Source organism: Rana temporaria, chromosome 5 (genome assembly GCF_905171775.1).
Source record: "Rana temporaria chromosome 5, aRanTem1.1, whole genome shotgun sequence".
In the NCBI taxonomy this organism is placed as follows: domain Eukaryota; kingdom Metazoa; phylum Chordata; class Amphibia; order Anura; family Ranidae; genus Rana; species Rana temporaria.
In genome coordinates, this window is record NC_053493.1 from 204,862,381 (window position 1) to 205,006,559 (window position 144,179).

Sequence of the window (144,179 nt, forward strand, 5' to 3'; positions counted from 1 at the left end):
CAAATCATAATTTTTTTTCTAGAAAATTACGCAGAACCCCCAAACATTATATATGTTTTTTTTAGCAGACACCCTAGGGAATAAAACGACGGTCATTGAAACCTTTTATCTTGCACGGTATTTGCGCAATAATTTTTCAAACGCCTTTTTTTGGGAAAAAAATTGTTTCATGAATTAAAAAAATTTAAAAACAGTAAAGTTAGCCCATTTTTTTTGTAAAATATGAAATATGATGTTACACCGAGTAAATAGATACCTAACATGTCACGCTTTAAAATTGCGCACACTCATGGAATGGCGCCAAACTTCGGTACTTAAAAATCTCCATAGGCAACGATTTGAAATTTTTTACAGGTTACCAGTTTAGATTTACAGAGGAGATCTAGTGCTAGAATTGTTGCTGGCACTCTAACGCACGCGGCGATACCTCACATATGTGGTTTAAACGGCGTTTACATATGTCGGCGGGACTTGCGTGTGCGTTCGCTTCTGCGCGCAAGCTACCGGGGACAGGGGCGTTAAAAAAATAAATTTTTATTTCTTTTTTTTTTATATATATTTATTTCTTTTTTTACACTTTTTTTTTTAATTTTTTTTTTTTTTTATCACTTTTATTCCTATTACAAGGAATGTAAACATCCCTTGTAATAGGAATGTGTGTGACAGGTACTCTTTATGGAGAGATGCGGGGTCAGTAAGACCCCACATCTCTCCTCCAGGCTGGAAAGCATGAAATCGGTGAAAAAAAATTCACCGATCTCATGCTTGTGGTTGCTTAGCAGCCGCAATCGCGGCTTTGTTTACTTACGGGACCCGGGCGTGACGTCATCACATCGCGCCCGGGTCCTCCGACGGTCATAGAGATGACTGGTGACCATCTGGTCACCAGTCATCTCTATGCTTCCTGCGAGCGCCGGACGATTCGTTCTCCGGGCCCCCGATGGCACGGGAGAGCCCGGAGAAGCACCGGATGGCGGCGGGAGGGGGGGGATGTCCCCTCCCGCCGCCTGTAAGAACGATCTAGCGGCGGAACCGCCGCTATGATCGTTCTTACGTTGTGCAGAATCGCCGGCAGTTTAGAAGGATATCTGAATGATGCCTCTAGCTGCAGGCATCATTCAGATATCCACCCGGAAAGCCCAGGACGTCACATGACGTCCACTCTGAACGGCAGAAGTTCTTTGTGGACGTCATTTTACTATGGGCCGGTAGGGAAGTGGCTAAAGCGGGGGTTCACCCTATCGACGGGAAAAAAACATTTTTTTTTTCTTTTACCTTAAAATCCGGCATTGTAGCGCGAGCTACAGTATGCCTGTCCCGTTTTTTTTAGCCCCATACTCACCTTGTAGTCGTCCATCGAAGATACCGGGGAATGGGCGTCCCTATGGAGACGGAGGATGATTGACGGCCGGCTCTGGCGCGTCACGCTTCTCCGGAAATAGCCGAAATAGGCTTGGTCTTCACGACGCGTGCGCATAGCCTGTGCGCAGGCGCCGTGAAGAGCCGAGACCTACTCCGGCTGTCTTCGGAGAGAGTGACGTGCCAGGGCCGGCCGTCAATCATCCTCCCTCTCCATAGGCACGCCCATTCCCTGCGGGAGCCGAAATCTACGATGGACGACTACAAGGTGAGTACGGGGTTAAAAAAATCGGGACAGGCATACTGTAGCTCGCGCTACAATGCCTGTCTCGATGGTAAAATGTGTCGGGGGGGGGGGTGAACTACCGCTTTAACTTCATCATATCTGGCCCACTTTGAAAAAAGTTTGGACACCCCTGCTCTAGGATCATATTACCAGTTCTGCTCTGCTATGCTATGTATTGAGTGCACAGAGAACCATTCCAGACGCTTTAGTCCACTAAATCGTTTCAGTCAGTTCACTGAAAAGAACCGATTCAAAAGAACGATTCGTTCATGAACCGGACATCACTAATGAGGTGTGTTATTTGGTGGAAAGTGGTGCATATGCTAATACAAATATACAAGAACAAGTCTCCTGCGCTCTGATATTTTTAGGAAGTACTATGAAGTGGTGCAGTTCAATTAAAAGTTATCATCTAGAGCAGTGATGGCGAACCTTGGCACCCCAGATGTTTTGGAACTACATTTCCCATGATGCTCATGCACTCTTCAGAGTAGCTGAGCATCATGGGAAATGTAGTTCCAAAACATCTGGGGTGCCAAGGTTCGCCATCACTGATCTAGAGTCTTGCAGCCCTCCTCAGAATCGTGGGAATTCATGAAGCTATAAAAGAGAAAAAAAAAGGCAAAAAAAAAAGAAAAAAAAGCGGAGGGCGCACCGACCTCGTGTGATACTGATAAAATGTATTTATTCCAATAGTAAAATCAATGGTTATACTCACAAAATTGGAGTTAAAATCAGGCTTTAAAAATAAGTACAGCAGATGTCCAGCATCATCAGTGGAACACGAATAATCGTTTGAACCAATCAGTCGATGTAATAGCTGACGCGTTTCGGGGGCGTACCCCTTTCCTCAGAGCTAACGTGGTCTGCAGTGCTCCCTCGCCGTGGTGATTGTGGGAATATATATACACACACACACACACACATGCACATACACACACGCCCACACATGTGGACAGACAGACCTATGCTGATAGGTCAGTGTCAAGGTGTACTCCTCCCAGGTAAGAGGGGAGCGTTTTTTCAGGGACCCCTCCTCTAAATCCTCAAAGCACCTATCCCTTACATGAGGGTGGTCTCAAACCAGCAATGCAGCCTAAATTGTTGAAATGACAGATTAAAAAGTAAACAATTTAGGCTGCATTGCTGGTTTGAGACCACCCTCATGTAAGGGATAGGTGCTTTGAGGATTTAGAGGAGGGGTCCCTGAAAAAACGCTCCCCTCTTACCTGGGAGGAGTACACCTTGACACTGACCTATCAGCATAGGTCTGTCTGTCCACATGTGTGGGCGTGTGTGTATGTGCATGTGTGTGTGTGTGTGTATATATATTCCCACAATCACCACGGCGAGGGAGCACTGCAGACCACGTTAGCTCTGAGGAAAGGGGTACGCCCCCGAAACGCGTCAGCTATTACATCGACTGATTGGTTCAAACGATTATTCGTGTTCCACTGACGATGCTGGACATCTGCTGTACTTATTTTTAAAGCCTGATTTTAACTCCAATTTTGTGAGTATAACCATTGATTTTACTATTGGAATAAATACATTTTATCAGTATCACACGAGGTCGGTGCGCCCTCCGCTTTTTTTTTTTTTTTCTCGCATATGCTAATACACCAGATTGCATAAGGGATGGTTCACTTCAGGAAAAGACAATAGGCTACGCCTGTCATATGAGGAGGATTCCTTGTATGTATTGTCTGTATTACTCACTAAAAACGCTGTATGTTGTTCAGTGTAATGCCGCGATCTGTTCTCTTAAAACTTGAATAAAAATCATTGAAACATAAAGGAACACTAAAAGTATTTTTTTTTTAAATAACAAACATGTTATACTTACCTCCACTGTGCAGCTCGTTTTAAGCAGAGTGGCTCCAAACCCGGTCTTCTGGGGTCCCTCGGCGGCTGTCTCAGCTCCTCCCCGCAAGAACTATCCACCTTCATGCGAGCGAGCTTGCATGGTGGTTAGTTCTTGCAGGCGCGCTCCCGTGATACAGCTGGTGGCTATAGCCGCTCACTATATCACTCGGCCCCGCCCCCGGAGCAGCCCTGTCATTGGATGTGATTGACAGCAGCACGAGCCAATGGTTGTGCTGCTTTCAATCAACCAATGAATGAGCAAGAACCCCAGTCGAGAAGCTAGCGCGATCACGGCACAGGATTTTCGGGCGCTAATCCTCGGATGTTTTTTCACCTTAATGCAAAGAATGCATTAGGGTGAAAAAACGTTTAACTTTACAACCCCTTTAACAGTAAAGTGAGTTTATATACTGAAATACAGTACTTAGAACTACGTCTGACTGTTATGATGTTGAATTTTAAAAGCAGCGACAAGCCTTCTTATTTCACAGGTTTGCTAATCTGACGCAAGTTCGCTGCTTTTAAAATTCAACATCTAACCAGTCACACAGAGTTTTAAGTACTGTATATCACTACATAAACTCACTTTCCTGTTAAAAAAAAAAAAAATGTAAATGTAAAATGCTAAACTCTGGTAAGTAATAAGATGTATGCTTCCCCCTTCTCAATGTATCCTTACTATGGACAAGTGCAGGGGAAAGAGAGGTAGCCGCTCTAGGTGGAAACCTTGGTGGTGATCCACCCCACAAAGATATCTGGTGCAGACAGCAAGGCAGGAATAGCAAGGATGTATTTCTGGACAGCCGCACTCTGAACGAATTTTAATAAAGGCTACTATTGTTCAGAGTGCGGCTGTCCAGAAATACATCCTTGTTATTCCTGCCTATGGACAAGTGCAGGATGTAGCAAGATGGCGGCACCATATGACGTCACAGTCCCATCATGCCCCAGGACTGTGACGTCATACAAGTGGGGTCACCAGGTGACATCACCCGGTGACCACGCCCCATGGTTGCGCACCACGCACACGGAATTACAGCGAGTGAGATCGTCGAGTCAAGAAGAGGGAAGAAGACAGCGGAGAAGACCGGTCCCCCCGCTTGTAAAAGAGCTGCAAGAAGATAGCGGAGGGGCCCGGCAGAAAGCACAGGAGAGCGTGGAGAAGAGAGTTGGAAGAGACCCCCGAAGTCGGAAGAAGACCCCCGGAGCTGCCTAATAAATTACTTTAAAAACCTGTGTAGTGTGTGTGTTTTTTTTCTTGACACTTTTTTCCCCAGGTGAATGGGTAGGGGTACGATGTACCCCATACTCAATCACATAGGGTGGGGGCCGGGATCTGGGGGCCCCCTTATTAAAGGGGGCTCCCAGAGTCCGATAAGCCCCCGCCCGCAGAACCCAACAACCAGGGTTGTCGGGAAGAGGCCCTGTCCTCGTCAACATGGGGACAGGGTGTTTTGGGGTGGGGAATAATGGGGATTATTTTTACACTCACTGATATTAAGGAGTTTAAGACCCCCCACTGACTAGCAAAGTAAGGGGCACTATACTACTATATACATCATATATTAATACTTAAAGTGTTTGTTGTTTTAACAGTTTGCTGTATAGTCTTTAAATGGAATCATATGACGTCCACTCAGGTTATTGAAACCACTTTGCCAACGTCTTTTTGCATAAGGCGGGCAGCAAGTGGTTAATAATGAACTTCTCCTATTTGTTATGTTTTGCTCTTTTAAATATATAATTGACAGCTTTTTGTTATATCTGTTTGATAAGTTCAAAAATACCCTTTGATCTTGCCAGAAAACTTGTGAGCTGATAATTTCCTTTGCCGACTATTATTGTTTTATTTGTTGTAGCACCCCCTAGCTAGTGTGCTAGGTGTAAATAGGCTTTGTTAGTGTAGGAAAATTGGTCTGGTGAGAGTAAGGCCTGGGTTGAATCTGGGTTAGGGCTAAGTGACTCTGGGAGGCTGGATGACTCAACAAGCAGTTTTTCTGGTGCCTCTCCCTGTTTCTGGAAAATTTAAGAAACTTCCAGAGGTAGTGGGTGGAGACTAGTAGGAGCTCCTTGGCATATTTATGAGGTCCTAGACAAATCCCCATAAAAAGGGTCTGGAAGGGGGTAAATCCCTCATAAATAGGCATGAGTCATGCCAACAGGGGTAGTCGGTTGGTAGAAGGAGATGGAGTGCTTAGGAGGCTGTCGAGGGGTCTTCAAGTCTGGGGAGAGGGGTTAACTTGGTGCTGAAAGGATCCCCCACACAGAGGAACCCCTTCCTGGAGGCACGGGAGCAAGGAGAGGACAACGGGAGCAGGCCAGTATGTCCAGGAGATCTCCTGAGAAGTCAGCTGGGTGGTCTGGTAAATGATCAGTCTTGGAGGACTGTGGAGAGAGTGTCAGTCTGGGAGGACTGTGGAAAGAGTGTCAGTCTTGGAGGACTGTGGAGAGAGTGTCAGTCTTGGAGGACTGTGGAGAGAGTGTCAGTCTTGGAGGACTTTGGAGAGAGTGTCAGTCTTGGAGGACTGTGGAGAGAGTGTCAGTCTAGGAGGACTGTGGAGAGAGTGTCAGTCTAGGAGGACTGTGGAGAGAGTGTCAGTCTAGGAGGACTGTGGAGAGAGTGTCAGTCTTGGAGGACTGTGGAGAGAGTGTCAGTCTAGGAGGACTGTGGAGAGAGTGTCAGTCTGGGAGGACTGTGGAGAGAGTGTCAGTCTGGGAGGACTGTGGAGAGAGTGTCAGTCTTGGAGGATTGTGGAGAGAGTGTCAGTCTGGGAGGACTGTGGAAAGAGTGTCAGTCTTGGAGGACTGTGGAGAGAGTGTCAGTCTTGGAGGACTTTGGAGAGAGTGTCAGTCTTGGAGGACTGTGGAGAGAGTGTCAGTCTAGGAGGACTGTGGAGAGAGTGTCAGTCTAGGAGGACTGTGGAGAGAGTGTCAGTCTAGGAGGACTGTGGAGAGAGTGTCAGTCTTGGAGGACTGTGGAGAGAGTGTCAGTCTAGGAGGACTGTGGAGAGAGTGTCAGTCTGGGAGGACTGTGGAGAGAGTGTCAGTCTGGAAGGACTGTGGAGAGAGTGTCAGTCTGGGAGGACTGTGGAGAGAGTGTCAGTCTGGAAGGACTGTGGAGAGAGTGTCAGTCTGGGAGGACTGTGGAGAGAGTGTCAGTCTGGGAGGACTGTGGAGAGAGTGTCAGTCTAGGAGGACTGTGGAGAGAGTGTCAGTCTGGGAGGACTGTGGAGAGAGTGTCAGTCTGGAAGGACTGTGGAGAGAGTGTCAGTCTGGAAGGACTGTGGAGAGAGTGTCAGTCTGGGAGGACTGTGGAGAGAGTGTCAGTCTGGAAGGACTGTGGAGAGAGTGTCAGTCTGGGAGGACTGTGGAGAGAGTGTCAGTCTGGGAGGACTGTGGAGAAGTTAGCCTGGAGAGCTAGTAAAAGTGTCAGCTGGCAGTGCCTGAAGAGGTTGTGTTGGGATAAGCAGCCACAGGAACAATTAAGCTGGACACTTAGTTTTTTCTACACACACTTAAAGGGGCCTCGGGTGCCTTCCTATAACAGGCTGTTGCTCTAAATCTGAGTGGTTTTTGTCAGATTCACAAACAGTGTGCTGGAGTTCTGCAAGCAAGTGTGCTGGAGGAAGTAAGGAGTGCATATAGACTGTATATAGGAGAAGTTGTCCATGTAGTTGTTTGAAGTCAGGTGGTCATCCCATAATTTCCTAATCCCTATCCAAATTATTTTCCCTCAATAAAACAAAAAAAACAAAGTGCTGAAGGTTTTCTGACTCTGAAGTGACTGTGAAAATTTGGTGTGCTTGGCTGTGCAGGGTGGGGTATCCCATTCTACTTGCAGCTCTTTGGGAGGTGCGCTACATTGTTATATTGTTCTCTCTGACGAATACAGAACTCTTCCCTCTATGTTAGAGACAGTAGGAGAAGGGAGAGTTCTGTGGTCCAGTCTTTCTGTAGTTCTGATGCAGAAGGGTAAGTGAGTGTTGTCATCTTAGGACTGAAAGCGTCTTAATGGCAGAGTCACCAAGTAAAAAGAAAAAAGCCTGAGAAAAACAAAATGAATGTAACCACCACAAATAAAAAGCTTGATATTCCATTTTTGTTTTTGGGTTTAGATATGCTCATACTCTAGTTATGGCCAATATAGATTGCAATGTTGTTTCTGCCTTTAGGGAGCAGTTAGCATGCTCTATATTGCAACAGAATAAATAAACAGCATTAACAGGGTTAACGTAAATTCTAGCTTCCTTCAAGCAACGCTTTTTTAAACAATCTCTTCCCTGCTTGGTTTCCCAATCCATCCTCTACTTCAGGATGGTACATTTCCTTCCTTTCTTTTTCCTTTAAGGGTCTTTTTTGCAGTGAAACTCAAGCCCATTGTAGTATTAGCTATAATTGTGTACTATGGAGTGGTTGTTGATCTGCACGCTTCAAGTTGCGCTCCTCTCTACAAGCTTCTGCATCCCGCCATGCAAGCACTACTTAAATCGTAAGTTCACAATTACAACTGCTTTAGTAATAATATTGTAATAATAATCAACCAGGTGTATTATGCTTATCGTAATAATTTCCATGCAAATAAATATTGTATATGCCTAAAGAAGTCATAGTATTATATATGGTCTATATAGTTTTGTTATTTCTTTGACCAACATCCAAATGATGGCAATTCAGTTATTTTCTCTGTATATACTTCTTGCAGTCTTAACAACTTTTCATTTTTCGCAGTACTATTAGGTGTTGTATTAATTACATATGGGTAGATATCTCTATTTGCATAATTCCACTACCCCTTCTCAGTCTAGGCCGATACGTATTCTACATTTTTTTTTTTACCAAAAAAATATCGCAATAAGCGACTGGTTTGCGCAAAAGTTATAGCGCCTACAAAATAGGGGACAGAATTATTATTTGTTATTTTTTTTTTTTACTAGTAATGGCGGCGATCTGCGATTTTTATTGGGACTGCGGCATAATGGCAGACACATCGGACACTTTTGACACATTTTTGGCACCATTCACATTTATACTGCGATCAGTGCTATAAATATGCACTAATTACTGTATAAATGTGACTGGCATTGAAGGGGTTAACACTAGGGGGTGAGGGAGGGGTTAAATGTGTACCCTGCCTAGTGTTACTAACTGTGGGGGAAGGGGGGTGACTGGGGGAGGTGAACGATCTGTGTCCCTATGTACAAGAGACACAGATCGGTCTCCTCTCTCCCTGACAGGACGTGGATCTGTGTGTTTACACACACAGATCCACGTCCTTGTCTCTGTAACCGCTGATCGCGGGTGCCTGGCGGACATCACGGCCATCAGGCACGCGCATCGGCATCTCAGTGATACAGTGGGCACGCGCGCCGCCGGCGTGCTCGCGCGCCCCCCAGTGGCCAGGAGGAGCCGAGGTCGTAAAAACACAGCGAGTCAGAGAATTACAACCACCCTGCGGCCGTATAAAGTTGTACGGCCGTCGGGAAGTGGTTAATACATTTTGCCTTTATATACAAGCGATGTCTTGATATAAGAGTAGCCTCCAAGTGTAGCAATATGGTTATGTTTAACCCCTTGCTGACCGCCCACCGTAGTGTTACGGCGCCATGTCGGCTCGGCTGCGCAAAATCACGTAATATAACGTGATTTGGCATTGCAGCCACTAGGGGCGCAATGGTGCCGATGCGAGTGCCCAGCGGGCGCGATCACCGATGGGCACCCGCGATCGCTCGTTACAGAGGGAGAACTGGGAGCTGTGTGTGTAAACACACAGCTCCAGGTCCAGTCAGGGGGAGAAATGACTGATCGCATGTTCATACAATGTATGAACAGCGATCTGTAATTTCCCCAAGTCAGTTCCACCCCCCCTTCAGTTAGAACACACCTAGAGAACATAATTAACCCCTTCCTCGCCCCCTAGTGTTAACCCCTTCACTGCCAGTGACATTTTTACAGTAATCAATGCATTTTTATAGCACTGATCGCTATAAAAATGCCAATGGTCCCTAAAATGTGTCAAAAGTGTCCGCCATAAGGTCTCAGTACTGATAAAAATCGCAGATCGCCGCCATTACTAGTAAAAAAAAAATATTAATAAAAATGCCATAAATCTATCCCCTATTTTATAGACGTCAAAACTTTTGCGCAAACCAATCAATAAACGCTTATTGCAATTTTTTTTACGGAAAATATGTAGAAGAATACGTATTGGCCTAAAATGAGGAAAAAATATTTTTTTATATATTTTTGGGGAATATTTATTATAGCAAAAAGTAAAAAATATTCATTTTTTTTCAAAATTGTCGCTCTATTTTTGTTTATAGCGCAAAAAATAAAAACCTCAGAGGTGATCAAATACCACTAAAAGAAAGCTCTATTTGTGGGAAAAAAAGGACGACAATTTTGTTTGGGAGCCACGTCGCACGACCGCGCAATTGTCAGTTAAAGCGACGCAGTGCCGAATCACAAAAAGTGGCCCAGTCATTGACCAGCAGAATGGTCCGGGGCTGAAGTGGTTAATAAAGGTACAACATTTAGAAACTCACATGGTTGATGATTAAAACAGACACATCTTATTGCTACACTTAGAGGTGCCTCTCTTCTCTTTTATATCCTGTAAAATGCTTTGATATACAAGTGCTTTGGATTACAAGCATGTTTCTGGAAGGAATTATGCTTGCAAGCCAAGGTTTTACCCCCGAAGGAGCTCCTGAATATTTCGGGCGGCATGTTACCTCTATTTTCTTGCCGTCCAGGGTAGTAGAAGAGAGTTGGAAAAGTTCAATGTCCACACTTTACACTTCCCTTTCTTAGATTTATTTGCAGAACTTGGTTAGAAAAGAAGACATTGGTGAAGGGGTGGAGGGGTAAATAGGTAGATAGGTTCAGGTGCATAAACTAAATTAGGAAACACTCCTGCTTCCAGCAAACAGTTCTCATCGCCAGTCTAGCCAGAGTGGGTATTGCTCACCCGAATAGATCCCTCTCACTGGCCTAGCAGCCGGAATAAAGTACAGCCTCTGTCACAGACCTTCCCACATGAGGAGACACTTTCGGTCCAGAATCCCCTAACACAGGATTCAGCACCCGGATTTCTCTACAGATTCACTTCTGTAGAACTCAGATCTGACAGGCGATCACCATCAAGCCTCTCAGTTTATCGTGCATCCTTCGATGAAGTTTCCAGGCCTTCTCCCAAGATACCAGCCTCTTGCATGGTCCTCTCCAGGATAGGTCCTCCCCTGGCTTCCTTCATCAAGTGGCTTCCTCCCACAGGACAGACAGCACAGGATCACCTTAAAAGCGCAGACCCAGTCTGACTACTGGGCCTACTTAGATAGATCACAACCCCGGACCAACGTGGTCCCGGTGCCAGGATTTCAGGAGCACGCACCCCTGGCCAGGTGGGCCACAAGGTGCGTGGGACGACAGACCGACAACCTCAGTCCAGTGGTGTCTGTCCCTTAAGTACCCCTCCCCAGCATGCACAGCGGGATGATCACCCCCGCTGATTGGCTGCCGAGGGGGACACCCAATACACCCTGACTCTGCTGTTGCCACCCTTGGCCTGGGGTGGTAACGACACCCTCAGGCGAACATTGGTGGTTACTCCCAGCACAGCCATGGCTGGAACAGAGGCTAAATTTGGTCATAATTACACATGTCTGAGTCAACTAACACTCAGACCCCCTCTAAATTTAAAGCAGTGCCCGCCCAACACAAACATGAGACTGTAAGCCCTCATTCTCCGTCGCTACGGAGTCTGCCAGCTCAGCGGGAGATCTCCCTGCTGAGCTGGCGGATGACAAGTCCCTCTCTGCTCACTGAGCGGGGAGGGGCTTGTGCAGCGCCACTGTCTCCTATGGAGAGATCTGATGAAAAATGGACAGCATGTCCGTTTTCATCAGATCTCACCCAATCTGATCCGCCATGGACGGATGGCGACGTATCGCCATACGTCTGATTTTGGTGGATCGGGTCAGATGTCAGCGGACATGTCTCCACTGACATCCGACACTCCATAGGCTTGCATGGAACGGCCATTCAGGTCCGCCGACAAAACTGACAGGCAGACCTGAACGGTCCGACCGTGTGAAAGCGGCCTAACAAATATAGGAAATGCTGGCAACTAATTTAGCACTTTTTAGAGATATTTAAAAAAAAAAAGGACGCACTGAAGTGGTAAGTGGTAAACTTGGGCAAAGTAAGTAGTTATATAGTTTATATCAGGGATGTGCAATTAGCGGACCTCCAGTTGTTGCAAAATTACAAGTCCCATGAGGCATAGCAAGACTCTGCCACAAGCATGACACCCAGAGGCAGAGGAACTTGTAGTTATGTTACAGCTGGAGGACCACTAATTGCATATCCCTGGTTTATATAATGATTGAGTAGGTGAGTATAGTCTCCCATGATGGCTTATTTGAGTACAAAGAGGACAAATCAGAGTTAAGTGATGTTTATTTATAATAAAATGTTACAGAACAATAAAACAAATTGAAATAAAGTCAAATCAAGGGAATATCTATAACTACTTGTTTTGCCTGTCTGTCAGCACAATGTTCACCTTGTGTCTTTAATGCATTCAAAAATTCAAGAAAAATTCATATGATATAATATTTCATAATAAATAAACTTTAGGTATCAAAAAGGCAAACAAGCAGAACAATATTACATAACTACACTCTAATGCCGCGTACAGACGGTCGTTTTTTGGGATAAAAAAAAACGACGTTTCTGAAAACGTCATTTAAAATGGCCGTGTGTGGGCAAAACGTTGTTTTACGCCTTCTGAAAAAACGACAAAAAAAAAATTCCAACATGCTCGAATTTTTTGTGTCGTTTTTTAAAACGTCGTTTTTTGTGTCAATTAAAATAATAGTGGGCCAGATTCACGTAGATCAGCGGATCTTTAGATCCGCTCGATCTACCTGATTTAAGATCCGCTCCCGCAAGTTTGCGAGGCAAGTGGGTAATTCACAAACCACTTACCTCCAAACTTGCGGCGGCGGATCGTAAATCCCCTAGCGGAATTCAAATTCCGCGGCTAGGGGGAGTGTACTATTTAAATCAGGCGCGTTCCCGCGCCGATTTAAATGAGCATGCACCGTCCGCGGAATTTCCCGGCGTGCATTGCTCCCACTGACGTCGCTAGGACGTCAGTGGTTTTGACGCTTACGTAAACGACATCCGTATTCGAGAACGACTTACGCAAACAACGTAAAAAAAATTTAATTTGACGTGGGAACGACGGCTATACTTAACATTGGCTGCGCCTCATAGAAGCAGGGGTAAGTATACGCCGGGAAAGCCGCTACGGAAACGTCGTAACAACACTGCGTCGGGTCCGCGTACGTTCGTGAATTCGCGTATCTCGCTGATTTACATATTATTCGACGTAAATAATTTCAAATTGAAAATTGAAAATAAGATCCGACGGTGTAACACAGTTACACCTGTCGGATCTAGCCCTATCTATGCGTAACCGATTCGATGAAACAGGCGCATAGATAGGACCAGTGTAAGTCAGAGATACGACGGTGTATCAGGAGATACACCGTCGTATCTCTTTGTGAATCTGGCCCCGTGTGTGGGCAAAACGACATTTAAAACAATGTTTTTAAACCCGCGCATGCTCAGAAGCAAGTTATGAAGCTAGTTTCAATGGAAAAGAGTGCTGAACGTAACCGCGCTTTGCTAGAGGATTTTGAAAAAACGATGGTGTGTAGGCAACATGAAGTTTCAAAAACGTTGTTTTATTTCATGATTTAAAACGTGGTTTTTTTTCATCACAAAAAACGACCGTCTGTACGCGGCATAAATGTTTGAATGGAAGCTATATACAGTACATAACTATATATTTTGTATCTGATTTTTTTTAAATAAACAGTTTAAGATGTAATATTAATAATACAATTATTTGTGTATCGCTACCCCCGGAGGAGCCGCTGGTTAGATTTGGGATTGGCGTATTTAAGTTACCTCCGTGATGTGTCTAGGGGTGATGATGGTAATGAGAACAGTAACGGAATGTCCAAGCTGTTGGTTGACGTTTTTCAATGCTTTATTTCTGGTCCAACATGACCAACAGTCAACTTGAGGTAGTCAACATAGGTTGGTGAAAGAAAGATAAACTCTGCAGACCCAGGTTATGGATAGGGAAGCAGTCCTGCCTCCAATAATTGTAATTGTCATTTTGCCACTCCAGCTGGAGTGGGTAAAGTGCCCCTGGACAGACCCCTCTCACAGGCCTGGCAGCCAGAGTGTCACTTAGAACTTCTGGGAAGGAACAAGTCTATGCCACAGACTTGGCTCTAATGAGCTTTGGCTCTTAGAATGAGACCTCTGCCACAGGCCTAGTACTTTAGAAGTTTGGATAGTAGAGCGAATCCACCCAGTGCGATATTTGAGGCTACCGACTGACAGTTTGCCGAATACAAGCTTTCAGTGTCCGGTACCCAGATCCCCGATGGTTCGTTCAAGCCCTATTGGATCACCTGCCTCCGGGTTTTCCTCAAGCCGATCCCCCACCGAACAGCACAACTCGCTTGGGATCTTCTCAATAGAGATGGGGGTACCCAGTCAGTCACTGGGGCCCCTTTGCAGCATCAGATGCTCCGGGCCATGAGGGCCCAGAGTGCACGTGCACCCCGGCCTGGTAGGTAATATCGCCGGGGCCCGTGATGTGCGCACAACCTAAAAGTGGGTGCCGCACCTGGAACCAGGAACCCGCAAAGAACCCCGAGCAAAGGCCTCCGCCCCAGAAATACCCCTCCCCAGCATGATCCGCGAGGGAAAACTCCTCTAATTGGCTGCTGGGGAGAAGCGGCTCCGCCCGAACCCCTCCGGCGCCACCTACCGTCCAGAGATGAAACAGCATCTCTGGAGAACAGAGTGACCCACAGGACAGTTCAGGGCTGGCGACAGCCAAATTTAGACAAATCAAACACAGATGAGAGCAAGTAAGTCTCTCATCCCACTAGATTTAACACAGCACCTGTACTGATAAGACTTGTATAAAATCTTTATTTACAAAAAAAAAAAACCTCCTTGCTAGGACAAAAAGGTTTAACCTTTTTCTGAGTCATCTAGATTTCTGGTGACCAGAATCTCTATGACCGTCAGAGGCCCCCGGAAGTAAACAAAGCCGCGATTGCGGCTAATAAGCATGAGATCAGTGATTTCTTTTCCCCGATCTCATGCTTTCTAGCCTGGAGGAGAGGTCTTATTGACCCTGCATCTCTCTATAAAGAGGACCTGTCACACACTATTCCTATTACAAGGGATGTTTACATTCCTTGCAATAGGAATAAAAGTGATCAAAAAAAATAAATAAAAAAAAAAGTGTAAAAATAAAAAAAATTAAGTCGTCACTCCCGAGCATTCGCGTGAGAGCTGCCGGCCATGTCACTCATTTGTTAAGACGGTAAGGGGGGCTGTTTCTTCCCAGCGCATGCGCCAATGACATCATCGGCCCAGTATACAGTAACTATCTCCTAAACGGCGCACGTTTAGGAGATATTTACAGTACCTATAGGTAAGCCTTATTCTGTTAAGTCCTGTAAGTTGCAAGGTGGGGCCCTCCATGAATTGAACTTGTTTTTATAAGCATATCCCACATATGCTAGATTGGATTGAGATCTGGAGAATTTGGAGGCCAAGTCAAATCCTCAAACTTGTTACTGTGTTCCTAAAACCATTCTTTAACTATTTATGTACTGTGGCAGGGTGCATTATCCTGCTGAAAGAGGCCACTGTACTTAGCAGTGTATTTGGTCAGCAACAATGTTTAGGTTGGTGGTCTGTGACAAAGTAACATCCACATGAATGGCAGGACCCACATTTTCACAGCAGATCATTGCCCGATGCATCACACTGCCTCTGCTGCTTTGCCTTCTTTCCATAGTGTACCCTGGTGCCATCTCTTTCCCAGGTAAGCGACGTACATTCACCAGGCTATCCACATGATGTAAAATAAAATGTGATTTATCAGACCAGGCCACCATCTTCCTTGCTCTGTGGCCCAGATGCTCTCATGCCCATTGTAAGCATAATTAGCTATAGACATAGGTCAGCATGGGCACCCAGACCGGTATGCAACTACACAGCCCCAAATACAACAAACCGCAATACGATTTATTCCGCTTTCAACACATCAATTTCAGGGTCATGTTTACTTGCTTTTCAATATATCCTTCCAACTTTCAGGTGCCATTGTAAAGAGATAATCAATGTTAAGCCCTGTACACACGTGAGAGATGATACCGCTCTAAAAATTGCTGATCCCTTGGCTTTGCTTCCGTCCCACTAAACCAAAAGGGTGCTGGCTATGCACAGGTGCATTGGATAGAAGAAGATCCTGGACTGCTGCACTCCTTAAAACGATGTCTTTACTGTACAAGTAAAATCCAAAATACAACCAAAGCGATGCAGTCAAAATGAAGTGAACAACAGGAAAAAGGTGGCTGACATGTTTCAAATCATGTGATGCTTACTCGTAGCTTTCTCGGCAGAAAAAAGTCAGCCGAGAAACTGAGGGGAAAGCCGAGAACCCGGCAGGAAAACTGCCATGGAGCTTTGGCCGGAAATCCCAGCCGTGTGTATGCTCCATCGGCACTGCCTCACAGTCTTTCTCAAAAAAATATGCCTGAAATCCCAATGGGAAAATATAGAGCAGGTTCTCTATTTTCCCGATGGGATTCCCGGCTGTTTTCCTGATGGGAAAACTGCGAGGAAACATGCACACGTCCGGTTTTCCCGGCCAAAAGCTCTCCTGGCAGTTTTCCTGATGGGAAAACCGGTTGTGTGTACGATGCTTGATTCACTTAAACTGTCAGTGGTAATAAAGTTATGGCTGATCTGTGTATATTTTGTTCTCTGGAAAAGAGAACAAAGTAGACTCTGAAGAACCTAATAAATGTTGTAGTCTTTGCCTACAATACAAAATGACTGATTGTTAGGCCGCGTACACACGGTCGGACAAAACCGATGAGAATGGACCGAAGTTCAGTTTCATCGGTCCAAACCGACCGTGTGTATGGGCCATCGGTCTTTTGTCCTTCGGACCAAAATTTTAAAACTTGCTTTAAAATCGAACCGATGGACCACTGACCGATCGGTCCAAACCGATGTTTAGTACACAAATTTATCGGTTCAAAACCCGTGCATGCTCAGAATCAAGTCAACGCATGCTTGGAAGCATTGAACTTCGTTTTTTTTAGCACGTCGTTGTGTTACGTCACTGCGTTCTGACCCGATCGGATTTTGAACTGATGGTGTGTACACACATCAGGCTACTTTAGCGGTGGACCGATGAAAACGGTCCGTCGGACCATTCTCATCGGATGAACTGGTTGTGTGTACAGGGCCTCAGTTGCTGTATGATAAATATGATAATTTTATAAGAGAAGCATACACTGAGAATGAAAGTTTGCCTATAGACCAATAGAACATGTGCTGTACAGTTTGTCAGTATCATCCAAATAGCTGCAAGAATGTCTCAAAATAAATGTTATACCTAATATTCTCTAATAATATTTTTGTTTTCCAGGCCGTAAGGAGGGTGTATTTCATTATGATCGCCACATGAGATACCAGCTAACATACTTCAACGCTCAACATGCGTGTGTACAGGATTTTGGTGGAAAACTGGCTACAAGAGACCAGTTATCACAAGCACTGAAGTCTGGCCTTGAGGAATGCCGAGCTGGCTGGATCACATTGGCAGAGGTGGCTTACCCAAGAATAAACAGTCACTGGAACTGCGGGTTTAATAAAACAGGACTAATATCTTATGGCATCAGACAAAATCTACATGAAAAGTGGGATGTGTTTTGTTATAAAGATGATGATGACTGTTCTCATTATAATCTGGTTTATTTTGGGGTGCCATTTGGAACTTTGAAAATGCAAACAAGTAACCCATCTCCTACCTCTGCACCAAAAACTACTGCATCAACTTTTACTTCGGATCCATTAGCAAGTTCTTTAAGCTCATTAACTTCTATAAAGAATGTGAGCCTCCTGCAGGAAATGCTGACGTCAGAGCCATTGGCAGGAGCATTAGAGCTTCCAGCCATGCTTTCTGAGCATCATTCTTTCACTGAAAATGAATTAGTAGAAAATCAAGAAAAGATGTCTGTATCTACAGACCTCGGTAACCCTACACAAAAATATAAAGATGTTCAAAACAGCAATTCCAAGAATGTGCAAGTACCCAAGCTGGTTTCATACATAAGTGAATCAGAAGTCAATTCTTCGAACATAGAACGCACAGTAAGTTCCCATAGAACCGAGGCCACTACTAACATAATGATAAGCACAATACCTTTAAAATCCTTTCCTAATCGGCATGATATAAGGAATCCAGGAATAAATGAACACCTATTAGACTCTCAGTTCTTTGGAATAAAAGAAATCGATAATTTGTCATCACAGTCGCTACCTACAACTCCCCACAGTCCTGATTTGTTTAGTAAAGTATTTGAGTCAACAAGAAACATTATTTCAGAACAAAAAGTTATGCCAGAAATAGGTAGCAAATCAAATGTAACACCAGTACCAAAGGCCTACTTCCCAAACAGTAACTTCCAAACTGAGACTATCCCGAATATGACAAATGTACCCATAATATTTGCAACTCAAGAAGACACAACAGCAGAGAATGTTTTACAAAATTCTTCAAATAGTACAAAGATTCCATCGGAAATGTTTTCTGGGACAGAGCAGGATTTCATCATAACAGCAAACTCAAAAAGTACACCTTTGACACCCTTGTTCACTGAAAAACAATTGGATGGTAAAGCTGTTGGTGAAAGCACAGACAGTTTTTACACCAACTTGTTTCAATTGCAACCAGAAAAGGATGTTACTGTTGATTTCAATGGTGTATCAAATACTAACGGGCCATACACATCTACTGATCCTCAAGCTAATCAGCCAGCAACAGATAACAAAAGCCAAGCAGACGGTGTTTACAAGCAAAATGAAGGGTTTACTGTACAACCCACTACATTTAATCTCTTAAATCTCCAAAAAACAGAGCAGTCCTTTTCACCCTCAGAAAGTAGTAGCCTTTCATACATGATTTTAACATCCATTTCTGGAAAACACAATACAGCTCAGCTAAGTAAAAATGAAAAAAATGACTCTTTAACCGGGCATTTAACACCAAAGGAAATTAGGACAGAAGATGCAATATTTTCAGCCACGGAACAACCAACCATAACATACACTCATAGGCCTGTGACTACATCTGATACTGTAGAGGAATTTGCTTCCACAATACAGACAGATTTAACAACTTATTCACTTTTCAGTCCTTCTCCGCAACTGGAAGGAACCATTAACCCAGAATCTAAGATGGCCGTAACAGACACACATGTGGGTAAGCAGAAACATTAACTAGTCCTAATGAAAATAATGAGAGAAAAAAAAAAAACTTATATATTCTATTTAACAGAGAAATTAATACCAAAGATTTTCTAGAGTTACTGAAAGCAACTTATTTTGTTTCAGGTATGTGTGGGGGCTTACTGAGAGGAGTATCTGGGCAGTTCAACAGTCCTGGATTTCCACAGTCCTATGAAAAAGATATGAATTGTTCTTGGGTCATTGAAGCTCCACTTGGCCACACTGTAATTCTGGAGTTTTTGTCCCTTGCTATAGAAGCTCATAGGAAATGTGAATATGACTATGTAATTGTGTATGATGGAAAGGAGCATAATAACAATGTGCTGGGCAGGTAATGTATCAATAAATGTATTTTTTTTCATGCTTTCTTCATGAATGAAAACTATTAAAAATGTAATGTAATTCAACTGCAGCTTTCCCACACACATAGAAGCATGAGAGGGAGTTTATAAAGCAGAACCATGTAACAAGAGCCTGTGCTACTCCTAGAGGCCAATTTAGAAGCTACCTGACACTGAATAAATTGTATTTTATAAACCTTAAGTAAAGCTGACTTTAACTCAAAGTGTAAAGATTTGCTATAGGGAACATATTAATTATGCATAAGCAGTATCGTGAAAAATCCACCCTTTGTCTTAAATTTTTCTTGAACAATAACAGTGCAGTTCCTGGTAAATGAGGGCACTTAGGTACTACTGTGCATACAGCCTCATAAATGTATATGTGAAGTCTGAGATACAGGGCACTGCTGGCTCTGACTGCTAGTCAGATATGGTGATATCGCTACTGTGCTGGAGGTATACAGTATTAAAGCGGTAGTAAACATTAAAAAAAGGAAAAAAAACCCCTGCAAGGCAAAGGCATAATGAGCTAGTATGCAGCGCATAATAGCTCCTTATGAAATACTTACCTCAGAATGAAGCCCCCGTATCGGAGCCCGGTCCAAGCGCTGGGAGCTGACAACTTGCCCTTCGAGTGTCTTCCGGGTTCGCGGCTCTGGGGCTGTGAGTGGCCAGAGCCACGATGATGTCACTCCCGCGCATGCATGCATTCCCGGGAAGGTCCGGAAGGTCCGGCAGCATCTGCTGGACCTTCAGCCCGGCATTCAGCGCATGCAATGCTGACATCATCGGCTGCATGAAAAGGGTATACCTTCTAAACCGTACAGGTTTATATTAATTTTACCTATAATAAGGCTTACCTGTAGGCAAAAGTGTCAAATGTTGGTATATAACTACTTTAAGTACACTCCCCAGAAAAAAAGAGACCGCATACCACCTGCATGCTCATAGCATGTCTCCTAAATATAATATAAATAGAGGGCGCTAGGCCCATATACATTAAGTATAGTGCCGTGACACAGTGTCTAATTCACAATAAAATTGCAACATAAAAAAACACAAAAAGTATATATAAATGAGTCCCAACAATTGCAGCCAAAAGCTGCGCTTGAAGCCACGCGAGTGAATTCAAATATGATCAAAAATATATAAATCGAATAAATCAGTGAACAAAGTCCAATGGTAATAATAATTCTGTGAAGGAAGAAATGCCACCACCGCTTCAGTATGATTATCAATTCCACCCAAGGTGCTTTAGATAAGGTTTGCTCTTACCAGAGCTCGTTGACCCCTTTAATGAAAAAGATGGTCAGCTGAGCTTATGCAGGATTGTGCCTGCAACACATGAAGATATGGACAGACCACTTTGCAAATCCAGGAACCTCACACGGGATTATATGTAAAAGAAGAGAGGCCAGATAGCCAAATAGCGTGATACCGTTTTTAATTAAAATATTAAAATGTACATAAAAGTCAGCCAAATGGCTCCTTACATTGAGGGGTGCCCACCCGGCACTGAGGCTGCGGACCTGTCACCGCTCAGGGCGGTAGTTAAGTGGGATTCGCTGGAATATGGAAGCCGCCGCTCACACATGTAGCCAAACGATCTCTCCAACAGTCCAAAGCACGGGGGGTACGTCACGTGACCAGGCTGCCTCCGACGTACGTTTCGTTAAGTTAACGTCATCAGGGGGGCGTGCCTGGTCACAAAGCATGATGGTATATGTAGTCAAGAAAACACAATGATTGGTGGGCTGAAACTAGTTGCAGATACAACCTCGGTGCCGTGTGTCATCAATATAATACAACACCGTAGGTAAATTACATAACATTGATCGGATTTAAACAAGAAATTAGAGAGATACATAGAAATATATATAATGGCCACATAACATGAGTTCAAGAGAATTCCACTATTGAAATACATATTGGATAAAATACAGATCTCGCATCCCTCCGGCGAGATCTGTATTTTATCCAATATGTATTTCAATAGTGGAATTCTCTTGAACTCATGTTATGTGGCCATTATATATATTTCTATGTATCTCTCTAATTTCTTGTTTAAATCCGATCAATGTTATGTAATTTACCTACGGTGTTGTATTATATTGATGACACACGGCACCGAGGTTGTATCTGCAACTAGTTTCAGCCCACCAATCATTGTGTTTTCTTGACTACATATACCATCATGCTTTGTGACCAGGCACGCCCCCCTGATGACGTTAACTTAACGAAACGTACGTCGGAGGCAGCCTGGTCACGTGACGTACCCCCCGTGCTTTGGACTGTTGGAGAGATCGTTTGGCTACATGTGTGAGCGGCGGCTTCCATATTCCAGCGAATCCCACTTAACTACCGCCCTGAGCGGTGACAGGTCCGCAGCCTCAGTGCCGGGTGGGCACCCCTCAATGTAAGGAGCCATTTGGCTGACTTTTATGTACATTTTAATATTTTAATTAAAAACGGTATCACGCTATTTGGCTATCTGGCCTCTCTTCTTTTACATATAATCCCGTGTGAGGTTCCTGGATTTGCAAAGTGGTCTGTCCATATCTTCATGTGTTGCAGGCACAATCCTGCATAAGCTCAGCTGACCATCTTTTTCATTAAAGGGGTCAACGAGCTCTGGTAAGAGCAAACCTTATCTAAAGCACCTTGGGTGGAATTGATAATCATACTGAAGCGGTGGTGGCATTTCTTCCTTCACAGAATTATTATTACCATTGGACTTTGTTCACTGATTTATTCGATTTATATATTTTTGATCATATTTGAATTCACTCGCGTGGCTTCAAGCGCAGCTTTTGGCTGCAATTGTTGGGACTCATTTATATATACTTTTTGTGTTTTTTTATGTTGCAATTTTATTGTGAATTAGACACTGTGTCACGGCACTATACTTAATGTATATGGGCCTAGCGCCCTCTATTTATATTATATCATGTCCACATAATACTTGTGTTATTGAGGAGCAGCTTATTATTTATTTATATACACTTTCAATATTTGTATACATTTACAAATATCTATATATAATTTTAATTTTTCTTTATATATATTTGTCAGGCGCGGAATTTCACTTTACACATGTCTCCTAAATGCCAAATCACAATTATTATTTTTTTGAGGAAGAAGGAAGTGTTAATTTTGAACAGCTACTCTTTAGTAGTGGGGAAGGGTGTATATCATATCCAAGTCCAAGGTATTTGCCTAAAAACAGGGTTTCATGTAGAAAAATAGAACCATACTTATCTAATTCTTACTTACTCCGTAGACCCAGGAGGTAAATCTTTTCATCATGTAAGAATGTATTATTTGTTTCCACTGGATGGCTGGGAACATTCAAAATAAATGAAAACGTTTCCCTGTGCATTAGAATATGTTGGACGTAAGGGGCTAGGTAAAAGTATAAACTTAGAAAGAACACGTTTGCTTTGCCATGAAAAAATGCTGCTCTTGAGCTTCCTAATGTGATTAAAATCCAATGGGGCCCCTGGGAGCTGTTTATGATGCCTGCTAAGCTAGCACCCCTAACCATTGGGCCTAAAAGAGTGCATTGAGCAGAACAAATTTCACAATGCTGTGTTTGTCAAGGTTCAAAACCCTTCAAGCTGGCCTAAACATTGCATGCAAAGGCTATGTTACACCAGTCTATCCACTTACACTGACTCCTCTGCAAGAACACAGGCCAAAACAAGCACTGTATGTTCTACTTGTGGTTTCTGTACTGATTTACATATTTTCAATTTTCTATAGTATCAGTTATTATGTTTTAACTCTTGTGAGCAGGTTTTGTGGCTCCCAACATCCCCCTCAAATGCGATCAGCTTCCAATGTGGTGACAGTGATAATGAGATCTGATTCTTCAGTAGAATTGGATGGGTTTTCCTTACGCTTCAGCACAATGCAGTCCACCTCAGGTAATGTTGACATCACTGTTCAAATAAACCCTAATGTTGAAAGAAAGAGATTATAACAGTGACTCTTACCTTTATTCTTTATGTAAATTTTATATATTCTTTATGATTGTGAGCCTTTAAAGTATATCAACAAAAAAAACGTGTTTAATACTTGTATAAGGGAAGAGTTCTAACCTTAAAATGACTGTAAAGGATTTTTTTTTGTTTAGTATTTTATAGATCAGGTAGGAGTTAGGACATTTGTCAAATTGTTATTGTTCAGAAGATTCATTCTCTCAATTTACACAGATTACCAAAGTGAAGGAAAGCCTTATTTTTTTTAGAGAACAAAAGGTGAGGGTAAATCTTCCACCTTTTCCAATGACAACTGTCTAGAAGAGAATTCTCTTCACTTTGCATTTATTTTTACTTTATGTTGCTTCTCTTGGAACACAGGCAGCAAAAAATGTACTTACAGTTTTTTTTTTTATAATTCAAACCTTTATTATCGTATAACATACAGTTGACAATTACCAAAAATAGAAGGTATACACAGATAGCATTAACACATGAACACACATGGTCAAAAAATGATTAACTTACAGGGGTTTTAACCATTTCTTTTTCTTTCCAAAACTCCAAAAGTTCAACATTTGTAAATTCTAGGTTTTATCCCAGTCTGTGCCCTTGCTGATTGAGGTTTCCTCCCACTTTATCCAGATACGTTTTATAACTTTGGCAAAAAGTGATGGGAAATCCAATAATACATGACTGTCAAAGGAACAGCAATAGAGGGAAAATTTACCCAAATGGAAACCTGTTGCAGTGGAAAATTCCTCTTAAAATGTTTGAAAGATTTGCACTCACTTTCTGTTGTATCAACAGGACAGGTTTTGATGGGATGCAAAATGCAAATCGACAAATTGCCCACAGCAAGTCATCAGATATCAGATAATGTTTATTGGTTTATATAAGTCAGAACAAAGGTGATGTGTTGTTTACTGCAAATTAAATGTATTATCTATAATACATAAAGGATGTAACCTAGTATGCTATAGAGGATTTTGCACTTCAATTGAGTTAACTGTACATCGATAACAGTTCCTGCATACACCTGTCAGTTTAAAGTACATATACTAAACCAAAATAAACACAAAGGGGTAGATTCAGATAGATACGACGGCGTATCTCCAGATACGCCATCGTATCTCCAGATACGCAGTCGTATCTCTGAGTTCAGCCAGTCGTATCTATGCGCCTGATTCATAGAATCAGTTCCGCATAGATCTCCCTATGATCCGACAGGTGTAAGTGTTTTACACCGTCGTATCTTAGGCTGCATATTTACGCTGGGCGCTAGGTGGCGCTTCCATAGACTTACGCAAGGAATATGCAAATGAGCTAGATACGCCGATTCAGAAACGTACGTCCGGCCGGCGCATTTTTTTACGTTGTTTACGTTAGGCTTTTTTCGGCGTATAGTTACCCCTGCTATATGAGGCGTAGCTAATGTTAAGTATGGCCGTCGTTCCCGCGCCGAGTTTTGAAATATTTACGTCGTTTGCGTAAGTCGTTCGCGAATACCGCTGTACGTCATTTACGTTCACGTCGAATCCAATACGTCCTTGCGGCGTAATTTGGAGCAATGCACACTGGGATATTTTATGGACGACGCATGCGCGGTTAAAAAAAATACGTAAAAAACGCGGGGTCAAGTAAAATTTTAATAAAACACGCCCCCAACATCCCCATTTGAATTAGGCGGGCTTACGCCGCCACACATACGTTGCGCCACCGTAACTAAGGGCGCAAGTTCTTTCTGAATACAGAACTTGCGCCCTAAATTACGGCGGCGTAACGTATCTGAGATACATTACGCCGGGCGGACAGATAGACCATTCTATCTGAATCTACCCCATAGCCTGTGTGCTGAATAAACTCCTCATTAAGTTTTATGCAGATCTGGCCTATTGCCAAAGTTAAAGTTAGTTCCATTTATTACAACTGCTGCAATATATGATGTCTGGGATGTTCACTAAAGTCTTTTTTTTTTTTTTAACTTATGTTTACTGAAGTCTTGACCGAAGGCATAGGGCTAGATTCAGCATTGATTTACTCCGGCGTATCTATAGATACGCCGCGTAAATTCAAAGCTGCGCCGGTGTATCTTTTTTCTGTATTCAGAAAGCAAGATACGCCGACATTAGCCTAAGATCCGACTGGCGTAAGTCTCTTACACCGTCGTATCTTAGGGTGCATATTTACGCTGGCCGCTAGGTGGCGCTTCCGTCGTTTTCTGCATAGAATATGCAAATGACCTAGATACGCCGATTCACAAATTTACGTACGCCCGGCGATATTTTTTTACGTCGTTTACGTTAGGCTTTTTCGGCGTAAGGTTGCTCCTGCTATTAAGAGGCGTACGCAATGTTAAGTATGGACGTCGTTCCCGCGTCGAATTTTGAATTTTTTATGTCGTTTGCGTAAGTCGTTCGCGAATAGGGCTGGACGTAATTTCCGTTCACGTCGAAACCAATGACGTCCTTGCGGCGTAGCTTGGAGCAATGCACACTGGGAAATTTCACGGACGGCGCATGCGCCGTTCGGGAAAAACGTCAATCACGTCAGGTCACCATCCATTTACATAAAACACGCCCCCTCATACTCATTTGAATTAGGCGCGCTTACGCCGGCCCCATTTACGCTACGCCGCTTACGGGGCAAGTGCTTTGTGAATACTGCACTAGCCCGTGTAAGTTGCGGCGGCGTAGCGTAAATAACATACGCCCGCACAAACTTACGGCGGGCTACTTGAATCTAGCCCATAGTCTCATGAGAAGGAGTAGTGCTGGGTACTGATTATAGCCATAACCAACACAAACCACTCAGAATCTTGTAATATAGATCTTTCTGACAGAAACCTCTGCCCCCTGTTTTGTTTCCTGGGAAGCAAGATGGCAGCACCTATATACAGATTTTATTTTATATTGTCTGATAAAATATTCAAGATAAACAGTGTGCATTTAAACAACTTTTTTTTAGGTAACTCTCTATTAATAAATTTATTTTAAATTGAGTAGACAAAGTACAGGTATTTAAAAAATGCATCATCACGACCATCAATGTGTTGGTATCCTTAGACATTTTAAACAGTTAATATTTTTTACAAGGTATTCGCCTGGTTGGGGGAAAAAATAGCTTTGAAGGAATAGTTGAAGTGGACTACCAGGGATTTCGAGGAACCGTTTGTCCTAAGCATTGGAGTAACAAAGATGCCAAAGTTGTGTGTCGCCAGCTTGGCTTTCAAGGCCCTGCAATAGCTACAAGGTATTTTTTTTTTATTAAACTCTATCACCTTTGTCTTGCTTGAATTACGGATTATGTTAATCAAACCCAACCTTACATAACACATGCTTGCTTGATCAAACTTTACGTTTCGTACTGGAATTAACTGAATTTGGCACCACTCAACATAACTGACAGTTCCAGAGAACCAGTGCAATAAACATTTAGCATAAAATCAAATTTTTGCTCTATTCAACCACAGGCATCTGTCCATTACAACAGATGTGCTACATATCACCACAGGTGTCAGCTATAAATTGAAGAGAGAATATGGTCTGTGTACTGTACAACAATAAAGGACTCCCTCAGAGGTTCACCTATCACAGCAACCCAGTGTCCAAAGATGCAATTTGGCAGGCATCTCCTGTATTGATCTGACAGACTACCTCAGATATCTCCCACAGACAACAGGCAATATATAGGTTTTTAAAAAAAACTCAGTGACACAAGTTATTAAATCTAATTATAAACCAATCCATTTTTGTTTCAGACCAGTATATTTCAAATTCAGTCCTTAATTAGCCCATTTGGATTTACTCAGTCTTGCACAGGCAAGTTACCCTGTGGGGTGTAAAAGATAGGGCATTTTCTGTGCCTTTAGGCTTCCAAAATGTAAATGTGATGCTGATCAGATCATTAAACTCTCCAGAGAAAAAAAAATAATTGCAGTTTTAATCGTAGTCCCACGAACTAGCCGGCAAAAGCCAATATGTTACACAACTCTATTATGCAAAGATGTTCTGGTTCTTATAGTTCCACAACATGTGCTGTATTCTTGGCTTGTTCATCACAGGACTGCTCTAGGTGCTGATTCAGCTAAGTGGCTAGTCCCTGCAGTCATCCTGCAGACAAACAAAATGGTTTACTTTCTGATTTCAGATCATTTCAGATGCTTGCAGAGTTTTCAGATGATTACAACATGAGAAAGAAGTGTGGCCAGGTGGTTATTTCCAGAACATTGGGCCAAATTCTCAAAAGAGATACGCAGACTTAACTGCTGTTCAGCCTGCGTATCTCTGTGCCTAACTTTGGAAACGATTCTCAAAAGGCTTTTTCCAAAGTTAGGCAGAAAATCTGACATGTGTAAGACACTTACACGGTCAGATTTTAGGATGCAGTACCGCATCCGCCACTGGGGGCATTTCTCATTGAAATCCAGCTTTGCGTATGCAAATGAGGACTTAAGTAGATTTTCAAAGCATTTCAGCACTTTGATTTCTGCCTAAGTTCCGAATTTGCCGGCGCAAAATTAGGGCTGGTTTTACAATGTGGAAAGTTAGCCAAACCTTGTAAAGGCCCATTCCAGCGACGGCATTTGGTATGCATTCCTGAGGGAGAACTCCACGGCAATTTTTAAATTCAAAACCGGCATGGGTTCCCCCCCAGGAGCATACCAGGCCCTTAGGTCTGGTATGGGTTGTAAGGAGACGCCCCCACGCCGAAAAATTGACGTAGGGGGTCCCCCTACAATCCATACCAGACCCGTATCCAAAGCACGCTACCCGGCCAGCCAGGAATGGGAGTGGGGACGAGCGAGCGCCCCCCCCTCCTGAGCCGTGCCAGGCCGCGTGCCCTCAACATGGGGGGGTTGGGTGCTCTGGGGCAGGGGGGCGCACTGCGGGCCCCCCCACCCCAGAGCACCCTGTCCCCATGTCGATGAGGACAGGACCTCTTCCCGACAACCCTTGCCATTGGTTGTCGGGGTCTGCGGGCGGAGGCTTATCGGAATCTGGGAGTCCCCTCAAATAAGGGGGCCCCCAGATACCGGCCCCCCACCCTAAGTGAATGGATATGGGGTACATCGTACCCCTATCCATTCACCTGTAGGCAAAAAGTAAAATGTAGTAAACACACAACACAAGGCTTTTTAAAATATTTTATTATTCTGCTCCGGAGGCCCCCCCTGTCTTCGTTATTAGCTCAATTACCAGGGGGGGCTTCTTCTTCCGCTCTCCGGGGGTCTTCTCCGCTCTCCGGGGGTCTTCTCCGCTCTCCGGGGGGTCTTCTCCGCTCTCCGGGGGGGCTTCTCCGGACTCATCATGCTCCGGTAGGTACCCACGTGGTGGGTGCCTACCCACGTGCACCCACCACGTGGGTACCTACCGGAGCATGATGGGACGGTGATGCCTATATAAATGTGATGCAAGGCGCGCATCCATCATTACAGCGACAACAGGCGACGAGGCAACATCGGAAGAACAGAAGACCAGAAGACCCTGGCGTCACAGAAGACCGCGCCGGCTGCCTGTTAGAAATCGAGCTAACACACAAACATAGCAGGCAGCCAGCGCTGAAGAAGAAGGCACCGGAGAGCTGCAGAAGAACCGGGGTTCGCCGAGTCAAGAGCGGAAGAGGGGAGAAGATGGAAGAAGCCCCCCGGAGTCCGGAGAAGCCCCCCCGGAGAGCGGAGAAGACCCCCGGAGAGCGGAGAAGACCCCCGGAGAGCGGAAGAAGAAGCCCCCCCTGGTAATTGAGCTAATAACAAAGACAGGGGGGGCCTCCGGAGCAGAATAATAAAATATTTTAAAAAGCCTTGTGTTGTGTGTTTACTACATTTTACTTTTTGCCTACAGGTGAATGGATAGGGGTACGATGTACCCCATATCCATTCACTTAGGGTGGGGGGCCGGTATCTGGGGGCCCCCTTATTTGAGGGGACTCCCAGATTCCGATAAGCCTCCGCCCGCAGACCCCGACAACCAATGGCAAGGGTTGTCGGGAAGAGGTCCTGTCCTCATCGACATGGGGACAGGGTGCTCTGGGGTGGGGGGGCCCGCAGTGCGCCCCCCTGCCCCAGAGCACCCAACCCCCCCATGTTGAGGGCACGCGGCCTGGCACGGCTCAGGAGGGGGGGGGGGGCGCTCGCTCGTCCCCACTCCCATTCCTGGCCGGCCGGGTAGCGTGCTTTGGATACGGGTCTGGTATGGATTGTAGGGGGACCCCCTACGTCAATTTTTCGGCGTGGGGGGGTCTCCTTACAACCCATACCAGACCTAAGGGCCTGGTATGCTCCTGGGGGGGGAACCCATGCCGGTTTTTTCTTTGAAAATTGGCATGGAGTTCACCCTCTCAGGAATGCATGCTGAGCGACGCTGTCATTTTTTTTTATAATTATTTGTTTTCCCGGCGCGTCTTTTTTTTTCACCCGTCGCAACTTTAGTGTCCCGTCGAAATTCTCAAAGCCGACCGGCGTTAATTACGTTCGCGCGCTGCACGTCGGGAAAATGACGTCACACGCATGCGCAGTACGGCCGGCGCGGGAGCGCGCCTCATTTAAATTTTAAACGCCCCCAGGAGAGGAGGACCGCCTTACGACGGCGGCACTTAAGTTACACAGCGTGTAATTTCTACCTAAGTGCTTTGACGATCAGGTACTTAGGTAGAAATTTTAAGTCAGTGTAACTTAACTGCTGAAATTTAAGTTACGCAGAGTTTTTGAGAATTTGGCCCATTATGCCCCGTACACACCATCACTTTATGTGATGAAAAAAAACGAAGTTTTTAAAAACATCACTTTAATTGACCGTGTGTGGGGGAAAACGTCGTTTTATGTCTTGTAAAAAACGACCAAAAAAAATTGAAGCATGCTTCAATTTTATGTGTTGTTTTTCAAAACCTTGTTTTTTACTTCACAGAAATTGACCGTGTGTAGCAAAAAACGTCGTTTAAAAAGACGTTTTTACACCCGCGCATGCCCAGAAGCGAGCTTCAATGGAAAAAGTGGTGAGAACGTAACCTCGCTTTGCTAGAACATTGTGAGAAAAACGATGGTGTGTAGGCAACTTCGTCTTTGAAAATTTAAGTTTCAAAAACGTAGTTTTTTACTTCACAGAAAATGTCGTTTTTTTTCATCACATAAAGTGATGGTGTGTATGCAGCATTATTCCTAATTTCTAAAGACAGCATACTGCCAGAAATGGTACCAGCTTATTGGCGAAGAGCCAACCCTAACAATGATCATATGTAAACTATTGAAAGGGATGACATCTAGATAGGGGAAGACTTGTGGATGTGGTGTATCTGTATTTTGCAAAAGCGTTTGATACAGTCCCGCATAGATGCTTAATCTACAAATTGAGGTCTGTAGGCATGGGCCATTTGGTTTGTTCTTGGATAGAAAACTGGTTACAGGGGCTTGTCCAAATGGTGGTAATAAATAACATGTACCCAGACTGGTCTGGAGTGGTAAGTGGGGTACCACAAGGCTCTGTCCTGGGACCAATTCTGTTAAATGTATTCATAAATTATATAGAGGATGGTATAAATAGCTCAATCTCAGTTTTTGCTGACGACACAAAAATAAGTTACTCACTAGAGGGAGAACCTCTGGGGGCATCCAGGATGGAGAAAGATCTGGGGGTCCTAGTTGAAGACAGACTGAGCATGCAATGTCAAGCTGCAGCAATCAAAGCCAGCAGAATATTAGCATACATTAAAAAGGGAATTTAATCCTGACACTTTATAAAACTCTGATTCGCCACATATGGAGTTTTCAATCCAGTTCTGGTTACCAATTCTCAGGAAGGATATGCTGGAACTGGAAAGAGTCCAGAGAAGGGCTACAAAGTTAATAGGGGACTGGAGGACCTCAATTATGAGGAACTTCAATTACGATGAACTACAAGCGCTACATTTATTCTCCCTGGAGAAGTGATGCTTGAGAGACGATATGATAGCAATATACAAATATTGCAATGGTGATCCCAGCGTAGGAAGAAAACTATTCAGTCTCAGGGAGAGTAGAAAGACACAGGGCCACTTAATGAGATTGGAGGAGAAGCAGTTTAACCTTAAGCTGCTCAGGGCCTGGTCTGCCTTTGGTGCCCTACTTTACTGTAAACCACACTTCTTGGTTAGGCCTATGTTCTCTTTGTAGGCTAGACTTATAGTGTAGCTAGAAGGTCCGCTAGAGATATTTATGATAGAACAAAAATTAACCACGTCAAAATGGATACCATAAAGAGGAAAAAGGGCTGTAATTTTCTTCAGGCTTTTGCAGGTACTATGAAAAAAAGTTCACAGCTAAATAAAGATGCATATACATAAACACGTCACATACCATGATAATACATATAAAATGGAAGTAGTAGATAAAAAGAAAAATCCAATCAAGTGTTAAAGGAACACTAAAGTTAAAAAAAAAGTGTCCCCGAACCCGGTCTTCTGGGGTCCCTCCGCGGCTGTCTCGGCTCCGCCTCGCAAGAGCTTTCCACCTTCATGCAAGCGAGCTTGCATGGTGGAAAGCTTTTGCGGGCACGCTCCCGTGATACAGCGGCGGGCATAGCCACCGACTGTATCACTCGGCCCCACCCCCGGCGCGCTACGTCATCGGATGTGATTGACAGCAGCGCCAGCCAATGGCTGCGCTGCTATCGATCCGTCCAGCCTAGCCAATCAACGACCAGGCTGGGAACCGAAGAGGATCACGGGGATGCGCGCGGGACTTTCGAGGGGTGAGGTAAGTAAAACGGTGGTTCGGGGCGGTACCATCGAATGTTTTTTCACCTTAATGCATAGGATGCATTAAGGTGAAAAAACATTTACCTTTACAACCCCTTTAATGTAAAGAAGTGGTCCAGAGAGCCATTAATATAAAGTGTAAAGTAATCAAAAGAAGTGTCTATGCTCTCAAATGTCTAAGCAGGTAGAGCCTTTATTTATTAACCACTTCAGCCTTTTCCTGAGCAGAGCACTTTTTACAATTTGGCCCTTCAACCGACAATTGCGCGGCCATGCAATGCTGTATCCAAACGCAATTTGCATCCTTTTTTTCCCACAAATAGAGCTTTCTATTTGATCACCTCTGTGGTTTTTATTTTTTGTGTATAAACAAAAAAAGGGCAACTATTTTGAAAAAAAATAACGATGGGCCAGATTCACGCATAGCGGCGTATCTTTTGGCCAGCGTAGCGCATCCCATTTGCACTATGCCGACGTAACATAGTGAGGCAACGCCAGTATTCACAAAGCACTTGCTCCCTAAGTTACGTTGGCGTAGCGGAAATGGGCCGTCGTAAGCCCGCCTAATTCAAATTAGGCAGGTAGTGGGCGTGCTACATGTAAAGAACCCGTGACCCCATGTAAATGAATGGCCGTTGGTACGGCGCATGCTCAGAATCATGTCGCAAATACTCCCTACGATACGACGGCTCAATGCGTACAACGTGAACCTTACGCCCAGCCCCTTTCACGTACGACTTACGTAAATGACGTAAAATCTGACGGCAGTTCCGACGTCTATACCTTGCATGGGCTGCGCCACCTAGAGAGGGGTTTTATCTTTACGCCGGCGTATGTCTTATGTAAACGGCATAGCTTACTGCGACGGGTGTACGTTCGTGAATCGGCGTATCTTGCTCATTTACATTCGACGCTTAAATCAATGTAAACGCCCCTAGCAGCCAGCGTAAATATGCAGCCAAGATACAACGGCGTCGTATCTTGGCAACAGTGAGGCGTATCTCATTTTAAGAATGTGCGCAAAGATACGACGGCGCTCATTCGGACTTACGACGCCGTATCTACTGATACACCGTCGTAAGTCTCTCTGAATCTGGCCCTATATTTTTTACTTTTTGCTATAATAAATATCCCCCAATATAAATGTGACAGTGCTATAAATATGCACTGATTACTGTATAAAAAAAATTTACAGCTCAAAAACGCCTATGCCATTTGCAGCTCAAAAACGCCTATGTGGGCATGAAGACATAGACTAACATGTACAGGCATTTTTAAGCTGTAAAAAACGCTAAAAAAAGAGGCTGTAAAAACGTCCATGGAAATGAGGCCTAAAAGAGCAGTATCACAAAGTACCATAACCATCTGATCAGTTGATGTCTGGTATCAGGGTGCGTGGTGATGTCACTTACGCTGGACCTACCCAACATGTTTTTCTGTAGCAGACGTCATCAAGGGGAATGATAAACAGCCTATAAATTGTTTATGTAGTTAGTTCAAAGTGCACTATGTTTTTAAAGCCACCCTGACATATTTTTTCTGATTTGTCAGGATTATTGGAGAAGATAGCGTTTTATCAGCAATTTCTTCAGTTAACTGCAACGGAAGTGAGGCTGTACTGGAAAACTGCAATATAAAAATGTCTGGTACATGTGATACCAAAGAAAGAGCAGGTGTTATTTGCCAAGGTAAAATAATTAGTGCTTGCTGAGGACAGATAATAGGTTATTATGTGTGCTCTGTTCACTCACACCTATATATTTTGTATTTTGTATACTTTGGTTAAATGTATCCTTATTTGTTTTATGTCATTTGCAGTGATGCAAAAAAAGCTATGACTATTGTTTGTTTTATATTCGTGACTAGCACATACAGTATAGGCGTGTTTATTTAGGAATATGTATTTTGCTGTACCTCCATAGGGGCTGCTGATGGTGGTAGTCCGTCTGTCATCCTGCCCAGCCAGGCACACAGTTGTCATTCATCTTCAGGCAGAAAACCAGTCCTTGAACTTTGTTTTGTATTTTTATTAAGGGGAATAAACTTGGGGATGGGATACTAATAAGATGCCCAATTGCTTGCAGAAAAATATACATGGGACTGACTATATACACCTCCAGTTGATACAACTCCAATCTTCAACTCCAGCACTTAATTTGCTTGCAGACTATCTCCCCTCAACACCTTCAGCGCATCTCTTGCTTGTACTTCCTGGACCAGCTAGCACTGATTTGTAGGCCGGACACTTACTCAGCCAGGCCTAAGGTGAATGTCCTTTGCAGGCAGGAACCGCTGGCCCATTTAGTGTAACATAAATATGGTAGTCCTTAGTGCTAGCTTTCCACGTGGCTACTGAATCCAGTACCACATCTTCAGGCCCTGCCAGCCCTCCTGGCTGCAGCTGCTTCTCTTCACTGCCGGTGACACCCCCAGTCCTCTGCATCTATCTCAGACTGCAATCTCCCAGTCCTCTCAGGCATGCCTCCCCAGTCCTCTTCTGACTGCGTGTCACTCAACAGCCTTCTTGGCTGGTACCCGTTGTTCCTCTCCTGGAGAATTTGCCTGGTAGTGCTCTCCCGCTGTCCTCTCTTGCTCCAGTGCCACCTGTCCAGGACACCTCCGTGTGTCGTGAGAAGGGTCCTGTTTGCACCCGAGTCCTGGGTCCAAGGTCACCACCCCCCCCCAGACTGGGGAGCTCCCTCCAAGGCCTGACAGCATAGCACTCGATCTCCAGCTTCCACCCGAACAACTCCTCCCCCAGCTGGGCAGACCCTGTTTATTTAAAGAGGCCTGCCCCCTGCCAATCCAGGTTGGGGATTAGTCAGGGCTCCCCAAAACACCCAAAACACTCCAGACAGCTCCACCTCCCCTCTCCTCCTCCCCTTCCAGAAAACACTAGATCATTTTGGATAGAAGTGGAAGGTCCTGGTGATGCTGCCTGTGAATCACCAAGCTCTACTCTGAGTCACTCCCAACCCAGATCAAAACACACCCAGGCTTGGCTGGTAGCCAAGCCTGGACACAGACACAGAGATGACAGGCAGGGAGGAAGAGGTCAGAGAGAGATAGGAGAGATGAGAGCAGGTTGCGGATGTTGGAGGTATGCAAACTGACTACGGTGGTCAGGGCTCAGCAACCCTGGTTATCGTGGTCTGTACAGAGAGAGGGATACAGGAAGCGGCAGGATCACAGAGGTTTTTTTTACAGTTTAGAGGGGGCAGATTTCCTCCTCACAGGCTCAGTAGCATTGGCTCCTGTTTCTGTCACTCAAATACTGTGAGGGGGATACAGCCCGGCTCAGGAGCAAGCCCAAAAGTGTGTTGCCATAGGAAGAGGAGAGGCCAGGAGTGCTGACAGGGCACCCCAGAAGAGGAGGTTTGGGGCTATACCATCAGATGAAGCATTAGATGAAGCAGGTAAGTATACCATATTTATTATTTTAATACACAAAAAAATACCCTTTACAACTCCAGTAAAATAGTCAGAGACTGTTTTGCAAACAGCAACTGTTGACACAATGAACACTTTGGTGAAAGTATGTAATGTCTATGTCTAGTATAGTATCTATAGTGCAGGAGTTTGTAAAGCAGATTGCAGTGTACAGGGAGCAGCATTCATTGCCAGGTTTAAGAGGATATAACACACAGAGAATAGGTATCATCAGTAAGTAATGCACAGAAAGCAGGGGATAGGAGTGTGTAATGCATAGTAGGGGTCAGAAGTATAAAACAAAAAGAGTGCAGGAGTTATGGGTGTGTAACACACAGTGTAGGGGTCAAGAGGGTGCAAAATGCCCTTCCCCACAAGTAATACTGTACCTCACTTCACCTCTTTAGCAAAACTTCCCACTTTCTTCTTTCAAGAAAAAAAAAAACAGTACTAATCTGCATGGTCACCTCAATCCCCCTCATAACAGAAATACTTTTACCTTCCTAGCACAAATCTGCCCTTCAAATTCCAGTTGTAGTGCAAATCCTCTTCACTCCCCCAGCACCAATCCTCCTCCCAATACAAATCCCCCCCCAAATCTCCTCCTCCAAGCACAAATTCTTTTTTCCCCCTTTTAGCACAATTTATCTCCCCAAATCCCCCCTCCCAGGATAAATCCTCTCCTTCCCCCGATTCCTCCTCACAATACAAATTCTCTCCCACTCCCCAGACCCATCCTCCCAGCACAAATCATCCCCCCCAAAATGCCTCTTCTAGTGCAAATCAACTTCCCCTTTAAATTCCAACTTCCAGCACAACTTCTCTTTTCCCTTCTACCACAAATCCCCCCTCCCCAATCCTGCCTTGTAGCACAAAACCTCTTCCCCCTTCTAGCGTGAGTCCCCCCAAAAGCACAAATCTTGGCTTCCCTCATAAATCCCCCTCCCAGCACAATTCCAAACCCCCTTTAGCACAAATCTTTCCCCCAAATCCTCTTCCCCTTGTATCACAAATTGCCGGAACTTCTCCCTCAAATCCTCCCCCCAGCACATATCCCATTTCCCTTCTAGCACAATTCCCCTCCTCCAATCCCACCTTTTCAAGCACAAATCTCCTCACAAATCCCCCCTCCCAGCACAAATCCTCTCTTCGTGTCTAGCTCAAATCCTTTCCCCTCCAATCCCCCCTCTTCTAGCACAAATCCTCCTCCACCTTGAACAACCACTCCTCCTTTTTGCACAAATCCTCTCCCAAATCAACTCCCAACACAAATCTTCTGAGAAACTCCTCCCAGCATAAGTCAACTCCCAGCACAATTTTTGTTAAGTGTCCCCTACCCCCTCATATGCCCCCCCCCCCCACCCCAGTGCCGATCCTGACCTCCCTGGGGCCCTAAGCAAAATGAGATGTCGCATTAAAGTTAAGAAGGGGGAGCACTGCCAACAGTGACATGTCACATTAAAGATTAAAGTTGAGAAGCGGGGGAGGGAGGGGGTGTTCTGCTGTTGGAAATGACATCTTACATTAAAGTGAGAACCTCTTCTTCCATGCAGCCAGCAAGTTGAGAAGCGGGGTGAGGGGTCGAAAATGACTTCTCACCAGGCCCTCCGCAGCTTGCGGGGGCCCTAAGTGGCTTGCATAGTGAGCCTATAGGGCGGATCGGCCCTGCCCCCCCATGCAATTATTCCTCCCTAGAATCCTAAAACAGACCACAGATCAGTGTGGCTCAATACAGGGGATATCTCTCACCCTGCTGCTCCACCTCCTCTTGTGCATGATACACATCAGAGCCAAAGAGGAGCCCAGCTTCCCTCGGATCTGACATGTATTGCTGTTACAGGCAGCCAGCAGAGGGCCTGTACCTGCATAGGGTAATATGGCACCAGGGACCCGGGGCACCCTGTCACCAATGTGGGAAAGGTGCCCGGTGCTAGCACTCCCCTGCCAGGTGACTCTGTGGAGCCAAGGGCCAGAACTTGTTTCAGGCACTTGACTCCGGGGCTCTGGACAGGACACTCTCAGGACAATGGAATTTTGTTGGAATCCCAGGATGGTCCCGCAGAATCTGGGATGGTTGGGAGGTATGGAAAAACAAACACATCTGCATGTGCAGACATGTGTTGACCATCTAGAAAAGTCTTTGGGTCTGGTTTCAGTCATAAACATGACTGATCAGATAGCACAAAAACACTCATTTCAAGGTATGCAATGGACACTAAAGACACTCATGGGACTAATCTTGATGGACACACTAGTATAGAGGACTAGCATTCAGGGCAGGTTTTTCTAGCCTGTCTGATTGCATTCTTCCCCAATATATTTGCATGGGACAGTCTGAAGCTTCCCACAGACATGACATAGTCACCCAATATGATGAGACACGCTGAAAAGTTTTTTCCTAATAATTTTCACCTGTTGCATCGATATTTCAGAATTACTGGTATGTTGTAAAATCATTAATGACTTCCTTATTTAACATATTTATTTATTTGCTCTGTAGTGTATGAGTCGTGTGCAGCTTTAAAGAATGTTGGTGTGCAAGAGTCTGGAATCTATATGATAGACCCAGATGGCGTGGACCAAGGGGTGAGCCACTTCTATGTAGAGTGTGATATGGAGTCTGACCACCTAACAGGTAAACTTCTAAATTATTATTAAATAATATCTAAAGCCAAAACTTTGTTTAGTTTTGGATAGAAAGGGAAGGCTTTTATTGCTGTCTGTGTTATCACTGGAGATATCTACCCTCTTTATTTCTCCTGGTGACAATGGTGATGAAAGTAATGGAAAAATCCAATATTTTGAGCTTTCCTTGGAAAAGGTATAAAACGGAAATCTTCCCATTAAAATTCTTGTTCAGATGAAATGAGGTAAATTTTCCTTACTTTAAGAAGCAGGCACATACAGTATCAAAAATATGAATTGTTGGGGTAACATATTCTTTAACACTGTCTGTTACTGTACTGTATATACCTCAGGGTAATATATAAGGTAATCAATTAGACATGTGCAGAACAGAAACATTTGTTTTGTTTTGTTTCGGATAGATTTTTTTTGTTACTCATTTTGTTTTGTTATGGAATTTGTTTAGTTTGGTTTCGGAATTTGCTTCATTTTGTTTTCGTAAAATTTGGCTGTGGTTGTCGGGATCTGCAGGTCGGGGGCTTATCAGGGTCTCGAAGCTCCCTTTAACAAGGGGGCCCACATATCCCGACCCCCCCCCATTATGTGAATGGGTATCGGGTACTACCCGTAACCAATTCACCCAAAAAGTGTCAAAAAGTAAGAAACACAGGAAAATGTTTTTGACAAATCCTTTATTAAAAGTAAAAAAAAATGGTGTCCCTCGATGTCCATCACAACTGACCTGAAAAATAGCAAAATTTCAAAAAGCACTGTGCCTCCTACGAGGCTACCCGTCATCTGCTCTATTTTTGGGCTTTGACAGCTCTTATATAGGCAAGGGGCAGGGCCACCCGGTTACATCACCCGATGGCACCCTTCTTTCTGAGATTCGGATACATCCGAATCTCCGAATAACACAAAATTTGTCCGAATTTGTATTCAGACCGATGCAAATTGCACATGTCTATGACATATAATCCATTATGTAATGTGGCTCAATACAAAAATAACTGTATACACTATATTACCAAAAGTATTGGGATGCCTGCTTTTACACGCACATAAACTTTAATGGCATCCCAGTCTTAGTCCGTAGGGTTCAATATTGAGTTGGCCCACCCTTTGTGGCTATAACAGCTGCAACTCTTCTGGGAAAGCTGTCAATATGGTTTAGGAGAATTTATTTGCGAATGTTTCACCATTCTTCCAGAAGCGCATTTGTGAGGTCAAGCACTGATGTAGGCGAGAGGGCCTGGCTCACAGTCTCCACTCTAATTCATCCCAAAGGTGTTCTATTGGGTTGAGGTCAGGACTCTGTGCAGGCCAATCAAGTTCCTCCACCCCAAACTCGCTCATCCATGTCCTTATGGACCTTACTTACTGGTCCAAATCATTTAGTGGAGGGGGGATTATGGTGTGGGGTTGTTTTTCATGGGTTGGTCTTGGCCCCTTAGTTCTAGTGAAGGGAACTCTTAAGGCCTCAGCATACCAAGACATTTTGGACAATTTCATGCTCCCAACTTTGTGGGAACAGTTTGTGGATGGTCCCTTCCTGTTCCAACATGACTGACCAGTGCACAAAATAAGATCCATAAAGACATGGACGAGCGACTTTGGGGTGGATAAACTTGACTGGCCTGCACAGAGTCCGGACCTCAACCCGATAGAACACCTTGATGAATTAGAGCGGAGACTGCGAGCCAGACCTTCTCATCCACATCAGTGCCTGACCTCACAAATGTGCTTCTAGAAAAATGGTTAAATATTCCCATAGACACACCCCTAAACCTTGTGGACAGCCTTCCCAGAAGAGTTGAAGCTGTTATAGCTGGCCAACTCAATATTAAATCCTACAGACTAATGCCGCATACACAACGTTTTTCAGGCTCTCGAAAAAACAACGTTTTTTTTCAACGATTTGCGCTTTTCTGTCTGTTAGAGCGTGATGAATGTGCTTACTCCATTACAAACACTAGTTTTACCAGAACGAGCGATCCCGTCTCATAACTTGCTTCTGAGCATGCACAGTTTTTTCATGTCGTTAAAGCCCACGCACGACCATTTTTTACGACGTTAAAAATGCCGTAAAAAATTAGAGCATGTTCTAAATTTTTAATGCCCATTTTTTACATCGTGAAAAATGCTCTGGAGCCTACACACGATCATTTTTAATGACATAAAAAAAAACATAATTTTTTACAACCCGAAAAACGGTTGTGTGTACGCGGCATAAGTGGGAAGAACTATGACAAATGGAGCCACAACAACAAAATGTCTGGATCTCCTTCCAGCATCCTCCTCCTGAATTCCAGTGGTAAGGTTTTTTTCTAAGGGAAAGGTTTGTATCTCAGAGGATTCTATTTTTTGGGAGTAGTATTGATCCTATACTATAGACAAGTCTTCACGATCGGTGGAATCGCTACCAGTTGGTCCCCATCCCTTGGACCACTCCTACATTAGAGGCAGTTCATCTGAATTGGAGCGTCTCTTAAGGGACTCAGTTAACCCAGGGCAGCTGGCAGTTAAATAAGGAAAGTTCAGTATCCAATATTCTGAAGTCAGGTTCCGCTGGCATAGCAATATCCTGCCAAAACATTCCCTCTGAAGGACAAGTCCATTCCCCATCAAGTCGACCTTAACCTGTGTCCAGATCTAAGGGAGGAACACACACACAAACAGGTCATCATCCTTTAAAACATTCCTGATGAGACTCGAGGCCGAAGGAATCTCACCAGCCTCAAGACATCTGATAGTCCAACTCCAAAAAAAAAATCATCTGTCGGATCACCTATGAAGAAAGTACTAACACCAATGGGCGGTTCTTAATTCAGCCTGCCCTCCAAGGGGTCTGTTCTCATAGGTCAACCCGCTGATAAAACCTCTTCTCCTTTTTGGTGCATCTCCGCTCAAATTATTAAGGCACATCGTTCCTTCACAAATTTCCCAGTCTCAAGATTGATACGAATGGACACCCTCCTATCCAGCTAGGCACCAGCACCTAAAAGAAGATTGAGTTACCTTCTCGACTACAGGGCCTTTTTTGGTCTAGAAGATCTTAATACATTCTGCTAATCAAGCCGTCATTACTGCTTCCAGTTGCGCACAATCGCATGTCCTGGGAAGATCTCTCCCATCCACATTCGGAGTCCCTGGAGTTAATCACATAAAAGATTGAGCAGGGAAAACTGGAAGAGTTGAGTTGCTCCCAAGAGATAAACGGTGCTTCAATCCAGAATGTCTTCCTCCATCGGCAACTATGACAGAATTGGGAAGAAGGCTTTTATTCATGGATACTAGATGTTTCAGGCCTGTAAATCCCGGCTATCTTAAGATAGGGTTCTTGGCGCTGGAAGGTTCAGGCTTGAGCATTTTTCAGTCCTGTCAGACATCAGATGGATCCTGAGTCCGCAATTAGAACGTTTCTCAAGAGCAATCCTTATTTTAAGGTCTCCAAACGGATTCACTACGTCCAAAGGGGGATTTGCTTTCGGTACTCCGTGTACTCACAGCTTTTCCATTCACATGCAAGCAAGAATCTTCTTTATAAGATGCTACCCTCAAAACAGTTTCTTTTTGTTTCTCTCCCTATTCCTAAGCACCGTCTCCTCTGTCCAAAGGTTCTCGGAAACCCAAGCCTCAGGGGCTGAGGACCCTGGTATTAAGTTCTATTTAAACAAACTGGTCATCTGGCCGTCTGGCCAGTTCAGGCCCAGAGCTCCCTCTGCGAACCACCTCAACCAGCAATAGGTAGTTCCAGCTCTTTCGGTGCATTCCAGCGACTCCGGACTGCCCGAACCAGGTAGGGAAAAACTTCCTCTGACCTTTTTATTGGTTTGACATAAGGCTTACCTTAAAGCAAAAAAAGGAAGACTGTAGGCATCAAGGACAACTTCAGCAAGTTGGATTGTTCATCTTATCCAGAGAACGTAGTGGGCTAGTGGTCCTCCGGTCCAAAGTCAAGAAATGCTTGTGCGGGGAATGGCATCTTCCTGGGCAACAGTAACGCAAAATCTCTCCAGAAGCTCTGTCATTCGGCAAACTGGTCATACTACACCACATTCATGACCCAGTGGAGCCTGCACTTACTCATAGTGGCATAGGGGTAAAGCCTTTTCAGCTGTCTACACGGCTGGGCACAAGCACGTACCTGTACGTCCTCTTTAAGTGCCCAGCCGTGGGTCGCGGGCGCATGCCCGCGGCCTGGTCCGAAGCTCCGTGACCGCAGCCGCAGGACCCGCGGACCCGATCGTCGCTGGAGTCCCGCGATCGGTCCCCGGAGCTGAAGAACAGGGAGAGCTGTGTGTAAACACAGCCTCCCCGCTCTTCATTGTGGCGCTGTCATCTATCGTGTGTTCCCTGATATAGGGAAACACGATCAATGACGTCACACGTCCAGCCCCGCCCCCCTACAGTTAGAAACACAGATGAGGTCACACTTAACCCCTTTAGCGCCCCCTAGTTGTCATTTTCACAGTAAACAATGCATTTTTAATGCATTTTTTGCTGTGAAAATGACAATGGCCTAAAAAATGTGTCAAAATTGTCCGATGTGTCCGCCATAATGTCACAGTCACGAAAAAAATTGCTGATCGCCGCCATTAGTAGTAAAAAACAAATAATTAATAAAAATGCAATAAAACTATCCCCTATTTTGTAAACACTATACATTTTGTGTAAACCAATCGATAAATGCTTATTGCGATTTGTTTTACCAAAAATAGTTAGAAGAATACGTATCTGCCTAAACTGAGGAAAACAAATTTTTTTTATATATTTTTGGGGGATATTTATTATAGCAAAAAGTAAAAAATATTGATTTTTTTTTCAAAATTGTCGCTCTATTTTTGTTTATAGAGCAAAAAATAAAAACCGCAGAGGTGATCAAATACCACCAAAAGAAAACTCTATTTGTGGGAAAAAAAGGACGCCAATTTTGTTTGGGAGCCACTTCGCACGACCGCGCAATTGTCAGTTAAAGCGACGCAGTGCCGAATCGCAAAAACTGGCCAGGTCCTTTACCTGCCTAAAGGTCCGGGTCTTAAGTGGTTAACATCACAAGGGCTTTGCTAATTAACTGACATTTAAAGCAACATCTCCGAATATAGATGTAGAAGTAGCATTTTCACACTGGCCGCACCTCCAAATATGGTTTTATTGCAGAGAGCACAAATTCCATCATGAAACTGACATTACCATGTCAATGCCAATCTCATGTACCCTGCAGCTCTCAGTGGCCCCCTCTGGCAACCACCACATCACTATAGAGAACAGAATAGGAAAATATGTCTTCTGCATTACATCACATGTTAGGGACCGATCCTAGTGACACTTTATCCACCATCTACATGACCCCAACCCCTTATACCTTACCCCACAAACCCCAATGATACCAGGGACCATGTTGTTGAGTAAAATTGGCCTTCCGGACTTTTTATTTAACCATTTACAAAATTAACATAAATAACCGTTTAAATACTTTATAACACATTTCCAATACTTGGTGGTCTAGAAGACCACCCCTCTCAACTTGGACACTGGGACAACCATTATTACCTAGGCCTCAGTCGCAAGACACCGACTCAGAGGCAGTATAACCGTCCACAGTGACCTAACATTTTAACCCCTTCCTGGTTAACCCTCGTTAACCGAAAGGTACCCAATAACCCCCCATACCACCTATGGGTACAACCTTTTTTATACCCCAACTTCCAGCCTTTCCGAGTCTTCCATAGACCCAACACCGCCCACAAAAAGCCTAAAACCAGGGAGGGTGGGCAGCTTCTCTCTTCAGCTACCAATGGAGGAGTGACGATACGTCACTTCCTCCGCTCTTCCCACCTCTGCCGCCCCCAGCCCCCTAACAGGCTACACCTCCTCTTCCACTAATCTGAGCCTATCTCCTATGGCCAGTCCCACCCTGTCATGCCATTCCTCCCCTTAACTCCGTTCGCTCCAGCACTCCCTGTCTCAAAATAAATGGTGTCCCATTGAAATTAATGAATCAAGCCTTGTACACACGCACGGTTTTCTCAGCAAGAACCAGCAAAAAAAAATCTGGCAGAGCTTTCTTGCCGAGTAAACCGTGCGTGTGTACGATGCTTTGAGGTTTCATGTCAAGAAAACTGTCCAGAATCTAGACGAGAAAAATAGAGAAACTGTTCTCTATTTTCTCGTCGTGAGATTCTCGGCAGTGTTTTCCTGCCGAGAAAACCCGAGCGTGTGTATACTTACCTCTCCATGGAAACCCGCACATGCTCGAAATGACTTTGACGCATGCGCGGTAGCTTCCAAGGCATAGGTAGGGTGAAGCAAGATGGCCGTGACGGCATCGAATGGCGACGGCATCACCGCGTTCGTGCCATTCAAAAGATCGGCGGTTCTTTTGAATGGCCGTGTGTACACTCGGCCGGCAAGAGAATCTTGCCAAGAATCTCGTCAGGAAAAACAATATTAATTTCCTGAGAGATTCTGGGCAGTGTGTACAGGGCTTAAGAAAAAAAAATGCTGGGAGAAGAACTCCAGTTACATTACCTGTCAAAGTGATGTGAGCAGCCTCTCCTCCAATCATAGAGGGTTCTCTGCAGCATTATGCAAAGAACACTCTTATGCAAAGAACTCTGCTGTCTCTACACTGCCCTTTTATGGATCATAATTATGAAATTTTACGAATAATTTTTGAAATGCAGAGTACAGTGTGAATTAAACGCTGCCATGTCAGTTAGATAGCAGATAACGACTTAGATCTGAAGTGCATACCTAGATTGGAATGAGGGACACCTATCAGAAAACGTATGCAGGCATAGGACACACCCCTTGCCACACCCCCTTATGGGAGAATTGTACAAAAAAAACAAGAGGGTTAAACCCACAAGTGCTTTTTCTACCAATACTATTCCTTTATATTTTTGAAATTTACAAATGCAGCAATTTAGAAATCAGATGAAAGGTTAAGCACTGGGAACACTTTTTGATAGATAAAAAGCGCATTGTATATACAACTATATAGATCAGACCAAAATGAGGGACAAATGAGGAGGCATGAGGGACAGAGGGACATTGCTCCAAATCAGGGACAGTCCCTCCAAATCATAGGAGCTATGGAAGTGTAACCTCTTAACATGTGCTGAACAGTGTAAACACATCTCATCTCCTGACCTGTAAAGAACAAACATTTACAGTACCACTCAGACTATGGACCACATATCAATAACCGATTATCCAACTCCCTTGTTGGGCTACTCCCATTCAGAGTTTTTTTGCATGCTATACAGCTATTTCAGTTATTGATTACAAAGCTTGAGCCCTATAGAGGGTTAAACCCAAACGCAAGCATTTATTATATTGCAGCTTACCAATTCTTAAATGTGGTTGCTGCATTCATTTCTTTTTTTTTTAGGTTTTATTTCTTTTATGTTCAGCTGGCCTGGTGATCTGGGGAGAACGTCAATTGCTTTTCAACAGAACAAGCTGTTCTGTAGATGTAGCAGCTACAGGGTTGAGACAAACCATTTACTACTGACAGGGATGCTTACAACTATCAACTTTTATTTATTCATGTAAAAATGTATCCCAAAAGGAAAAAAAAAATGTGTAACTGCTTATAAAGTGTTAAGTGGAGTTCAGCTTCAATTTGATAATGTATCTAAATCTGCTAGTTATTACATCGAACACTCCCTCCACCCAGATTAACAATGCTGATGTCCAAAGGTGCCCCCTGTGCCCATTCATCCAAAGTGGGGGAACTCTAATATTGCCAGATCACTTAGAAAAAAGCCTAAAAAAGAAAATGAATGTAGCCACCACATTTGATGATTGGTAGGCTGCAAAATATTACTGCTTTAAGGAGCAATACTTTGCAGCATTGTAAATGCCTGTTATTAAATATTTACTGTATGTACACTTGGCCTTACTAGTTATTTGAATGGTACCACTCTTCTTTACCGGTAATACTGAAATACATTTCAGTTGCTATTGTTATTTGATGTTTTTAATAGTGTAATACCCATATAGTATAATATCAGTTTGTGTTTGACTGTGATGTTATATACAGGAATAACAATTGTTGGACATGATGCAGAAAATAAGGAGAGAGTTATTCCCTGCAGAGAGCCTGGATGTTACTCTCGAACTATTACATATAAAACAGCTTCCTTGGCTCAACTAAGAAGCTTGACTAGTGCTTCTGAGAGCTGTGAGCAATTTGTGAAAGTAAGTATGACTGTCAGTTGCTAAGACAAAACTCATGGCAGTATATAAATATAATGGCACATAGTTTGCAAAGGAATAAAATACTTGTTTTCACCTTTTTTGACATCCTTTGTTGCATCTCAGTGCTATTGATCTCCCACAGCCTCTGTGCAGCCACTTCTTGTCTATGTGCATGCACTCCACAATGATAGCTTCATGGCATATCCCAAGGCAGGTTTGCTGGTGGTCAGGCCCAGACTGGGACAAAAATAGGCATTTTAGACTGAGCATCCCTTTTTATTTTTTTTTACTTAAACCAAATTATAAATAATGTCAACTACCGGTTTCACGATATCTTTTAGTTATATTCAGCCTGTTTCAGTCACTGTGGGCAGGGAAGATGATTCTCACAAACTTACTGTCAGAGGAGAACCAAAACCCTGTAGGCTTATTGGAGGGCGGCATACCAGCACAGCACCAGAGAAAAAGAATAAAGACAGTATCTGGCTACGCCCATAGTTTATCCTTTGCATGTTGTATATCTATGCAATGTGCATAGCCTGATACATCTTTTTTCCTCCTCCGATAGGTTGCCTAGTCTACCAGCCTACTTTCCCTCCATAAACACCAGCATACTCTACCGAGCGCTGGCATCTCTATTGAGCACCGGTATCTCTGCGAGCGCCGGTATCTCTGTTAAGCACTAGCATCTCTACAAGCGCCGACTTCACTTTTGAGTGCTGTGAGGATTACTCGAGCAGAGTAAGTTCCTGCCCGTGTCACGGTCCCGCCCCGGAGGCCCGCACCAGACTCGATATGGAAGTAGAAAACAGAATTTGGCTACGCACATCACATAACAGATTCTGTTTTCTGTCTTTCTCAGCTGGGTTTTTACAGGCAGCTACCACAGAGCACCGCCATTGTGTTTCGTGGTGAGGTCGAAAGGAGGGCCAGTCTGGGAGGACTCAGTCGGTGTAACTTTATAGAGGCCCACATGGATTGTGGGAGACAGAGACCTGCGGGTGAGAGCCAGGTGCTTGATATATGCAATATAATTGTATACTTTATGTCTCGGTTCTCACCCTCTGGAACTCTCTGTCACTATGTTTAATAATTGACCCTGGGCACACATTTTCTTGCCAAATTCCCTTAAGGGTCAGTGGCATGTGCCATAAATCAGCATCCTACAACTATAGCACTGGCAGTACACAGTAAACACTAACATACACTACTAAACTGACAATTTAACTTTGAACCAAAATGTATTTTTAGTTTTAGATAGAGCAGGATGGGTTCCAATGAGATTTGAAAATTACAGTAACATGGCTAAAACAAAAATCCCCATTCTTGTGTTAAAGATTTGCGAATTGAGCCTTCAGATATACCTGAATATGTGCCATTTGTTTTTATTCCAGTTTTTCGCAAGACCTATTTTTGTATTGTAAGTACACACTACTGTTTGTGTTAAACTGAATATACATATACCCCATTAGTGGATCCTGCAACATACTGTATGATGAAAATGTTTGTTTATGTAGACTCTTATTTATAAGCTGTTAAAAGGTTATCTCCTTTTTTTAATTCACAGCTGGACTGTCGGTACATCAGATTTTTGGATGGACCATGGGGCTGGTGGGTTTCCAGAGATGGGGAAGCCATCACATCCTGGGGGGGAGCCCCAACAAACAGTGGAAGATGTGCATGTGGAGAAAATGGTAATATACCTTGCGTTAGAAATGTTGATCAATAATTACGTATAAAGTAGATACTGTAGTTATGATACACAATAGGGAGTAAATCACATTCTGGTCTCTATACTTTTATAGGGACTGCTTTGGCAGGTCCTGTACTTGCTTCCTACAAGTGCAAGTTTCTAAGTACTAAATATAATGGAGTATGTACAAATACGTATATATGGAAGCCACCAAGCATGTCAAAGTGACTCTGCACAATGCAATGTCCACTTTAATCTTCAAAAGTACCAACACTGAGAAATAAGAAAGCAAAGAGCCCGGGGGCGTGCTCATATTTCCTCAAATATATGAGAGATCCAGATGTCCTGAGCTGAAGTCCTCCTTTGTGTACAGCAAACAGAAATTAGTAGAGCTCAGTCACACACATAGAAGATGTATGGGATAAGGGCAATACAATGTAAGTGTATATAATAAATAAATAATAAATAATAAATTTGAATGCAGCTGCTTTAATATCATTTGTATAATTGTATATGTATTATAGGTGACTGTGCTTTTGAAATGACATCTTGCAACTGTGATGCAAATGATGATGTGTGGAGGACAGATGAAGGATTCATAACGGATAAGTCATCATTGCCAATCAAGGAAATCCGATTTGGAGTGACAGATATAATAAGATCAATGGCATTTTACCAAATAGGCAAGCTTCGCTGCTTGGGAACAAGTAAGGTTGCCTCTTTGTTTCAAATATATATTTAGTAAGCTGTGACATATGAATTTTAAGGTAAAGGGCCTCTAATACAATTGGGCCTATGCATTTCACTTTTTTTATAAGTTTCAGAACCTCCAATCTTAGAGTCGTGTGCTGCTCTTAAAGAAGCTGGTATTAGTGAATCGGGGAAATATGTAATCGACCCAGATGGTGTTGACAAAGGACTTTCTGAATTTGAGGTCTTCTGTGACATGTCATCACAATCCGGTAACAACACCATTAAACTTTTCTTAGACAGCATGATTCAGATTGGCTGAATTTCTAAGCAATGTGGAAATGTTCATGTTTTGAGTACCAGTGCTGAATAGGGCAGGGGGGGAGGGGGACTGGGCTGTGGACAGAGAGGCATGTTCCCCCTAAGCAAGTACTAATAATATACGTTGGGCTCAAGATACTCTTCAATTTAGACATTGATCAGAATGGGACCCACATTCTGGCCATTTTACAACTAGCCACATGTTGGCCATTATCTAACTAAGTGTACCCCGATCACACCTACAATCACAGTATCTGGCGCCAATAAATTTTCCCCTGTTTTTGAAATTACATGTAAATTGCTAAGGGCTGCAAATTAAGTAAATGCTGAAAGATTTAAAAATGTGTGTTACAATAAACACCCATTTTTTACATTGGCCATCAATCTTATTATGGTATACTATCCATGTGTTTTCTTTCCAGACCGAAACTACCTAGCCTTCCCTGGTGCTGAATGACCCACATTCTATGTAGTAATAAATAGACATGTGCATTCCTTTTCGTCCGACTGCATTTTCGTCCAAATTTCTGGTATTTTCGCTATCGTTTTAACAGACGAAAACGAACGCACAGAATCCGAAATCCGAAACATCCAACATAAAAAAAAAGCTTTATTTTCAATTTCGTTGCTACAACAGTTCGATATAGATAGAAGATTCGACATGACGCTGACAATAGCAATCTGTGTCTATCGAACCTGTGGTCGAATGTGCCTAACCTTAACTCTATTAGTCCAAGATTAAAGAGACAGTGTTGGGGTAGACCATTCGATATGAACGACGAAGATTCGACGAAGCAGCAAAAAACATACAAACGTTGAGTCTGTCATTGAAGGCTTTTGGTGTCTGTCAAAAGTTCTAAGAAGATTCGACAAGCAGCTAAACTGTATGACGCCGCGATCATACATTTCCGGTCAAATGCTCGGCCCATAGGCTGTAGAAGAATTTGAATGTTGGTTGACTAGTAATAATAATTTATAGATATAATTATTACTAGTCATACAACATCTCTTGTAGGCGGAACATTCGACCGGAAATGTCGTACAGTTTAGCTGCTCCGTCGAATCTTCTTAGAACATTCGACAGACACCATAATCCTTCAATGACAGATTCAACCTTAATTAATTTGGATTTTCGGACTAATGCATTTTTTAACGAAACAAAATAAATAAAAACGAATTTCGGGAGTAACTAAATAAATGTTTTTTTCGGACGAAAACGAAATTCCAAAACAAAATATTTCAGTGTGCACATGTCTAGTAATAAATGTCCCTGAAATTCATTTATAAATGATTATTGATTTTTTAACTAGAAGTTTTTTTTATTCATTTCTAGAGCCTTTTCTAAATATCGAAAAAAGTCTTTACAAACCTGTATATGGAAAGCTGACAATTAAAGTATTTTCAAAGCTAAAACATCTGTTTTTGTAGTTTTCTAATGAGTATGAAATGGTTAGATTCTCTCACTTCCTGTCCTAGAGACACAATAGTAAATAAATGAAAATCTCTCCAAAGTGAGGGGGATCATATATTAGTTGTCACCAGAACATGGGTCCCCACTGGAAGAAGTCCCCAGTAACGATAGTGATCAGGGTAAATAGGGAGGGTGAATCTACATAGTGTAGACGCAGATAACAATAAACATCTGACTGGGTTTTAACCTTTTTATATTCCATCCAAAACAAAAAAAACTTTTAGCTTATATTTTAAAGTCTAATTAAACCTCTGTATTTACTGTAATTCAACCAGGCTGCATATGCAGTAGTAAATATGGGACGTTTTAATTTTGTTATACACTGCTAAGTGCTGTAATTCCGGTTAAAATATCTATTGCTGACAGAGAAAATTGAGTACTGTCCGTGATACTTTTTTTATTTGCACCAACGTACAATTTTTCAAGACAAGCTTTCGGGGTGTTACCCCTTCTTCAAGGTCCAAGCAGACTGCTTGGACCTTGAAGAAGGGGTAACACCCGGAAAGCTTGTCCTGAAAAATTGTATGTTAGTGCAAATACAAAAAGGTATCACAGACAGTACTTAATTTTCTCTGTCACAATTGCACTAATACGGCTACAATAACGTCAAGTATTGCTGACAGCAAATAGGACAGTTAGACCACAGCTCTATTACACAAAGCAATGGCTCTGCTTTCCATTTGGTCCAACATGTCCCCTTGGACACTGCTTTAATTAACAAAACTGCTCAGTTCATCAATCCAGGGAGTGTTAAAAGGATTGCATTCACATATCTCATAGGTTATGTCATTTAAAGAGGAAGTAAACCCTGGTGGATCTTCCTTTCCTCTTCCTGCTTCCTTATTCTATGCTTACCTATAGGTACAACCTCCCCATGGATGTTTACAACCTCTAACTATTTTGACAATAGCTCTGTCATAAACAGTCACATTACAATTTATAGTTTTTTTGGTTACAGGTATAACAGTTATAGGCCACGACGGTGAAAGGCGTATACCAGTAAGCCCATGTGAGGATCCCGGGTGCTACAAGAGAGAATTTGTATACTCAGCAGATCTCGCTCAGCTAAATGCTCTTACTAAAGTGTCACAAAGTTGTGAACAATTTGTTAGGGTAAGCAGTTTGCTTTTTACTCAGAAATTAAAAGGAATTATAAAAGTTATGCAAATATATTTTAAATTTAAAAAAAAATAAAAGTTAATTTGCTTTTTAGACACTTGTTTTTCTTAAGAGAGATTATTCTGTGAATGATACATTGGGGAATTGTCATGATATCTACATTTTTTTGTATGACTGTAAGCCTATGATCTCCAATGTATGTACACTGGAACATTTTATGTGGTTTAAAAGCTTTCTTAATATTGCAATGATGCAGATGTATGCCCCAGAAACAGTAAAGTATCTGTATACAGGGACATTTTCTCTTCCAGAGGCCCCTACAAAAACTATGAATTTCAGATGACTCTCTGATTAGGCCTGTCAATGGGTCTAATGCCAGGGCAAACAAAATGAGTTATAGAGGGCCCCCTTGCCTTGTTCCCCTTTTTAATGGAAAAGGGTCTGATAAGTTGCTGTTAATTCCCAATCCAGCCAATAGAGCCAAGTAAAATAGTTGTACCCATCTTATAAAATTATTCCCCAACCTGAACCATCCCAAAGCTACCCATAAATAAAGCCATTCTATGGGTACAATACATTTTTATACATTTTTGAAACATATTAATCTATTCATTTATCTCCTAATTCTGCTGTCATGGTTGTATGCAATTTTTTTTCCGCCCTTTTGCATACAATTTGTAATCAACAAGGGTGTGTGTTCATTTATTTGTAATTTAGATGAAGAGGACATTCCTGGTTTAAAGTCCGGGTTAGATCCTAGTGGTGTAAAAAGACCTGGCGAAGTAGATAAATCTGAGCATTTAATTATTTGGTGAAAAACATTTAGGCCCCGTACACACGAGAGGATCTATCCGCTGGAACTGATCTGCGGATCAGTTCCAGCGGATAGATCCGCTGGTGTGTACATCCCAGCGGATCTTTTTCCGCGGATTTTTTTCGGGCCGACCGATTTCCAGCAGATAAAAATTTCTTAGCATGCTAAGAAATCTATCCGCTGGAATCGGCTTCTGTACAGACTCACCGGATCGATCCGTCCGATTCCCTCCCTCGCATGCGTCGTAATGATTCGACGCATGCGTGGGTATCCTTATAAGACAGCGTCGCGCACGTCGCCGCGTCATCATCGCGGCGACGGCGCGACACGTCATTGCGATGGGATTTCGGCGCGGATTTCGATCCGATGGTGAGTACACTCCATCGGATCCAAATCCGCGGAAATCCTCGAGAGGATTTATCCGTGTATACGGTCCGGCGGACCGTATCCGCGGATCAATCCTCTCGTCTGTACCCGGCATTAGGGTTGCACCAATTAGACCAGGGCTCAAAATTTCAAGTCCTGAGCTACTAGCCAGGCCTCAAGGCCACTCGCCACCAGTTGCCCCGCCAAACCCCCTACCATGTCCCGCCCCCTAAACCCGCCCCTAGACACGCCCTCATAAATCTCATGAAATTACACTTAAATGTTTTATGCAGAATTAAGTTATAAAAACAAATATTAACAACAACTTTATCCATGCCCAAAAATGCAGCCTGCCCATGTCTACCAATACAGCAAAATGTCCCCATTTTCCAGCCAGAGTCCCCTCACCCACAATTGCAGCCAGAGTCCCCTCACCCACAATTGCAGCCAGAGTCCCCTCACCCCCCACATTGCAGCCAGAGTCCACACCCCCCCACATTGCAGCCATAGTCCACACACCCCCCACATTGCAGCCAGAGTCCACACACCCCCCACATTGCAGCCAGAGTCCACACACCCCCCACAGTGCAGCCAGAGTCCACACACCCCCCACAGTGCAGCCAGAGTCCACACCCCCCCCACAGTGCAGCCAGAGTCCACACACCCCCCACATTGCAGCCAGAGTCCACCCCCCCACATTGCAGCCAGAGTCCACCCCCCCCCACATTGCAGCCAGAGTCCACACACCCCCCACATTGCAGCCAGAGTCCACACACCCCCCACATTGCAGCCAGAGTCCACACACCCCCCACATTGCAGCCAGAGTCCACACACCCCCCACATTGCAGCCAGAGTCCACACACCCCCCACATTGCAGCCAGATTCCACCCCCCCCCCACATTGCAGCCAGATTCCCCCCCCCCCCCCCACATTGCAGCCAGATTCCACACCCCCCTCCCTCATTGCAGCCAGATTCCACACACCCCCCACATTGCAGCCAGAGTCCACACACCCCCCACATTGCAGCCAGAGTCCACACACCCCCCACATTGCAGCCAGAGTCCACACACACCCCACATTGCAGCCAGAGTCCTCCCCCCCCACATTGCAGAGTCCCCCCCACATTGCAGCCATAGTCCTCTCCGTCTCCCCACACACACACATTGCAGCCAGAGTTCTCCACCCCGCATCCTACCTGTGCTGGGTAGGAGAGGAGGAGGAGGAGCCGCCACCACCGCCGCCGCGTTCAAACCACGGGGAAGATTAAGCTTTCAATTCAATAGCTGTAAGTGTGTTGATGTTCCCCGCAGCGCGCGTGTTCTACAGCCCCTCCCCTCTTGTCCGGGAACCATTGATAGACAGATCATCCATCCAATCCTGGGATGGGTGACTATCAGTTTCCCGGACAAGAGGGGAGGGGCTGTAGAACGCGCGCTGCAGGGAACATCAACACACTTACAGCTATTGAATTGAAAGCTTAATCTGCTCTACTCTCCTCTCCTCGCTCGCCCCCTCCCCCCCGCTCCCAAGCAGCCAGCCAGCCAGACACTCGCCAGCCCTCAAAATTTACTCGCAAAATGCGAGTGTAAATTTTGAGGGCTGAATTAGACTATTAGTGCATGAATTATATGGTATCCAAGAATACCACCCAATCTTTATTAAAATTGGAAACCCAATTCCCCCAATTTGTTTTGGAGGTGTAAGTATTTGGAGATTAATACATCTCTGATTCGCGAAGAGAAATTTCTTAAGTAATGACTGCAAAAAGTAAAAATATTTTGAGGGTAAGAAATTTGGTAGGGTTTGAAAACGATATATTTTTGGTAATACTGCATTTTGATTCTAACTGCCCTACCAAACAAGGAGAAATACTTGAGGAACATTTTTCTAAGATCTCCTTTAAAATCCATATTATAGGAATAAAATGATTTTTATATAGAGCATTTAAAGTGGAGTTCCACCCATTTTTTTATGTTTGTCTGTGCTGCATGCTCTAATCTCATAGTGTTCAGAATGGACAATTTTTATTTAATTTGTTGCTTGTAAATACCTTTATTTTGTAGTCCTTCATTACTTCCTCCTCCTTATTTGCCTAGGCTATTTGCAAGGGTTTCTGGGATAGGCATCATGTTTCCCAGTAGTCCTTGCAAACCTGACTGAAACCTATTACATTGCTTGTGCACTGAGCATGTGCAAAGCTGAATCCAGGAAGTCATACAGTCTGGCTTCATGATGCCCACACTTAAGATGGCCACGGTCTATTTCTAGATTATAAACTATCTAAATGCTGTAACAACCTAACAAAACGGACCTTAGTTTACAGACTAACTTTACTAGAATACATCAAGCTTGTGTATTACAGGGGTATTTATATTTAAAAAGTGAAATTGTGGGTGGAACTCCCCTTTAAGGTGGGTATAATCCAGACTCCCAAGTATTTCAGTGCCCTGTCTACCCAAGTGAAGGAACAATTTTTCCGAACTAAGGACAATGTATGAGAGGTGAGAGACAAATTCAATGCCTCTGATTTTTTATAATTAATTTTGAGGTCGGAAACATAACTAATGTGCAAATGCTTGCCTCAAATTTTAGAATAGAGGTATGAGGTTGTGTGACGAAAAATAGCCAATCGTTTCCAAACGCTGCAGGTTTATATTGTCTATCTCCTAGTGGAAACCCATGAATTGACAGGTTAGCATTGACAATAATTTAAGTAATTTAGTAATGAGATTGGTCGATAATTAGAACAATCTAATACATCTTTGCTTGGTTTGGATAAAACTGTTACATAAGCCATTAGAAAATCTTCAGGGATTGCCTGCGGATTATGTAAGTGCTTCAAAGTTTTCAAAAGATGTGGAGTTAAAATATTAGTAAATGTTTTATAATAATGAGGGTTTAAGCATCTTGAGGGCTTCAATCAGTTCATCTTCTGTAATAGGTTTCTCTAGGTCAGGGGTGCCCAACCAGTGGCCCGGGGGCCACATGTAGCCCGCAGAGCCCTCTGATGTGGCCCGCGACCTCCTGCTCTGGAATGGTGGGTTGGCAAGCCCAGATCGCAGGTTGTGACCCGCCATACCACAGCATCAGTGTTGTGAATAAAGCTGGTGGTAGAAGAAAGCGGCTGCAGCGCAGAGCCTCATAAACCGATACTTCCTCTACAGCAGGGATATGAAATTAGCGGACCTCCAGCTGTTTCAAAACTACAAGACCCATCATTCCTCTGCCACTGGGTGTCATGCTTGTGGCTGTCAGTCTTGCTATGCCTTATGGGACTTGTAGTTCTGCAACAGCTGGAGGTCCGCTAATTGCATATCCCTGCTCTACAGCGTCGCTTTTGCCACAGGTGGAGTCTATGGCAAAGTTCAGCTAACCCGCAGGATAGACACAGGTGCACTACGCGGTGTGGGTAAACTGCAGCACATCAGTGTGAAAGCAGTCTTAGGCCCTTTTCACACGATCAGCACAAACAAATGGGACCCTAAATTCACCTCTTTAGAGCAACAGATGTCTGTTTACGCCTGCCTACCTCCAATCCGAAAAAATGAAGGGAAATCTTCCCCTTTCATCTAGGCGGATCAGAGGGTCTATAGAGTAACTGTGACCTGTCATCCGCCCGCTCCGCTCATTGTGGCCCTCGACTGGTTACCAAGTTGCTTAAGTGGTCCTCGCTCTTCAAAAGGTTGGGCACCCCTGCTCTAGGTGTTCTATGTCAGATATCGGGAGTTTGGGCATTTCACTATTAGTCCGGTAATCCTGTAGATTCTGTGGTCTCATTCCCTGTAAGTCAGCTGTTTATGAGATTTCGGTAAATTATAAAGATCTGAACAATATGTATGAAAGACAGCATTTTTTTAAATGGCGATCGTGGCATTTCTAAAAGAGGTCATGCCATGACTGGCAGCTCCCGCCAATCACAGCGCCGGAGCCGCAAAAAAACGGAAGTCACTCCGGGACAACATGTTGTCGGCTGGTGCTGTGTCGGGCACTGCAGCGGGGGCTTCGATCCCAGGTGAGTATTACATAATGAGCTAGTATGCATAGCATACTAGCTCATTATGCCTTTGCCTTGCAGGTGTTTTTTTTTTTTCAACTTTAAAGTGGTTGTAAACCCACAAAAAAATAACAACCTGCAAGACAAAGGCATAATGAGCTAGTATGCATAGCATACTAGCTCATTATGAAATACTTACCTTAGATCGAAGCCCTCGCAATGGTGCCCAATGGTGCCGTGGGCTCCTGCACTGTCACTGGCTGGAGCCGCAATGACGTCACTCCCATGCATGCGTACAGGAGCCACCGGTAATGGCACAGCAGCTGAAGAAACGGTATGAGCGAGTTGTTTCTTCAGTGCGCATGTGCCGATGACGTCGGCACATGCTGATACAGTGACTATCTCCTAAACAGTGCATGTTTTGGAGTTATTCATGGTACCTACAGGTAAGCCTTATTATAGGTTTACCTGTAGGTAAAAGTGGTGTGTAAGGGTTTACAAGCACTTTAACCACTTCCATACTGGGCCTATTTTGGCACTTCTCTCCTACATGCAAAAATCATATTTTTTTTGCTAGAAAATTACTCAGAACCCCCAAACACTATATATGTTTTTTAAGCAGACACCCTAGGGAATAAAAAGGCGGCCATTGCAACTTTTTATCTTCAACGGTATTTGCGCAATAATTTTAAATTTTTTGGGGAAAAAACTGTTTCATGAATTAAAAAATAACAAAACAGTAAAAAATTGTATGATGTGAAAGATGAAGTTACGCCGGGTAAATAGATACCTAACATGTCACGCTTTAAAATTGCGCACACTCATGGAATGGCGCCAAACTTCAGTACTTAAAAATCTCCATAGGCGTCGCTTTTTTTTTTTTTTTTTTACAGGTTACCAGTTTAGAGTTACAGAGGAGATCTAGGGCTAGAATTGTTGCTGGCGCTCTAAGGCACGCGGCGATACCTCACATGTGTGGTTATAACGGCGTTTACATATGTGGGCGGGACTTACGTGTGTGTTCGCTTCTGAGCGCGAGCTACCGGGGATAGGGGCATTTAAAAAAATATATATTTTATTTTTTATTTTACTTAATTTATTTTATTTTTACACTTTTTTTTTACTTTTTTTTTTTTTTATCACTTTTATTCCTATTACAAGGAATGTAACCATCCCTTGTAAGACGAATGGTTTGTGACAGGTACTCTTTATGGAGTGATGTGGGGTCAATAAGAGCCCACATCCCAACTCCAGGCTGGAAAGCATGAGATCATGAAAAAAAATTCATGGATCTCATGCTTACAGCCGCGATTGCGGCTTTGTTTACATTACGGTACCCGGGCGTGACGTCATAACATCGCGCTTGGGCCTCCGACGATCATAGAGATGACAGGTGACATCTGGTCACCAGTCATCTCTATGCCTCCCATCTGGCGCTGGCAGATCGTTTCTCCGGGTCTCCGATGGCACAGGAGAGCCCGGAGAAGCACCGGATGGCGGCGGGAGGGGGGGGGACGTCCCCTCCCGTCGCCTATAAGAACGACCAAGCGGTGGAACTGCCACTATGATCGTTCTTATGGTGCACAGGATCGCCGGCTGAAGAGATATCTGAATGATGCCTCTGGCTGCAGGCATCTTTCAGATATCCCCACTGAAAGTCCAGGACGTCATATGACGTTCTTGGGCGGGAAGTGGTTAAAAAGAGATTTTTTTTTTAGCTTTTAAATTTAATATAGATCGTAAACATTTTCGTGCCTCCAGCATCATTGGGCCATTAAGGAAGTCCTGATATGCCTTGTCATTGGGAAGGGAACATTTATCTGGTAGTTGCGCTACTCCTTTTAAGAGGTATACAAATCTATTGTAGCGGGGCGTCTGTGTTTGAATGGCAGGAAAAGCGATTGATGGGATATATGTTCCTCCACGGATTCTTAGATTTGCAATCAAAGGTAATACCAGCAAAGACTTCATGGTAAAGAAAGATAGTTCTTTATTCTGTGTTAGTAAAGTCCATTCTGGGGTTGTTTTTACTGGGAGTCTGGGTGGGACAGACTTCCAATTCCATGGGCCGCACGGGAAACAGGATGGGAAAAAATAGAGCAGGTTCAAATTTTTTTGCGGGCAGTTTTCTCGTCGGGAAAACTGCTATGGAGCATAAACATGACCGGTTTTCCCGACCAATCAAAAAAATTGCAGTTTTCTGGTCGGGAAAACCGGTCGTGTGTACGAGGCATAAGGCTTACCTGTAGGTGCAAGAAATATCTCCTTGAACTACACAGTTAAGGAGATATTTGCAGAAAAGATTGCACTGATGTCTATGGCGCATGCGCGCCGTAAACAACGGCGCAGGCGCAATGAGCATGTTGTTAATAAATGGGACCGTGCTGTCCATGACGGCTCCCATGCACATGCACAGGAATGACATTATCGCTGCTCAGGCCAGTCGCAGCGCCGGAGCAGCGATACCCGGAAGTCACTCCGGGTATCTTGGCGGCGGAGGAGAGGAACGAGAGTCGCTGCAGGGGTTCGATCTCAGGTAAGTAATTCATGGTTTACTTCCTCTTGAAGCTCCCTGTATTAAATGTATATTTCTCTTTCATCCCCTCAGTATTGGGTCTCCATAACATATTGCACCCCAAAAACTGTCTACTTGGCCTTTTTTGGCACCTATCTACCTCCAAATATGCAAAACCCTTATTACATATCCTTTATTTTAAGGCCAGTAAGACTATCCTACTGACATGACTGATACCTGGTTGAAATTGATTAATGCTAGTCTCCCACTAGATAAGCTTAACTTTGAACTTAGGAATAAATCACGACTGACAGTATCTTGGACTGGTGGGTTTCCAGATCACTTATTCTTGCCTCTCTAGATCCAGGATATTGAACAACTGTATACTATTTGCTTAGTTTGCTGTCCCGTTGTTTGATGTGATCCACAGAACCCATTGTAACACCTGCAATATTCCTATTGCTGTGCATTTAGATGTGTGAGAGACTACTCAATCTTGCATTGGTTTGTTTCTTTGTGTATTGCTTTATTGTAAATTCAATAAACATATCTTTAAAAAATGTGTATTTAGAAAATTTGTATTTAATTTAGGGTTTAACAAAAGAGACATAAAAGATTAATGTATAGACCTGCAAACATTACAAATATTCAAATATATTTGGCAACCAACATTTTAAGTTTCCCTTTAAAGAATGATTGTACGTTTATTTGTGTTTACTGTTCATTTTTAATAGCTATTAATGTATATTTTTTTCTATTCCAGCTTGACTGCCGCCATGTGCGCTTCATTCAGTCTGGATGGGGCTGGTGGGATTCCTGGAATGGAGAGAAGATGGATTACTGGGGTGGTGCTGATCCTTCAGTCAGGGGTTGTGCATGTGGAAAAACTGGTAAAATATGTAGTAACTGATATTTGATAAGAATATATTTACATGATATATAAGATTCAAGCAAATTAGTTTAGTTACAAGAGCTATTCAAATAAATGCAGAGATGTTTTTAAAGGTACTTGTTTCCATGGGCATCCAAAGCAAACGTTCTGGGGGACAGCCAGATAATATTAAAGGGTCACTAAAGGATTTTTTTTTTAGCTAAATAGCTTCCTTTACCTTACTGCAGTTCTGGTTTCATGTCCTCATTGTTCGTTTTTGCTTTGATGTTGCTGTAATTCCTCTCTGTTCTGGACACTTCCTGGTTGTCCGTTTCCTGTACTGGGAGATTTCTCACTGTGGTGACTAATCAAGGAGGTGCTATTACTGTGTGTCAGCATCAATCCAGTTTAGTTTTACAAAGCATCACTGCCCTCTATTGGTTCTTTGTCCAGGAAACAACAGCAAAAACGAAACTAAACTGTAGGTACATTATATGATTGTTTTTTATCTATTTTTAATCATTTTTAAAGGGAATCAGTTAACTATTATGTCTCTATACCCTGTAAACAGTCATTTCAGCTAAAAATTTGTTTTCCTTTAGTGACCCTTTAAGGAACATTATTGAAACCAAAAGTAATATGAAACAAACAATACATTTGGCTGACATAAAACATATGTTAGCAATTTATAATGACGTAGCTTAGGCAGGGATGCTCCTCACAAATTTACTTGCCAGGAGTAGATATCCTGGTTGATTGTTAGAGATCTATTGATTCCTCCGTAAGTTTGGCCTGGTTGCAGTTGTCTCTACTACCACTAGGTGGCCGGGTACTTGGTGGTGATTGATATGAGAAGGGAAATGCAAGGTAAAGTTATGCGTATGTGGTAGGGCTGTTACTGATTAAAATTTCCGTGTTTTTTTTTTTTTAATTGATTAATTTCAATTAATTATAACGCACATACATTTATCGGATCACCACCATATATAGTCCCCACTGTAATATCCACAGACATCTCCCCCACTGTAATATCCACAGACATCTCCCCCACTGTAATATCCACAGACATCCCCCCACTGTAATATCCACAGACATCTCCCCCACTGTAATATCCACAGACATCTCCCCCACTGTAATATCCACAGACATCTCCCCAATGTAATATGGTCCACATCTCGCCTACTGTATAGGAAGATTAGTGCTTGCTTAGTCTTACCAGAGAAGCCGACTGAACACAAGCAGTTGAGGCCGGGTGATGATGTCAGCGCGCCGCTCTAGGCTCACCTAGGCCGCCAATAGAAATGAATGGAGAACTTTGGTAAAAAAAAATATAAATATATTAAAGAAGCTGCTCCCCTAAAGTGGTGTGAAAACAACTTTGGCAATGTGGGGGGTGTATAATAATAAGGGGGCGCTAATAGTAAGTGATAAATTCCAAATTCTAGCTTGAAACAATATATTAACTATAAGGTCAACAATATAATAGTGATTTAAAGTGCAAGTGCTTATATAATGACAACATCAAAAAATAGGTGCAAACAGGTCCAAAAAATGCAGCAATGGTCACTAAATGATAAGCATTGGTAAGTCCATGCATCAAATGGTTGACTTGAGAGTAGGCACCATCACCACGGAACAGATATCAAACTGGTGACATCCGGTGAAAGATAGAGGTAAGTGCCTACTTACCAGACCACCATGACCCTTCGTATGAAAAAAGGATCAGGTGGAGCTTTAGTACAATTGGTGGCCTAAGGTCTGTACTGGTACCTGGATGGGACTGACCAAGAATGGACTCCAACAGAAGAAATTATCATGGATAAAATGAAGAAGAAAGGGCCATAGTGGAGTTCTGCGATTTATTGTAAATGTGACGTGGAGCACCAGCTGCACTGTGTCTCACTCTCGTGGGTAGGTGTAGCTTGCGTTCCACCGCCCCTCTGTGCCAAATCTGGAAGTGGCTGAACTTGACCAGGAATGCCTCGACGTACGCAAACACAAAATAAATGAAAAAAAAAAACGGCAGAGCCATCTTGTGGACAATTTGGATACTGCAGTCTTGTAAAACATTGAAATTAAAAGTAAATAAAAAGTAAATAAATCGTCAGAGCCATCTTGTGGACGAATTGGGTACTAAAATCTATGTAAAACAGAAATTAAAAGTAAATAAATCGGCAGAGCCATCTTGTGGACGAATTGGGTACTACAGTCCATAAGACACAGTGAGTCTTGCTATTCACAACACATCTGCTGGTACATAAATGATTTAAAATAGTTAATAAAACAATTATTACAAATTAATTCTAATATAGAAAGGTACTAATATGAAAAAGTGCCAATATAAAAGAGAAAATTGGTATATAGTTGTGCTCATAAGTTTACATACCCTGGCAGAATTTATGATTTCTTGGCCATTTTTCAGAGAAGATGAACAATAACACAAAAACATTTCTTTCACTGATGGTTAGTGTTTGAGTGAAGCCATTTATTATCAATCAACTGTGTTTACTCTTTTTAAATCATATTGGCAACAGAAACTACCCAAATTACCCTGATCAAAAGTTTACATACCCTGGTGGTTTGACCTGATTACAGGCACACAAGTTGACACAAAGGGGTTTGAATGGCTATTAAAAGGTAACCATCCTCACCTGTGATCTGTTTTCTTGTAATTAGTGTGTGTGTATAAAAGGTCAATGCATTTCTGGACTTCTGACAGACCCCTTGCATCTTTCATCCAGTGCTGCATTGACGTTTCTGGATTCTGAGTCATGAGGAAAGCAAAGGAATTGTCAAAGAATCTGCGGGAAAAGGTAGTTAAACTGTATAAAACAGGAAAAGGATATAACAAAAATATCCAAGGAATTGAGAATGCCAATCAGCAGTGTTCAAACTCTAATCAAGAAGTGAAAAATGAAGGGTTCTGTTGAAACCAAACCATGGTTAGGTAGACCAACCAAAATTCCAGCCTTAACTGCCAGGAAAATTGGTCAGGATGTAAAGAAAAACACAAATAACTTCAGGTAAAATACAGGACTCTATGAAAACATGTGGTGTGGCTGTTTCAAGATGCACAATAAGGAGACACTTGAAGAAAGATGAGCTGCATGGTCAAGTCGCCAGAAGAAAGCCATTACTACGCGAATGCCATAAAGTATCCCTCTTACAATATGACAAACAGCACAGAGACAAGCCTCAAACCTTCTGGCACAAAGTCATTTGGAGTGATGAGACCAAAATTGAGCTTTTTGGCCACAACCATTAATGCTACATTTGGAGAGTCAACAAGGCCTATGATGAAAGGTACGGAGGGGGATCGCTGATGTTTTGGGGATGTGTGAACTACAAAGGAACAGGAAATTTGGACAAGATTGTTGGAAAGATGAATTCAGTATATTATAAAAAAATACTGAAGGAACATTTGCATTCATTGGCCAGGAAGCTGAGCATTGGAACATATTTGGACATTCCAACATGACAATGATCCAAAACACAAGGCCAAGTCGACCTGTCATTGGCTACAGCAGAATAAAGTGAAGGTTCTGAAGTGGCCATCTCAGTCTCTTGACCCCAATATCACTGTCCCACTCTGTGGAGATCTCAATTGTGCAGTTCATGCAAGACAGGCCAAGAATTTACAGGAACTGGAGGCTTTTTGCCAAGAGGAATGGGCAGCTTTACCATCTGAGAAGATAAAGAGCTGCTTCTACAAATACCACAAAAGACTTCAAGCTGTCATTGATGTTAAAGGGTGCAATACACAGTAATACACTTTTGATCAGGGTCATTTGGGTAGTTTATGTTGGCATTATGATTGAAAAAGAGTAAACACAGTTTATAATAAATAGCTTCAGCCAAACACTAACCATGAGTGAAAGAAAAGTTTTTGTGTTATCATTCACATTCTCTGAAAAATGGCCAAGAAATCATAAATTCTGCCAGGGTATGTAAACTTATGAGCACAACTGAGGGGGGGGAGAGAGAGAGAGAGAGAGAGAGAGAGATCCACAGTTATTTTTGGTAGCTTTGGCAAAAACATTTAATATTAGACATGTATAGTAAAGCTAATTAAGGCAATTGAAAGAATTTGAGTGGGCCTGTGGCGAGAGTGGCTTAAAGTGAAGGCTTGTAATGTACTAAGGGGGAGTTTAATCAGGTTTTAAGTTTAGGCTCAAGTTTAGATGAGAGTAATGCTTCTGCGATTTGTAATCAAGGAATCCCAATTGGAGTGAAATTTTGACAACACAAAGTGAGCCTTAACAAACACTTCCATATGGAATACGTGTACATGTTTGCTAAGGATAGAAATGGCCTCATCGGTAGTGGGGGGCCAAGGACACTTCCATTTTCTAGAAAGAGCTAGGCGGGCTGCTATAATAGTGTGAGTAATAAAAGTATGAAATTTAGCCCAGGTTCAAATTGATGTGATTTGACTAATTGGTGGCTATTGCCGGCAGATGTCTCTGAAATTGCCCCCCAAAGTCGGACTGACATGCGGGTATAAAATTGTGCGAGTTCAGCTAAATTTCAATCCCGCAGCAGTGCGAACCTAGGCTTAGAAGGCCACTTATACATTTCCAGACCCAGTAGGATTGTTCGAGGTGTGGGAGAAAAGGGAACTACTGAATTACTGTGGAGATAAACCTGGCAATGTTAGACCAGAATTAAATGAGGTAGGGCCAATACCACCAGATGTGTTAAAGTGACCTAGATTGACCACAATTTCTCCAACAAAGCAGGGAGGAAGGGGGGTGTATGGCCGCACGTTTTGTTGGAGTAAAATACCATTTGTGGTATATTTTTTTATCGTATTCCCAATGAGTAATACAGTGGGAGACTTTCATGGGGATCCAGAGTTCCTGATACCAATGTGCAAATGGAAAAGATAAATGTAAGGTATGCTTCCAGACTCAGGGCTGGCCCAAGACATTGTGCTGCCTGAGTCCAAGAATGAAATGCTGCCCCCCATTTCCCCAAAAGAACGAAATCACCTCCACCGAAGGGCCCCCACATCCATTATTTTATATCATGAAAACTAAATTTACATTTATCAGGAAGTCAGATTTGCATGCAACAGGACTTTGTCTATTTGCAGAATTCCATGACATAACAATATCTTCAATTCCATGGGCTAGGGTTGTACATAGACAGGCTAGGGTTGTATATGGACAGGCTAGAGTTGTATATGGACAGGCTAGGGTTGTATATAGACAGGCTAGGGTTGTATATGGACAGGCTAGGGTTGTGAATGGGCACGCTAGGGCAGTATATCGACAGGTTAGGGTAGTATATGGACAGGCTAGGGTAGTATATAGACAGGCTAGGGTAGTATAGGGGCAGGGTGGCCCAAGGGGCAGTTGTCATGACAGTGACATACAAAACCGCTAGAAAAAAAAAAATCTTGGTTGTCAATTTGCTGGGTTAATAGAAGAGAAGGAGAGGCGGCCGTGGTTCAATTTGCTGCCCCTCTCGGTGCTGCCTGCTTCCAGAATAACATTGATGGCAATTTGAGGTGTGGTATTGGCTGTGACAACAACCTATAAATAAAGGAGATGCCCTTAGATTGAGAAATGGGATTGTCGTAAAATTTAACCAGGTTTAGGACTAAATGAATATCAGATCAGGTAATGTGGGAAAAAGCAAAACTTATACGCAGGTACAGGTTTTGTTAGGTATACCATGTGTGCGACAAAGATGTTGGAAGGGGTGCAAAGTATTGCTATCCAATAAGTCACTAAGTTTAGTGATATACAGCCTAATCCACAGGTGAAGATGGAGGTCTGGTGCTATAGAGCCAATTGCAGAATTGGGAAGATGATGCAGTATTGAGGTGGGTATACCTTTAGTAGTTTGCAGTTGTGCAGCCCAGGTTTTGGTAGTTGCAATAATAGAGTCCAAAAGAACGTGTGGGTTGAAGTCCAGTAAAGAGGGCTGCAAGATAGTCCTTGGGTTGGCTTGAGATTTCCAATCGTTCTATGTAGTCTTTTGAGAAGGAGACCAGAAAATGAAGAAAACAAAATATTCCTGTGAAAAAAGAGCAGCGACACGAACATGCGATAATAAAGAAAATAGTCGGGACCAATGATGGGTGAATATGCTTGGGTTCGAGTTTTGCTTAGGTTCGATGAGCCAAGGGTGAAACTTGTTTGCAAATCAGTGAACCCAAACTTTAGAGAAAAATACCACTGAGTTTTTTGAAGGGCCTACTGTAGCTTGTTAAATTCCATCCATTTTTAGGGCCACGAGTAAGCTTCAAGAGATGTGAAACATGTCAGCCACCTTTTTCCTTTTGTCCACTTCTTTTTGACTGCATTGTTTTTGGTTGTTTTTTAAACTTCTTTTGCTAAATAAAGACATAGGGGGTTATCCTCAAAAGAGATACTCCGACTTAACTGCTGTTCAGTCTGTGTGTAACTTTGGAAACGATCCTCAAAAGGCTTTTTCCAAAGTTACACAGAAGATCCGGCATGTGTAATTGAATTACACTGCCTAATTTTAGGATGCAGTACCGCATCCGCCGCTGGGGGCATTTCGAGTCGAAATGCCGTTGCTAGTATGCAAATTAGCACTTAAGGCGATCCACAAAGCTTTCTAGCTTCCTTTTTGCGCCGTAAGTGTTATTTTGCAAGTGTAAAATTAGGGCTCGTTCTACAAAGTGTAAACTAGTTACACCTTGTAAAAGCCCATTCCAGCGACGGCATTTGGTATGCTTTCCCGAGGGAGAACTCCACGGCAATTTGTAAAAAACAAAACCGGCATGGGTTCCCCCCCAGGAGCATACCAGGCCCTTAGGTCTGGCATGGGTTGTAAGGAGACCCCCCCACGCCGAAAAATTGACGTAGGGGGTCCCCCTACAATCCATACCAGACCCGTATCCAAAGCACGCTACCCGGCCGGCCAGGAAGGGAGTGGGGACGAGCGAGCGCCCCCCCCCTCCTGAGCCGTGCCAGGCCGCGTGCCCTCAACATGGGGGGGTTGGGTGCTCTGGGGCAGGGGGGCGCACTGCGGGCCCCCCCACCCCAGAGCACCCTGTCCCCATGTTGATGAGGACAGGACCTCTTCCCGACAACCCTTGCCATTGGTTGTCGGGGTCTGCGGGCGGAGGCTTATCGGAATCTGGGAGTCCCCTTTAATAAGGGGGCCCCCAGATACCGGCCCCCCACCCTAAGTGAATGGATATGGGGTACATCGTACCCCTATCCATTCACCTGGAGGCAAAAAGTAAAAGTTAATAAACACACAACACAAGGCTTTTTAAAATATTTTATTATTCTGCTCCGGACGCCCCCCCTGTCTTCGTTATTAGCTCAATTACCAGGGGGGGCTTCTTCTTCCGCTCTCCGGGGGTCTTCTCCGCTCTCCGGGGGGGGTTTCTTCTTCCGCTCTCCGGGGGGGGGCTTCTCCGGACTCCGGGGGTCTTCTTCCATCTTCTCCCCTCTTCCGCTCTTGACTCGGCGAACCCCGGTTCTTCTGCAGCTCTCCGGTGCCTTCTTCTTCAGCGCTGGCTGCCTGCTATGTTTGTGTGTTAGCTCGATTTCAAACAGGCAGCCAGCGCGGTCTTCTGTGGCGTCAGGGTCTTCTCTTCCTTTCTTCCGATGTTGCCTCGTCGCCTCTTGTCGCTGTAATGATGGAAGCGCGCCTTGCATCCCATTTATATAGGCATCACCGTCCCATCATGCTCCGGTAGGTACCCACGTGGTGGGTGCACGTGGGTAGGCACCCACCACGTGGGTACCTGCCGGAGCATGATGGGACGGTGATGCCTATATAAATGTGATGCAAGGCGCGCTTCCATCATTACAGCGACAACAGGCGACGAGGCAACATCGGAAGAAAGGAAGAGAAGACCCTGACGCCACAGAAGACCGCGCTGGCTGCCTGTTTGAAATCGAGCTAACACACAAACATAGCAGGCAGCCAGCGCTGAAGAAGAAGGCACCGGAGAGCTGCAGAAGAACCGGGGTTCGCCGAGTCAAGAGCGGAAGAGGGGAGAAGATGGAAGAAGACCCCCGGAGTCCGGAGAAGCCCCCCCGGAGAGCGGAAGAAGAAACCCCCCCCGGAGAGCGGAGAAGACCCCCGGAGAGCGGAAGAAGAAGCCCCCCCTGGTAATTGAGCTAATAACGAAGACAGGGGGGGCGTCCGGAGCAGAATAATAAAATATTTTAAAAAGCCTTGTGTTGTGTGTTTATTAACTTTTACTTTTTGCCTCCAGGTGAATGGATAGGGGTACGATGTACCCCATATCCATTCACTTAGGGTGGGGGGCCGGTATCTGGGGGCCCCCTTATTAAAGGGGACTCCCAGATTCCGATAAGCCTCCGCCCGCAGACCCCGACAACCAATGGCAAGGGTTGTCGGGAAGAGGTCCTGTCCTCATCAACATGGGGACAGGATGCTCTGGGGTGGGGGGGCCCGCAGTGCGCCCCCCTGCCCCAGAGCACCCAACCCCCCCATGTTGAGGGCACGCGGCCTGGCACGGCTCAGGAGGGGGGGGGGCGCTCGCTCGTCCCCACTCCCTTCCTGGCCGGCCGGGTAGCGTGCTTTGGATACGGGTCTGGTATGGATTGTAGGGGGACCCCCTACGTCAATTTTTCGGCGTGGGGGGGTCTCCTTACAACCCATGCCAGACCTAAGGGCCTGGTATGCTCCTGGGGGGGGAACCCATGCCGTTTTTTTCTTTGAAAATGGGCATGGAGTTCTCCCTCAGGAATGCATGCCGCTGTCATTTTTTTTATCCCCGACGCAACTTTAAGCCGTCGCGATCCTCAAAACTCGGCGTAACGTAACTTCGCGCATGCGCAGTACGGCCGGCGCGCATGCGCAGTACGGCCGGCGCGGGAGCGCGCCTCATTTAAATGGGACTCGCCCCATTTGAATAGGAACGCCTTGCGCCGGCGGAATTTTAGTTACACAGCCTGAAATTTCTAGATAAGTGCTTTGTGGATCAGGCACTTAGGTAGAAACTTTAAGGCAGTGTAACTTAAATTGGATTTTTTAAGTTACGTCAGGTTTTTGTGGATCTGGCCCCCAGTTTCAAGGAGTGCGGCGGTCCAGGACCTTTTCTATCCAATGCACCTGTGCACAGCCAGCACCCATTTGGTTCAGTGGAACGGAAGCAAAGCTAAGGGATCAGCAGTTTTCAGAGCGGTATATTCTCTCATTTTTAGGGCTATTAGGCAAAATAGTGTACAAAAAGCATGGAAAGCTGGGCGCTGCCATGGAGGACATATATCAATTTTATTTGATCTATGGGTATAGGGGGATATGGTGAATGTTAGTGATATAGTGGGTATTTTTTTTTTGTGGGAAAACCGTACTTGCAGCCATAGTTGGAATGATGCCAATTGGGGGTTATTTACGAAAGGTCTCTGCCTGGGGCAACAGCAGCCTGCGATACCTGAATGAAAGACTTTTATTAAAGGTACGTTTTTTTTTTACTACAATCACAGTGTATATATGGGCATATCTGTTCTGCAGTGATTACTGAGCTGCTTTCAAACTGATCCACAAGTGCAGAGCGATGCACCTGGGGTTTACTTGCACCGAGCCATAGACTTCTGTTTTTATCTGTGGGTTTGGTGCAGTTTCAGAAAGTGCACAACACCTGCAGGATATAATAGAATTCTATGTGTAGCTTACCCGCAGGATAGCCACAGGTACACTGCACCTGCAGTGTGGATAAACCGCAGCGCATCAGTGTGAAAGCAGCCTTAAGCCTCTTTCATTTGATCAGTCCGACTGGACCCTTCATTCACCTCTATGGAGCAGCAGATGTAACAGACTTACCGCCTACCTCCAATCCGATCCACTAAAAAACATCTGTGTGGATTGGATCAAAGGGCCCATAGGGTAGAGCGGGCTATGTCTGTGTCTGCTTTACATATGCAGAGTGGACACTAACCCGTCATCTGCCCGCTCTGCTCATTGTGGTCCACGACCTGTTACCAAGTTGCTTAAAGCGGTGGTTCACCCTCCATGACAACATTTTACCATAAAATGAGGCATAGTAGCGCGAGCTACAGTATGCCTGTCTTTATTTTTTTAGCCCTGTACTCACTGTGCAATCGTAGAGACAAGATTCCGACTCCCCGCGGGGAATGGGCGTTCCTATGGAGAGGGAAGGTGATTGACGGCCGGCTCTGGCACGTCACGCTCCCCGAAGACAGCCGGAACAGGTCTCGGCTCTTCACGGCGCTATACGGCGCCTGCGCACAGACTATGCGCAGGCGACGTGAAGCGCCAAGTCCTATTTCGGCTATTTCCGGAGAAGCGTGACGTGCCAGAGCCGGCCGTCAATCACCTTCCCTCTCCATAGGAACGCCCATTCCCCGAGGGGAGTCGGAATCTTGTCTCTACGATTGCACAGTGAGTGCGGGGCTAAAAAAATTAAGACAGGCATACTGTAGCTCGCGCTACTATGCCTCATTTTATGCTAGAGGAAATTTTTTTTTTTTTTTTTTATTAATAGGGTGAACCCCCGCTTTAAGTGGCCCTCACTCTTCAAAAGGTTGGACACCCCTGCTATAGACGAACCGCTGCTAAAAGTAACTGCTGACCTCAAATCAACCACAAAATAAAATGAAAGACAAAAAATACCCAATATTAACAACAAAAAAGGCAGCAATTGGTTTGATTGATTGATTAAAGAGCTAGCGGTCAAACTTTACGTACACTTTCCTAATCGACGTGAATTTCTTCCTGTGTAGTTTGTCAATTTTCCCTACAAGTTCCAATTTAATGATACTATGGGGGTTATTTACTAAAGGCAAATCCACTTTGCACTACAAGTGCAAACTACAAGTGCAAAGTCTACTTGAAATTGCACTTGGAAGTGCAGTCGCTGTAGATCCGAGGGGGACATGCAAGAAAAATAAAAAAAAGCATTTTAGCTTGCACATGATTGGATAATAAAATCAGCAGAGCTTCCCCTCATTTCAGATCTACCCCGACTGCAGTTTGCACTTGTAGTGCAAAGTGGATTTGCCTTTTGTAAATAACCCCCAATGGCTGCTCTTCCCCCACCTTTACATAGTGAAGTGGCTTACTTAACCAAAAGCCATCTTATTGGCTTGTATAAGTAATTTTTGTTTTAAAAAATATGCATTATTGTTTTAAAAAAAATTATCTTTAGCAAATCTGCACATAAATTTGCCAGAACTGCACTCCAAGAGATTCACCTCAAAACCATGGTGGTGGTGAGCCTCAACCCCATCCCTACTCTAGACCTTTGAGAACAGTTGGTCATTCACTCATGTTCTGATCAACCTCAGATACCTTGGTCCATTAATCATACATACTGAAAATGCTCATCTTGACTAAAAATCTGTGTTTTTTTGCTGTGTCTACCCCTACCTTTACACAGTGAAGTGGCTTTCTTAACAAAAAGCCCTCTTATTGGCTCTTATAAAGTCATTATTATTTTAAAAAAATATGCATTATTTCTGGTACAATATTTTTTATTAAAATATATTAAACAAATCGACAAATTCCCATGCAGGGTATACGAAAGCAAAAGTATACATAAAGCACATAGTAGGAAACATACTATTAAAGGAACTAATCACAAATTACCACCGTCACCACAGCCGTGGGCCGGGGGGCAGTGCGATATGCCTGAGCCAAAAGGCCCAGGGGCCAAGGCAGGTAAAAGGGGGAGGGAGCGGAGTTATCCGCAAAACGGGGGAAAATATGCATTATTTCATTATTGTTTTAAATAAAATTATCTGGAGCAAATATGCACATACATTTGCCAGAACTGCACCCAAAGAGATTCACCTCGAAACCATGGTAGTGGTGAGCCCCAACCTCATCCCTATTCTAGACCTCTGAGAACAGTTGGTCATTCACTCATGTTCTGATCAACCTCAGATACCTTGGTCCATTAATCATACATCCTGAAAATGCTCATCTTGATTAAAAATCTGTGTTTATTGCTCTAGGGAGAGTGGCTAGATGCCAGCTAACTTTATCTTTATATGTCCTTTATTTTAAATAATAGCAAACGTTTCTCGTTACAGACAAATGCAATTGGTGAGTCATGAACTTGGAGGACTGTAAAAAAAAAAAAAACTAAAAAAAAATCAAATCAAATCAAGGGTTGTTATATGATTGCTTTTGATGAAAAAAAAAAAAACACTACAGGGATCTTTATAACAAGGATAAACGGAATCAAAAGATATAAAGTAATTTGCTCAACTTTAGGTATATGAATAATTTATAATGCAGCAATCTTGCTATTTTAAATAGCCAAATCTACCGAAAGGCTGCTGACAGCAATTTTGGATTTAGATAAGGGTTAGATGTAGCTCTAAAAAACAATGGTTGAAGACAGCTACTTAACTCAGTACGCACTTGTATTTTTTTTCCAGGTACATGTGCATTTCCTGATAAACTCTGCAACTGTGACAGCAATGACAACATCTGGAGAACAGACGATGGCTTCCTACGTGATAAAAGAGCTCTGCCAATTAAGGCAGTGTATTTTGGAGACACCAATAACTTCCCCCTTGAAATGGCTTACCACAGTATTGGAAAATTAAGATGTAGAGGCAGGGGTATGTAAAACTCTGGATATAAATGTAACTTTATAGTATCAGGACTGTAAAGATCTATATTAGGTGAAAAACTCACTAGAAAGGGGGTTTTGGAAACTGGGTGAATAAGGGCTGAACATACTGTCTAGTTCGAAGGAAGCTTGTACTAAGATAAATACTGGACTACAATTGCTGACATCCCATGGTAAATGTTTATTCTGTTTCAGAGCCATAACAAGTATGCAGCCACTGAAGGCACAGTGAAGCCAGAAAATTAGGTCTGCATATTGTTTTTGGTAAAATGGCTTAAAGTATTTTATTTGGAGAACACATTAAGCAGCCAATAAAAACGTTTAGAAGGAATTGTCAGCAATGGTGGCACACATACAGTATTTCTCTCAGTAAAGTGGCTTGCTTAACCAAAAGCCCTCTTATTGGCTCCTATAAGTCATTATTGTTTATAAAAAAATACAGCAAGAAACTATTTTGCTCAAATTCAAAGGCAGAGACTGCCTATAAAGGCATGTATTACTTTGTGGCTGTCCAACCATTTAAAGTATAAGGCCACATGCACACTGGGCATCAAAAATGCCACTTTTAATGGGGTTACTGTTTTTTTTTTTTTTTTGTCTTTAAACGGTTCCCATGCACACATAGGCATTTACAGGTATTTAGAGGCAGGGGTGTTTAGAGACAGAAGAAAAACCCAGAGCCAGCGCATTTAGAAAAAACAAACGGACAATCCTAAACATGCTGTCAGAAACCATGAATCAGACCGAGACAGAAGAACAGTTAAATCACACTTGTTTAATAGTAATAAGTAAGCATAGTCAAAACATAGCCAGAGTTCAGGAACTTCATTGGATAGTCGGCCAAGCCAAATCTCAGAGAGCCAGAGATATACGTAGTAGAACAGCAAGTAGGATCTGGAGCCAGAAGGAACATCAGCCAAGCAAGTCTTCAACAGGAACGCAGGAGATGTGATGTGATGTTGACCAAAGCGAAGGCAGAGCTCAAGTGAGCTGGACGGCTTAAGTAGGCAGGACTGACAAGCAGAATATCATCAACAGATGAATCACTGTGGAGAGAGATTTTAATCCTAAACATGCATAAGCATGTCTAAACATGCAAAGCACTTGAGGATTCATTTATTTCAATGGCCAGAGTAAAGTAATATTTTATTTAATAAAACGGCCAAGTGCTTGGGGTGCCTAAACACATTTCTGACACTGCTTTTCTCCTGCCAGGAGCAAGGTGTTTAGAAGAGCTGGGCACAGTGAGCATGAGGCCTAAGTATGCAGTTTCAAACTTACGACTTGCATTTTGTTATATAAACATATTTTCTTTTCTTTTGTTTTAGCTAAGAAAAACGAAGACTTTCAACACTAAAAAGTTCTTCTAAATACAATGCTGAAGGCAATGCAATCTGCAATGCAATGAACATATGATGTGCTTCTTTCTTAGAGTTCTTATACTATCAGTTGTTCCTATCACTTTAATACTTTAGATTAAATTACATTTTAAATGATTTGTGCTTACCTACTTTGTCACTTGCATTCTACAAATATAAAACACATATACCTTTGTAATCATGTTAAATTTCAAATGGTAAGTATATGAATTAAAAAAAAGTTATGCTGCATAAGATTGTACAACATACTGGAAGTGTTTCATGTCAGCTTTATGTGATGGAGAAATATGAGTTTCCAAGGCCAGCTCTGTATCATACCTACACATTCCTAGCAGCTCTGAACACTCTGATGTCCTACTGTTGATTGGTAGCCTTTGGAAGAGGTCCAAATAGCATTATTCCTACTATTTGGTTTATGTACATCAGTTAGGTGAAAGATGATTTCTAGTTTCTTACACTGTCCAAATCAGCTCTTCTGAACTTTGGATGGAAAGCACTGTATCAAAAAAGGTTTAATAACAATGAAATTTGCCATTCTACGTCATTTGTTTCTTTTATTGAGTATAAATATCTTGTAAGATCATTTTCAGACAGGTTGTGAGGTGAACTTTTAAAGAAGGATCCCACTTCCTGTGCATGGAAGAGGGGAAAAGAATCAAAATGTCATGTGACTGTAGTTATAATTAAATAAAAGGGGGGCTGGCCTTACAATGTTCACTTTGGGCACTGGATCCTGCATTTGGTGCTCATCTTGATATGTGGTGCAATAATTAAGTTAGCCACAGGGTGCTATACAAGACCGTGACCCATTCCTATAGCACACGGACCCTGAAAACACTTTTGGGGGTATTCCGTGATAGGGAAACCTGTACCCTGGATGGCAAAAGCAAAGTGGATAAGGGAAGATAGGGTTTTCCTGTTTTAAACCAGTTCCTGGCTACACATAACTTGTTGGATTATTTCCTTTTATCCTACAAGACCGTATTAAGCACACAAGCGATTTTGAGGACACAAGTTATAGGGAGTAGTTATGGGGTAATCTACTTTTTAAGTGTTTTTACCCTGCCAGATAATGAGGTAGCTTACTCTGCGTTATAAGTAATGTTATTATAATGTTTACCTATTTAAAATTGGTGTTCTTTTCTTCTTACTCACTACCGCAAATTATTTTTTGGCTAGTTACGTAGTGCTTCTAAAACTCCTGACTGCGCACTTCCGGCCACCATTTCTACCAATGAAGCAAGTTGATTGTGATCTGTATCAGTTTTCTGATACTTCAGAGACATAGCCATTGGGTTATTGCGATTTCTTCAGACCAGATATGCTGAACCCCCTCAGTCCACATCGATTTTGTCACTATCCTGTAGGGGAAGATCCGCACTTAGCAATGGTGGATTAGGGGCAAATTATAGGCACCACTTCCGCAGTCTAAATGTTCTTCATCATAGACTAGCAAAATGCAGCCTGTTTGATTAAAGCAATCTCCTCTGCCACTCTGTATGACCTATTCCAAAAACGATAGCCTCTTCTTGGGTACCAACATCTGGTTGTAAACACCCTTCTGCCTTTCTACGCCCTAATTATACATCAGACAGGAGGCTCATATCTTATGCATTATCTTTCTTTAATAATGCCCATAGCAGAAATACAGTAAACATTTATTGTAACTTAAAAAATTCAAAGAACTACCCTTCCCAGCAGTCCCTGGGCCAGTGTAGCCCCTCCCAGACCGTAGCCTATATAAGGGACTGTCTGAGGTAACCTATTCCTCTTTCTTTCTGCTCATAGCCAGAACTCAGATAAGTACATTACTCTATGTTTATAATTTTTATGTAGGCTTGCTTGTTATTTGGTTATCAGCAGCCTTTTTAATTTGTGTAGATCCTAATGTCACATCGTCTTTCCACAGGGTGCTGGGGATCCCCCCCCCCCTCCCACCCCGGCTTTTATTACAGCTATGGAGGTTTTTCCCTCCTCCGCTATTCCCTTCAACTTCCACCTGTATCTGTATATACCCTCTGATCCCCTCAGACCTTCATCTGTGTGTTGTTCTATCAACCTTCTGTCTTATGAAGCACAACTGATATTTCTAAAAATGATAAACGTTTAGTTTTTGCTGTATGTTTTTCCCACTTTGCTATCTGTGCCACCCGTTTTGTAGAGAACGCGGTTTCCTCTGATGTGTACATCTTACAGTCATTGGGCTTCTTTATTTGTTTATTTTACAATATACCGCTGCTTTGCTTCTTTTGTTCCCCCCCGGTGCGCTCTGCACACTGCTCGTTTTCTGACTGGAGGTAGGACGGCGCCATTTTAACATCTCTGCGCCTTTTTTCCTACCTCCCTTCTTCTCCTTCTCCTCAGAGCGTCTCATCTCTGAGGGGGGCGTGGCGGTGAGGATCTCCCTACACCAATCACGCTATTGTCGCGAATCGACGGCGCCATTGCTGCGGACCTGTCCTGGGGACTCCATCCTCCGTGTGCTAGACCGTCTCTCCCCATCGCCGCCACGCCAGGGTGCGGGCGGCTGTATGGTTGGAACTCTGTGTAGATCTCACTGATCTATGCGAATCACGTTAGGCCCCGAGCCTCACGTCTAGCTCCCCTTGTGGTGGGGAATATCTCCCCTCATCTAACTTCTGTCACTCACACCTAGCTGGTGGGGAATTCCTCCCCTCCCCTGCTTCTGTCACTCCTTCACCTTCAGTTACATTAACATCAGTTCTTGTTCTGGGAATTTATTCCCCTGTAGTCTATTCTACATATAATGAATATATTAATACATGTAAATAAATAATAAATTTAAATAATTATACGAATGAATAAATTATTGACTTATTAAATAAATATAAATAAATCAATGAACATAGATGTCTATAAATAAATAATTTATACAATCTATTTGATTGAATAAATAAATAAATATATAAATATATATAATAAACAAATTTTAAAATATAAACTATTAAACTATACTTTATATATAATTGAATAAATAAATACATATATATATATATATATAAATAAACAAATTATAACAATAATTAAATGAATTATAGAAATTACTATACAAGTTATAGTACATAACTTCCGTATCTTCCTGTGCTGCACGGCCGTGCTGTCCGCAGACAGCTGACTCTTCTCCTGTGGCTAGCGACAGATCCTTTACTCTCTACTGGTGCCACTGAAGTGGTGGACGCAGCCCTGGAAGGCCCTACCTACCTCAGTGCTGCACTGGTTCCTGAGCTGGTCGGTAGGTCCGACCAGACTACCAGGGCATCGGTTGTTCCAACCCACATGCACCCCTATGTCCGGATCTCCCGGCAAGGATATAACGCCCCTGAGTAGGGCATGGCGTCCCGTATGCGCCGTCACATTAATGTGGCCTCCGTCTCCCCGGCAGGGGAAGTAATTAACATGCCTCAGGCAGTACCCTCCCAGGACTGCCGACCCTCTGACTCCCCGGCAGGGGAAGTAAATAACATGCCCCAGGCAGTACCTTCCCAGGACTGCCGACCCACGGACTCCCCGGCAGGGGAAGTAAATAACATGCCCCAGGCAGTACCCTCCCAGGACTGCCGACCCATTGACTCCCCGACAGGGGAAGTAAATAACATACCCCAGGCAGTACCCTCCCAGGACTGCCGACCCTCTGACTCCCCGGCAGGGGAAGTAAATAACATGCCCCAGGCAGTACCTTCCCAGGACTGCCGACCCACGGACTCCCCGGCAGGGGAAGTAAATAACATGCCCCAGGCAGTACCCTCCCGGGCCTGCCGACCCACTGCCTTCCCAGACTCCAATCGACCCCCGAGCCTCGGGGAGATGCACATGCAGAGGCAGCGATCCGCTAGACGGACTGAGCCAGACTCCTCGTGGACTCTTCCAGAGTCGTCCGCGGAGTACGAGGCGGCTAACACCTTTGAGTCTGAGGATGACAATGATGATGATAATGATGATGATTATGTGAGCAGTGGGCACATGGCGCTCCATGACGACGCCAACCCTAGGTCCCAGGGTAAAACCTTATTGGACTCTTGTGGAGTACCATTTTTCGATCAGGAGGTGATTGGCCACCCACACTCCGGTGACTGGGCACCTCTACCTGAGGTGATCCAATAGATCGAATGCTGGACCCGGAGATCGATCGGTACGCTAACCGGACAAGTTGAGGGTGGAATACTCACCCTTCCATTACCAAATACGGTGGTGCTCACTCCAGAGGTGGATCCCATAATCATTCAGTATTCCAGGAAGGGAATAGAGAGGGCCTTTGGGACCTCACAGTACTGGGTCTTAGATCTCTGGACCTATCACCTAACCCTACGCCTTAGTGAGCAGGCTACCGCCTCTGTAAGCCGGTTGACCTAGCACAATGGGATCACGCTAATTGATGATATCTTTAAGACGGTAGGACAAATGGAGTTATATTACCAGGCGTATACCTGGTTCACCATCCCATTCGGTTTTTCAAACCTAAACACCGTCCTAATGGACAACAGGTTGCTAGACCTTGGACCAAACAGCCGATAGTAGAGATGGACCCGCTCTCTTTGAACTTCCTCAACAACATCTTCCCGATCAGGAAGAAGAATGAATGAATGAATGAAAAATTTATATAGCGCGGCACATGCGAACTGAATCGCTTCTGGGCGCTAGTTGTTAGTGTCTCATGCCTTTCAGAAAAGCAGGGTTTTGATCTGCCTTCTGAAAGACAGGTGGTTTTGCTCCAACCGAATGCTGGTTGGCAAAGCATTCCACAGCCTGGGGCCCTGGAAAGCAAACCTTCTTTCTCCTTTGGACTTGTATTTGGTTTTAGGAACCTTGACCAGATTTTGGTCGGTGGATCGCAGAATGCGGTTGCAATTGTGCGTTTTGATCTTGTCGCAAAGATATCGAGGAGCCTTCCCATGGATGCACTTATGTGTCAGGCAGAGTGCTTTGAATGCAATTCTGTCTTTCACTGGCAACCAGTGAAGGGATCTCAGCGAAGGTGAGATTGATTCCCAAGATTTTTTCCCAGTCACAAGTCTAGCGGCCGTATTCTGTACGACTTGAAGACGAGCGATTTGGTACTTGGGGAGCCCGAGGTAAAGGGCATTTGCATAGTCCAGTCTGGAATTCACGATTGTTCCCACCACGACTGCTATGTCTTCTTTGGGAATAAATGGAATAAGTCTGCGTAGAAGGCGCATCAAATGGTGCGTCCCGCTGACTACTGACCCTATTTGTGCGTCCATTGTCATGAAGGTGTCAAACGTGACTCCTAGACTTTTGACTTTGGAGCTAGGGGAGATGGTCTGACCCAGGATGGGCGAAGGTGTCCAGTTAGTTGTCGGTTGTCTCTTCCGACTGGCATTGAACATAAAGAGTTCTGTTTTAGCGCTATTGAGTTTGAGATAACTCTTAGTCATCCAGTTTTCTATTGAAGAGAGACATTTCTCTAATCTGAGATGATGATCCTTTTTTTGGCAGATGCGAAAGTACAACTGCGTGTCGTCTGCATACGAGTGATAGAGTAGTTCTTGGCTACTGATAATATCAAAGAGAGGACGAAGATAGATATTAAACAGCACCGGTGATAGGGGGGATCCTTGGGGGACCCCACATGGCACCGCGCGTTTTTCTGACGTGAAAGATCCCAGTTTCACTGTTTGTGAACGGTTTCCGAGAAAAGAGGAGAACCATGGTAAGGCATCTTCTGAGACTCTGGCGACTTCTGTTAGTCGTCTCAGTAGCAATTTATGGTCTACTGTGTCAAAGGCTGCGCTTAGGTCCAGCAGAACCAGGAGACACGATTCTCCTTCGTCTGCGGCCTCGAGCGCATCATCCCATATTTTCAGTAAGGCCGTTTCTGTCCCGTGTCCGGGACGGAACCCGGATTGAAATGGATCGAGTAGGTTGTGGGTATCCAGATGCTGTTGCAGCTGATTTACCACCACTTTCTCCATTATCTTGGACAGAGCATTTAGACCTGTTATGGGACGGCGGTGAGTTGGGTCCATAGGATCCAAATTAGTTTTTTTCAAGATCGGCAGGATTGTGCCCTCTTTCAGCAGGGAAGGCACTATGCCTTCCTTAAATGACTGATTTATAAGCTGTGTGATCGGAGGCGCCAGGATGTCGGCACATTCCTTCAGTAGCTTGGTGGGAATGATGTCATTGGGTGCTGTGCTGTTGCGCAGCGCACCAATGAATTTTTTTGTGGTATCAATGGAGATGGGTTCCAAAGTGAACTTAGTTGATTGTAGAGGCGTTCCGTCGGTGTTTTGATTGAAGAGGGGGCTGAGTGGAGTATTGTTTTGCCGAATACTTACCCGAATTTTTTCAATTTTGTTGATGAAGAAATCCGATAGTTCATTGCAGAACTCTTGGGTGTCTGAAGTGGGGACTTCAAGACATCCCGGATTCATGGTCTGGGTGACCATCCTGAAGAGTTCACGTGGGCGATTCATTGCGCTGTTAATCACCGTGGAAAAGTGAAGTTTCTTGGCTTTGAAAATTTCCTTGTGATATCGTGTAGTTACTGCTTTGTAGAAGTTGAGGCGGTCTTCTGAAGGACTTCTTATCCAGGCGGCTTCCGCCCTTCTGCGCTCTTGCTTCAATAGCGACAGCTGGTTATTGAACCAGCTGGACTTTTTTGCCCGGCTGCGGACTTTGCGATTTGGTGCTGCTAAGTCGGCTGACTGTAGCAGAGCTGCATTTATGGCATCCAAAGTATCTGAGGCTGCTAGCTGAGGAGGAATAGCCCCAATTCGGTTTCCCAGGGTAGATCTGAAGAGTTCCGAGTGGAGCTTCCTCTGAGATCTAGCCCAGTGTATTGTCACCGGCTTGGGTACTTTCATGACTAGTGGAATTCTGGGAATTATGAAGCTAATTGCATGGTGGTCTGTCCATGGCAAAGGTTCAATACCCAGAATGTTTATTTTCAGATTTTGTCTGAAAATTAGGTCGAGAGTGTGACCTGAAGCATGCGTGGGTCCGCATATAAGTTGCTGAAGACCTAACCCTTCCAGGTGGTCGATGCAGGCATCCGCGATGGGATCCTGTGAGGAGTTGGCCCACAAATTGAAATCCCCGAGCAGCAAAAGATGATTGCTGTTAAGGGAGTAAGTGGATATGAACTCCGTTAATGCTGAAATCAAATGCGATTTGGGCCCAGGGGGCCTATAGCAGAGGAGAATGTGAACGGTCTCCTGAGAGTGAGCTTGAAGTTGAAGCGTAAGAGTTTCCATAAAAGGTAGAGGATTTTGAAGGACCGGTTTAGTGATTGCAATATGAGACTTATGAATCACCGCCAGGCCTCCTCCTCTTTGCCCTATTCTATTTTCCGTTAGGATACGATAATTTGCTGGTACCAGTTCTCCAAGAAAGGCGGTTTTTCGTCCGGTGGGAGCTTGAGAAATCTCACCAACTTACTGCCCTGTGGAACAAGGGTGAGGTTGAACATCTACTTGAACGACCTACTTCTAATGGCTGGTTCCCCTCGCCTATCGAGCGAACACGCCTCCTGGATGGTCGGATCGCTTCGCGATCTGGGACTCCTCATAGATCATGAACACCTATTATCTCCCTATTTCAGGAGATAGAGTTTTTGGGGTTCTTGGTGGACACCAACCTAGCGATCCTTCGGCTACCCATACCCAATTAGCCGCCATCCGCAAAGACATCAGTATCATGCTGGGCAGCAGCGGGTGTCCTTACGCGGACTGACTCGCTTAGTCGGCCTGTTCCCGGTGTCAATCCAGGCCACTCTCCAGCCCCTCTTCACTGTCGAACCCTCCAGAGACTCGAGACTCTACATCTTCGCTAGGGGCTTCGCTATACAAACTAAGTGAAGCCATGGTGGACCTACGGTAGTGGTTACGTCATGCCGTCAAACGGAACGGCGAGACATTTTCAACTCCTCACCGGATTTCGTCATAGGGTTGGATACCAGCCGCCTCGGCTGGGGTGCTCGGTGCAGTCCCTCGTCCTCCGGTAGGACGTGGTCCGCAGAGAACCCTCGGCTGCACATCAACACGTACACCCCTGACAGCCTTTTTTGCCATCGGAAGTCTGTTGCCACGCACGTCCATCTGCTGTGTGCTATTGCGTTCGGACAACGTACCCGCAGTCCGGTACGTCGATCGCTTGGTGGGCCCCTGATCCAGAATCCTAGCGGATCTAGTAAGACTTTGGGCACTTCTGCCTGGAATGCAACATCGTCCCGATTGCGGGATATGCCACAGACTATCCCTATAGGGTGGCAGATTGGATTCTCGTTACCTGACCGATTCCAACGATTGGCGACCGCACCGGTCAGGGTCCCTGATCCTCGCTCACTTCGCGGATCCTTCTCTATGGACCTGTTCGTTCCCCGTATCAGCCACCAGTTTCCGCGCTCTTACAACCGGAGGCCGGATCCGGAGGCGCACCATGTGTTCCCGGTGACCCTCAGGGTCCTCCTTCACTTAGCGAGCCGGAGGGCATCAGTCGTGCGGTTCACTCCGTGGTGGCCGACGCAACCATGGTTTCCCCTCCTTCTGAGGATGACGGTGGAACTCCCCAGGTTGTTTCCTCATTCCCCCCACCTCCTCGCTGGTCCGAACGGGGATCTGCACCCTCTACTCACGAAGCACATCCTACCTCTCCTCACATGGTTAGTATCGGGGTTCCGGTCGCAGACTACGACCTTTCGGGAACAGCTAGGGATTCCCTGCCTTGGACTGGGCCCCGGGACTAGATCAGCATCTCGATCTACCTGGGGACTCTGGGTTACTTGGTGTGATCAACGACGGGTCGACCCCGTTCAAGCGCCAGGGTCTGTAATAGCCAATTATCGGGCGGACTCTTTGGATCCGTTGGTGTGTCAATTTTGAAGGCGTTAAGTTTAAATCGCCCAATGTACCAGCACACTTGGGATTTTTCCAAGGTCATGATCATGTTCTCGGGCTGGGGGACGTTGACACTCTGTTTTGAGGTTACTGTCTTTCGAGCTTACTGTCTTCTTGTGTCTGATTTCCATCATCGTGGGTCAGACGTCAAGGCTTTGGACATATCCAGGCGTCATTCCTCGCCTCAGAGACTCAAGTCTTTTTCCGTCGTGCGTTGGACCAGACGGTACTTCGATCGGTTTTTCTACCCGTTCTTTCCCGCACATCCACAACTGTATGTGGTCCGCTGTCTACAGACTTATATGTCCTTGACAGCCTCGCTGCGATCTTCGCAAGTCTTTCAACTCCTCGTTTCCTACGTTAATCCTCTCTTCCCGGTTTCCTCTGTGACTTACTATAGCGGCGGACTGTTGTCAGCAACCGCTTTTCCGCCAATCCCGCTTTGAACAGGAGGTACACATATCTATGTCAGTGTTGTGGATTATTTTGATTGTTATTGGTCATATGCATTGTTATAGCTTTGAACTTGCATAAGATATGAGCCTCCTGTCTGATGTATAATTCGAGATTTTCCTAGCTTGTGACGGAAAATATTAATTATATGAAGACAGGAGGCGAGTATCTTCCCTCCCAACCCAACCCTGTCACGAGGTTGTCTCTCTCTCGTTCTAGACTGATGAACCACGCACCCTGCAAGTCGGAGGCTGGTACGCCCCGGGAGTTCGTTTTCACTATCCCCGTTGGGATTGCTGTCCGTTTCGATCCATGGGTTTAGTTCACCGCAGATGGAGGTTCCTACTGCGTTCCAGATCCGGAGTCGGGATGCCGTTGACTGAATCCGTTGGTCCATGTTCCTGAGGACAACTGACCGGTCGGCTCCGAATGGTTTGGGTTTCCTATAGTCCCCGTTGGGATGAAGCTGGTCCGGATGAAGTTGGTCCGTGTTGGCCTTGTCCTTTCGTTTCCTCCAGATTCGGATGTTGTGTTCCGGTCGGAAGGTTCCCGGCAGCCGCGGAGATGTCTAATTGGACTTTCGGTTCCTGTTTACACTAATTCGCATGAAGAAAGAGGAATAGGTTACCTCAGACAGTCCCTTATATAGGCTACGGTCTGGGAGGGGCTACACTGGCCCAGGGACTGCTGGGAAGGGTAGTTCTTTGAATTTTTTAAGTTACAATAAATGTTTACTGTATTTCTGCTATGGGCATTATTAAAGAAAGATAATGCATAAGATACTCGCCTCCTGTCTTCATATAATTAATATTTTCCGTCACAAGCTAGGAAAATCTCGAATTATCTTCAGGTGTAACAATTTGAACTGCCTAGTGGACTTCTATTTGCAAAAGGCAATAGGACACTAACATTGTAGTGGAGGCTGTGGATTATTTTTTACAGCTTCCACATGCTGGCTAATGTGGAATCATTGGTTGAAGCAGTGCGTTGTAGTCCCTGGAGAGACACACCTAGTGCTGCTCATCCCCCACATAGTCTTTTGGATATGAAAAATAAGTCTATTCCTAGTAAGCTTTTCCTTATTATTGATCAAGCCAATTGGGTCTTATATAATTGTTGACTCAACTCAGAGAGTTTTTTTTTACCTCCTCTTAATTTTGGTGTCTTGTGCCCTGTGGAAGGGGAGTTTAAGAAAAAATAAACAAGTACCACTGTGGAGTCGGTCATTATTAAACTAAATAATCTACTGCTATAATTGATGGAATTTTCCAGCTTTAAGGATTCAGCTTCTTTTCCAGGGCAGATCCTGCCTGCAGCCGGTTATTACCAACTTGTCAATTGCCCAGACCAGGGATCCTCAAACTACGGCCCTCCAGCTGTTGCGGAACTACACATCTCATGAGGCATTGTAAAACTCTGACATTCACAGACTTGACTAGGCATGATAGGAATTGTAGTTCCTGAACAACTGGAGGGCCATAGTTTGAAGACCCATGGCCCAGACTATGCCAAACTGGAATGGAGAAAACAGTATTAAGCGATCTCTGCATACAGATGATCCTGTTCTTGTTGCAAGATTACAACTCTTGCCCTCAGCACTGCACTTCTGTATAGACATCATGGAGAACATGATTCATCCGATTTCCAGAATGTCCTAACTTTTTGTGCACATGCACAGACTCTTATGGCTTAAAGGTTGGTCAGGAGAACGCCCTTGGGAAAGGTACCTTTTGCACATGCCATTTAAAGGTGAGCTCCTCTTTGGAAATTCCCTTGAGGAATACACTGAGATGGTGACTGAGGGACAGGGGTTTCTACCCCACTACCTACAATCACAATTCCATATTTAATGTCGTTCCTCACAATTGCCCTTTTAATGGTCCTACTCTACTGTACAGATACAATCTGTTCATCCTCTAAAGGCGTTCTCATTATCTACTGCATGTCCTTCACCTTGTGGCAGACCCCCCACTACTAATCCCACTGGAGCTGTTTGAAAACCTTCTCTGCATTAAAGCTTTGACTACAACCTTGGACAAAGAAGGGGGTGGAAGCACATTTATTGACAATTGCTCCACCCTAGATCAAAGATGTCACAGCCTTTTTTTTTTCACTCTGTCCTACAGAGAGTTACACAGAGTATCTATTGCTGTCCCCTCTCCACTGGTTTTCTCTGCTATATAGTCTTATTTGCAGTCTAACTAGACAGACCCATGGTACTTTAGAGACCATTTTTTCTTGAAAATCTCATGAGTCAAATCTTTAAATCACAGGTCCAGACACTGATGCTCTCACTTTCCCTGGCAGTTAACACTGCACCTTTCTCAGATTCTGTCCACTACTGCTCAAAATTTGGGATGAGCCGGACACCTCGCCCCAGGTTCGGTTTGCACCAACATGCGAACAGGTGAAAAATTTGTGCGAACATGCAAACACTGTTAAAGTCTATGGGACACAAGCGTGAAAAATTGAACGTGTTAATTTTAAAGGCTTATATGCAAGTTATTGTCATAAAAAGTGTACGAGGATGTGGATACTGCCCCCAGGGGGACATAAATCAATGCAAAAAAAAAGTTTTTAAAACAAGCGTTTTTCCAGGAGCAGTGATTTTAATAATGCTTAAAGTGAAACAATAAAATGAAATATTCATTTAAATATCATGCCTGGGGGGTTCCCTTAGTCTGCCTGTAAAGTGGCGCATCATGTGTTTTACTGTGCCGCAGCAAAATGACATTTCTAAAGGGAAAAATGTCATTAAATATTGCTTGCAGCTGTAATGTATTGCAGGATCCCAGCAGTATAGATAAAAAAAAAAAAAGAGGAAAAAAATGGCATGGGTCCATACCAGACCCTTCGGGTCGTTTTTCCTTATTTCTGTTATAGGGTTCCCCTAACCACTTCAATACACTGTATATACTGTACACATCCTGCCTGCACTGTATATATATATATATATATATATATATATATATATATATACTAGCTGAATACCCGGCGTTGCCCGGTCTTCCTATCTTAACCTTTTGGGGAGGAAAATCATAGTAATATAAATATACCCATCTTTTATATAAGGGTGTAGGTAAGGGTTAATTGAACTGTCATATATTTTTATTTGGCATATAAGTAATATGTGTACCAGGTATTATTGAAATATCTCCAGGCGTACAGAAGTTATGTGGGAACATACATTTCCCATTGATTTGCATGGGACTTTAAACAAAAACCCTGACCCTCACAAATGGGGGTAGTTAAGAGATAAATTAACTATCCTATAGTTTAAGTGGACATATAAGTAACATGTGACCAAGTGTTATCGAAATATCTACAGCCGTTTGGAAGTTATGAAGTAACATGTATTTCCCATAGAGTTGAATGGGACTTTAAAGAAAACCCCGACCATGGCAAATGGGGGTGGGTAAGGGTTAAACCACCTATCCTATGTTTGTTGCTGACATATAAGTAACATGTGTGCCAAGTTTCATGTTAATATCTTTAGCCGTTTGGACGTGATGCTGGAACATGAAGTAACATGTATTTCCCATAGAGTTGAATGGGACTTTAAAGAAAAACCCAGACCATGGCAAATTGGGGTGGGTAAGGGTTAAACCACCTATCCTATGTTTGTTGCTGACATATAAGTAACATGTGTGCCAAGTTTCATGTTAATATCTTTAGCTGTTTGGACGTGATGCTGGAACATACATACACACACGTTGAGTTTTATATATATATATATATATATATATATATATATATATATATATATATATATATATATATATATATATATATATATATATATATATATATATAAATACACTGCACTGTATATATAGTCTATACTACACTGTATATACTATATAACTAACCTGACTCTAGCTAACTTCTCAAATTCATTACACTATATACGGCCACCGTGTAAGCTACCTTAAATAGTGTGGGGCGTGGACTTAGCTCCCTGAGCCATAATTGGCTTAAGGTACCCTGCTTTTGGCCAATCATGGCTCAAAGCATAGTGTGCTGTGATTGGCCAAAGCATGCAGGTCAGGTGCATGCTTTGGCCAATCATCAGACATCAATGCATTGCAATCTCGCAGTGCATTATGGGGCATTCCGCGGCGCTCAAATTTGCTGTGAACGCCCCATAATGTTCGATATTCGCCGAACGGGAGAATACTGGACTCGAACATTGGACTCATCCCTACTCAGAATATGTGAGTGTAATTCTCGTATTATTATTAATTACATTCTCTTCCGCACAACACTTTATCCATCACTGACGCTATGTTCATCACCATTCTGCCACTGGCACCCTTTGTTTGCTTATGCATGAGAATTTTCCTCAGGTTCTGCTAGCAGACTCTTTCAGGACAACCAGTGAACAGCATCTCCACTCAAAGTCACTGGAACTCTACTCTTCACTACAAGCAGAAGTTAGCTCCATTGCATGGACCCCCTCTTCTACACAGGTCTCCAACCCTCAGACTCTGCCTTGAATTTTTATATGGCCTCTCTTTCTGTATCAGGGTCAAGGATTACTGGGCTGACTGCTTTATGAGCTGAGAAGTTCTTCTGCTCTCACCTCCTCAAAAGAACTGGTCTTGTAACTAGTCAGTTCCTTTCATCAATATTGTTCTGGAAAAGGTCACATTGGCACTGTTCTCAGTAACCCCCCTTATGTGCTTGTTTCTCCTCCACATACAGGCAGGGCCAGACTGGGAATAAAAACCAGCCCTGGAAAAAAAAAAATCATACCAGCCCCATAGCATTATTATACCAGCCCAACAGCATAACGTCATTATATTCTTGTTCATAAAAGGGAAAACAATATATTTTAAAGCATATTTGAAAAGTGTATTATATATAGATAAGAGTAAAAGTATATGAAATCACATAGGGCTTTATATATATGTATATAAAAAAAAGCAAATTCCAGTTATATGTGGTAAGAGTGGTCAATAATCAAGGGGGACCCCAGGAACTCAGAACATGAGGAGGGGGGCACCTTCTGCAGAAAGAATACACTAAGGTAAGGGGGGGGGGGTTACTGATATAACGGGGAACCCTTTATATCAGTGCCCCCTTACATTATTTTATTCACTCCCCCCTTGCATCAGTGACCTCCCCCCTCAGACTGGCCTGGGGGCGCTGTAACTGATCTCCTTTCAGATGCACCATGCAGGGATCAGTCAGTTGGCTCCAGTTTGGTGGCTCTGGTTTTCCTATAGTCTCCTCTCCACAGTCCACACACGTCTGACTTAGGGTCTGACCCCCATCCCGGCGGTGCTTCCACTCTCAACTCCTCTCCAGACTCCCTCAGAGACTGCAGACATGATATAAGAGATGGTTAGAGACCAAGGACATCATACTAAAGATGGTAAGAGAAAGCAGACATGCTACAAGAGACAGTCAGAGACTGCAGACATGATACAAGAGTTCAATGCAGCCTCACCAGTGCCCATCAAATGCAACCTCACTGTGCCCATAAAAGGCAGCCTCACTGCTGCTGGAGGGGGTGTAAAAATAGGGGCACCTTCCTCCACATATCGTGGACCTGCCCAAAGATAAGAGTTTGCAAAACAAAAGAAAGGATTCTTCTGGACAGCCGCACTCCGAACAAAAGATAGAAAAACAGCACTACATGTCACAGCATGCCGGCAGAGCTGACGCGTTTCACACTGTATTCAGTGTTTAATCATAGATAAGAGTATTCTGGGAAGAAGTAGTTCCATGGATCAGGAAAATGTCTGAAAATTTCATAGATTTAAAATTTTTACACCTCTCGTTTCATGGGACTAATGAATCTATAAAATCTTATAGAAAAAGTGTTATACCACACTTATTAAATGCAGCTAAAATGTTGATACATAGAGCACTGGAAACAGGTAACATGCCCCACCCTTGCGGAATTGAAAAGGGAAGTTGATGTAATAATGGAGGCGGAAAAGTGGGTGCATGAGACCAGAAACCAACAGGAGAAATTTAAGAAAATATGGGCAGGTTGGAAACATTATGCCCCAGAGATAGAGAGAGCTTAAAATACACTAGAAAGTAGATAGAGAACTTCCCCTTCCTCTGATTAAAGGAGGAAAAGAAAAACAGAAATTGACACTTGTTAAAGAGACACCTGAAGTTAAGTAGATAAATAAGGGCCGAAATACATTTTTAGGAGTACGTACTTGTTTTAAGCCCTGTACACATGATCGGTTTGTCTTGTATTTAGAAGAGGGAAGGTGTGGACAGCCGCACTCCAAAAATAACGCCTTTAATGTGCAAAATAACAAAAGTACAAACCACAGCAGGGTACAGGATAAAAACTGACGCGTTTCACACTCTCAACAGTGCTTAGTCATAGCTATCCAATTTTGTATAACTGTTACCAGGAAGCTGCTTGCATCAGATTGATATTGCTTGCTGACACCATCAGTGATGAAACATGTTGTGTGGAGCAAGGAGTCCATGCAGGTGTGAGGTTGTTACTCTATTAAACACTGTTGTTTGCACGGTGGCGCTTTCTTTGAGCAATATTGATCTGATGCAATCAGCGGTTTTATTATAATAATAAATGTTTGATTTTATGGAGTACCTTATGGTTTGTGTTTGTTTTCTCTGAGTGTGATGATACTAGCAGCTGAAGTGAGCTGTAATTTTGCTACCTTGGAGATTGCCTGGTCCAAGCACTTCTGTTGACCTTTGTACACAAAAGGTCTATGCAAGGTGAGAGTCTGTCCATGGGACACAGTAGAAATTGAATTGTGTGAGAATTGAAGTGGATATTTAATTTCAATAAATCTTTGAGGTTTTAACAAGTACAAAAAATAATGCAATAATAAGGTTGTAGTAAACAAACAGTTGGTCCGTCTTGGAGGGTTAGTACAAATTAAATCATAAGAGGATTAAAGAAACAGAGGCACATTTTTATAAGCACATGAACACATGCGTTGAGGCTCCAGAATGGCCCCAGAATGTATTCCAGATGGAGGGAGGGGGAGGGTAGAGGATGGAGTTTGGGTCTGGAGAGAGGGTATGGGGGGGGGGGGAGAGGAGTAAGGGGAAAGGAAGAAAGGGGGGATGGGAAGAAGCAAGAGAAGAGATTATCGGCTTTATAATTGCATATTCATTAAACAAGATTTACAATTGTACCATACATTTCGGGTGGGTGAACCAAATAGACCAATTGGAAACCTTTTTTCCATTTGCATTTTCTTCCTGCTATCAGCTTTTCCATCTCACACTGGAAGTTAAAGTTTGGATAGCCAAATGTTTTCTTTCTGCCAGTAAATACCTTATACAGCCCACTTCCTGTTTCTTGTCTGGTAAAAAGCCTAGGCTTATGACATCATGCACAGCTCTCTCTCTCATTCTTGTGAGAGTTTGCCAGGAAATGAAGGGGGTGGGTCATAAGAGGGCCAACGAGAGCTGCAGGGCTGCAGACCTGGAGGTGTGCCTCTGTGTATCTGTGTAAATCCAGGAAGTGAACAGGCAGCAGCTTCAGCTGCCCACAGTTAAAATGATTGCAGCCAGACTCAGTGGAGGGAGATTTCTATAGCATATTTGGCAAGTACAAAATCACAGTATATACTGTTGCCACAAAAAGTATGTGAATCCCTTTGGAATGATATGGATTTCTGCACAAATTGGTCATAAAATGTGATCTTAGGCCCTGTACACACGATCGGACAAAACCGATGAAAACGGACTGAAGTTCAGTTTCATCGGTCCAAACCGACTGTGTGTGGGCCCCATCGGTCTTTTATCCTTTGGTCGAAAAATTTAGAACTTGCTTTAAAATTGAACCGATGGACGCCTAACCGATCGGTCAAAACCGACGGTTAGTACGCAAAAAGCATTGGTTCAAAACCCGCACATGCTCAGAATCAAGTCGACGCATGCTTGGAAGCATTGAACTTAATTTTTCTCAGCACGTCGTTGTGTTTTACGTCACCGCGTTGGACTTGATCGGTTTTTTAACTGATGGTGTGTAGGCACATCAGACCATCAGTCAGCTTCATCGGTTAACCGTTCTCATTGGATGGACCGACCGTGTGTACGCGGCCTAAGTCACAACAATAGACTATCACAGTCTGCTTAAACTAATAACACAAAGAATTAAATGTTACCATGTTTTTATTGAACACACCATGTAAACATTCACAGTCCATGTGTAAAAAGTATGTGAACCCCTAGACTAATGACATCCCCAAGAGATAATTGGAGTAAGGTGTCAGCCAACTGGAGTCCAATCAATGAGATGAGATTGGAGGTGTTCGTTACAGCTGCCCTGCCCTATAAAAAACACACAATTCTGGCTTTGTTTTTCACAAGAAGCATTGCCTGATGTGAATGATGCCTCGCACAAAAGAACTCTCAGAAGACCTACGATTAGGAATGGTTGACTCGCATAAAGCTGGAAAGGGTTATAAAAGTATCTCCAAAAGCCTTGCTGTTCATCAGTCCATGGTAAGACAAATTGTCTATAAATGGAGAAAGTTCAGCACTGCTGCTACTCTCCCTAGGAGTGGCCATCCTGTAAAGATGACTGCAAGAGCACAGCGCAGACTGATCAATGAGGTGAAGAAGAATCCTAGAGTGTCAGCTAAAGACTTAAAAAAGTCTCTGGCATATGCCAACATCCCTGTTAGCGAATATACGATATGTAAAACACTAAACAAGAATGAATTTCATGGGAGGATACCACAGAGGAAGCCACTGCTGTCCAAAAAAAACATTGCTACACGTTTACAGTTTGCACAAGAGCACCTGGATGTTCCACAGCAGTACTGGCAAAATATTCTGTGGACAGATGAAATCAAAGTTGAGTTGTTTGGAAGAAACACACAACACTATGTGTGGAGAAAAAGAGGCACAACACACCAACATCAAAACCTCATCCCAACTGTGAAGTATGGTGGTGGGGCATCATGGTTTGGGGCTGCTTTGCTGCGTCAGGGCCTGGACGGATTGCCATCATCAAAGGAAAAATGAATTCCCAAGTTTATCAATACATTTTGCAGGAGAACTTAAGGCCATCTGTCCACCAGCTGAAGCTAAACAGTAGATGGATGTTGCAACAGGACAACAACCCAAAGCATAGAAGTAAATCAACATCAGAATTGCTTAAAGTTGTAAGGGAAAAACATTTTTTTGCTGAAATGACTGTTTACAGGGTATATAGACATAATAGTTAACTGATTCCTTTTAAAAACGATTAAACATAGATAAAAATCAATCATATAATGTACCTGCAGTTTCTAGTTTTGTTTTTGCATGTTGTTTCCTGCTTCTGTGATGTATAGAGCATACAGAGCCACAGAGCCAATACAGGGCAGTGATGGTTTGGAAAACGAAACTGATTGGTGCTGTGGGATTTTAGACACGCAGTAATTACACCTCCTTGATTAGTGACCACAGAGAGAAAGCTCCCAGTACTGTGGTTATCAGGAAACAGACAACCAGGAAGTGTGGAGATCAGAGAAGAATTACAGCAACTTGAGAGCAAAAACGAACAACGAGGACATGAAAACAGCACTGCATTAAGGTAAATGAAGCCATTAAGATAAAAAATTTCCTTTACAAACCCTTTAAACAGAAGAAAATGCGCCTTCTGGAGTGGCCCAGTCAGTGTCCTGACCTCAACCCGATTGAGATGCTGTGGCATGACCTCAAGAAAGCGATTCACACCAGACATCAAGAATATTGCTGAACTGTTCTGTTGAAACAGTTCTGTAAAGAGGCATGGTCAAGAATTACTCGTGCACGTCTGATCTGCAACTACAGGAAACATTTGGTTGAAGTTATTGCTGCCAAAGGAGGTTCAACCAGTTATTAAATCCAATGGTTCACATTCAGCACCATCTTGGCAGCAGCCCAGGCTCACTGAGGAGAAGAATGCCGTGAGCTTCTGCAGTGGTTTGAGGTCCCTTTGGCGCCTGATGGTGGCAGGATGTAGTGGATGGCTGCTAGAGCTGGCTGGGTATTCAGCAAAGCTCTAATGCTATGCTACCATCTGCATGGGCCCGGACTTAATCTTAAGAGTAAAGTTTGCAGGAGATATTATAAACAGCAATTTAACACATTTACAACTTTTTTTGAATATAGTTTAGCACATTAACCACTTCAGCCACGGAAGAATTTACCCCCTTCCTTACCAGAGCACTTTTTGCGATTCGGCACTGCGTTGCTTTAACTGACAATTGCGCAGTCGTGAGACGTGACTCCAAAACAAAATTGACATCCTTTTCCCCCCACAAATAGAGCTTTCTTTTGGTGGTATTTGATCGACAATTTTGAAAAAAATGCAATATATTTTTTTACTTTTTCTATAATAAATATCCCCAATAAGCGCATATTGATTGGTTTGCGCAAAAGTTATAGTGTCTGCAAAATAGGCGATAGATTTATTGCATTTTTATTTTTTACTAGTAATGGCGGTGATCTGCGGTTTTTATTGTGACCGTGACATTGCGACGGACATATCAGACACTTGACACATTTGGGACCATTCACATTTATACAGCGATTAGTGTTATAAAACTGCACCGATTACTGTGTAAATGTGACTGGCAGAGAAGGGGTTAACACTAGGGGGTGCTGAAGGGTTTAATATGTTCCCTAATGTGTGATTCTAACTGTAGGAGGAAGGGACTCACAAGGAGAGGAGACCGATATGTGTTCCTCTGTACTGGGAACACACATCGGTCTCCTCACCTGACAGGACATGTCAGGTGAGGAGACCGATTACACACACAGATCCATGGTCCTGCCGTGATTGCGGGCAATCGCGGGTGCCCGGGAGACATCGTGGCCGCCAAGCACACGCAACGGGTACCAAGCTATGACGCGCGCGCACCCCCTAGATGGCCAGGAAGCCCAGAACGTCATATGACGTCCACTCAGGATGGGAGATCCCATCTGTGGACGTCATATGACTTAGGGTGGGACCTGAAGTGGTTAACATACAGACAATTGCATTCATAGTATTTTTCCACAAATATGGTGACATACTGAATGTACATTAAAGTTCAAATATAGTTCATCCCACAGGTACTTATGACACTGCTCTAGACATTTCCTGCTGCAATTTCCCACTTCATTCCTATCTATGGGTGTGGCTTGGCTCCAGTGTTCCTCCAAAGGGGAAAGCATGCACTAATACCCAGTGGCCTACATTCTCCTCCACTTCCCCTAAATACCCTCCTGCCTACCAATTATTTGAGTGTCAGGTGTCATAATTCATAACTGACAGGGAACTCCACCCTATTTGCCCCTGGCTACAGTGTAACTATGAAAGTTGTCAATACTGTGTTTTTTCTTTTTTTTTTGCAAGAGGTCTACATGTGGAGAGCAGTTGTGCTAGCAGTTGTCCAAAAACTTTGGAGAAATTATTACCTGGGGAGAGGGGGGCATATCCCCCCTGGGCCAGTCTGCCTCTGATTATACTTTAGTTGCTCAATTCTGTCACCGGAAGATGCACTAGATCATTTTAAGCTATCATGTGACTCAGAGGATTTCTGCAATGAAATACAACACAACACATGCAGGCGCCGGACCATTTTTAAGTCAGGGTTAAAGGGCAAAAGGGGAAGCTGTCCTGAGTCCCATCATTGTTGTAGGGCCCAAATCAGCTGCCTCATACTTGCTAATTATCCCTGTTTAAATTCCCTTGTCCCTTGAAGTTTTAGTCCCGTGCTGTGTCCCAATATCTCAATGTTCTGTTGCTAATGCTGCTCAGCTCTGTCTTATTGCCATGTACAGTTGACTGACCTGCAGACCCTGTGTTTACATGTAAATAGAGGCGAAAATTGATATGTAAATAGCCGTGGACCGACGGCATAGATTTGTAAATAGAGGCGAGATTAATATGTATATTATGCCCCCCTGAGGTGATAACATCATCACTTCTGCTGAATGCTACCCACTGGGGAGGTAAAGAGGCATGCGGGAAACGATTTCCTTTAAGAGCCGCCAGAGGGCATGTGTGCCCACTGCATGGTGGGGGGATCAGATGCACGTGTAGCTGGCGAGCACGTTTGCCGTCGGCCACGTGCAGGGCAGGACTTAGGGTGGTGGGGGCCCCTGGGCTTGAGTGTTGAAGGGGCCCCCTGGAGCCGAGAATTGGGGGGGATGGAAGATGTTGAGCGAGGGGGGGATCATAGTTGTTGCGCGGGGGGGGGGGGCAAATTGAGTTGTTGAGCGGGGGGGGAGGCATTAAAAGTTGTTGAGCAGGGGGGGGGTGCCTCTCACCTGTGCACGGAATGTGTCGGCTCTCTTCCCTTCAGCAGACATCCACACACCACTCCGGTTCCTCCTGGGGGGGTTTTGCAGTTGTTGAGCGGGGGGGGTGCCTCTCACCTGTGCCGACAGCCGGGGCCACAGACTGTCATTAGCCTGGCTGTCGGCTTTCTTCCCTTTCGCGGGACTGCGGGAAGAAGCTGTCTGTGCAAGAAAGTCCCGCAGAATCCGTGCGTGTTGGGAGGTATGCGCAGGGCCTCCATCAGGAATTTTGCACAGCTTAAGGCATAGGCCCCCTGGAGCAGAGAACCGGGGGTAGTAGCCATCCGGGGCCCTGGGGACCTCAGGGCACTTTAATAAAAAGAAAAAAGAAACCTCTGGGCCCTTTAAAAAATAAAAAAAAATAAACATTTATAAAAAAAATACATAAAAAAGGGAGGTTGCCATCCAGGCCCTGGGGACCTCTGGGCCTTTTAATAAAAAAACAAAAAAAATTTAAACAAAAATAAAAAAATAAACATTTATAAAAAATAAATAAATAAAAGGGGGGTTGCCACATGGGGCCCTGGGGACCTCTGAGCCCTTTAATAAAAAAAATATATATATCTTAAAAAAAAAAAATTTAATTTTTTTTATAAAAAAAAAAAGAAAAAAAAAAGGGGGGGTTGCAATCCGAGGGCCCTGGAGACATCTGGGCCCTTTAATAATAATAATTTATATATAACAAATATATATAAAAATTTTTTTTTTTTATAAAAAATAAATAAAAAAAGGGGGGGGGGGGGTTGCTGTCCGGGGCCCTGGGGACCTTTTTTAAAGGGGGTTGCCATTCGGGCCCCCCATGGGCTTGAGCCCAGTCAAGCCCAATGGTAAGTCCGGCCCTGGCCACGTGCGATCATGTGCACAAGAGCCAGCATGGAGGAGACATATAGTTTATTCCTACTAAGTCAGTCCTATCCCCTCACAGTTAGAATACATCTAGGGAACACACATTTAACCCCTTGATCGCCCCTAGTATCAACCCCTTCCCTACCAGTGACATTTACACAGTAATCAGCGCATATTTATAGCGCATTGTTGCTCTTTTTTTTTTTTTTATAGTGCAAAAAATAAAAACCGCAGAGGTAATATTACTAAAAGAAAGCTCTATTTGTGTGGGGGGGGGGGGGAGGATGCAAATTTTGTTTGGGTACAGCATGACCACGCAATTGTCAGTTAAAGCGACGCAGTGCCAAATTGTAAAAAGTGCTCTGGTCAGGAAGGGGGTAAAATCTTCCAGGTCTGAAGTGGTTAAAGACAGCCCTGTGCCTTGTGTCTTCTTATAAAAGACCTACACTATTTTTACATACTTGACACTTGTTATTTGCCACAATGGTCATTATTTGTTTTGCGAGCTGACTGTTATATTCTGTTCTCCTTGGCTGTAGATTCTAAAAAATATGATGGATTGAAGTTAGGTGTTAGGCATAGGATTACACATTAGCCCCATCATTGTGAAAAAGGCGGTAAACTTGTTAATTACATTTAATTATTTCAAATGTTCTTAAATTTAAAAGTATGCCATGCTTTTTGACTATGCAGAAGACCTATTTTTAAATGATATATACTTATTATTAATCAGTACTTTTACTACAATTTGCGTAATTGCCTGCAAACCACTATATCGAACAAAAGATGGCAGTCTTTTCTTTAAAATACATTTTAGCCAGGCATATTATGTTTTGCAGCTTTGTTAGATGGGTTGTAGTTAGAAAGCTAAGAATTACATTTGGTGCATAATGTGAGAATCCATAAAGCACAAATAAGCTGCAATCAGCAGTAAGTAAAGCACATCAGGGTGGTCTTATTAATGTATTTTTTTTTGTGGTTTGCTTGCTAAAATGTTTCAGTTCTTGAGGAAGCCTAAAGTTGAACTCTGGGTACATACAACATAACACAAATGAATGCTCTTATGTATTCATTTAAATAAAAATGTTATTGTATCTAGTGTAAAGATCTAAATCTGGCTTGCTATCAGGCTTTTACAATGCCTTGTCTAGTATAACTCAGACTGGGAGAGGGAGGGGCAGCTCTATAGAACGTAGTAAGAGGAGAAGGAAGCAGGGACCATCATTTCTCTAACTGCAACAGAGAAAAAGTAAGGTCCCCAACTTAGATGTACTGTATGGACTCCTGACCCTTGCTCTGTATATGCTATGCTGTACATTATACTTCTAACCCCTTCTCTTTATAGTGTATGTTGTACATTATACTCCTGACCCTTGCTCTGTATATTATATGTTGCACAGTATACTTCTATTATATAATAGATAGTGCTGCGCTGCTGGAGTGTGTGTAAAATCACAGAAGATATTGTAACGGTCTGGATAAAGAATGTATAAAAAGTGCTGTGTAAAAATGTAAACAGGTAAATAATGTGCAATACCGCAATAAATATATTAAATACTATCAATTTCATGCAAATGTGCTAACAAATTTACTTTGCCAGGTAGTAATTATCCTGGATAATTTCTAGAAGATCCAGTGGTTGTTCTCCAATTCTGGAATTGCTGTACCTTTTCTCTTCTGTCACTAGGTGGCATTGTGGCTGGTGACATTAGAACAACAGGGGCATAGCAAGGTCAGATTAGGAATAAATGGGTTATTTCAGCCAATTGGCAGGTATTTATTTAATCCCTTGGCATGCTGGGAGAGCATATTTATTTGGGTGGAGTCAGGTAATTGGTGTTCTGTGCCACCTGGACGGTTGTCTAGGTGGACGTGTGTTCTGTCCCCCCGGGTTGCTCGGTCGGAAGCCAGAGGCCTATCCTGGGCACACCTGGCTGTTAGGCTGCCTGAGGCCTATCCAGGAGCAGGAGAAGCAGCGTGGGTTTGGGACTGCAGGAGTCCAACCGAGTTGCAAAGGTTCAGCTGGACAGCAAACCAGTTGTGGTCAGAGGTAAAGGGGAAGCAGTCGGCACTAAGGGACCATCCACCTTATTACCAGAGACTACTGTGAGTAAGCTCAAGCAAGTACCCGAACAGTCTTCTCACCAGCCGAGGATGGTGAAGAAGTGGAAAAGCTTCAGCGAATGCCAAGTCAGGGACCCAGCGGATTAGTGGGGGTGATGCTGGAGGAGTATACAGCGGGTTAGCTGTGGAAGAGCTCAGGAGATCTGGTGACGACTGGGATCTGGAAGTCTAGTGAGAGACTGGGAGCTCAGCGAGTGAAGACCTACAGTGGGATACTGTGAGATAAGAGAAGAACTATTCTGCGTTACCAGTTATGTTCTGAGTTATATATGACTACCTTTAGTGACTGAAAATGGGGAGGGTAGTGCTGCGCTAATCAGTGGTGAATGGATAAGTGAATAAACAGGTGGGGGAGGGGAATGAAAGTAGGTGTAATTGAAATGAGGAGCAATATAGCCCAAATGGCATCAGCATAAAAATAAATATAAATGATCAGTGAACAATAACAGTAATGGTGCAAATCATATAACTACACAGGTTCCTCTTAATGTGATGAAATACACTATAAGTAATGGTGCAAAAATTTTTTTCAGGTAACTGTGCTAAGTGACACTCCTATATTGGTGATAAACAGTCCATCAACAGAGTTTGAAAAATATTAGCAAAAAATATAAGTAAAATTTCAAAAGTCCAAGAAAGCAAAAGTGCAAGTGTAGGTCCGCAATATGGAGTGAGAGGAAAATGGGTATCCAGTGATCCTTTTAGGGTAAGTAAGGATGTCCCCTTACCTTACTGCTGTAAGGTAACAGCATATAGATCCAACCACATTAGATGGTTCACTCGATGGGCTCTGATCCAACAACGGCAGGTCCTCCTTGGGGTTCTCGTCCCAGATTGGTCAGTTTCTCGCCCCAAAGAAATAAAGCATCGATGGTGTGATACCGTTTTAAAAATTTTAATTCTCAAAGAAAATAGACAGGGGTACTCACATAATCCAAAATACAATTGAGCATGTAAAAAAGAGGGGCAATCTGTCGCCAACGTCACCTCCGATACCTCTCAGTGGACTCATGCGCATTCGTCACTATCATGTGACTTCCTCAGGACTCCTGAGGAAGTCACATGATAGTGACGAATGCGCATGAGTCCACTGAGAGGTATCGGAGGTGACGTTGGCGACAGATTGCCCCTCTTTTTTACATGCTCAATTGTATTTTGGATTATGTGAGTACCCCTGTCTATTTTCTTTGAGAATTAAAATTTTTAAAACGGTATCACACCATCGATGCTTTATTTCTTTGGGGCGAGAAACTGACCAATCTGGGACGAGAACCCCAAGGAGGACCTGCCGTTGTTGGATCAGAGCCCATCGAGTGAACCATCTAATGTGGTTGGATCTATATGCTGTTACCTTACAGCAGTAAGGTAAGGGGACATCCTTACTTACCCTAAAAGGATCACTGGATACCCATTTTCCTCTCACTCCATATTGCGGACCTACACTTGCACTTTTGCTTTCTTGGACTTTTGAAATTTTACTTATATTTTTTGCTAATATTTTTCAAACTCTGTTGATGGACTGTTTATCACCAATATAGGAGTGTCACTTAGCACAGTTACCTGAAAAAAATTTTTGCACCATTACTTATAGTGTATTTCATCACATTAAGAGGAACCTGTGTAGTTATATGATTTGCACCATTACTGTTATTGTTCACTGATCATTTATATTTATTTTTATGCTGATGCCATTTGGGCTATATTGCTCCTCATTTCAATTACACCTACTTTCATTCCCCTCCCCCACCTGTTTATTCACTTATCCATTCACCACTGATTAGCGCAGCACTACCCTCCCCATTTTCAATTGCTTATGGTTTGATACACCTTCCAGTGCCGCAGCTGTACCTCCACTTCTCATCACTTTCATTTCCCCTCCCCCTTTCTTCCCCTCTCTGTTTCCCCCCCTTTGATAAGCGCGGTAATATCCATTTTTCCCCTACCTTTAGTGACTGTTACAAGTTCAGTTGCCATAGGAGACAGCGATCCTACCTATACAGACGTGACATCCATCTGGAGGCCTTTCCCTGTATAGCTGTCTACCTATAGTGTCTCGGAGTCTGCCAATTACCATTGCATTTACCTAAGGGTGTCCTGACCCTAACCCGCTCTCCCACATTTCTTGTTTAGAGACAATGAATCTCTTGTTCACATTCAAAAAGTGACTGGCGTCCATCATTTCATCTTGCATTGCACCCACCATGCCTGTTAACCCACTCAACAAGGAAGGATGTCAGCTCTCCCTACCTTTTGAGGTCATCATCAGACCTCTAGATGTCGGGGAGGTCGCTACACAAGCCATTTTAGCATATATAACAAAATATTTGTACTTGTAAATATAAAATAAATAGACAATAGCTGTATTATGAATAAAGTGCAAAAGTGAATAGATAGTAATTGTAGGTGTCCAGTAGTCCAATATATTGTAATAAGATGTATCAATCCGTTATAGTGATCTCTGAAGTATAGTGTATCCCTTCACCATAATTGAAAGGTGGAAAGGGTTGTATGTCTTCTTTTTATTCCGCTGTGACACTTCGGTGCTCTCTAGCCTCTCACCTTAATGATGCTTTAGTGTAAGCATATGAATGTCATACCTGTTTGGTGGTCCTGCTATACCCGTCCAACCCTGACTTTCCTGGTCTTTGGTGAATGTTTTGAATGCTACCATACACGAGTGCAGTATTAGCGTAGAGTACATCACTGCACAGACTAGGACACACTTTCACAGGATCTCCCAAGATGCCATTGCATTTTGAGAGACCCGAACAGTTACAGTTACAAACAAAAGTGTAAAAAAAAAACAACATAAAAAAAGTTGTTTTATTGTTCTCTTTCTCTATTGTTCTGCTCTTTTTTACTGTATTCTATGCTTAACTGCAATGTGTTATTGTTACTATGTTTTATCATGTTTGCTTTTCAGGTATGTAGTTCTTTTATACTTTACTGTGTTTTATTGTGAACCTTCTTTTGTTTTCAGGTACGCCATTCAGCTGCAGCACGGATTTATTTATTTTGACAGCAACAGAGTTTGCTCCCACGATACGTAAATCAGCGACTCCAGCGATGTAGAAGGTGATTTTACCATCACTGCTAAAAAAAAAAAGAAGCATGGGGGCAGGGGTGATTTGCCCCTTACATTAGGGGCGGATTTCCCCCATGCGTCGGCATATATTTTTTAGGCACAGATTGCGTTAAAATGTTGTTGATTTTTTACTATGTTTTTATTGTATTTGCTTTGCAGGTATGGTATATGTCTTACTGTTATACTGTAATGTTACTTTGTTTTATTGTTAACCATCATTTGCTTAGCAGGTATGCCATTCTTCTGCAACACTGATTTATTTATCTTGACAGCAACAGCGTTTGCTCCCAAGATATGTAAATCAGCGACTCCAGCGCTGTAGAAGGTGATATCACCACCAAAGTTAAAAACAAAATGGTGCATGTATACCCATCATTAGAAGTGGGTGGATGAAGGGCAATATTCTAATGGTGAGCATACCCACCGATCAATCTCTTTTTTTGAAGCCAATATATGCCCAACAAGGACCAGCAATGTACTGGTATCGAGTAAAAGAAGCAGCCGGCAACTCCATAACATCAAGCGTATTTATTGTGAAGCCGTCACAGTGAGTACAGTCAGTAGCAGACTAGTTTCGGCGATAAGCCTTGTTTACAGAACACACATATGTTAAAAAGCATGATCATTTATACATAAAAGACAGTCATATGACTATTGCTCCTCTTCAATCAACAATGTGTTAAATTAAAATCAGGAGATTGGTTACAGATTGTCAACAGATGTGTAGATGACAAATGAGAAGCAAATAGTCTAGCTATAATACAACACTTGAGATACAAAACATACAGGGCCAGATTCTGATAGAATTACGTTGCTCCACGGCAGCGTAACGTATATGATTTACGTTACACCCCCGCAGGTTTACAGCATAAGTGCCCGATTCACAAAGCTCTTACCTGTAAACTTGCGGCGGTGTAACGTTAATCCGCTCGGCGCAAGCCCGCCTAATTCAAACAGGCACCATTTAAATTAGGCGCGTTCCCGCGCCGAACGTACTGCGCACGCTCCGTCGGGAAAATTACCCGACGTGCATTGCGCTAAATGACGTCGCAGGGACGCCATTTGTTTAGACGGTAACGTAAATGGCGTCCAGCGCCATTCACGGACGACTTACGCAAACGACGTGGTTTTTTAAATTTCGACGCAGGAACGACGGCCATACTTAACATGGCTTAGAACACCTAGGACTCAGCCCTAATTTTACGCAGCGTATCTCAACGGAAACAACGTAAAGTTAGATCGACGGGCAGCGCGGACGTTCGGGAATCGCCGTAACTAGTCATTTGCATATTCTACGCCGACCGCAATGGCCTCGCCACCTAGCGGCCGGCCTAGAATTGCATCCTTAAGATCCGACAGTGTAAGTCAATTACACCTGTTGGATCTTAGGGCTAGCTATGCGTAACTAATTCTATGAATCAGCCGCATAGTTAGGACGGGCGGATCACAGAGATACGACGGCGTATCAGGAGATACGCCGTCGTATCTCTTTTGTGAATCTGGCCCACAAAGACTATCTTGACATGTGAGAAAATACATATATTAAAAGCTCTATAAGAAAATATTTAATGAAAAAATGTATAGATTAAAAAAAAAATCGCTTGATGTGAAATATAAAGACTATACATAAAAGATAGTGCATATTCAAAGTGTATCACAAGTGATGGGCAATGTCCATTGCTCCAGGACTTTTTAAAACGTATTTCATAAAAAGGTCCACATCATAGCAGTGGTTAATTCCCACAGATGCCCTTGTGTGTAGGTGAAAAATCCACCAAATTTCATGTTAAAGAAGTGCATGGTGGATTGTCCCCTAAACCTGCGTGTGAAGTGGCACATCTCTACCATGTAACAAAATAGTATAGCAAAAGTGACATTTACAAAGTACTGTAAATTAAGCTGTTTAAAATATTGTCAATTCACATTTCCCTGCAAGCTTCCTTTATTTTGTTAACAATGTAATAGGGACCACCCCAAAATACATACCAGATCCTCAAGGAGATCGAGGGTCTAGTATATATTTTGCAGGTTCAATTGCATTATTTACAAAAATAAAAGGAAGCTTGCATAGAAAAGCGAATTAACTATTTTTTTTAACTATGTCATTTTTGCTATACATGTTAAAAAAAAAAAAAAATTTCCTGTTCAGCTACTATAGACTTCAATGGGGTTCGCCATTTGGGTTAGAACATTTTTCCCTGTTTGGGAGTTCGGCTGCGAACCAAACAAGGGGGTGTTTGGTCCATCTCTATTTCAAGATAAGAGAACAGTAATTTAATGACAGTCCATATAATTGGTAAACAGTCTCATATTGGGGTGATTCAAAGTGGGAGGAAGGGGCATTGCGGTACTGATGATTACTATTCAATTTCCTCAGCGTTTCCATAGTTTTAATTTCATGAACACAGACCTAAGCTCCAGGCTGGACTTTTCTCTTGAGGTGAGACCCAACAACCTTCTTCTACATCCTTTAAAACTAGGGGAAAACCTATTTTTCCGTTTACTGGGCAGATTTCATAGCAGAAGGGAAACCCCTTTCCTATATCTATATACAGGGCCGCTGATAAGCCAGTACAACTGGCCCTGTTGTACCGGGCCCCGGCCAGCAGGGGGGCCCGGCAATCTGAACAGAGTTCAGAATAAAGAAAAAAAGTCTGTGACTGCACAGGACTGACCAAGGGAGGAGGCTCACCCCAGGAGCATGGACATCACCACTGCTCAGATAATACAATTCTTGGATCTATGGAGAAGAGCAGACTTGTATTCCGGTCAGCACCCGAGTCTCCTTCCCCCCCTCCTCAGTAAGGACAGAGCAAGCTGGACAACACACCGGAGCTCTCCTCAAGGCAAGATAACAGATGATAGATTGCATTCTTCTCCTGTGATCACCATTGTTCGGTCATCGTACAAATGTGTCCTGTAAACTTGTCCTGTACCTTAACAGGACAGGTCTGGTGAAAGTAAAATGCCTGAATATGTAAGGAATATATATATAATGGGACTTTTCAGGTACTGTAGTACCTGAAAAGTCCCATTATATATTATAAAAAAAAAAACACAGATGCATTTCACAAAATATTTTTTTTTTTATATATGTGTGTATGTAGAATATTTATATTTATGTAGTACCTGAAAAGTCCCAGTGTATTTCTAACATATTCATGAAGTTGATCATTAACAGCAAAGAATGTGTGTGTGTGTGCGATATTATATATATATATATATATATATATATATATATATATATATTAGGGCTGTGGAAATTAACTATTAATTCATCGATTAATCTTTAATTTTTTTGATCAATCAAAATTCTTTTGATTGGTACTCACCTCTCTGCCGGCTTCCAGGCCTTCAGGGAGTTCCGTCGGAGATGCGGTGACCTCACGGACACCGGCGGGGCTTGCCGTGTCCATCTGAAGGGCTCCTTTGCTGTGCCTTCATACCTGCATGCCGGTGGGACCTTACTATCTGCCACACGCAAGGGCTGTTACACTTCCCCTCTATCACCCTAGAATTCTACAGCCATCCACTGGGAGTTGTGATAGTTCCCTTCACGGGATATCTACATGCCGATGGACTGATGTTAACCTCTCCTCATCTGGATTCAGCAGTGGTATCATCGTACACATTTTTATGCCAGTATCATACTTAGCTACATGTTTTTTGACTGCTTTTGCTACCGTTTGGTATTACTCGCACCATTTTGACAGTTTATGTAGCTACATCGATTTTCTCTCCAGTGCAATATTTATTTTGTTACCTACTTGAAGACTATGAAAGTTTTAATGCTATTCCCAATCAAGCTCTGCCTTTGTGTGTTTTTTGTATCCTGCTATCCATTTAGCAGGACTGGGAATCAGCCTGCAAGGAGATCAGCTAAAAACAGTTGGATCTGTATGTGCGTTATAATTAATCGAAATTAGTCGATTAATCGATTAAAAAAAACGATTAATCGAACACAACAATTTTAATCAGTAACAGCCCTAATTTATATATATAAATACAGCCCATCTCCAGGAAATTAAAGTCCAATCTTGCAGTGTGTGGGGAAAGGGGAGAATAGACTTTCACTTACCTGTTTCAATGCTACAACCAGCTGCAGTGTTCTCTTCCTCCACCAAAACCTCAGCCTCATCACATACCATACAGGAACACCCTGTATGGTATAAGGGGGCTGGAGTGTGAGAAACTGAGCGTAGTCAGTTAGACCACTTTCACACTGGAGGCATTTTTCAGGCGCTTTTGGGCTTAAAATAGCAGCTGTAAAGCGCCTGAAAAATGTCTTCCCTGCAGTCTCAGGGTGATAGCCCGAACGCTCTTACACTGAGGTGATGCGCTGGCACAACGTTAAAAAAACTCCTGCATGCAGCATCATTGGAGCGGTGAAGGAGCGCTGTATACACCGCTCCTGCCCATTGAAATCAATGAACACTGCTGCCAATGCAACTGCAAAGTGATTCGGCAGCAGCGCTACACGGGCGCATTAAACCCTTTATCGGCCGCTAGTGGAGTTAAAAGGGCCCCGCTAGCGACCAAATAGCAGCACTAAAATGACAGTAAAGCGGCGCTAAAACTAGCGGCATTTTACTGTCAACGCTCACCCACTCCAGTGTGAAAGCAGCGTAAAACATACACAGGCACTGTGTGGAACCAGTCTGAAAGAAGCCAGCTGAAGCAAGGAATTAGATAAAGTTGGGTACACACATATCAAAATTCAGTTTAGCAGGAATCGGTCAAATTTTGATATCTGTGTAGCCCTCCCTGTTAGAAGCCAATCATTAGACCACCTTAGTATATTCATGCCTTCCCACATACTGACTCCTACCACCTTGCCAACTTCAAACCACTGAAGTGGTCATAGTGGTTAGAGTGTTCCTTTTATATCTCTCAGAAGAAGTAAACCTGTGTATAAAATTGGTGGGGGGTGCTCTCTGTATACACTAGCCTGTCTACATACCCTAGCCTCTCGGTATACCCTACCCTTTTGGTATATGGGCAGGGCCAGGGGTGGGCCAGGGGTGGGGCTGAAAGAGCGGGAACAGGGGTGGGGCTAAAGAGGCCCCGTCAGGTAGGCTGTACGGGGCCCCATGATTTCTATCAGCAACCCTGTCTATATATGTCTGGGGGATTAGTAAAGGTGGGGTAAGTGGGTGCATTGATAATAATGGCAGAGAACTGGCTGTTCTATGTTTTTGAGGAAGTAGGTTTCAGGGATTTTCTGTTAGTCAGCTGGCTTGGAGAAATGTGCATGCGCATACTTCTACGTGACCAAAAAATAGGTGCACAAGGTTGTACATGTGGATTAGGGCCCATTTAAAGTAATATTAAACGTTCACATTTTTTTAAACAAAAGTAACAGACATATTTACCTGCTCTGTGCAATGGTTTTGCCCCTCGCCGGAGCTGCAGACCCCTCCTCTTCAAGGAGTGTGTGCCTACTCCCGAGCTGCCCAGTCTGCATGTATTGACACAGATTAGGCGACTCAGAACCCACTGGTCCCACTTCACAAAACTTGATTGACAGCAGCAGGAACCATTGGATGTTGCTGCTATCAATCTGCCCAATGTTTGTTTGCCTTTAAATCATTGTCTTTTCCTCACTCTGTAGCTAGGAAATGCTCTGTATAGATAGTTCCACTCTATTTCAGTGTGTCTTTAGTTTCTGTTCTTAGCAAGTACTTGCTGATGCTAGACATACTATGATTTTTTTTTTGACCCGTCTGATGTTCATCTGTGCACGTTTTCAATTAAAGTGATCTGCAAGATGTCATTTGGATCAAAACACTGCCTGCTAATTCTACCAAAACTGTAAGTTACAGCTATCTTGCCACAACTGGATCATCTATAGAGAACACACTCACAGTGCTTAGACTGGAGAAGCAGAACATTCAAGAAATTATTTAGCTCCAGACAACACAAAAATATGTAGGGAAATAACTTCACAGCAGGATATAGAAACTTTACAAGAGGACCTGAATAAATTAATAGAGTCGGCTACTACATGGCAAATGAAGTTTAACACTAAAAAATGTTTTTACCCCCCACTTGGGGTGTAAAAATATAAGCGCAAGTTGCTCATTATGGGGAGAACCTCTGGGGGATTCCAGGACAGAGAAGGATCTAGGTGTCCTAGTAGAAGACAGACTGAGCAATAGCATGCAGTGTTAAGCTGTGGCTACCAAAGGCAGCAGAATATTAGCATGCATTAAAAAGGGAATTTACTCCAGAGATAAAACAATAATTTTTTCACTTTTAAAACTCTGGATCAGCAGTATCTAGAGTATTCCGCCCAGCTCTGGTCACCAATCCTCAGAAAGGCTGTGCCAGAGCTGGAGAGCACCCAGAGAAGGGCAAATAAATTAATATGGGGACTGGAGGACCTCAATTATAAGAAGCGACCACTAAAGCTAAATCTATTCTCCTTGGAGAAAAGACACTTGAGAGGAGATATGATAGCGATGTACAAATATCTCAATGGTGATCCCAGCGCAAGTATGAAACATTTTAGTCCCAGGGAGTATAGGAAGAAATGGGACCACATGATTAGACTGGAACAGAAGCCGGTTAACCTTAAGCTGTGTAGGGGGTTCTTCACTCTCAGAGCAGTAAGGATGTGGAACTCTCTCCAACAATCTGTGGTGTCAGCAGGAGGTATGGATAGTTGTAAAAGACTCTTGGATGTGCATCTTAGTGAAAAAAATATATACGGGGATATGGGAAATTATTTTTCTAAACACACACAGGTTGGACTGGATGGAATGTTGTCTTTATTCAACCTTACCAACTTTGTAACATGTATATATATCAGGGGTAATACATTTAAATTCATGGAGGTGCGATCAGTAAAATTTTCTTCCAGCAGAGGTCAGAATCTCATATTTGCCCTGTGACTCTGTGATCCTTCACATTACAAACCCCCTTTTTACATTGGTGTCTTTGTTCCCCCATTACAATGCAATATAGCCCCTCTTTACAGTGCAGTCCCCCCTTTTACATCACAGCCCACATTTGCATCACAGTCAACCCGTTTACATTACAGTGCTCCCCTTTATATCACATCCCACCTTACATTACAGTCCCCTCTTTATTTCACCGTGCTCTTCTTTATATTACGGCCTCCCCTTTACAATACAACCCTCCTTTACTTTGCTGTACCCCCCCCCCCTTTATATTGCAGTCAGTCTTTTACATCGCACAGTTGCCTCTCATTTTGGTATTTTTTTGGGAGGCGAATTGGATGCCTGAAATAATGAAAAAACTATGAATGTGTAGTGCTTTTTTGGACACAAATTACCTCAATTGTCCAATTTTTCAGATTTTTGGGTCTCCGAGACCCCTCTGACCAAGGACAAAGGTCATGTAGTGAATTGCGATATGGGGCATGAATTTCCAGCCATACATTTGGAGTTTCACTGAACCGAAAAGCCATGGAATCATTCTAAAACTCAATGTGGCTCTAAACCTGGACCTTGTGCCTATAAATAAGTATATGTTTAAGATCATCTGATGAGATTGATGGCAAGGCTCAAAGTGGATCTCCATCATTTGGGTCGAGTTGGAAAGGGTTTGGCCCTTGGTAAAGCCTAGTACACACACTAGAAGAGCTTGCAAGGAGCCACTTTACTAACTATCCGATGTTAGTACAGCAATCTCCTTCGCTGAGCTATTGCATTCTGACAGGGGACCCACCATAACATGCTGCTCAGCGCTCTCAGCCATAGGCTGAGAGCATTGATCGGATGCCAATTGGCAGACTTTTCATGCATGCCCCTGCGATACACAGGCTGAATGTTGAATATTGAATGCTGCTCGATATTTGACCCATGTACAGCCCTTATGTGGTTCACTGCTATCTATATAATTATTGAGAGGTTTTTCCTGTTACTTCCACTTAGGTCACTGGTACAGAAAGTGAGGAAAAAAATCTCCCTAACAGGAACACAGACAGCACTTGTTATCTGACAGATATTCTTAACCATCTTTAATAATTGTGTGCCTTGGAAGTTTATTCTGCCTTATTTCTTCCTGCACTGAAGACACAACAGAAACAAAGGGGGGATCTTACTAAACTGTAATGGAGGAGCATATTCCCTGACACATGTTAATGGTATTAAGCCATTTACAAAACTGCATTGCAAATATAACAACTTTATTATTTATCATTTTACTACAGACTTTAAACATTTCAAAAGTGATTAAAATAGAGGTGGATTTTCTTTTAGTCTTAAGCCCACATGAATCATGGAGGAAATGCATTTACTACACTAATGGGGTAGTACTTTTCACTACAGCAAATGCTGCTAGTTGCCATAGTTACCAAGAAATAAATATTACAGTGGAAATAGTAGAAGAATAAGGGTGGAACACAGGGGGTCTCGCACTGTGCATATATGCTCAGTTTTATTCTATTTTATTCCCCTTATTATCAGTTTTACTAATTTGAATAAAATAGCTCCTTTATCACTTATGCTAAGGCTTTGAAAATGTTAACTTACAAAAATAAAATAGAAACATGAACATAATTAAATATATTAAAACAGGGAAATATAATACTAAATGCCCAGATGTGCAGTGAAATGATATGGCCATAAAGCCTTTGAAGATTCTATATAGTATTTTACTGAAAGTGTCGATTGACATACATTGATGGTCAGTCTTTTCAGAGCTGACATCAGTGAGTTGAGTGCAAACATTTAAGAGGGGGCTTATTCTGATTCTGATTGTTGTGAAGCGATTTATCCCTTGTGAGACCGCTATGCCTGGCCTGTATAAGCAGATATAATCACTGAGGACAGTCCTCATCAGATAGCTTGACTCACCGATACCATTTCCATCCACAGAGGTGTTTTATTCCGAACATCAGGTTACAGCAGATGACAGGATACAACAGATGAATAGATTGTGGTATACATGCGGTCAAAAGATATTGTTTGTAGCTTACTATGCAGAATACATGTGCCCTGCTACATGTGTTCTGTAGCTGCCTCCATTACACAGGAAGTACAATTACAGGAAGAAGAGGTGGAGCATTACATACAAAGGAAGTAGGTCATAACCTTAGAGAAGGGGAACATGGAAAACAAAGGTCACTAGATGGCAGCATGTGAACTAAAAATATAAAATGTCCATAGAACATGGTTGAGAGAAACAAAATATATATATATATATATATATATATATATATATATATATATATATATATATATATATATATATATATATAAATTCTATGCCCCATTGGGGCGGTATACTCCCCGTCTGGCATGGTAAATGTCACTATAAACAAACGGTAGTCATGCAACTGCAAACAAACAGTGCAATTTGCTTTGATGTCTTTAAGACCTGAAAGACATAAAAAGAACATGCATATAATGCAACAACAATAACTAAATTTAAGGCTTTACGTTATGTCAACTAAAAGTTCAAGACACTTTCTTCTTGAAGTCACAGCGTACGCAAACAAGTTCATTCTCCAAAGGTCAAGAGCAGAATCAATTCTGTGATAGGTCTGATGAGTTTTTACAGTCCCTTGTCTTGAAAGCTTCACCTTGCGTACCTTACTGTCATCACTAGGAACACCCTTTACAATAAGTCCCATGGGCCATTTGATTCTTTCCGCTTGCTGGTCCTTAAGCAAAACGAGATCTCCAACTCGTATGTTAAGGTTCAGGCGTTGCCATTTCCTGCGTCCTGGCAGAGTAGAAAGATACTCCATCTTCCGATTCCAGAAGCAGTTGGCGAGGTGTTGTACTCGCTTCCACTGGTCATAGCACAGATTTCCTGCTTTAAAGCTTCCAGGTAGAACAGGAATAGACCCAAGCTCTGGGTAAGAAGAGTATCTAGGATAAAGATAGTTGGGGACTCTGGATCTTTGTCAAGTTTTAGAAGACTGAAAACATTAGCTGTGGTTTCTTCTGAATGATCCAGCAGGAGTTCAGGACCTGTTAACCAAGAAGAATTTGCAAAGACACTTGCAGACACTGGCTTGGTGGCATGATCTGCAGGGTTAATTTCCGATGGAACATAATGCCATTATTCAGGTTTAGATGACTTCCTGATTCTCTCTACACGGCTGTGGACATAGACATAGAAACGTTTAGTCTGGTTGTATATGTAGCCCAGAACAACTTTGCTGTCTGTGTAAAATTTGATGTCGTTTATATGAATGTCTAGCTCATGCAGTATGAAATCGGCTATTTCTACAGCTAGCACAGTCCCACAAAGTTCAAACCTGGGAATCGTGTGTTCAGGCTTAGGTGCTAACTTAGCTTTCCCAAACAGAAATCCTATGTGGGCTTGATTAGAAGAGTCTCTTACCTTGAGGTAGTGGGCAGCTGCTATGGCCTCAGTAGATGCATCTGAGAAGATGTGAAGCTCTTTCCTCTGACTTGTAGCAAGGGAGGCAGAAGTGTAGCAGCGTGGTATACGGATTCCATCTAAGGCATGTAGAGATTGTTTCCAGGACTACCACTTTGAAAGCTGGTCTATTGGTAGTGGAGCATCACAATCTTTAATAGTCTCAGAGCTGTCTAAGTAAGGATTTACCTTGTATGGTGATAGGAGCTACAAATCCCAATTGATCATATAGACCAGTGATGGCGAACCTTGGCACCCCAGATGTTTTGGAACTACATTTCCCATGATGCTCAGCTACTCTGAAGAGTGCATGAGCATCATGGGAAATGTAGTTCCAAAACATCTGGGGTGCCAAGGTTCGCCATCACTGATATAGACTGTTCTGACTGCTTGCGTACTTTATGTACCCTGAGAATGTCTCTTCCTAGCAAGACCAATATTTCAGCATTCATGTCCATTGCAGGAATCTCATTAACAAGGTGCCTTAAGTGAGGATAGTGATATGCAGCCTCTGGAGTAGGAATTTTTCCCTTTCGTCTGGTATCTGACGTCTGGTATCTGGTCACACTCATCTAATGTTGGTAGGGTAAAAAAAGAGAAATAAGAGAGACTAGGCTCTCTCAAGGTTGATGGGACTTTACTGGGAGATAATGTATCTGTTATTAAGGTGAGCACAGAGAACAAAATTCTTTAAGAAAATCGAAATGTATTCAATAGTATCATTAAAAGCAACACAGTCATATTACATATTAGACCATGAATGGATGCTTGATGCATGAATTGAGATGCTTGATAATGCAGGAAGTCAACATGTTTTGCAATGTGCTTCTTCAGGGCACTGCATACATCTATGATTGCATCCAATTTATACAAGACATAAAACATGTCATTAGTATAATAACAAACAATTTATAAATCATAACAAAAGTAAAAGTGTTTTGTCATATTTAACACTTTATACTGGCAGCCTAAGCTGCCCATGCTCACCTGGTCTATAAAGCAGGATGGCTTACACACAACATAGCACAGGTCTCACCCACATCGGAAGCAACACCCTCGGCAAATAACCCGGTGGAAGACAGATCCACCCATGTGAGAAGCGACCTAGTACAGAGTATACCTAGCCAGTGGAAAAAAAGGTAAAGGTCCGTTGGTCACGGTGTCGAGTAGTTAATTTGGCAGCGACAGTGAGTTCACCGTGCTAGTGATCTCAAGATGCATCTGCCATCTTAAATATCTACGATGTGAAGGGTCATAAATTGATCCCCGACATCACTTCCGGTCCGGGCGTTCCTGGAGGCGCGCATGTTCCGACGACGCGGTCATCAGGCACAGTCAGTCACATACTAGTATAGTATGGACGGGAAGTGAGGAGGGGAAAAAACTCCCCCCTCGTCACCAGGGACGCATGAATATTCTCATCAAAGCCATAAACCATGGGGGGCTTTGGCGTCAGGTGGTTCCCAGGTGACGGTGCAACAAGAGTCCTGCAATAATGACAACATCATTTAAAATGATTAGGTTAATAACGATCTCTACTTGAGAAAGAATTTCTTTAGTGCAAGAAACAGTAGAGGGATACATGTTTACTTATATCAATTATAGTGGTAACAGCATTGGGGTATAAAACATCATCTGTAACAATCAGCGAGTGTATAATACATACTTGATGACAATGATGAGTCACAAAACAAAAGCACAAAGAATGTAGAGCACATACATGAATAAAATTAATAACAGTCACAAACCTAAAAAAGTTTACTAATGAGGTCCAATAGGCGCTCTTATACATTTAGGGGTACTCTATCTTATAGTAATATCCCTATTAGCATATATACCCCTTTTACTCCAGTGCAGTTGTAATTTAGCCTCAAGCCCTGTACACACGGCCTGAGAATTCCGTCAGGAAAAAAACGGTTGGTCTTCTTGACGGGATTCCTGGCAAGCTTGGCTTGCCAATCCGTGCATACAGACAGCCATTAAAAAGAACTGCCATTCTTTTGAATGGCAAGAACGCAGTGATGTCATTGACTAGGAGGAGCTGGCGCTCGTCACATTGAATGCCGTCGCCGCCATCTTGCTACACCCCACACTATCGTTGTATGCTACTGCACATGCGTCAAAGTCGTATCGAGCATGCAAGGGTTTACCATGGACAGGTAAGCATACAGACAAACGGTTTTCTCAGCAGGAAACACTCTGCCGGGAATCCTGACGAGAAGAGAGTGAGCCAGGTTCTCTATTTTCCCATTGGGATTCCCAGCCGTTTTACCGACGGGAAAACTGCTAGGGAGCATACACAACCGGGATTCCCGGCCAAATGCTCTCCTGGCAGTCTTCCTGCCGGGAATACCGGTCCTGTGTATGAGGCTTCATTCCTTTGTTTATTTTCACTTTCCCCCTCATACTAATTCAACTGCTGCAGATCCCCCTGTCATCTGCTCTCTTATTTTTCCAGGTTCTGTCACATATTTTGCAGTAGTACATATAAGTGCCATCATAAGAATATCAATATTTTATCCTTTCTTTATCGTTATTTTGTGCAATTAGGGCTATTTAAACAACTGTGTAATTTAATAATTTCCTTCTAAATTAAAACCCATGCTGGGTATATAGTAGGACATAATGTTACTAGCCCTAACTACTCTTTATAATACACTATTAGCCAGTATCTAATTACACCTAATCAAATCCGATTATTGCATTATAATTTTCCCTTATTAAACCTATAGATTTCTCTGTATGCACCAATCCGGTTGCTACAATGATCCAATATCCTCATTTGCCATCCTGGTGGATATGGCTTCCACCGGGTTATTAGCTGCAGGTGTTGCTTCCGGTGTGGGTGAGGCCTGTGCAATGTTGTGTGTAAGCCGTCCTGCTTTATAGACCAGGTGAGCACGGGCAGCTTAGGCTTCCAGTATAAAGTGTTAAATATGACAAAAAACTTTTACTTTTGTTATGATGTATAAATTGTTTGTTATTATACCAATGACATGTTTTATGTCTTGTATAAATTTGATGCAATTATAGATGTATGCAGTGCCCTGAGGAAGCACATTGCGGAACATGTTGGTTTCCTGCATTATCAAGCGTCTCAATTCATGCATCAAGCATCCATTCATGGTCTAATATGTAATATGACTGTGTTGCTTTTAAAGATACTATTGAATAAATTTAGATTTTCTTAAATAATTTTGTTCTGTGTGCTTGCCTTAATAACAGATACATTATCTCCCAGTAAAGTCCCATCAACCTTGAGAGAGCCTAGTTTCTCTAATTTCCCTCTTTGTATTCATTACTAGGGACTGGGAGACACTTGTCTGCTTCTGGAAAGTGTCCAACCAACTTGCATATATATTCTAATGTTGGTAGGGGTATGAACCCATCGGCCCTTCTGCTGACGGTCTCTTCACGACCAGAAAAGGGTCTGAGAGTATACGGTGATGCATGTCCATCTATACCAAAGATCTCAAAAAAATTGGGGCTTAACCAGGGATCTGTTGCTCTGTTCATCTATTATGGCATACATCCTAATAGCTTCCTCAGGTTGGCCCTTTGGGTATATGTTTACTAGGCGTATTTTAGCACAGCATTTGTAATCTATGTCTTCTCCAGACATATGTGCATGAAGAGGAAACATTAGCTGTGGCTGGAGCATGACCTTGTTGCTCCCCGCCGTGATTTGAGACAGGGTTGGAGGAAGGAGGCTGCTGTAAATTGTCTGAGGGTGGGCATGGATACATAGCTGTAACATGTCTGTCGCTACTGTATTCTGTGCACTTGATGACAACATCACAGTCTTTAGCAAAATGTCCATAACAAGCACAACACCTGTAGCATATTCCAAGCTCAGTGGCACTGAGCTTGATTGCATATCAGGCACACACATAGACAGCAGGCTGTAGGAATTCTATACATCTTTTGACTATTCTAACTCAGAATGTTGTGAAGCGATTTATGCTATGTGAGACCTCTATGCCTGGCCTGTATAAGCAGATATAATCACTGAGGACAATCCCCATCAGATAGCTTGAGCTCACAGATACTATTTCCATCCACAGAGGTGTTTTATTCTGAACATCAGCTCACAGCAGATGACAGGATAGAACAGATGAATAGATTGTGGTATGCATGCGGCCAAAAGATATTGTCTGTAGCTTAATATGCAGAATACACGATGCAGTGGGCGTGATGCATCCGAGGAGGACGTGAGGCGTCCGATGGTGGGAGGTGTCGGCTTGCTCCATGGCTGCTAGCGGTGCACGCCGTGTCAAGGATCCGCCGATTCCACCAGCGGACCGGCAGGAGGCAGCGGCAGCGTGAGAGGCTAGAGCTCTGTCGACTATATTGCGGAAGGGGCAAGGAAAAAGAAAGTAAGTACCAGGAAATTAAAAACACTAATGGAAGAAATATATAAGTTGGAACAAGACCATAAAACACAGGGTCAAAAGAGAGAAACACTTCATGAATTGACTTTAAAAAGAGATGAATACAGAGCACTCTCAGAGCAAGAAACTAAGAAATCAATAAATAGTATGGTGAGAGAAAGATATGTATGGGGGGAACCCAGCAAGAAAAAAAGAAAAGAAAACTAGAAATTTTGTTGAAAAAATAAAAAAACAAACAAACAGGGGATTTTGTCCATACGACAAGCGAAATAGCCGAAGTCTTCAGAAGGTATTAGGAGGTCTATACGCCGTACAACATAAGTCCCCAGACCCTGAGGAGAAAGCAGCCAAAATAATGGAAGTACTAAAGAAAGCTAACTTGCCAAAGATAGGTGACCAAGAAACTGCAAAAATGGATAAAGCCATAACAGAGGAGGAAATTAGTTGTGCCCTAAAAAACTCCGCTAAGGGGAAAAGCCCAGGGCCGGATGGCTTTACGACCTTATACTTACAAAAGTTTAGTGCCATCCTGGTACCTAGACTCTGCCACTATTTTAATGGGTTAGGGGTAGATTACGAGATAAGCAGGGACGCATTAGCAGCAACTATTACAGTTATAAAAAAAGAGGGAAAGGACAACACGCTCTGCTCTGGTTTCAGGCCCATTGCATTACTGAATGCAAACACAAAATTGTATGCTAAGATCCTGGCCGAGCGCATGAAGGGGATAATGACAGCCATGGTCCACCCAGACCAGGTTGGCTTTATCCCTGGCAGGGAGGGTAAGGACAATGGGGTCAGGGCGCTCCTTCTCCTCCAGCTAATTAAGGAAAAGGGGACCCCCGGTCTATTCCTGTCAGTGGACGCGGAAAAAGCATTTGACAGGGTAGACTGGGGGTTCATGATGCAAACATTAGAAAATATAGGAATAGGCCCAAGGATGATCGAGTGGATTAGAACACTGTATTTCCACCCCTGTGCAAGGATTACAATTAATGGGACCTTATCCGCACCCTTCGAGATGAGGAACGGGACCAGGCAGGGATGCCCCCTGTCCCCTCTCCTATTTGTTCTATCGTTAAAGCCACTTCTTGCAATGGTGCGGAACAATCCTGACATTAGCGGAGTAAAAGTAGGAGAGGAGGAGCATAAATGGTCTGCTTTTGCCGACGACATCTTATTTTTTATAAGTAGCCCAAGAACTACACTCCCTAATTTAATGATAAATTTAAAACAATATGGCGAGGTCTCTAACTTTAAAATGAATGTATCCAAAACGGAGATCTTGAATGTTAATATTCATAAGGAGGAAGAACGACATCTTCAAAAGGAGTTTAACTTCTCTTGGCAGAAAGAGATAAATTACCTGGGTATAAAATTAGCAAACTCCCTAAAAAAAATGTACAGAATAAACTTTATCCCCCTGTTAGATGAAATTAAACGAGAAATTAAAAATATATATAACAGACCAATCTCGTGGTTTGGAAGGATAAATGTTAAAAAAAAAAGTCTTAGTCCCAAAAATCTTATACAAATTTCAAATGGTCCCAGTCGCCTTGCCTCAGTCTTACATTAAAATAATAAACTCTCTATTAATGAACTTTATTTGGAAAAATAAAAAACATAGGATCTCCGCTCAAGTACTAAAACTGAATAAGAAAAGGGGTGGTTTGGCGGTTCCGGACATCAGAAAATATTACTATGCTTCGGTTCTCTCACGGGTTATAGAGTGGGCAAAAGAGACACATGACAAAAGATGGATTAATATCGAATTCGCACTAGCAAGGGCACAATTAGGGAGATTAATTTGGAACCCACCACAATATAGAACCTTACACATGTCTACACACGCAATTACACTTAATGCACTATGGATTTGGGATAGAATACATAAACAATTAAAGTCAAAATTTAACTCCCCACTAATAGACTTAAAAGAGAATGAATACTTTGCACCAGGGACAAAAGGGGTGGGGGGAAATTGGATTAGAAATAGAACACAGGTAAGGGATATAATTCAAAAAGGTAACATTTTGGCACTTCACAAGATTAAATCTAAGATAGAATACATGATGCTGGACGAATGGCGATATCTACAGCTATCACTATTTATTAAGCGCCTAGCGCAACCTCTGCTTCCACGGGAGGAGTACACAACGGTGGAACAACTTTGTTTAACTGAAAGTTCTAGGGGTAACATCTCTAAAATTTACAGATTTTTTGCTGAAAGCAGATGAACCGGAAACGCTAAAATATATTCAAAAATGGGAAAGAGAACTAGGAGTCCCAAGGGGGAAAACTACAGTAGGAAGGATACTTAACCTGACCCATACTTCGGCTGTCAACGTAAGGACTGCAGAGATGAATTTAAATTTGTATTACGGGCTGGTATGCTACCCCAGACAAAACTAGTAAATTCAGAGAAGGGCAGTCAGCGGAATGCTGGAGAGGGTGTGCTGCAAGGGGAACGATGGCCCACCTATGGTGGGATTGTCCGAAAATAAAAAACTACTGGAAAAAAAATCCTGGCATTGATTAAGTTTGTGAAAGAAAAGAAAATCTCGCGCCAAATTACACTAATTATATACTTGATGAATCAAGTGACTGAGTGAAGCTGCTCCCAAAAAAATCAGGTGACTGACATACATATGTTGTGTGATTAAAGTGAGCGGCGCTAAAATAATGGATAATGTGTCACAATGAACTTTGGGTGATACACAGTCTGACCATATGCCCAAATCTATGTGAATTCAAGACAGATAATGGCCTTAACTCTTTAAATACAATTGTACCAAAAGATGTGAAATAATAAAAAGTCCAACAAATAGTTAAGTGCAAAAAAAATCCAATGCTGGATCAAGTCCATGTGCAAAATTGCAAATAAAACCATCCCAAATCGCAGGGATAAAGTGCAAAATAATAGTAAAATAGTAGAAAATTTAAAAGTCTAAAATCAAACCCAAACAATTGGATCCACATAGAATAAATGTATATAAGGGAAATACACATTCCCTGTAATTTTTTGGGTTTGATTTTAGACTTTTAAATTTTCGACTATTTTACTATTATTTTAACTTAATAATCCACCTATATGTCATACATATTGATTATTACTATAAATTAACAACATACATATGAATTGGGGGAACAAAAGATATAACTGTAACTAGATGCATTTGGATAATTGCTACAATCGCGAACATTACCATATATCCCCTCTAGATGGCGCAAAGAACACTATGGATCTATTGCAGAGCATATCTAAACGTTAGTGTTTTATAGTAACTCACCATGTTTAATTCTAAATGTGATTATGTATTTTAAACAGTGGAGCAGGTACATGTACACATTGATTTAGGATTGGAGATATGCTGCTTAGCCATCATGCATTTAGTATGGAAGCTTTGGTAACTGGGACAGAGGCTGTTATTACGATTTGATTGCCCCTCCCACAGGCTGATAGACAGACCTATATATTAGACGTCTGGTGCGTGCGCTTCCTGATGATGGTTTAACTGAAACGTGACGTTGAGGCGGTATCCGGGCATGCACGCATAGCCACGCACTTCCGGTCCCATTGGTTGATGGACAGCTAGCGGTGGAACGCACGCTAGCAGACCAGGACGCGGCCATCTCTAATCTTGTCTTACTATCCCTACAAACCCACAGCCTCAGTGCCGGGATATGGGCACCAGCAATAGTAAGAGGCCATTTGGCATTGTATTTTTATTTTACGTTTATTAAATGGTTTTACACTATGGTGGCATCTCTTCTTTTTTGGCACATCATTTGCTGCAACTGCTGACATTGGAACCTAACGAGATCCTGCCGATTCATATTACTAACAAGCCTTATTGACCATATTTTAAGTAATCTGGTCAACACCGTGTGGTAAGGAGCCATCCATTATTAATTCTGGTGACCTAGAGGTGAAGGCGGATCACTCCTATCTCGCACTTTGGTTGTTTGAAGATTCACAAGCACTTCGCATTTGCACTTTATCCCTGCGATTTGGGATTGTTTTATTTGCAATTTTGCACTTGGACTTGATCCAGCATTGGATTATTTTTTGCACTTAACTATTTGTTGGACTTTTCATTATTTCACATCTTTTGGTACAATTGTATTTAAAGAGTTAAGGCCATTATCTGTCTTGTATTCACATAGATCTGGGCATATGGTCAGACTGTGTATCACCCAAAGTTCATTGTGACACATTATCCATTATTTTAGCGCCCCTCACTTTAATCACACAACATTGATTAAGGTTATAACCAAAAAAGAGATAGAAGAGGACCCATGGGTTGTTCTTTTCCATGGGGGAGAAGAGACCCTAAAAGAATATAAAAGTTCCCTGACTCCCCATCTGCTCAATGCAGCCAAGCGATTGATACCGAAGAAATGGAGGGAGGTGGAAAGCCCACAAGTTTGGGAGTGGATGGATTCCGTTGAGGACACATGTAGGAGGGAGGAGTTGAAGTACGGGGCGGAGGACGACGAGGTGGGTTCCAGGGACAATTGGGTAATTTGGAAATATTTAAAAAAAAAAAACAGGAGCTTTGCGGAGAATCTGAGGGAACAATGAGAAAGATACAGCTTTAATAAGGTCTAATTCTGCAAATGTGGAGTCTCGAGATGGTGGGGATTGGTGGGGGGGGGGGGGGGGGTAAAGCAGGCTTAACTTTTATTATCTTCTGCTGCCTATGGTTACATACTTTCTTTGAGAAAAAAAAATAATAATAATAAAAAATAAAATAAAAAAGACAACATTTTTAAGTTTATGCTAAACTTCTATGGAGACGATGGGTGTCCATCTTCCATGAGAAAGTCACCAAGAGTGTTAAGTCTGAGTGAAAAAAAAAAGAAAAAAAAATATGCAGAATACACGTGCCCTGCTACATGTGTGCTGTAGCTGTCTCCACTACACAGGAAGTACAATCACAGAAAGAAGGGGTGGAGCATTACATAAAAAGGAAGGGATTTTTTAAGACAATTTAAAGAAAAAGCAATTGTTTAAAATATTTTTATAAATAAGTTTATTTAACAAGTATCAATAATTTTTTTTTTATATTCAACATATATACACAATATCACGATAGTTAAAAGCATTGCATGATATGAAATGATAGTCCTGAAGTGGTACTTCCCAACTACTTGCTGGACGACCATCAGTAAAGTGCAGATGGTGATCAGTAGAAGGGATATCCAACACGTTTCAAAATACATGAGCATAAACAAAATCTTCTTCAGGGATTTATACCACTTCTCAAATATAATTTTTTTTTATTTTTTAGAATCCTTGAATGTGAATTCCATATGAAACACATATATCCAATATATTGAAATTTCCTTGTCAAAAGATCTTTATTGTGTAGTTGACATTTGTACAAGCATGTTATCAAACAAAATCGACCTTAGGCGAAAAGAAAGTCCTGCTTTTACAAGTGAATTAACTAATAAAGAGTGGTGTCTTTACTTGGCTCATTACATTTCTCTAGCATCAATGGCTTAACTATTAGCTAAACAGGGATCAAGAGGGAACAAACAGTACAGTTTATAGTCCAAAAACGTTCTGGTTATTGTTAGCAATTGTTGCTAGTCTTTGTGGTTCGGTTCTATGCGTCTCATGGAACTTCCATCTTGACCAAAGCCTCAGGTCGATCAAAGAGGTATGGCTTATTATTTAGGTACTTGGTGCTATGAGAAAGACTACACAATAAGGTGAAACACATTCGAAAGTAATGTAAGTAACAGAAAACAAATAAGTAAATAAAATAAAAGGGAGAAGGAGAACTGAAAGGGGGAGGAAGGAGAGGGAAGGGTGGGGTCAGGGAGTCTGCAGGACTAGATCGGGGACATTTCAGTAGAGCAGAAGTTTCTGACAGGATACCTGTGTAATGGCTGGGCTACCATGGCATCAAAACATCACCATTAAACGTTTTTTTCGTGACATATTCCAACCAGGGCTTCCATGTATCCTCAAACCTGGCGATCGTGTCCATCTCTATCGCAGTTATCTTGGCGTATATCATAGCTGTGTTCATTCTGTTGATAGTTTCGTTTAGATTCACATTTGGGGACTTCCAAGCTTTCGCAATGGTTTGTTTTGCTGCTGTTAAAAGCTGCCTTGTCAAAGTGAATCGAGCATGTGAAATACCGTCTGGCTTAAAATTGAGCAGGGCAATTTTGGGGTCCATGGGGATTGTTTTATTCGTGAGGACTTTGATTAATTTGAAAATTTCCAGCCAAAACTCGTGCACTTTTGGACACGACCACCAGGTATGGAAGTTCCTTTGTCTGAGCATTCTCTAAAGCATAAATCAGAATATGTCTGCGAGAATTTTGCCACCCTGGTCGGGACTAAGTACCATCTGGAGAGTACTTTGTAGTTTGTTTCTGCTGCTATTATATTAGTGGATACCGTTTTGGTATTGTTCCATATTTGATCCCATTCCGTTTGTGCCAGTTCAATTCCTAAATCATCTTCCCATTTACTCATGTAAGACAACTTCCCTGACCTCGGGTGCGTGAGTAGCTGGGAGTATAAGATAGAAATTACTTTTCTGGCATGAGGATTACCGTTACAAATAGTTTCAAAGGCGGATAATTGGTTTGACACTATTGTCGTGTCGGCTGAGGGTCGAAAGAAGTTTTTTATCTGGAGGTATCGAAAAATTTCCTTCGGGGGTATGCCATGAGTTTTGTTTAAGGTTGGGAAAGGGGTCACTACTGTTGAGTCGAAGAATTGATATTTTCGTATGCAGCCTCGATCCGTCCATTCCTTAAAGGAGTTAGGATAGACCCAGGCTGGGTAAAAAGCAGGGTTTTTAATAAAAGACAGCAGGGGGGCTGAAGGAGACATCAAGCGGTGTTTATTTTTAATTTTGTCCCACAGGGAAAGTGAATGTTTCATGATGGGATTAGTTATGTGCTTTCTTTGTTTAGGGGTGATCCACAATAGGTTCGAAATTGAAATTGGGTCGCATTCCATCGCCTCGATAGACACCCATAATGGTGCCTCTTGCTTAGCATGGTATTTGACTATTGTGGCCATTTGTGCTGCTCGGTAATAATTTACGAAGCTAGGATAACCTAGCCCTCCTGCTGACTTTGGGCGATGTAATATTTTTGGTTTGATCCTTGGCCTGGAGGTACCCCATACGAAGGATGAAACTCTCCTTTGTATTATCCTGAAGTGGTGAGCCGGTATGGATATAGGGAGCACTCTATAAAGGTATAGGAGCTTGGGTAGTAAGGTCATTTTCACAGCCGCGATTCTTCCAAACCAGCAAAGAGGGAGTAGGGCCCAGGATTTTAATAAAGTCGTCAAATGTTTCAGGAGGACTGGATAGTTATGCGCATAGAGATCTGAAATGTCTGCAGTCAAATGTATTCCCAGGTATGAAATGCTTCTAGTTGGCCACTCAAAAGGGAGGCCCACTTTTGCTGCCAACAGTTCCGTACTAGAAAGAGAAATGTTCAATGCCGAGCATTTCCTGGGGTTTATTGCCAAGCCTGATATGGACGCAAATTGGTGTAAGATTGGGAGTAAGTTTGGACCCGTTACTTGTGGAGAGGAGAGGAACAACAGTATATCGTCAGCATAGAGGCAAAGTTTGTGAGTAACGCCGCCCAACTTGATACCGAGTACTTTAGGATCCACTCTAATCTTTTGGGCTAAGGGTTCTATCAGGAGGGCGAATAATAATGGGGAAAGTGGGCAGCCTTGTCTGGTTCCCCTCTGTATATTAAAGGTTTCAGATTTGTAGCCCGCATATTTCACGTACGCTCTAGGGTTCTGGTATAATTGCAGGACCCAATTTGTAAAGTTGGGGCCAAAGCCCCATTTCTTCAGCGTAAATTCCATATATGACCATGAGACTGAGTCGAAGGCCTGCCTGACGTCTAGGGAAAGAAAGCAGGCTGGAATTTTCCTCTTTTTAGCTATATTTGCCAGTAAGCATGCCCTTCTGATATTGTCCCCTGCCTGCCTATTGGGCATGAAGCCCACTTGGTCACGGTGTATCAGGGTTCCTATGATTTTGTTCAATCTATTGGCTAAGATCTTACCTAGTAATTTTACGTCTGTGTTTAACATGGATATAGGGCGGTAATTGTCGCAGGAGGTGGAATCGGAGTGCGGTTTGGGAATCATGCAGATAGTGGCCGTGAGAGACTCTTGTCTAAAGGACCTCCGATTTAGTAGATCATTAAAGGCTTCCACCATCATGGGAGAAAGTAGGTCTTTGTATGATCTATAATAACGGGCAGTGAACCCGTCCGGCCCCCGGTCTTTTATTTAATTTTAGTTCAGCGACAGCCTGTAGGACGTCTTCTTGCGTGATCGGTTCATCCATTAGAGCACTTTGAGACGTGTTTAGTTGTGGCAAATGTAAATCAGAAAAGAAGTCTTCCGTGTCCTGTTTGCTAAATGTGTTAGTTTCTGCGTACAGTTTTTTAAGGTGAGAGCTGAATTTTTGTACTATTTTGACTGGGTTACTAGAGATTATACCGTTTGCCGTTTTAAGTTGGATAGGCTTATATGCTTTGTTAATGGAGTTGAGCGACTTCGCAAGAAGAGTTCCTGATTTATTTGCGTTTTTGTAAAAAAAGTGCTTGGTCCGGAGTATCGCCCTGTCCGCCGAGTCCGAGAGGAATAGGTCATATTCCGTACGAGCTTTATCTAGTCGGGCTTTTGCTTTAGGTGAGTGATCGAATTGGAAGGCCTCAAAGGCCAAATCGTGTTCTTTTTCTAATTTATAGGAAAGTTGCTTTCGTTCTCTTTTAAAAGTCCCAGCGTGCTTCTGTATTTTCCCTCTTAGCACTGGCTTGTGGGCTTCCCAAAGAGTTAACGGGGAGACGTCAGGGGTCTTATTTAATGTTATATATTCACTTAACTCTTGCTCAACTATAGTCCTGTACATGGGGTGTTTGAGAATTTTGTCTGGTAGATACCATGTTGGGTCCTGTTTTTTGGGGATTATGGAGGCTAATGTAGTGAGAACCGCGTTATGATCCGACCATGGAATAGGCACGATGTCGGAATCCAACACCTCCGGCAGCATGCCTATCGTCAGGAGTATGTGGTCTATGCGGCTGGACGACTTATGGGGGCTCGAATAGTACGTGTACTTGCGTTTAGTGGGGTTCGTTTCCCTCCAGGAGTCCACTAAATTATATTTAGCCAGCAAGGTGGATAGGGTTCTTTTGACTTGTTTCGCGGGGGAGAAGGGTGTTTTATCCAAAAAAGGGAGAAGGACATGATTAGTGTCCCCACAAATAATAAGGGATCCGAATTTATGCGAGTTTATCACTTGCAGCAGATGCGACATGAATGGCAAGGGATTTAAATTTGGGGCATAATACGATACAATTGTTACCGCCTTATCCAAGATGTGGCCAGTCAGGATGTTGTAACGACCTTCAGGGTCTATGATTTCAGACTTAATTGTGAATGGCGTTGATCTATGAAAGGCTATGAGGGTGCCCCTTTTTTGGAACTAGCTGATGCGGTAAAGACCTGTGGATAGGAGGCATGAAAGAATTTAGGGGTCGTACTGGGAGTGAAGTGCGTCTCCTGTAAACATATGATATGTGCTTTCTTAGCTTGGAAGTGTCTAAACGCCTTAACCCGTTTCTGTGGTATGTTGAGGCCCTGTACATTTAAGGTTAATACATTCAAAGGAGCCATGATAGCCAAACCATCTCAATGTTCTTACCTTGGTGTCCTGTACATCGATCTCCCGATCTAATCCATGCAGACTGAGGATAAGGGGGGAGACCTAAAAACGAAAATTTCCAAAGAAAAAGACAGCACATTAAAATAAAATAAACATATGTGCATCAATACGTAGAACAAACTTATAAGTCTGGTCCGTGAACGGGGGGGAGGTGCCCGGTCAGGGAGAATTGGGCCCACGTCAGACCCTCGCAAATAACTGCGGGGGTCAGAGGGGAGCCGTGTGTGGCGCATGTGGGTTCCGATCGAGGGAGACCCGCGTCCTAAAAATTTCCGGTAAGCATCCCTAATGGAAACCGTGAGTGCAACGTTATAGGAGATTCAGTGGAAAAGTAGGGGCTACTAGTCTATGGAGGGTAATTTGCAAGTCAAGGTGATAAGGTGATAAAGGGGAGCATCAAGAAGTGTCTGTTTGAATAAAGGGTACTGGAGGAATCCTACATCCGAAACATTATGGTTGGGGCGATGGACTGATGCTATCGAACAGACGGCCTATTGTGAAGAATGAAGTGCCGGCATTCTCATTTACTGTTGGTATGCAAAGTGTTGTGGAAAAAGGATGATGGAGAATTGCTTTAGGTACATCTAGGGTACCAGGGTGGCTTGGCCACCCAGTAGGTGGGGTAGTGTGCCAGTCACGCGGCGAAGGGATTAGGAGTTGCTGAGTGAATATGAGGCAAGATATATAGCCCCCGAGCCTGGAAAGTCTGGGGAGATTGATAATAAAGAGAAAAGGGAAAGCACTAACTCAATTAAAAATGATAATAAGGAGCTTCTGCTCTAATAAATTTGCTAACTTAGAAACTCATGAACTTCTACTTAAACTTGTAAACTCATTGAGTCATACAACCAAGGTTTGGGTGAAAGACTAGAAGTCTAAAGGTGGGTAAGACTGACTTGCTTGCAGATCTCAGTCCATCGTGTCTTCTTGCTCCTGTGCTTGTTCCACAAATCTGCCTCTCTTATGTAATTGCTGGATGCCATTGTTGTGGTTCTGAAGCGGCGAGTTGTCCCGTGGCGAAGTGGAAGCTGATCTTCTGCGGGCTGCAGTTGCCGACGGAGGTCTGTCAATTATTTTGAAGTCCAGCAGGGCCTGTTGAAGCTGAGCTGGTGTTCTTCACACAATTTTTGTGCCTTGACAGGTGAATCGCAGGGAGAAAGGGAAGCCCCATTGATATTTGATTTGGCGTTGCTGCAATTCGTATAGGAGGGGTCTCATTTCTCTCCTTTTGTTGATTGTCATTTGCGAAATGTCCGCAAAGATTTGATATTCATTCCCCTGAAAAGTTAGCTTGCTCTTCTCTCTGGTGGTCTGCAGAATCAGCTCCTTTGTTCGATAGAAATGAAATTTAGCTATGATGTCCCTAGGGGGACCATCAGCCTTCCTGGACGTTAGTGCTCGGTGAACTCTGTCCATTTCCAGCCTGTCAGCTGGTATCCCAGGTAATATTTCCTGACACAGTGCCAACATTGTACCATTTAGGTCAATGATAGATTCCGGTAGTCCCCTGAACCTCAAATTTGATCTCCTGGCTCTGTTTTCGAATTCCTCCAATCTATTTTGCAATATCAAGTTTTCCTCTTTTAAGGTGTCAATTTCAGATACACAGTCCTGAGTGTAAGCTTCTAAATCATCCATTTTAGTCTCAAGTACTTCTGTGCGGCCCCCAAGCTCCCTAATTTCTTTAGTCAGGCTATTTGTTATCTGATCTGAAGTGGTCTGGAGCGCCTTGTGCAGCATCTTTTCAAATTGCCTCAGGAGACTTGTGGGTACCGCTGTGCTGTGACATATTGCTGTGGGGTTTGTCACATTGTCATCCTCCTCACTATCTGAGACAGTAGTATTGAGAGAAGCCATTTGTTTTGCGCTTTTAACGCTGGCCTTTTTCTGCTTCACTGAGGTGAATCCCTCAGAGGGGGCTGGTGCCTTTCTCTCTGAGGTGATTTTGAGATGCTGAGGAGACTGGGGATGCTGCGCGCCGCTGCTGTGAAGCAATTTCCCCTTTCCTCTCGTGCCTTTCAGCACTATAGCGTATAAAAATGTTCTCTCACCCTACCTGAAGCTTTGCCCAGTATTCTGGGTGGTTATGCCCACGGTGTTCCACCGTTATTTGCGGGTCAATCTCTGTCACGGAGCGGAGCTCTAGCTCAGCATTGCCTACCCGCTAGGCTCCGCCCACAGCCTCCCCAATATATTGAAATTTCATTACATAAACACTTACATTATATATATATTATTGGCAGAGGCATTCCTTAAGCCAAAGAGGGAAACACAAAATTATCTGTATAGCTTGCCCTTCACCTTGTACAGGGTCGCTGGACATATGTTAACAACTTATAAATGCGATAGACAAATTCATTATAAAAAAATATTAATATTAATTTCAATGAATATGTTCCATGCCATCATGCAAACAATATATTGGAAAAAAAAATGCAAAATCTGTAAAAAAGGGGAAATTATGAATTGATGAAATACCTCACCAAACTTGTCCTTCCTTGAAAAAGGCATAAGCGTGAGGTGTCTTACAGCGGTTTCTGCTGTACCAGCTTTTAGCCAGAGAATCCTGCGCCTATGAACAGAGATAAAAGTGAAATTTATTGTCGGGACACTTGCGTGCTTGATAATTACATATGAGCATTGGCTAATTCCACGCATTGCACCAAGTGCCAAGGTAAGTGACCCACGCAGGATCCAATGCCTGAAGCAACATTAAATGTTGTCCTCACGCCGTGAGGTCTGGGTACAGCTCCCATGGTTTCACCAAATTTGCAATGATCTGGATTGCTTCTGTAGGCTGTGAGGTTGATTGAAAAGATTTTTTAACAAAATAATAAATGAAAATAAAGGAGTGAAGGAAAGCTGAGTTCTCTAGGAAGACGAGGCCCATCACCTAAAGACACTAGTAAAAAACTGAGGACTCAAGAGTGGGGTAGAGTGCTTTTTTTTTTCTTTTTGGGAGGCACATTTGGGGAGGGTTTAAGGGGATGAAGAGACAAAGCTTCAATCCATAGTGTATGAATAAGTTATCCGAGTCCTGCACTGTACAAATAATATATTCAGTTTGTAAATGGATACAAGGTTCGACATTAGGGCAGTTGCTTTTTAACCACTTCAGCCCCTAAAGGATTTACCCCCTTCCTGACCAGAGCATTTTTTGCGTTTCTGTACTGCACTGCTTTAGCTGACAATTGCGAGGTTGTGCGACGGTATACCCAAACAAAATTGATGTCCTTTTTTCCCCCCACAAATGGAGCTTTCTTTTGGTGGTATTTAATCACCTCTGCAGTTTTTATTTTTTGCGCAATAAAAAAAATTAGCGACAATTAAAAAAAAAAAGCAATATTTTTTACTTTTTGCTATAATAAATATCCCCCAAACATAAAAAAAATATTTCTTCCACAGTTTAGGCTGAAAAGGTATAGTTCTACATAAAAAAAAAAAAAAAATCGCAATTAGCGTACTTAAATTAAATTACAGGTGATACTCTAAAATTTTTAATACTGTGCAAAAGTTCATTTATTTCACTAATGCAACTTAAAAGGTGAAACTAATATATGAGATAGACTCATTACATGCAAAGCAAGACAGTTCAAGCCTTGATTTGTCATAATTATGATGATTATGGCTTACAGCTCATGAAAACCCCAAATCCACTATCTCAGAAAATTACAGTATTGTGAAAAGGTTCAATATTCTAGGCTCAAAGTGTCCCACTCTAATCAGCTAATTAAACCATAACACCAGCAAAGGGTTTCTGAGCCATAAATGGTCTCTCAGTTTGGTTCAGTGGGAATCACAATCATGGGAAAGACTGCTGACCTGACAGTTGTGCAGAAAACCATCACTGACCCCCTCCATAAGGAGGAAAAGCCTCAAACGGTAATTGCAAAATAAGTTGGATGTTCCCAAAGCACTGCATCAAAGCACATTAATAGAAAGCTGTATAGAAGGGAAAAGTGTGGAAGAAAAAGGTGCACAAGCAGCAGGAATGACTGCAGCCTGGAGAGGAGTGTCAGGAAAAGGCCATTCAAAAGTGTTGGGGACTTTCACAAGGAGTGGACTAAGGCTGGAGCCACCACACACAGACAGATCCTGGACATGGGCTTCAAATGTTGTATTCCTCTTGTCAAGCCACTCCTGAACAATGTTGTGAGAAGCGTCATACCTGGGCTACAGAAAAACAGACCTGGCCTGTTGCTCAGTGGTCCAAAGTCCTCTTTTCTGATGAGCAAATTTTACATCTTGTTTGGAAACCAAGGTGCCAGAGTATGGAGGAAGTATAGAGAGGCACACACTGCAAGATGCTTGAAGTCCAGTGTGAAGTTTCCACAGTCTGTGTCCAGGGTCAACACAGCCATCTACCAGGAGATTCTGGAGCACTTCATGCTTCCTTCCACAGACGAGCACTATGGGGATGCTGACTTAATTTTCCAGCAGGACTTGGCACCTGCCCACACAGCCAAAAGCACCTGGTTCAATGACCGTGGGATTACTGTACTTGATTGGCCAGCAAACTCGCTTGACCTGAACCCCATAGAGAATCTATGGGGCATTGCCAAGAGAAAGATGAGAGACATGAGACCGAACAATGCAGAAGAGCTGAAGACCACTATTGAAGCATCCTGGTCTTCCATAATACCTCAGCAGTGCCACAGCCTGATAGTTTCCATGCCACGCCGCATTGAGGCAGTAATTGCTGCAAAAGGGGCCCAAACCAAGTACTGAGTACATATGCATGCTTATACTTTTCAGAGGTCCAATATTGTTCTATGTACAATCCTTGTTTGATTGATTGCATGTAATATTCAAATTTTCGGAGATTGTGGATTTTCATGAGCTGTAAGCCAAATCGCAAATCAAGGCTTGAACTATCTTGCTTTGCATGTAATGAGTCTATCTCATAACTTTTACACGATATTCACATTTTTTGAGTTTTACCAGTATATGTGATAAATCAGAACAAAATAGTCTAATTTGGTGAAGTAAAATTAGAAAAATATATACATAAAACTATTTTTTAGAAATAAAAAACTGATAATTGGCATGTACATATGTAGTCACCCCCTGTGTTTTGAAGCCCATAAAAAGCTCTGGTGCAACCAATTATCTTTAGAAGTCACATAATAGGTGAAAGGATGTTCACTTGTGTACAATTGTCACATGATCTGTCATTACGTCAGTGGCGGTGCATCCATAGAAGGCGCAGGCGCACCGCCCCCTCTCTCTCTCCTGCACTGCCACTGATTCAGATGGCTGGCACCCTGGTGAGCGACGGCCATCTAAATAACGGCAGCTGGTTGGCTTTGGAAGTGCCTATCAGAGCCAGCGGCACTAATCGGCTTCCAAATAGTTATCCAGGGGACGCACAGGGGGTGCATTCCCTGGATAACACTGACAGGCATCTCAGCCAATCAGGTTCACCGGTTCTGGGGAGGGGGCATTTTACAGGGCACAGTGGCGACAATTGATGGGCACAGTGGCGACAATTGATGGGCACAGTGAGGCTGCAATTGTTTGTTTTTTTCATTTGTTTGCGCCCCCCCAAAAATTTTGAACACCAGCCACCACTGCATTACCGTATACACACCTTTTTGAAAGGCCCCAGAGGCTTCAACACCTAAGCAAGAGGCACCACTAACCAAACACTGCCATAAAGACCAAGGAACTCTCCAAACAAGTAAGGCACGTTTTGAGAAGTCAGGATTAGGTTATAAAAATAAATATCCAAATCTTTGATGATCCCTAGGAGCACCATCAAATCTATCATAACCAAATTGAAAGAACATGGCACAACAGCAAACCTGCCAAGAGATGGCCGCACACCAAAACTCATGGACCGGGCAAGGAGGGCATTAATCAGAGAGGCAGCACAGAGACCTACGGTAACCCTGGAGGAGCTGCAGAGTTCCACAGCAGAGACTGGAGTATCTGTACATAGGACAACAATAAGCCGTACGCTTAAAGCGGAGTTCCAGCCACAAATTTAAAAATAAAAACATTTTAAATATGAAAACCCCTGTAATACACAAGCTTAATGTATTCTACTACAGTTAGTCTGTAAACTAAGGTCCATTTTGTTAGGTTGTTACAGCATTTAGACACTTTATAAAACAGAAATTGACTGGGGCCATCTTAAGTGTGGGCATCATGAAGCCAGACTGTATGACTTCCTGGATTTCAGCCTCGCACATGCTCAGTGCTGTACAAGCAGTGTAATGGTTTCAGATCAGGTTTCAATAGCAACGGGAGTGTCAGAGAAAGTTACCGCCTCTTATCTATGCAAACCCCTCCTCCTCCTTCCAGGAACCAGTAAATATACGAAATAATTTGTTCCTGTGCAGATATATCTACATAACAAGATGATATATATCTCTTGTTATATATGTGGTGTGTATACATATACCAGACATGTGCACTGTCAATAAATTCATTTTGTTAGTGCGGTGACGTCAGTGCGGTGACATCAGTGCGGTGACATCAGTGCGGTGACATCAGTGCGGTGACATCAGTGCGGTGACATTAGTGCGGTGACAACATTATGTGCAGAGTGGGGGGAGGTACAGATGATCAGGCATACAGAGCGGATCTCTGATTGGTCTGTATGTGAGTACACTGATCGTAGTACAGCCCGCCTCCCTGCACTAGAATTGTAACACACAGTGCAGAGCGCTGTTTCTATGTACAGGGAGGCGGGGCTGTACTATGCTCGGTGCTCTCAGATACAGATCTATCAGACAGAGTGAGATCCGCTCTGTCTGATGATCTGCATCTCCGTGCACCGGAGACAGACGGCAGGTGGGCGGGTGGTGGAGGGAGGACGACGGGGGCGGTGCTAGGACGGGTGGAGGAGCTAGGACGGGGGAGGAGTTGGAGAGGGAGAAGAGGAAGGAGACCACCTCTATGGGCGGCACTGCCCTCCCTCTCTCCCGCCCCCCGAGATGTTCATCCACGGCTGCGATGTTCAGCCCAGCCTCCTGGGATTGATGAAACACATATCCCAGGAGGCATAGCAGCGCTGGATGCGGTGGGGGGGGGGGGCATTCCGCCGCGGCGGGGGAATAAGAGACTCACAGATAAAAACGTGAGTTTTTAAAAGACAAAAAAAAAACATCCCAAATGTATTTAAGGGGGCAGTGTAAAAACGAATGCAAAGAAGTTGTAAAATAGGGTGGAACTCCGCTTTAATAGAGTTGGGCTTTATGGCAGAGTGGCCAGAAAAAAGCCATTACTTTCAGCAAAAAAACAAAATTGCACGTTTTGAGTTTGTGAAAAGGCATGTGGGAGACTCCCAAAATGTATGGAGGAAGGTGATGTGCTTTGGTCTGATGAGACTAAAATAGCATTTTTCTTTGATGGCCAAAAAGTTCTATGTCTGGCACAAACCCAACACATCACTCAAAGATCACCATCCCTACAGTGAAACATGGTGGTGGCAGCATCATGCTGCGGGGATGTTTTTCAGCAGTCCGTGGCACAGTGGTGTACTGGGTAGCACTCTCGCCTAGCAGTAAAAAGGGTTACTGGTTTGAATCCCAACCACACCACCACCTGCCTGGAGTTTGCATTTTCTCCCTGTGCCTGCGTGGGTTTCCTCTGGTTTCCTCCCACACTCCAAAGATGAGCTGGTAGGTTAATTGGCTTCTGTCAACCTGGAAAAGAGTTTGGAAATTACTCAGCAGGTGTTGGCAGGGGACAGTATAGAGGAGGGTGGAGACATGGAGGCACAGGAACCAGAGGTAGGTAGCTGGATGACAGCTAGGAGGGGTAGAGCGCTAGGGAGGCTAGTGCAGAGTTGGTACACCCCAACAAATATGCCAAGTTGCATGATGTTGCGGATTTCAGCTCAGTGGCAGGCTGGAGCAGGCACCTTCCTCTAGCTGCCAGGGGAATGTGTTCCAGTAAGGAGGGGGCCCAAGGATAAAGGTGAGGTTAGACAGGTACTGGTTGTAGGGGGCTCAATTATTTGAAGGACAGATGGGATAATCTGCCACAAAAAAACGTGATAGCAGAATGGTATGTTGTTTACAAGGCACTTGGGTTTGACACATCACAAATTGGATAGACGGATTATTGAGTGAGGCTGGGGAGGAGCCAGCTGTCATGGCCCATGTTGAGGACCTCCGATACCTCGATCCACACCAGAGAGGCAGCAAGAGATTAGGGAAATTAACAAGTGGCTAAGGGAACTGGTGTAGGAAGGAGGGTTTTGGGTTCCTGGAGAACTGGGCTGACTTTTCAGTCGGTTACCGGCTCTTTAGTAGGGATGGGCCGCACCACCTTAATGGGGAGGGCGCAGCTCTGTTGGGAAAAAAGATGGCCAAGAAGTTGGGAGGGGGGGGTCAGAGGAAGCGATAGCCGGCAGGGAGCATAAGAGAGGGAAATAGTGGAGGCACAAGTGATAATATATCCATAAAATCCTGGGGTTAATGAGTTACCAAATCAAAAACGAAGCCTGAGAAATCATATGGAGAAAATATGCACCAGTACAAAATTCACGGGAAATGTTCACAAATAACTAAATAAAAAATGAGTGATGAGGGTTTGAAGGACCTAAAGTGCTACAATCACTGTAAAAAAAGTGATGGATATCAGTCCATGTGCTATATATATATGTATATATATATATATATATATATATATATATATATATATATATATATATATATATATATATATATATATATATATATATATATATATATATATATATATATATATATATATATATCACATTTAAATTTATTTATTTAAACCAGTCCTTAAGACTTGAACTAGTGATATTGTGAACCACCATAAAATGTCCATATAATTCAAAATTGGCTCCAAAGTGCAAATAATCCACAGCATTCAGAAAATAGTGGTGACAGAAAAGTGCTTCCACCTGAATAACACACTGCCGCTTACCATATAGACATGATCTCTTAATGACAGGAGATCAGTTAGCGCATGTAGCAAAAATCCCAGCCTGGGATCTCCTCTGGGAAAATCTCTGCTAGTATAGATGACTCGTGCAGTATACCAATTCGGGACGTGCCAGATAAAAATAAAAGGCTCACATGGCATAAAACCTTTATAAAAATGTTATAAAAAAAATGCACACTTACATTTATGCAGTAGTTAAAAGCATGTAAACAATCGAGCCGGCTGAATCCTCTAACTAGCAGCCCATATCTTCCGGGTTTAGCGTATGATGCAGTGACGTCAGAACGTCGCTCTCCCAACGTTTCGTCACTAGAGGGACGTGGTCACGGGATGTCTGGTAAGATATGGTATGATATCTGGTAAGCGGCAGTGTGTTATTCCGGTTGGAAGCACTTTTCTGTCACCACTATTTTCCGGATGCTGTGGATTATTTGCACTTTGGAGACAATCCATCACTTTTTTACAGTGATTATAGCACTGTAGGTCCTTCAGACCCTTATCACGCATTTTTTATTTAGTTATTTACTTATATATTAATTTCACTTTATTAGCGCAGCTTTCCTTTTCCTTATCTTGTCCAGTGTTTGTACAACATTTAAAGCTGACGCTTTTATGTCCTTTGCAGTGGCGGCTGGTGCTCAAAATTTTTGGGGGGGCGCAAATGAAAAAATAAAAAAAACAATTGCAGCCTCACTGTGCCCCTCAAATGCAGCCACTGTGCCATGCCATCAAACGCAGCCACTGTGCTATCAATTGTCGCCACTGTGCAATGCCATCAATTGTCGCCACTGTGCCATGCCCATCGTCGCCATTGTGCCCATCGTCGCCACTGTGCCCCGCAATTGTCGCCACTGTGCCCAGTAAAATGCTGCCACTGTGACCTGTAAAATGCCCCCCCCCACCGGCACTTACCTTTCTGGGATCAGCCGTGCTTCTACTGTCCCTCGTCCCGCCCTCGATGACGCTTCAGCCAATCAGGTTACCGATTACCAGAATCAGATTACCCGATTGGCTGAGACGCCTGTCAGTCTTATCTAAGGAACGCACCGCCGGTACGTCCCGAGGATAAGCATTCAGGAAGCAGACTACAGCCGCTGGCTCTGATAGGCACTTCCACACAGCCAACCAGCTGCCGTTATTCAGCTGGCTGGCGCTCAACATCCGGCCAGCTGAATAGTGGGCGGCAGCGGTGAAAATATATAGATTCATACAATGCATGAATCTATATATTTTAGTGGCTGTGCAAGAGCCAGAGGGGGCGGCGCTCCGGCGCCCTCTATGGACGAACCACTCCTGGTCCTTTGTGAACATTTTCAATAAAAAATTACTGCGCTTGTTCAAATGCCAGGAGCCTAGTCAATAAATTGGAGGAACTGGAGCTGCTATTACACGAGGAGGATGTGGACTTGGGATGGGAATAACAGAAAACTGATTTGACAGCTCACATGACTGGCTGGCAAACATCCAGGGGTATTCCTTGTATCGGAGGGTAGAGGGGGGGGGGGGGTGTCTATACAGTGAGGAAAATAAGTATTTGAACACCCTGCTATTTTGCAAGTTCTCCCACTTGGAAATCATGGAGGGGTCTGAAATTGTCATCGTAGGTGCATGTCCACTGTGAGAGACATAATCAAAACAAAAAATTCCAGAAATCACAATTTATGATTTTTTAACTATTTGTATGATACAGCTGCAAATAAGTATTTGAACACCTGTATCAGCTAGAATTCTGACCCTCAAAGACCTGTTAGTCTGCCTTTAAAATGTCCACCTCCACTCCATTTATTATCCTAAATTAGATGCACCTGTTTGAGGTCATTAGCTGCATAAAGACACCTGTCCACCCCATACGATAATCAGTAAGAATCCAACTACTAACATGGCCAAGACCAAAGAGCTGTCCAAAGACACTAGAGACAAAATTGTACACCTCCACAAGGCTGGAAAGGGCTACGGGGAAATTGCCAAGCAGCTTGGTGAAAAAAGGTCCACTGTTGGAGCAATCATTAGAAAATGGAAGAAGCTAAACATGACTGTCAATCTCCCTCGGACTGGGGCTCCATGTAAAATCTCACCTCGTGGGGTCTCAATGATCCTAAGAAAGGTGATAAATCAGCCCAGGACTACACGGGAGAAGCTGGTCAATGACCTGAAAAGAGCTGGGACCACCGTTTCCAAGGTTACTGTTGGTAATACACTAAGACGTCATGGTTTGAAATCATGCATGGCACGGAAGGTTCCCCTGCTTAAACCAGCACATGTCAAGGCCCGTCTTAAGTTTGCCAATGACCATTTGGATGATCCAGAGGAGTCATGGGAGAAAGTCATGTGGTCAGATGAGACCAAAATAGAACTTTTTGGTCATAATTCCACTAACCGTGTTTGGAGGAAGAAGAATGATGAGTACCATCCCAAGAACACCATCCCTACTGTGAAGCATGGGGGTCGTAGCATCATGCTTTGGGGGTGTTTTTCTGCACATGGGACAGGGCGACTGCACTGTATTAAGGAGAGGATGACCGGGGCCATGTATTGCGAGATTTTGGGCAACAACCTCCTTCCCTCAGTTAGAGCTTTGAAGATGGGTCGAGGCTGGGTCTTCCAACATGACAATGACCCGAAGCACACAGCCAGGATAACCAAGGAGTGGCTCTGTAAGAAGCATATCAAGGTTCTGGCGTGGCCTAGCCAGTCTCCAGACCTAAACCCAATAGAGAATCTTTGGAGGGAGCTCAAACTCCGTGTTTCTCAGCGACAGCCCAGAAACCTGACTGATCTAGAGAAGATCTGTGTGGAGGAGTGGGCCAAAATCCCTCCTCCAGTGTGTGCAAACCTGGTGAAAAACTACAAGAAATGTTTGACCTCTGTAATTGCAAACAAAGGCTACTGTACCAAATATTAACATTGATTTTCTCAGGTGTTCAAATACTTATTTGCAGCTGTATCATACAAATAAATAGTTTAAAAAATCATACATCGTGATTTCTGGATTTTTTTTTTGGATTATGTCTCTCACAGTGGACATGCACCTACGATAACAATTTCAGACCCCTCCATGATTTCCAAGTGGGAGAACTTGCAAAATAGCAGGGTGTTCAAATACTTATTTTCCTCACTGTATATCAGGAATGCCTTACAGGTAGAAGAGAAGAACATCATCAGTGATGGGGCTAGGGGAGGTAAAGTCTGTATGGGTGAAACGCCAAAGGGTAGAATAAAGCAGAAAATTAATAATGGGGAGTATGTTACATGCAACCCCTAACCTAAAGGAAGAGGTTAAGTTGGATTTCCTTTCACAGTTAAACATGGCAGTGAGGTAGAATCCTGCAAGCTCTCCAACAGATTGACTCAAATTTATATTTTCCATCAGGCATATCTCATAAAAATACAGGCAGGGAGTGGGACCCAATAACAAAACCTGGGGAATGCCCAGGGAAAAACCAAGCCTCCTTACCGACCAGCCTGCAGAACAACCAATTAACCTGTCTAACAGTATGCGTTAAAAACAGGGGTTTTGTCCGCACGCATTTGCAAACGCATGCGTGAGCCACAGAGCCGCGCCAAGGCACCCTGTAATCTGTGGTCCCAACACTAAACAATCAGCGTCCTCACAGTGGAGGCACATGCATTCCTCCTGAGTCGTCCCCCGAACCGTTTGACCACAGTATTGGGTACATGCTGCAGGAGGATGCACAGCGTTTTGAAGGCTCCGATGATGGTACCCAGCTAGAGGAAGGCAGTAACGTGTGCCCAGAGAGAGAGTGAATGCCCAAGGACAGCAATCTGGCAGTCATGTTCCCCCAGCTGCAGCATACTGCCTGGTTTTCTACAGTGATGAGGAGGGAGGGGATAAGGTCACTGACTCCACGTGGGTGCCTGATAGGAGAGAGGAGAAGGAGGAGGAGGCACATCAACGAGGCAGGATGCCCTCCAGGGGCCAGCTTAAGGGCAACACACAGACTGCATCACACCGCAGAGCTCCGCATGTGCAGGGCGCTGCCGTCTCTCCGCGTTATTCCAAAAGTTCTTTGGTGTGGGCTTTTTTGAGACGAATGCATCAGATCGCACCGCTGCTATTTACAACATATGTCGCAAGCGTATCTCGCGTGGCCAAAACATCACCCGCTTGGGCACCACATGCTTGACCAGACATATGTCGACCTGCCAAGCAGTTCGTTGGCAAGCGTACCTAAAAGACCCACACCAAAGAACAAAGCGGACCTCTCCTTGCTCCTCATCAGCTGGGATTTCTAACCCCACTATACCATCAGTCCTCTCGGAAGCCTGCACTGATAGGAATGAAGGTGTAGAATTAGGTGTGTCACAGCCAAGTACTTGTGGGCAATCTGCTATCGGTACACCGATGTCAGCTTGTACCAGGCAAATTTCCCTGCCCCAGCTGTTGCAGTGCCGAAAGAAGTTTGCCCCCAGCCACCCACACGCCCAGCGGTTGAATGCTAGCTTGGCTAAATTGCCAGCACTTCAACTGCTGCCTTTTCAGATGGTAGACTCTGCCCCCTTCCGTGAGTTTGTGGAATGTGCGGTGCCTATGTGGCAGGTTCCCAAACGCCACTTTCTCACAGAAGGCGATGTCCATGCCTCACTGGACAGGGCGGTCAGCGGTAAGGAGCATATTACTGCTGACTTATGGTCCAGCAGGCATGGACAGGGACGTTACCCATCTTTCATGGTGCCTCATGGGTGACTGCTGGCAGCTGGGAAGGATGCAGTACAAGGTACAGTAGTGTTCGAGTTGTTCCGCCACCACGCCTCCAAAATGCTACTACTGGTGATTGTGACACACCTCTCTCCTCCACCCCTCTTCTTCCATGGCTTCTTCCTGTGCTGATGTGTTCTCGGAACCAGCGGTGCACCGGGGGGGTCAAGGGGCTACGCAGGCAAAAAGATGCCATGTGGTGCTTGGGGGACAGGAGCCACACTGGGGCAGAGATTCTGTCAGCTGTGCAGGGGCAGGCTCAGGGGTGGTTGACGCCATGCCAGCTTAGGCCAGGAATGGTGGTTTGCGACAATGGCACCAACCTCCTCTCCACCCTCCGACAGGGACAACTGACCCATGTACCCTGTTTTGCTCACATCCTTAACTTGGTGGTGCAGCGGTTCTTGGGCAGGTACCTGAAGCAAGGCCAGGAAACTGTGTGCATTTCCGACGGTCATATAATGCCAGTGCTCGGCTGGCTGACCTCCAAAAGGAATACAACCTGCCCAAGAACCACCTAATCTGTGACATACCCACCAGGTGGAACTCTACGTTGGCCATGCTGCAGCGGCTGCAGAGGGCCATCAATGAGTATCTGTGCCAATATGGCACCAGGACAGGGTGAGCTTTTTTTTTTCCCCACACCAGTGGGCCATGATCAGGGATGCATGCATTGTCCTGTCACCATTTGAGGAGGCCACGAGGATGGTGAGCAGTGACAGTGCATGCATCAGTGACACTGTCCCTCTTATCCACCTGTTGGAGCACACGCTGCATGGAATAATAGACGGGGCACTTGAGGCAGAACAGAGGGAGGAAGAGGACTTCCTGCGAAAGGGACAAAACACACATAGTAGAGAGAAATTGCTGCTCACCCCGATAAAGGCGACAGAAATTTTCCCCCAGTGGGGAAAAATTTCTCTGTCGAGGAGGACTTCCTTACCTCTCAAGGCCCCCTTTATCCAGACAGTGTTCCTGCTTGCCCGCCTATCACACAGGAAGACGACGAGGAGGAGGATTGTGTCAGCATGGAGGTGGAGCCTAGCACTCAGCAGCAGTATTCAAGGGATCAATTACAGTCCCAAGAAGCCCATAGACTTGTATGTGGCTGGGAGGAGGTGGCTGCGGATCATGTCGTCCTCAGTGACCCAGAGGACTCCGGACCGAATGCCTCAGCAAACCTACACTGCATGGCCTCCCTGACTCTGTAAAAGGATCCTCGTATTCGTGCTATCAAGGAGAGGGATCATTTTTTTAGTGCGCAGCCCCAAGGTATGACTGGTTCCAGCAACCATCGACAGCGTCTGTTTTACATGGTGCAGGAATACCTAGGGGCAAGATCAGACTTGGACAACTTTCCCACCGAAAATCCTCTGGGTTACTGGGTCTTGAGGATGGATCACTGGCCAGAGCTTGCACAGTATGCAATTGAGCTACTGGCATGTCCTGCACCCAGCGTTCTTTTGAAATGCACATTCAGTGCTGCTGGAGGCTTTGTAACCGATCACAGGGTGCGTGCCTGTCTGACTCGGTCGATCGACTGACCTTCATAAAAATGAATCAGTCTTGGATCACCACCAGCTACCAAGAACCCGATACTGATGTAACAGAATAATTTTTTTTTAAATGTCAGATCCCTTCAAGACTGCCTATGCTGATGCTGAGTGACTATCCACTTCCTCCTCAATGATCATGCTGATGGCTTATAAGAACATTTTTGGTTCTGGGCACCGCCACCAGTGGCTAAGGCCCAATTTTTCTGCACCTATTTAACAGGGGCGTGTAATTTTTTGATGCAATACTTTGCAGCAGGGCTCATTCCTGCGCTCCAACTAGAGCAAGGGTGTCAAACTCAATTTCATCGTGGGCCGCATCAGCATTATGATTGCCCTCAAAAGGGCCAGTTGTATCTGCAAGATTAGATGTCCAGCGCATCCCCCCCCCTTACATTAGATGTCAAGAGCCACCCCACCATCAGAAGTTGAGCCCCCCCACTCTCCCTTACATCACAGTGCATCGGTGCACCCCCTTATCTTATGCTGCTGCTGGGAAGACGTTGGATGCATTGCTTGAAAGCAGAAAGTAAGGGTCTGGAGGACTGGAGAGGTGCGAGGGCCGCATGAAATGGCCTGGAGGGCCGCATTCGGCCCGTGGGCCTTGTGTTTGCCACCTGTGAACTAGAGTATCTGAGGGGTTGCTGTGTTGTAGCACCAGTGCCTAAGGCCCAAATTTTCTGCCCCTGTTCAACAGGGGGATGCAATTACAATTCTTGATCTAGGGAAAAGGACAAAGAGAAAAAAAACTGAATTCTCTTTTATTGGTATTGCTCATAAAGTAAATAACGAATGAGCAACATATCCAAAAAAAAATAAATATATATATACACATTGGAAAGAGAAAAGTAATTAAAGAAAAAGAATTGCACTAATGATGCGAAACCAGAATAGAGACGCTAAGGGCTGGGCAAATCAGAACATGAGCGTATAAACGCACACTCTATGAGGTTGGAGTCTGAAGTGTATATAAAAAAAAAAAAAACAATTCTTGATCTAATATTTCACAGCAGGGCCCATTCCTGCACCCACCAAGAGTAACTGAGGACTTACAGTGTTGTTTTACCAGCACCGCCAGAGGCCCAATTTTTCTACCACTGTTCAACAATGGCATGCAATGGCATGCAATTACAATTTTTTATATAATAGTTCACAGCAGGGCGTTCCAGCACCCACCAAGACTAACTGAGGGCTTACAGTGTTGTGGCAAGACCAACACCTAAGGCCCAAATTTCTGCAGAGTATATACGGCAGGCCCCTACTTTCAAACATCCAACTTACAAACGACTCCTACTTGCAAACGGAAGGAGACAACAGTGAGAGGAAATCTACCCCTAGGAAGGGAAAAGTTCTCCTGTAAGAGGTGTCTGCTCTCCACTGATGCTTTATCACCAATCCTTGTTTCACTAAAAACCCAAAATTTTCAAAAAAACATTTATCATTGGGACAGAAAGTGAGGTGAAATCTTCTGAACAGATCTACAGACAGCAAAACAAATGTTACAGGGGTGATAATCCTTCCCTAGGTTTTCCAAAAAGCTTAAAAATTAGATTTTTTGGCTGGAGCTACACTTTAAAAATGTACCAGTATGAAATTACAAACACCAGATTCTACACAACAAACCTACAGTCCCCGTCTCGTTTGGGTAATGGGCTGGGGGAGGGGGGTAACCATGCCATTTTTCTCAATGATTTTCATCCATATTGCCAAGGCCAGACATTACATTAAAGCCGCAAGCAGTTTTAAATTACTTTTTTCCTATATAAATGTCATTTTGTGCAGGGACACTGCAAACACGTGCCACTTCACAGGCATACTATAGACAACCAGCAGGTACGATATTTAAAAGGACTATCACTTTTTTTCACTTTAACAGCTTGAGGACCGCTGCACGACAATATACGTCGACAAAATGGCACAAGGGCGTACATGTACGTCCTCTTTAAGAGCCATGGGGCAGGGCACGCTCGTGACCCGGTCCTCTGCTCCATGCGGAACAGCGGACCCAATCCCCGCCGGTGTCCCGTGATCAGGTCACAGAGAGGAAGAATGTGCTTCCTAGTGTGGCTGTCACTGATCGTCTGTTCCCAATGTTAGGGAATAACTTGTGGGAAAAAAAGGATGCCAATTTTGTTTGGAAACCATGTTTCACACCCACGCAATTGTCAGTTGAAGCGACGCAGTGCTGCATCGCAAAACGTGGCCAGGTCCTTTATCTGCATAATGGTCTGGGTCTTAAGTGGTTAAGCATCATTAAAATCACTGCTCCCGAAAAAAGACGTCAGTTTTTTTTAAAAAAAATTTGCATTGATACATGTTCCCTGGGGCAGGACCCGGATCCCCAAACCATTTTTAGGACTATAACTTATGAGCCTTTAAAATTAGCATTTCGGAGGCGCATGCGCGGCAGCTCCCAAGATGGCCACCGGCTTCTGAGGCTCCGCTCCACCATGGCCTAACACCGCACACCGGAGCTAACTGAGCGCCCCCCCAGCCGATTAAACGGACTCACCGTGTGGGGGAACATCCCTGGTCCCCGCGGATGTCATTCACGCCGGTCAGAAGGAACCTCACGGCGCAGATGGCGGCGAATCCCGGCCCCCTCAGCTATGCCAACATGGCGGCGCATCGAGGCCTACACGCAGAGGCGCAGGCTGGGGACTCGATTGCTGATCAGGACCAGCCCGCACCGCAGTCACCAGGTACTGACTTTCCCCCCTTGGCTGCTGCAACTTCTCCCTCCTCCACCGAATCCCTGCTGGAGCGGATGGGAGCTGGATTCCCCACTACCCCCATGACAGATCCTC

At 43.6% G+C, this 144,179-nt stretch overlaps 1 protein-coding gene across 2 annotated transcripts; it reads left to right on the forward strand.

The window, feature by feature from the left end:
* Positions 1 to 7,843: 7,843 nt before the first annotated feature.
* Positions 7,844 to 74,149, forward strand: LOC120940562. Of its 2 annotated transcripts, none has more exons than XM_040353502.1 (15): positions 7,844 to 8,000; positions 17,058 to 18,893; positions 19,025 to 19,250; positions 23,056 to 23,186; positions 26,336 to 26,492; positions 33,522 to 33,658; positions 37,900 to 38,034; positions 46,075 to 46,232; positions 47,800 to 47,926; positions 48,450 to 48,632; positions 48,750 to 48,887; positions 51,366 to 51,520; positions 59,979 to 60,105; positions 72,455 to 72,640; positions 73,980 to 74,149. In XM_040353502.1, exons 1-15 carry the CDS (start codon positions 7,916 to 7,918, stop codon positions 74,006 to 74,008), a joined length of 3,810 nt encoding a protein of 1,269 aa, XP_040209436.1. In that variant the 5' UTR covers positions 7,844 to 7,915; the 3' UTR covers positions 74,009 to 74,149. The 2 variants fall into 2 exon arrangements, with proteins under 2 accessions (XP_040209436.1, XP_040209435.1); XM_040353501.1 differs by having other exon boundaries at positions 7,845 to 8,000; positions 48,744 to 48,887.
* The last annotated feature ends 70,030 nt before the right edge of the window (positions 74,150 to 144,179 follow it).

Excerpts from the sequence above, each read along its gene's own strand:
- LOC120940562 (XM_040353501.1), top strand. The coding sequence starts at position 7,916 with ATGGAGTGGTTGTTGATCTGCACGCTTCAAGTTGCGCTCCTCTCTACA. Across the intron at positions 23,187-26,335 it reads CACAATGCAGTCCACCTCAG|GTATTCGCCTGGTTGGGGGA; the intron begins GTAATGTTGACA and ends ATTTTTTACAAG. Across the intron at positions 33,659-37,899 it reads AGCAGGTGTTATTTGCCAAG|TGTATGAGTCGTGTGCAGCT; the intron begins GTAAAATAATTA and ends TTTGCTCTGTAG.